Consider the following 102,259-nt stretch of genomic DNA (forward strand, 5'->3'; position numbering starts at 1 on the left):
TCAGAAGTGTAAAATTATTTTCCCAATGTATTTATACCTAGCTCTCATATAAACAGCATCCCTACTGAGTTTGGAATATTTCCCCTCACCCATTAACATTGACCCGAATTATTTGATCGAATTATCAATTTCGAGGTGGAGTAGGCAGTAAAATCACAATCTTTTATGGATGATATAATTTAGTAGTCGATTGCACCTCTTTGGTTGTACACGTGTACTAGTTTATTTGTAATATCTTTTGCACTACCTTTCAAAAAAAAATCTAGGGTGTGTTTGGATTGTTTGAATGGGAAGCCTTTCTCATCAATTTGATTCACACAGTGGTGGCAAGTCTCCAAAAATCTACGCAAAAAATTAACGTTAAAGGTATAGGAATCAGTCCATTCAAAACATAAACTTTATGGGCTTTGTTAGTTAACCAATCTGCAGCTATATTTGACATTCCTTGTTGACATATTTGATTTCGTTTGGATAAGATAATCGAACATTCAAATTAAATCCAATTCAAATCAATAATTTGTTTTTTTTTTTGTTGGGAATTTATGGTTTGCTCCCCCTTAGAACATCATATGGGCAACTATTATGCTCTGTTTGGAGATAGTACAGATGTAAATATGTATAGTGCAAATGCATACAAAATAATACAAAAAATAAGGTTTTGTACTCTACATATTTGCATTTGTACTCCTTCCAAACTAAGCCTTAGGATCAACGGCAAAACAAGATGGTGACCAATCAAAGCTATATTGATTTGTCAAAACAATGAGATAACCGTTGTACCTTTGCAATCTAAGGTGAGTCCAACATTGTGGCACTATATTGACTTGTTGAAGGTTCGACAATGACATTAAAGAGCATCAACACTTTCGTTTCGATATCATCTTGCTCGATCCTATCCTTCTTACTTGTGATATTGAATTCTATCTCGTCCTTCTAACTTACTAACCCTAGTGTCTTTTGTTCCTATAGAGCATCACATACTTCCTTTTTGTGTGAATTCGCATTCATTTTGTCAGGTATTATGAAATAGGATTTGGTATTCGGATTCCCAAGTTTTGCACCAAACTTGCACCTGTATCTGATAACTCTACATTTTGATGCCTTAAGGATATCATTTCAGGGGTATTTCCAACCTTAAAATAGTCAAAATATGTCATTTTCCTAGTTAAACTCAACGTTGTGACCTCTGAGGGTCTTATGTGCAAAACTATGAAGGTTTCATGACTGAATGTAGTTTTTGGGAAACTGGTGTGAAGTCCAACTAAGATAGGGGTGCTTTTGTAAAACCCTGAGAACAAGAGGATGCCTCCTATCTACTAAATCCATAATGGCGCCCCTCTTACTGTATTAGCATGCTCCCCTCTCCTTAGCAAACCATAGGGCATCTTCAAGCTCATTCTTCTCATCCTTAGCAAACTTTATCCATCCCTAGCTGCTAATCTCCACATTCCATCCCTTATAATCACCACCATTCATTTTAGGGCACTCTCTTTTTATTTATTTTTTTAACCCTAGGGCACCACCTAATTTATAATCCTCACCATTCAGCCCCTACTCATTAGATCTCAGCCCTCCATTCCATTTTCTATCTCAGCCATTCAACTCTACGGCGCCACCCACTCCTTTTAATCTCCACCTTTCAACCCTAGGCGCCTTAATCTCCACCCTCAATTCTTGGGTGCCCAAATCTCAACCCTACATAATATTGGGTGCCCTCTCCTTTTCTTCTCATCCCTAGGATCATCCTATAACCATCCTAACCCTTCATTAGAAACCCTAGGGCGCCCATAACTTTGCTAAAACCTAGCTATTGCCCCATTCTTTATCTCTAATCCTAATTGTGTCCACCATTCTCTATAAAAATAACCGATGGGCTCCTGAGAAGGGGTTGGATTCTACCCTCAGGTAAGACGGAAGGCTGATCTTAAGAAGTTCAAGGGTAGAGGAAGAGGATGACGCCTAGGCAAGAAGAGGGGTTCCTACTTGCAGTTCGCCAATACCACTACTGCCACCTTTGGAATTAGATCCCAACCACTTTTACTTTGTTTTAGTTTTAATTTTTGCTATTTCAATTATAGTTTCGTTATTTCATTTTTGCAATTTATTTTCATTCTATTTGGTTATCGTTTTCTTTTCTGCATATTTACAATTTGGACAGGTAAGACAGAAGGCCTAGCTCGATAAGTTCAAGGGTAAAATAGATATCTAGAGACTGCTCCTCTAATCGGATTACATATTTTTACTTTGTTTCTTTCGTTTGTTTATTTCTATATTTATTTATATTTCTGCACATTTAACTTTCAGTACTATTTGAATTCTATATTTTCCTCAATTTAATTAATTAATGTTTATATTTTTGCACTTTCCTCTTGTGTTTTCTTGTCCAAATTTGAGTATGTATTAATTTTTCCCTCACTTCCTTGTGGATACGACATGTTCTCATCATTTCACTGCATTAGTTGTTGCTTGAGAATTAGAAAAATTTTATAAATACTAAACTAGTGTTCCAAAGTACTTAACGACACTCTTCCGGACACACCAGTACCCACATCATCTTCTTTTTCCTTCTACTTGCATTGTTATTTTCCTCAAGCCACCCAATTGCGTGAAAATGGATGAGTGGTCTCCTTTTCTTTCCTCAATTTGAACACCACTACCCATTAGACATCCTTCAAAGAGGTAAGAATTCAGAGACCCTTGTACCTTACTTTCCCACTTATGAAATTATATGCAAGAAAGGTAAAATATTCATGCATCATTCTAATACCATATGGGGACCACTGGTTACTAGTGATTGTTGCCAACAAAAAAAAAGGTTAAAATACAAAAATTCCCTAGAGTTTCTAATAATCATAAAACCCTCCCCTATAATTTCACATTAGCAAAAAACTCCCCTATATTTTTCAAAAAGTCGACAAATACCTCCCTTCCATCAATGACCAAGGCGGAATATGTTTATAGTTACATTTTTACCCTTAGACGTCATCTGATCAATATAAAGCCAACTTAGGAACGGCAACGGGGCAAGGCAAGGCCGGGTTTTGCCTACCCCGTACCCAACCCTGAATTGAAATTCTCCACCCCATCCCCGTCCCCGCGAGGAGCGGGGATCCCCAACTTTGCCTCGCCCCACCCCAGTCATTCTTACTTATATAGTATAATATATATATCCAATAATATAATATACATTAGCATATGTTAACAATATTATATGTATTATGTTATATAACTTAGTCGGGGCAGGGGAGGGGTCGGGGTCAGGGCAAAGAGGACAAATACCGTCCCCGACCCCTAGAATTTTGGGTTTTCCTCAAACATCGACCAGTGGTAAAAAAACCTACCCCAACCGGCGCCCCACAAGGACAGGTCAAATTGCCATCTCTAAGCTAACAATGTTTGTTTATAACAATTTATAGAAGGTATACAAAGTGAGACTCCAATTCACTACACGAATTTACCACTAATATTTACACACTAGTTTTCATTGTTTCCATTGAACTTATGGTTCACTTCAATATGAGAACATTAACTCATTAGAACTTCATGCTAAGAACTTTGAGGAAGATCCTCTTTTTCTAACGAGAACTATATGAGAATATGGGCTGATGGTAGCTAGTTGGAATTACTCATTTTTTATTTCCCCATGATTCCATTTTCCATGAAGAAACTAAACAGAGACTCAATCAAGTCTATCTACTAAAAAATATCCCCAAAAGCTTATACTTTGAATTTACCTGGAAATTCTAAAAACAAACATCAAACAATAATGGATAATGTAAATGAGTTATCTCACCGCCTTAATATCTTCAAAGCTATCATCGTACTGTCCAACCACTTTGTTAATGATCATGGGATACTAAACTTATGTACAACCCCAAATCCATAGTGATGAAGGAAGATTTGGCTTGACCTCTTGACCACCCAACACGTGGCAGAAGCAACAGCTCGGCATGGCAATGCGCTCAAGGCACGAGCTCCGAGAGGAGGAACTAGCGGTTCGAGCTCCCCAAAAGAAGCCCGAACTCTCTCTTTGACCCCGAGCCTTACGAGGAGCGCAAAGGGCAATAACCCAAACTGACCCACTCCAGGGCAGTTCGGGCCACACCTCTATCCGAACTCAAGACTTCACCTCACACACCACTCTAGCACTTCATCTCCAGGGCGCTGAACTGAACAACCGTACCTAACACCAAATGAGTCCGTACCCTGAGGCAATGCACCTGACTGACTTAGGATCTGATGCTTGACAGCCGCACTTCAACGGCCACCTCCAGTCACTAAAACGGCTCCGGCAAAGAGATCAGTAGTGGTTGCTTGCCCCAACAGAGGTGATAACACCCGAACTGGCAGAAGTGCAGAGGTAATGATACCTGACCTGACAGGAGCCTGGGAGTGAGTACGCGAAGCGATTATAAAAAGCTCTCTTTCCCCCAAGAAGGAGGTATGAGATAATTTTGCGTCATCTGGTTTTTTATCTTGCCTTTGAGAATATACTAACTTGAGCTTCAGAGCACTCTCACCAGGTTCCTCACCGGAGACTACTCGCTTTCTTCCCCATTTCAAGCACCTTTTGCTCCAGTCAAAGGCAAGATCATTGACAGCTAGGATCGACTGAATTACGCTACATCACGTAGAACTATTGAAATTAATGTTAGAAGAAAGGAGCATCTAAACTATTATTCAGCAGTTCCATCACTCATTCTCTAAAAAGAGAACAATGACGAGAGTAAATGGGCTTTAGAGTTAAACACTCGTTGATAAAGAATAATGGTCAGTGAATAACAATTATTGGAAAACGGGAAACATTTCTTTGGCGAATGGAATGTTTTGAGCGAGGTCACCACTACAAGTGGTGTTAGGGTTTATACTTCTTTTTCTTTGAAAAAAGAATTGTAAAAGTGCTGTTAAACGAATAAGGGCATTCTTGGAATTTTAGAATACTTTGAGTGATGCCTTGACGATTTCCATCTGGATCAATGACAGAAGGGAGGTTTTTATCAATTTTTTCAAAAGCTTAAGTGATTATTTGTTAAAATGAAACTAGAAGGGAGGTTTTATCATTGTCTAAAACTTTAGGGGAGGTTTTTATATTTTACCATATAAAAAATAAAAAGTAAAACTCATTGGTAGATTATCACCTTCGCAATGCCTTGAGGCATTTTATACTCTAACGAAACCCATAAAGTGTCATTGCTACTCTCCCCTTGAAAGAGATTCATGCGAACATGAGGTTTTTTGTTAATTTATTAAGGTAATCTACTGACCATTGATTTCCATCTTTGTACCAGTCACGGAAGGATGAGCTTACCTTTCCTTAAACATCATGTTCGGGTTTAACTATGTTTTCCCACATAGACAATCTAGTTTATGTTTCTAACATTCATGAAATGATATGAAATCGAAACCGTTGTGGCCATCAATTTTTTGGTCAATGGTTAGATCATCCGATTCGAATAGACGACATGTTCTAACAAAAAAAGTTAAAAAAATAATTAAAATAAAAAAATGACAAAAAACTGTTGAATGGGTCAACGGTTCGACCGCCTAGTTCAGTGGGTCAATGACAATTCAGCGGTTTTTGGGCAGGGACTAGTTTTGGGTTAAAATGAAACCATTTGTTTAGATAGTTCTTGGGCCGAAAGATCAGGCTGTCCGGGTCAATAATGGTTCGAAAACCATGAGAGTAACAGTACCTAGTGAAGAGATGTTGGTGGTTGTGAACGACGATGGTTGAAATGGGAGGTGAGACACAAAAGACACATAAGAGGTAAGAGAAGCAATATATATCTATGACTTATGTCATGTTGGTGGCTGTAACGCTAGTGGTGGTCGATAAAAGTTATGGGAGTGCGAGCTAAGAAGGGTTGAGTGAAAGAGATAATAAAGAAAGAAAAAACAAAGGGGATATGCATGGTGAAATTCTTTAATGTTTGTTGAAATAAATACCTGTCACTCCTAAGAGTGCAATGATGGTGATGTTCAATTAGAATTATGGGAGTGCAACTAAGAAGGGTTGGGTGAAAGAGATAATAGAGAAAGAAAAATAGAGGGGATACGCATGGTGAAAACAAAATACAAAAATTAAATTTTTATTGTAAAATGAATTCAATTTTTGTTAACAATTTTGTTAATGTTAGTTGAAACAAATAAGTATCACACCTAAGAGAGTTCAAATAGCAAAAACAAATAAATTCAAGTAAATGAATATTAATGATTATATATAGTCACCCTTCAACATGAAACATGGTGTGGCACTGTTCATTATAGGCAGAAAATTTGTGGCGATATTGAATAGTAAAACTTTCATCGTTCATAGAAATTAGTTTTATTTTTACCATTTTATATATTTTCTCTTTCTTATGTTAAATAAAAATATAAGAAGATAAAAAAGCATACTAATAATAAATTTCATATCCATACCAAGTTACCAACTAGAAACTACCTATAAACAACAATGCACAAGTATATGAATAAAATATCAATAGTCAATCATATTACATCTAAGAAATAACTTTATCAACAAACAACCGAAAACTCCCCACCACGGTCCATATTTAAAAATTAATACTTCCTTTATATTAAAATCCTTAAGAGAATGTCGGCCTCTAGGCATCAACCGTCAACCATATCCTCCTTTCATACAACGCCAATGTTCTAATCAGGACATTCTTTCGAAACACGAAACAAAAAAATAATGATTAAAATATATAAAACCCAGTTGTTTATTAAATATTTGACCTACATTTGATATCAACAACTATTTCATAAGTTGCATTTGTCATTATTTTCTAAGACTAAATAATACTCATTTTCAACCTTTTTAGAAAGTTGTTCATTTCTCATGTAAACATTTTCTTTTTTTTTTTCAAAATTTTATTTTATTTTTATTTTTTTGCAACACATCTATCATATATAGATGAAGGAAGTGAATATTTTTATATTTTACTAGAAAGTGTGTATATTCCTTACATGTGGTAATTTTTTATGATGATGATTATGATAGTAAATAATATATTTTCAAAATGTTTAACATTTTTTTTATATTTATAAAAGTCATTCTTACTTGGCACACTTATTTTTGTTTAATATGATTATATATGAATATACAATTTTAGAGATGTACTAAAATGGTTTTTGTAAATTTTTTTATACTTTATAATTTTGCCTATTTTTATATTCTATATACTTTTAAAATTCCTAAAAGTATCTATTTATTTTTAATATGAATAGAGCATTAATTTTCAATGTGAATGGAATATTGTTTCTTCTTACAGTAGCGTTACCAATACATTTCATTAGACATTACAACACAAGCAATTGTTACACAATGCTAGAAAACAATCACATAGTGAAGCGAAGTGATGTTGATAAGTTGAAAAAAGGGATGGGAGATTGTTGTCAATACCCGATTTTTTGCTTGGTCCATCGCTTGATCCCCCAAATTTTCCTTAAGCATATGATCAAGCCTGTTCAATCCCTTCACAACGAAGAAGAAGAAGAAGAAGACGAAGTTGAGTCATGCTCCGTGAACCCTCAAATCCACCACTAAACATGCCTGATACTAATCTGATGGCCCCGATCAACCCCCATCTACATTTCGAGCCTCAAGTCAAACACCACCATCAAATTCAAGACCTCTAAAAATACTTGCCCAACAGATATGTCAACTCAAAATTCCTCCATTTACCCTCTCATTAAGTGAATATCTCATTTTGAACCCCTGGCTTATCCACCCACAACACAGATCCCTTGATCCAAACACATCTAAACTATCTAGACCACACAATTGAACCCTAGACACACCAAAACACCTACCCATAAAGTTTTAACCCAAGTTTCCCTCACCAAACTAAGATTTTGTTCTAAATATTCTTGTTGATCCAAATTCCTACGAATTTGACAATTCAGAACCAATCAGATATCACCACTAGATTCTACATACTCTAAAATATCCATATGTAAAATTTCATCCCTATATACCTTTGTTTGCCCCTTTGTCGCACCAAAATTCGATTTCAAAGGCGTACCCTTCTAGATCAGCCTGATCTAGGCTCGAGTTAAGTGTTTAGACCTAATCACCAACTGATCGAAGTTAGAGATTTATACTATTCATCGTCTTCCTTATTCGATGAGAACATAGAAGTGGCAAATCTTGCTCCGACATCCTCTTCCTCAATCGACCTCTCTATTTATCTTTCTCTTCCTTCCTTGATCTTTATTATCTCATTCTCTCTCTCCCTCTATCTCCTAATGCTCTTAGCCTAGTCAACAACCTCCCTGTTCGTTGTCCTTGAAAAACCAATGCCATTAGAATTTCACTCCCTTCTATTTTTATTTACCAACTCCCAACCATTCATCATCTCCCCACTGTACCTCTATTCCCATTGTCTTATTTGACCTTTCTAGCTTCCAACCTCCACTACCCATCTCTTAATTCACCATCACTAAATTTGTTGTTCATCATCTTCTTAGTTTGTTGCAAGATGAAAGCGTCACATTTTCTTCTCCGGGGAATCGTTACAATGACAACATTCTCTACACCCTAACATCCATATTTACAATCGAACACGACGACCACTGCCTGAAAATCTCATTTTCTTGCATTATTTTCAATGGAAGCGCACATCTGCAAGGTCGTTTTGCTCTGTAGATCTCCCGTTCACATTGTTGACACCCATTGCCATTTGAGAATTAACTGAAGTTCCCTTTGTTTCATCAATCTAGTATGGACCAAAATCATATAAGGAAAGTGCTCTTTATACTGTATTCCTCATCTGAGTTATTTTTCTCCATTTTTTTTCCTTTTTCATTTTCTCTAGCTATTTTAACATTGGGGCAGTTAACGAAGCTGGCAAGGAGGTTTCCCTTGAACTAGTTCCGATAAGCTCTTGAGACTAACTCGGCCAAAGGAGAGTAATATTTCCATGCTAGGCTAAACTTGTGTTTGTTAGTTATATGCTTAACCATTTTGAGAGAAAATCAATAGCTTATTTGTAATTCCAGCTGTTGGCATTCTTTTCCAATTATTATTGTTGATAACGCTACCATTATCTCCATCTTATTATCATTTTCCTTTGGCTCTCAAGACCTAATTTAGTTGTGATAAAAAATTGACATTTCAAATCTAAAAGCATTATTATTTTCTCTTAAATTGTATTATCAATTTGTTGCTTGCTCAACTTCCCATAATGAGGTATGATGTCAATTACATTAATTTTACTGGGATAATTCTCTAGTTTTGCATCTCTAGACGGAGACAAGAGGCATAAATTTTCTTTGATTATTTGGCAACATTGACGCCATAACCAAAGAAAAGTTTTCAATCTAACTAATCCATCTCTTCCCTATGAAAATAAGGAGATAATTTATGTAAATGAACAAGGATGATACCAGTTAAAAGGAAAACAAATGAATGAAATAGGAAGTAACAATTAACTCATTCAAAAGAATACAAAAATTAAAAAAAAAACATAAAACATGAAAAAATATAAAAAAGAAGAATAAGTAATACAATAAAAAAAAATTGGGCAAAGGTGAGATTAGAAGGCTAATTCAAGAGACATTGACATACTTAGGTGATGATGGGAGGGGGGGGGGGAGGAATAAGCTAATAAAAATGGGAAACAATAATAGAAAATGTAGTAAAAAAACATAAAATATAAAAATTCATAAAGTTAGAAAATAAAAATAATTCATAAAGTAACTATACAAATGGAGTTGTAGAAGAAAATAACACAAATAATTGATAAAATAAATAAATAATAATTAGGGAAATACTTTTGTGATGTTTGGTTCTTTTTTTTTTTTTTGCGTGTTTGTAATTATGCTTATTTGGACTTCCATGTTAGCCTCACCTATTGGAACCGAGAGATGTGCGCCTAACCCCTTCCCACTCCCATCCGAGTATTACCCGAATCAGTTAAACCATTGCCTTGGGCTTTAGAGTCACTACAAATGTAAAATTGTTTTTGATGTACTTCTCGGAGGTTCCATCACCTCAATTTCATTAATTGATGTGAAGTGACTCTAATTTAGCCTAAGTGGGTTGTTTCCCAACACTCACAATAGGGTAAGGAGGAACATAGTTTTAGATGAATCATGTACATTAACAATTTATATGTTTTTTTTTTTCAATTGATGACATATGAGAACCATAAAGATAAAGAATATTGGAAAATAGTACAAGGTTGTAAAATAAAATACAAAGCAACCGAACACACTGCAAAAAAAAAAAAAACATTAGAATAAAAATAGTAGAAAAAAAAACACCTAAGCACATTATGATCCACATAGTTTCATAAACAACAACCAAACTCCTCACCCTAGTTCATTCTGATTAATATAGGCAACAAACTCATTGAGATAATAGCAACATTTTGTGTTTATTCTTTCAATTGTTTCCAAATTACAATTTTCATAATTCCAACAATGACATACGACGAAATTATTATGATATTCACTTTCTATCATTTGAAAAATCGACAACTACTCACATTCAAGTTTATTAGAAATTTGTTCAATTACTACTAGATTATTGCGATAAATTATTTTTAATTTTGATCACATTTTGAATTTGTTGAAAACAAAAATTACAAAAAGAAAATGTTAATGCAACATGCTTATCATTTATAGATGAGGAAAGTGAATATTTTTATATTTTACTAGTAAATGTGTACATTCATTTTTTATAATGATGATTATGATAGTAACTAATATGTTTTCTAAATGTTTTATATTTTTTATTTTCTATATTTATAAAAATCATTCTTATTTGTCACACTTATTTTTGTTTAATACGATGATTGGTGAATATATATACTATTAGAAACGTGCTCAATTTGTTATTGTAAGTTTTTTATATATTTTATACATTAATGTATTCTTAACATTTTTTTTTTAAGTTTTATACTTAGTAGATTCTTAAATGTATCTATTTTGTTTTTTATTTAGATACAACATTAGTTTTAATTTGAATGTAATATTTTTCCTTTTTATAGCATTGTTATTGAAACATTTCCTTAAGTAGTATAACCGTTTCCAAATTAGTCACCTCAATCCATCTTTTTCAAATTATGCACCGAACTCGTTAAGATAATGGAGACTTTTGGTGCATTTGCCTTCAAGTGTTTATAAATTACAATTTTTGTGGATTTAATCAGGACATATATAATTGAAATAAAAGATAAAATAATTATTAAAATATATAAAAAAATTAAAACTACATTGAATATTTAATAATAGCTTGTTTTTCACATCAACAACTATTTTGTGATGTACTATTGTTGAAACATCGGCAAATACTTATATTTAAGTTTTCTAAAAAAAAATAATTCTATTAGATTACTATGATAAATTATTCTCTGATTTTGACTACATTTTTGTCTTCACTGATGTTGAAAGCAAGACATGTTAAAGAACAAACAAAAATAACAATTAGCAAAAGAAAGGTTAAGACAACACATTTATCATTTATATATGCGAAAGGGGCATTTTTTGTCAATATGACTTCATTATGTATCGATTTTAGCATAAGTAGGATATTCTACCGATCTCAGGGTATTGTGTCAATTGTTTTGTGCCAATTTCAACCACATGGATATTCTACCAATCTCAATCAGAGTATCAGATCTCAATGTTTTTGACCCTTTTGTATAACAAAAAAATAAAATGTTATACTGGTGAGCCTTGTGTGAAATAGATAACAGAATCTGACCACTACGTTTTTTATTCTAATTACAACAAAAAACGTGAATGGCAATGTCTATCGTAGGCCTTCATGTCTATTTGCCAACGTTTAAGGGTATTGGCCCACGTATTTAGTATTTGACATCTTGGTTTGCTTTTCAATAAATAATTTTTAAATACTCAATAAGACCAAATTATGTATTGAATTGGAGTGGCATACATGACCCTTAACGACGTGCACGGGACAATTTGATTCAATTAAATGGTTGTGGGCATTTTTGAACGGGACCTAGTTATATTACGTAATTGTTATTTTATTAATTAAATATAAATTTTGTTAAAAAAATGAATGATCACATAAACGAGAGAAATTTAATGATTATACATCATGTCACAGATAATTATTATAGTTGTGGGAACTCAATCCCTAGTTGCATAATTTAATTTATAAAAATTGGTGATTATCTATTTGCTATCATGTAAATGTAAGTCAATATTAACTAAAATTGTGGAAAGCTTTTTAGAAAAAACAACAGTAGATTTTTCATTTTTATCACAAGTCTTTTAACTAAAAAAATATGTTTGGCTTTTTTGTGAAACTCACTAGCATAAAACGTGTATTGATCATGGTGAATCATCATGACAAATGGATGTTATTACATTTATCTTGGGAATAATCATATTTTTTAATAGTCAAAGAAAAAAACATTGTTAAATACTCAATAAATCAAGTAGTAAACTATTATACCATTGTTGATTTGTTGTTATAACCTTTAAGTTATTATAGTTTTGATCATTATTTTATGAATTTGGTTTTTTTATTATTGTATAATTGTATTAAGGCAATATGTTACCATCAACTTGTCATTTCATGTTTATCTAAAGCACGACAAAATTGATGTTTAATTTATTTTCACATTGTTGTTAATACTTTTGAATTATTGGAGATCTTTATTTTATAATTTTGGATTTATAGTATTATTCTAATTTTCATGCTTTGGTGCAATGGTATTTATTTTATTTTATTTGAGACCATGTTAGCAAATGATTGTTTAATGTTTGATTTAGTTTTGAATGGGTTAACATTATAACTAAGCTATTTGGTGTTATATGTGTCAATACACTTTATATCAAGTTAGTTATGGCATCTCGAAAGAATGTTAATAATAAGAATTTTATATTATCATAATCGCTCAATAATAAAATAAATAACCTAGTTACTTATAATAATTATTACATAACTTATATTTGTTATTTTAAGTTTTTTTATATTTTGGGTGTTACATTCACCAATATATAAATGATTAATATATATATACCCTAATAGCAACAACAACAAAGTGTACGTACATTACCTCCGTTCATCAAATGGAATAATCTTTGCTTTCAACAAAAGCAACTTAAATAGTGAGCATGTGAAGTATTAAACATGCAAGGACCAACTAGTAGAAGCAAATTCAAGCTTTGAACTACCCTATGTTTAGGGTAACTGCGTTATCAGCCAATGAATGTTCGAGGTAATTAGGATTAGCTCCCTACAAAATGTGCCTCACACCGACCTTAAAGCCACATTCCACCCTGTATTAGGAACATATCCCCATGAATAACAAATTCAAGTACGAGAGATGTTCTAAATGTGCATCTAGTACATGTTGTGATGTTGGTGTGAGGCACGCTTTGTGAGGAGCGTGCTATTAGGAGCTAATACAGGCTTCGCTAGAGGACAAGTTTTAAACATGCGATGGCAGATAGGAGAAGCCACTACGAAAGGCCAGGTCGAGCTTTAAAAGACCCTATGTTTATGGTAGTTGAGTTGTCAGCCATCGAACGCTTGAAGGACTAACATTTGTGATGATGCTCTGGTTAGATAGGGGTAATGTCAGTCACCTCTTCTGTTCCCTCTCTAGAACCTTGCTTCCCTTTTGTGATATCTTTATATTCTATGAAACTCTCTCTGACTCTCTCTCGTCTCTTCAAACCTTACTTCTTCTCTCTTTCTCCCAACTTCTTTTATCTTTTATGTTCTTTCCCTCCCACCTGCTATCTTTGGAAGTGTTTGGGTTTTGAGTCTATTGTTAGGGCATTGAGGGTGGAAAGGATCGTATGGTTCACTTCGCACTATCTCGATTGGATGCATCTGTGAGGGGTTTTAGTTCGAAGGAGGAGTTTACTCATCTACGTAGCATGGTACTAAAGTGAAGGAGTCGGAAGCTGCTGATAACAACTAATTGAGCCACCATGACTCACATTTGTTTTTGTTTTATTTGGGTATAACCGTTTAATCTTGAGGATTTTGCTTAATTAGGATTTTTTGTGTTTGATGAACCTACAATTTATCTATATTTTATGAGGTTTTTGCATGAAATTTTATGATGGTTTAATTAAATTTTGCCGTATTTTAGCTTGATTGCATGAAATATTTCAGGGGGAGCCAAATCAACAAAAAGAAGGCAAAAACAAGAAAAGAAAACCCAAAAATTTATCAAGTTCAGCCCGGCCCAGCCATGAGAGCAAGAGAATTTCATTCGGCCCAAAAAGAGCAAGTGAATTCCTTGAGAAAACCCAAGAAAATAAAGCCTAGCTATGAGTAGAATTCGGCCCAGCAAAGAAGGCCCATTTTTAGCCCAAATAACAGCCTAGAGTGTAGCCCACATGAGCTCAAAAGCAAGCTAAGTTGTAGCCCAAATAGCAGCCCAAAGGGAGCTAGGGGCGGCAACTCCTAGATGTTTCTTGAAGAGAAGGAGGGAGCACTCTAGAAGGTTCATGAGGGGTGTAATACACCCCATTCTAGAGGCTTCAAGAAGGGGCAAGAGCCCCCTTGAAAAACTATATAAGGAGGCCTTTAGGAGGGGAGAAAGGGGTTCAATTGCTTGAGAGGAAAGCTCTCCCACTCTTAGAGGTTCGGCCACCTTGAGAGAAGAGAAGAGAAGAAGGCTAGGCACAAGGAAGAAGAAGAAGAAGGGCTGAAGGAAGTTCAAGACAAGCAAGCTAGAAGAAGAAGGTGAGTTCGAATTGAGAGATTGTGATTCAAAGATTTTTTGTAATAAATCATTTGTAGTTTCATTCTCTTTTGATTTGAATTCAGTTTCTTAGTTATATGTTCTTTCTTCTTTCTCCTTGTTTCCATTCTTCCTTGATGTATTTCAGCTTGTAAAATTTCAGTTCAGCAATCTAATTCTTTTTGATTCATTCAAATGGTCATGCATTGTACTTGAAGTTTCTTGAATAAGGGTGTGATTGCAGATCAATTCGGCCAACTAACCTTCAAAACTCAGATCTGAATTCTCAGATCTGAGATTGCAAGATCTGAATTGCTTGAAAGAGAATTTAGATCTGCAAATTTCAGATTGGGCGAATTAATCTACAGTTTGGAATTCCTAGAGTGCTTGAGAGAGACTCTAAGAATTCAGATCTACTATTCAAGAACTGAATTGAGTGCAAGGTTAGAGATAACTTGCACAATTCAGTTGGTGATCAATTCAGATTTGAATTGATGCCTTAGAAGTGTTTGAAGAAATGCATGCATGGGGATTAGATTCTTGCTAGAGATAGAAGAACCGTCACTCATGCATAGGATGAACATGCACTTGAGAGAGGCTGTTCATGACCTTGGGGTTTCACCAAACCAAGGCTCAATCATGATTCATTCGAATGATCCAAATTGATAGATTGCTGAATTCTGAGATTGACATTTACTGCTTACTCTTCTAACCTGAATTGAAGGCAATTGGACCAATGATTTAGATAGATTTTAATTTAGGATTTCTTAGCTTTCATTAGAGTTTTGATTTATTTGTTGATCAGATAAGAAATGTTCAATTTAGTATTGGTAATTGTTTCCTAAATCCTCGTGGGAACGATACTTCACTCACTACTTTATTACTTGAACGGCTAGTGCACTTGCTAGTGTCACAATGAGCCACACATCAGTGTTTACTTACCCCTGCTTATGTATGTGTCATGTTTTTTTATTAATTTTTCCATTTCTTGGTTTTTTATTTTATATACATATATATATATATATATATTATATGGGTACTTTCCTCATTTAAAAAACAGAATCTAATCGTGCGAGTCGATTAAGGGTCTCACGTGCAAGCATTTTATATGTGTAAAATAGAGTAGAGCATCAATTTCACTTTTTTCCCTTCGGAGACCTTTTTCCTCGATTTCACTTTTGAGGATTTTCCCTTATCGTTTCTGGTGACCTTTGAGGATTTTCCCTCTCTATTTTGCCCTCCAATGATCCTTGCATGGGAGAATGAACGATGAAGGAAAGCTACTTTGCATGCTTTGGAGAATGAGAAAATGACGAACGACAACCCTGGCCATTTACGGTGACCTTCGAGGATTTTCCCTCCGACGATCCTGGCACTATCTTCCATCCAATGATCCTTGCATGGGAGAATGAACAACGAAGGAAAGGTACCTTGCATGCTCTAGAGAATGAACGAATGATGAACGACGACCCTGGCCAGTGTAATACATGCTGATTCTTTAATTTGATAACCTACCGTCACCACTCGACTGGAATTTATCTGTCACTTGCCTGCTTGAGGATTAATCTGTCTCTTCGTCAGTGTTTGATTAATCTAATAGTACTCAACTGGGATTAATTTGATAGCTCGTCACTTGTAGGATTAATTTGATAGGCCGTCACTTGCATGCTCAGTGTTTGATTGCCTGGGTAAATAGATATAATAATAATTTATAGCCATAATTTATTCTCCTTGGCATATGTATTTGCATGTTGACCTCTATATATACTCTTCTTATATGAACTTCTCATTCTATTTTCATTTGGTTTTCATTATTGTCTCTTGAGGGTTCTTCTCGTAGTGTCGTTTGGTTTCTTGCCTAGTGTTCTTTTGGTGTTTGTATGTTTCTGCTTTATTTACTTCAAACCAAGTTTTTTTCTATACTGATATTGAACTATGTATTGACTTTCTTTTGTGCTAGGTTCTTCTGGTTGTTGCATGGGTTTTTCTATTACTCCCATTTGCATTCTTGCCTTGGTTCTCCTGATGTTTGTATGTCTATAAATTTGTTATTTTTTCCCATCTCATTTTTTATCTCAAGCATGTCTTTGCATTTCTGACTTATATTATATGGATAGGATGTGTTTCTGTGTTGGGTTTTTGGAATTAGGTTTTAGTATTGTCGGATACAGAACGCCTGTGATGAGGGCGAATTTGGCCCTCTAGTAAAATTATGACACCTCGCACCTCATGCCAACTAAGTGCAGTCTCTTGACAACTAGACAGATCAAGCTAGTTACAGACAGCTCACCATTTACAGGCATCTCTCCACTTTGCATTTCTGACTTATATTATATGGATAGGATGTGTTTATGTGTTGGGTTTTTGGAATTAGGCTTTAGTAATGCCGGATACAGAACGCCTGTGATGAGGGCGAATTTGGCCCTCTAGTAAAATTATGACACCTGACACCTCATGCCAACTAAGTGCAGTCTCTTGACAACTAGACAGATCAAGCTAGCTACAGGCAGCTCACCACTTACAGGCAGCTCTCCACTTACAAGCAGCTTGCCACAAGCAGCCTGGCATCTTACGAACAACTCGCTTCCTAGTAGGCCACCTCGAAGATTTGCCTTGGGTAAAAGCACATTGGCACATTACCGGCAGCTTGGTGAAAAGCAGCTCGTTGTAGAGCAGCTCGGCGTATCCTAGGAAGATTTCCTAACTGACAACCTTTCCTGCCAAATTTGGAGACCTGCACCCATGTCTCTCGCCAGGCGGCATCGTGCCTGCTAGCCTTGAGAGGTGTCCCTTGTCTAGCAGGGCCATACTCTGCAATGGTTACTTGCGCCCACGTCTCTCACTAGGCGGCGGCATGCCTGCCATCCCTGAGAGATGTCCCTTGTTTAGCATGGTCGTACTCTGCAATGGTTACTTGCGCCCACCAGCTCAGTCCTAGCAAGTAACGGTTGCGATAAAGAATCAGAGGTGGTTACACCAGATTTGTCAGGACGCCACTATATAAGAGCTCCGACCCCCCAGAGGAGAGGGGGGATGAAAAGGGAGGTAACCTCTATTCTCTAGCCCTCTCATTTCTCTAATATCCTCTTCAAGCTCTCTACTATCAAAATGTTAACTTAGCCATCGGAGTGGCCCCGTCGGGTAAACACCCACGGGTCCTTTGATTCAGTTCTCATAGGTTCCTCGGCTCTCGCCGTCTACAAAGAGGAGTAGATCACCTCATGCAGAGGGCAGTCGGGTTGCACTTCACTAGGGAGCTCGCCTCCAAGGCAACACACCTAGAAGCTCATCAAGGTAGCTCACCACCAGGGAGTTGGCCACCAAGTAGCTCACCATCAGGGAGTTCGCCACCAAGGAGCTCCATCATCCTCTGAGTCACAAGCCACCTGGGAGTATGTCAAATTACGATGTACTTAGCCAAAAAATTGATACATCACAAAAAAATTGGTACGTGACTAGAACCGGTTACATTAGTCTACATATGAATGCTTTTGGAATTAATGATCAATTAAATTGGCTGGACGAGTAAAACTGGAATTGGATTACTGATTAATCAACTAACTTGAAGAGTGGAAGCACATATGTGTAATTGGAGTGGTCTGATTATAACCCATTAGACACCTGGAACTTCTAAGTAGTGTCTCTCTGTGTTATTAGTATATTTCCCTAAGAAAAGTACTGGGTTTCTGGATAATTTTTTGTGCTTTTTCTTTCTTTTCTTTTCTTTTTCGTTTTTTACCTTTGGTGTAGCTAATAATACAATTAATGGTTTTATTAGAGCTCTAATTTCTTATGCCTTGTTGAAGGAAAGCAATTGTGAAGAAACAAAAGGTCTACTAATGTATGAACAATGCCATACGAGAAAAAAAGTATAACAAGAAGAGAACAAGATTTAGTTATTTTGTTAGAAATCAACCAAAACCTTAACATAAGGACTAATAATTGGTAAAGAAAACCATACAAAAGAAAAAAAAAGAGTACAAACATATACTAATTCTATAATGTGGTCCATCATACCCCAAAAGCATTATTACATAGCAAGACAAGTAAGAGAAGGATAAAGAGGGAGAGGTTGGGCAGTGCTGCATGCTTAGTGTTTCTTCCTGTGAAGTAGTTCTTTGGACCAGTAGGCAGACATCTTTAGGTACCTCTTAAGGGTTTTTGAAGTCGATATAGACCATGCCAAACCTTGTTGTGTACCCTGGTCTCCATTCAAAAGAGTCTATAAGTAACCATGCAAAGTAGTCAACCACATTGACCCCATCATCTATTGCCTTTTTTTAATTGAGTCAAATAACCTCTATACAAATTAATTCTCCTAGTGTCATGCAACCCCTTGGGTAATGTCACATTATCTGGTTCATCCATGTCTGCCATCCAATGTGCTTAAAATAAAATTCAGGGCAAGTCTTAAAGTTTCAAAATATTGGTCCATTAGATAATTATTTTAACAAAGAAAACATGTGCAGTGGCACCTATGGACAGAATTAGAGTGTCTTCTAAGATCCAAATTGTACTTTGCTCCATAAGTAAACCATATTTGCTAAACAAGTTAAAAGAAACTGTGGATCACAGTTGTCCTTCAAGTGATACTATGTTTTACAAACTGTCCATCTTTATTTGGTATAAGAAACTATTGAGTTATCGGGACCAAGTGAGCAGATTAATTTATTTCTAATTGGAAAGCTATAATGTGAATATTTAAAATTCAAGTCTTGTACACCATACCATTTTCTATTATTATCACAGTTGGATTCCCATAGTACTCCTTAATGTAGGTCAAAACCTTGTATAAGCTCTATGGAACATCATAAAACCAAGCAGAATTTGCCTGAAAATATTCAAATTATCAAGTTACTAAAGATGTTTCATTTAAGTAAGCCATAGCTCAATTAATTAGAATTAAAGATCCTAATTAGATTATAACTACAATTTATAAAATTAATAGATCTAAAGACCAACATAAAAGATAAGGTGTAGTTATTTTAATTACCATTGGTCCAATTGGCACTCCACTTTTGTCAACTACAATGTTCATAAATAACCATGGATCAGTAACAGAAGTACTTCTCACAGGACATAAGTTTTAACAAGAGAGGGTTGTAAGGGAAGAAGATAATACAAGCAAAGCCAACATTCAAGTCCTTCTCATAGCCTAGGGCCTGTTTCTTAGTTTGATGTTGAGCATATGCATAGTGTGGAGTGTATTAGTTGAAACCCAAAAAATCTATTGAACCCTTCACCATTTTAATATCTTCTTTTGTGAATTTGGGAGGCCTCTTTCCAATAGTGTTCTTCATTGCCTTTGGATACTTACTGTATACTATGGGATGGAGGAACTTGCAAAACCAATAATAACAAACAGTCAATGCAAAGTTCATAAATAGTACTATTCAACAGATGATCATTGAGTTAAGGCTATTTTATTTCAATGGAGTTATGTTGTCACCATCCAAGATAGAAGACTATTGCTCCTTGGTCTACATATACTCTTCTAGTAAGCGGTTCATACCAAATAAAATCCAAGACAATACCAATCCTTCATTTTTGGTGTGCCTAGAAATTATGCAATTAGATACAACAACTTGCAAATCATGGTTTTGAATGATTTCACCTAAAAAAAACAAATTAACACATTCTTGAGTTTTGACTTGATACTTTTCATAGTATATCTAAATTGCAGCTGCATGGCATAAAATCATATTATGGGCCGCAATGTAAGGCTCTGTTGCAAAATTACCAGCTATACAGTTTCCATATCCTTTGGAACACCTTCTAGAAGCACTGCCCCCATTACCATAGCCAGAAGTAGAGACCAATGTTTCTTCATTTAGTGTCATCCAATTCTTCACCCTATCACCAAATGTCTTAAAACAAAATTCCACGAACATGGCATAGTCCTTCTTGTATTATTTTGTGTTAGTTGTTGAGATTTCTTATCAACTAAAAATTTCAAGGCCAAGGGCATGTTCATTTCCTCTGAATTCTTATATCTTAAAAGGAATCTTTTAACTTTAAGAGAAAAATGGTTGTCCATTTCCTCTTATATCTTAAAGTGCAATCATAAAACTTTTTGTTTTCCAATGATACCCCCAAAAAGACAAACAAAAATTCTAATATAAGGGGTCAAAATAGATATTTGATAATTTTAAGAATTCAGAATTCAGAGTCCAGAACAACATTCTTTGCATTTAGAGTTCAGAAGAAATAAAAGTTCACCAAAACCAATATACTTCTTAATGTTATTATTGCACTTTCAGATGTTAGACTTTAGAGCAAATGAACATGCCCTAAGTATTAAGGATTTTGTTTAAGTATTTTAACAAGCAGTTAAACTGCTTTAAATAAACTAGAATATTATGTTTAAGTTCTGGTGACTGATATACAACTTTTCGGCTTAATAATCCTTTGCACTTCTACTCAAGAGCTAAGGGAAGATCATAGTGATATATAGTTGCATATGGGTTGATACCTACAAGTCAAACAAATTATTACTTAGATTTATGTTCGTTTTCCCCTTACTTAGTTGATCAGAGGTATCAAAGTCGGAAATGGTGGAATGCGACTAGTTAGCATCGCTTATAGGTCTAATATTTAAAACCAATTCAACTAGTACAAATGCAAAATGTTATTAGACTAGTACTAAGGAGGATCAGAGTCAGCGTTTCAAGTACTAGATTGAACCAAGGAATTAAATGGTTGAACAATGAAGTTGGATCATCTGAATTCATAACTGAATAATTGGTCAGAAGAAACATGGCTCAATATGGTTTTGGTGTTCTAAATTAGTAACCAAAATATTGTCCGTCTCCTTCTAAATTTCTTAAAGAGAACTAAACTTATTCAATGGATATTGTATCCAAATATATTACACTAGGGGATTTTGGGTTGATCATATGGCTATATTTGAAACGATACATTTTGAAATGGATTGATGTGTTGTGCTTAAACTAGGTTTTATATCTATTTTTAGTAATAAAATAAATAAATAAATAGCAGTAGTAGTGGTTGTGAACTTGTGATGTCTTGATTAGAAGAGGTTATCAATTTGCCTAGGCCTTAGCAAGATAGTTGCTTGGAGAGTCGTCCTTTTGGCTTTAATTTTAGTCATTTTGTTTATAAGGCATTATTGACTATTTGTAAAAATATTATTCTCCTGACGTTTTTATGTCTATGATTTATTTTTTATCATCTCACCTATAAATGCTTTGTTTTTCCCATTTCATTTATTATGTATGTACATATGTGATTTATTTACTTCAAACATTTTTTTTTTGTACACATTGAATATCACATTGCATCAAGTAAGTTTAGTAGCTACTAATGTATGAACAATGCCATATGAGAAAAAAAAAAAGTATAACAAAAAGAGAACATGATTTAGTTCTTTTGTTATAAATCAACTAAAGCCTTCACATGAGGACCAATAGTTGATAAAGAAAACCATACAAAAGAAAAAAAAAGAACATAGACATGTACTAATTCTATAATGTGGACCATCATATTCTAAAAGTAATATTACACAACAAGACAGGTGAGAAAATGATAAAGAGTGAAAGGTTGGCCAATGTTGTATGCTTAGTGCTTCTTTTTGTGAAGTAGTTCTCTGAACTAGTAGGCAACCATCTTTGGGTACTTCTTAAGGGTTTTGAAGTTGATATAAACTATACCAAACCTTGTTGTGTACCCTAATCTCCATTCAAAAGAGTATATGAGCGACGATGCAAAGTAGCCAACCACATTGACCCCATCATTTATTGCCTTTCTTCTGGTAAGTGGTTCATACCAAATAAAATCCAAGACAATACCAATCATTCATTTTTGGCGTGCCTATAAATCATGCAATCAGATATAGAAGCTCAACAATCATGGCTTTGATTGATTTCAAATAGAAAAAACACAAATTAACACATGATTGAGTTATGACTTGATACTTTTCACTGTATATCTGAATTGCAACTGCATGATACAAAATCATATTATGGGTCACAATGGAAGGCTCTGTTGCAAAATTACCAATTATACAGTTTCCATATGCTTTTGAACACCTTTTGGAAGCACTACCCCCATTACCATAGCCATAAGAAGAGACCACTGCTGGTTCATTCAGTGTCATCCAATTCATCACCCTATCACCAAATGTCTTAAAACAAAATTTCGCGAACTTGGCATAGTCCTTGTATTGTTTTGCATTAGTAGTGTGATATACTAACACAAACTAAGTGAAATAGATTTGGTTCAAGTATTTTAATAAATAGTTTAAGTTCTAGTGTGATATACGAACACAAGCTAAGTGAAATAGATTGTTACATAATAGTGCAAGATCTTCTCTTTTAGCATTCCTCCTATGCTTTATATGTGTGGTGACACTTTTTTCATTGGTTGAAAGAGAATTGGTAACACTTCTTGAAGTAGCTGATTTGTTCAAAACAAATATGATGGATTTTGTGAGATAGTATACACAACAATTTTGTGGGGTTTAGGGTCTGATACAAATGCGGGAAGTTTTCTAGCATATATTTTAATGAAGACAAATACATGTTTAATAGTTAATTAAATTCATAACTTGAAGAGCTCTACATTGGACCATCATCTATAAAGAATTTTGTCTTATCTCTTAATGATTAATTGAGATGATGGGATACCTTTTTGGAAGGCTCTATTATGATTTTGTATCACTCTTTATAATGCATATGTGTTTGACAATATGACTTCACAAAACCAATTAATTCGATATATGTACCCTTACAAATATATATAGACGCCCAACACTAAAGTGAAAATAACTTTATTATTTTATAATTTTATTGAAGCTATTATTCTTTCCCACCCTCATTTACACATGTTATTTTAGAAACTTTTTTTACCTCCCACTTGCCTTTGCAAAGCAGGGGCCTCTCCATTGGTTTAAATGATTGTGGGAAAACAATTTGAATTATGTAGGTTTAATGGTTTCTCCTATGTGTTTCAATAGGGTTCAATTGACTTGATGATGAGCGTATACAAGAAAGAGTTCAATAACCTAGGGGGCTATCTTATTGATATGAGCAGAGTAATTCTTTAGTTGTTACTTTATGGGAAATGTTCCCAATGCATGGTGGAATGTGCCTATGAGATTGTTATAAGGCACTCTATGTGAGGAGCATATCCCACTTCACCTATATCCTTGCTAACCTATCTTGGCTCACTACATCATTTTGAAAATACCTACACTACCCCTATTTAAAATTTGTGAGTTTCACCAAAGGCTCACAATTGCTTATTAGAATAAGCACTTCCTTTTTAATAGCCTATTTTCGATGCTTTAGGGCATGCTTGGGAGGGCTATAGTTTCAATTTAGGGGTGGATTTGAGCCAAGTCAAGCCGAATACTATCAGGCTCGAGCTCGGCTCGAAACTGTTCTACAAGGCTAAAGCTCGAGCTCAAGCTTGGCTTGAGTAAAAAATTCATAAGCTTGATCTCGATTTTGAGAACAAATATTTTATAAAAATAAAAAATTATATATAAAAATATTTTTTATTTGATATTTAAAAAATTAAGAATTATAATATTTTTATTATATATATTATTTTCTATAATTTAATTATATATATATATATATTCGAGCCAGCTCGTGAGTCAAACTCTAATAGGCTCAAGCTCGGCTTGTTTAATAATCAAGCCAATGATTGGGCTCGAGCTCGAATAGCTCGGCTCGTTGCCACCCATAAGTTTCATTGTGCTTCAACCCTTCAGCTACTTTGAAAAAGCTTCACTAGAAAGTTTTTTTTTTTTTGGTTGAACGACAACATAGTTGGGCTTTCTGAAATAGGTTGTTCATATGGGACCATGTTGAAAGGGCATGTCTATGTGAAAGCCCAAATGGGCACTTAATGTGGCTGAAACCTGTTCACGGGCCCGGCTTCGAGCATGACTTACACTGTGTCGTGCTCAGGCTTTGGACTGGGCCCCATTCAAATTTTGGCAAAAGCCAAGCTCGAGCCCGACCTATGAACAGGTAGCGGTCAATAGATCGATAGTGATGCATGATAAAAAAAAGCAAAACAGTACAAAAAGCAACAACCCATCAAATGGGTTAACCATTCATCCATCCGGGTTGATGGATTATTCGATGGGTCACCCAGGTTGACCTGAACCAAAATTGTGATCAGGTGGTGGGCCAACCAGGTCCGACTGGTCCAAAACAGTACCCATTTCAACATTCATCAAATCCCACATAAATAAATCGGGTTGGGGTGGGGGGATCGGAGAAGAGAATTGTCTGATACTCATGTGAGCATTCCGCAATCATTCTACTTGGTACCTTACTACTACCTCATGAGTCATGACATGGACTGATGTTTCTGAGAAAGTCATTCATTCAACCAGACAAAACAAAAAGACACTAGAAAAAGCAAATCCATCCCAGAACCAGATGTGTGGCTGGGATTGAACCAAACCCCATCTGGACCATCTCCATGATAGAGCATCCTTTTAGTGACAAAGCACTTGTGACAACAATACACTGAGCAAAGCTCCCACCTCTACTGTCAAAGAAGCCAAAAAGCTGACCGGTTCCATTCATTCAGGCCAATCCATTCGCTGTGGGTCTTCCACATGGATAAGCCCAACTGCCAAAGCCCAAAAAAGTGGCCGAGGATGTGGACGTTAGTAGACCACTATTCCGGTCAGCAGTCCGTAGACGCACGCCCTGTCTGGAGTCCTTCGGTCCTTTCCTTCCCCCTTTTGCCTCCCATCAGTGTCTCTTGTGAAGCCACAGTAAGAGGGAAACCAGCTGCGATCACAATCAACGGCCAGGATGGCTTGACCAATAGCCCCCTTCGATCACGCATCGAACGGTCGCAATCTCTTCAACCTGATACACGTGGCCGTCGTTCAGTACCTGCTCTTCTCAGGCTCAGCCCGCCTCGAAGAACTACAACTATGCACTTTCATCATTCATTTCTCTCCCCGCCTCTCTTTGCTTCTCCAACGCAAATATTTTCTCTGCTGCAGACGATACCGCAGCAGAGGAGAGAGCATCTAGGCGGAGGTACCCGGATTCCATTCGGTGCAATTCATACTCTATTCGGTGTTCTGTGCTGTTTCCCTCCGGTCTCGATATCTGTCAATCTCTATAGTGATTTCTGCAGAGCATTTCCGCTTAGCGGCTGAGAAATCGCCGGAGTTTGTCGCTGGTTGCGGGTGCTGACATGGAGGAAGGGTAGGGCTTCCGGGGTTTTTGGAGATGGATAACTCGTGGCAGAGCAAATGCAGTTCGAGTTGGCAGCAGTCGGCGGCGCCGGCGCTGCCTTCGCCGTCACAGTTGTTACCGCAAGGATCTCGGAACCAGGTATAGAGCAATAATCTGGGGTTTTGATAATCTATTTTGTTTTTGATTTTTGTAGTATTTGCATGCATGATTGATGGCTTTGGTGGTAGTTCTAAGCGGTTTTAAGTACAGTAGAGTAAGGAATGGTGTTGTTGATGTTGGGCGAAATGGTGGATGGGTGTTAGTGTGATTGGATAAATGGTGCCTTTTGTAATGTAGTATGATTTGCTCGATCAGTGATTGATTGGGTAGCACCTGTAGACTGGGTGGTCTCGGTGAACATAGTCTTGATGCTTGTAGCGAATGGGTTGCGGGGGAAGTCTACTTAGGTGTGTACTACCATCTCCTAGCGCTACTGGGCATCGATATTTCTTGAGCATTTTCACTGGGATAGTTACTGAAATACTTGCAATGATATTGTGCTATCTTGAAGTACTGAAGAATGAAAGGGACCTCTCTCTCTCTCTCTCTCTCTCTCTCGCTCTCGGTCAGATAAGTTGTGGTGGTGCGAGCTTCAGCATATAGGTGGATTTTTTTTTATTATAATATTGTCAATGGCAATCATACCGGTTACCTTTTCTAATATTAATGATTTTGTCTCTAGATGGAGATAAACGCAGGTCACCCTTTTCAATCCTATTCTGTGCAAGAGTTGAACTTCACAAACCGTGAAGTCATGCAAGAACCTTTGGTATTCAGCACACTGAATTTAGGTTCGTCCACTTCTAGCAAGCCTGAGCTGGCAAATTCTTTCCTAGCTCTCCTATCTGGTTCATCATCGCAGTTGCAATCCGAATTCCAGCAGCTGTCAAATTCAAAATCAACCATGATTGCTAGTAAGCTTCCAATTCATGATATCAGTGTTATGGTCAACCGTGCTGGCTGTGGAGGTCCAATTACCCCCAGTGTGCAGTTCTCTCAGCCTCAGGGAAATGAAAACATGAGAAACGATGCAGATGTTTGTCCAATTGCTCCATCCAAGATCATTTCAACTGCTAGCTGTGGTCGTGCTTCTGTTTTGCATGATAACCTTCAAATGGCAAGTCTAAATTGTCAGAGTGTAGGTTCTCCCAAGACATCCATCCATCACACCGTTCAAGGCAATGAGAGGGGAGTCAATCCTAGGTGGGGTTGGTTTTCAAGTACAAACCCCAGTGCTCAGCTACATACAAAAAATATTCAGGCTTCAATTAATATTCCATCAGAGACAAAAGCTGCTGGACTTGATCATTCTTCTACTACAAGACGACATCCACGTGTATTTTGCTTGGGTACAAGTGAGTGCCTTTGACACATTATTTCTCATTTGTTTTTTGTGAGAACATTTCTTCTCATTTAACTTGAAATATTGTTAACATTTCTAAAAATTTTTCTATATGAATTTGGAAGGTGGAGATCTATTACTCAGCAACACAGGGCTAATTGGAGTTGTATGTTTATGTCATAATTTGCATATGTCTATCTCGAAATTTTGTGAGGTAAATGATAGAGATTAAGCTTATTACATAATAGATGAATGTCTACTACCGGCACTGAGTTGTGTGCATTCATGAATCACGATATAAGAAAAACACTCTTACAACAGTTATTTTACAGCATTCAGGATTGTGTGCTGTTAACCCTGGAGATGCTGTTCGTCTGGAGAGTGGGGAGACCATTGCTCAGTGGCGTAGGCTTTACTTCCACAAGTTTGGGGTAAGATGGGCATGTGCTGTCTGGTATTTTACATCTTATGAACAGTGAGCTCCCTTCTCTGGTATACCTGGTCATAAGATAGGTGTGCCTGTTGTAAGATAGTGGATTTATACAAGTACATTAACCTGGTTGACTTGGCACAAAATCCAGGTTAGACCAGATTGGATCAAACCGATTGTCCACCAACTATTTACAAACAACTCAAGAGCTAGAATCTTCTACCCATATGGGGACCCGTTAACATCATATTGATTAAAACCATTAAGGGGAGGATAGGCCTGTGTTCTCTCTCTCTCTCTCTCTCTCTCTCTTCCTTGAACCACCGACCTCTGCAACCACCCCCATCTTCCTTGGGGTTTTTGGAGTTGGACTATCCTCATCCCCCGATCAGGTTTACACCTATTTGAAAGTTTTTAAGATTCCATGAGTGTCAATTAACCTTTTTGAATATTATATTATTTAATATCAAGATTCAAAATATGGCAATGATTGGGGCATATTGTATGGTTCCAGCAGTGCTCTGGTATGCTAAATAATATGCATTTTACTGTGTGACCACATTCAGGGGGTAGCCAGGCCAAAGACCGACCCCCTGTACAATTTTGGAAAAAAAAGAGGAGTGTGCATTTGAAACACCAGATACACAAGTTCGTGCGTATTGGGTATCGACCCCCTGTACAATTTTGGAAAAAAAGAGGAGTGTGCATTTGAAACACCAGATACACAAGTTCGTGCGTATCGGGTATCTCAATATTTTGAACCTTGTTTAATATGCCATAAATTGAACATTGGATATCTCTGTCTCATTATCGCATTGAACATTTTTTTATCATCTTTTAATGAATAAGAATGCCTTCTCCCTGCCTATCTGTCAACAGCAATAGGGTTAGTCTCCACTTTGTCCAGCTAACCTGTAAGCCATGAGAAAAATGGACCCCCTCAATCATTTAGGTTAACCATAAATGATAAGGGATTCTGTAGCTGCTGCCATGGTTTCTTTCTTTATACCACTGTTCATAACTTCATATTTGTTTCCCCCCTATGGCAATGGTGCAATGCTTATATTGTGGGATGCAAGGAACTTCTGTTCTTCCTCTTCAGCCTGGGCAGGCCTGATATTTGTACTTAGCATCTTCTGTATATAATTGAATGCATTGCAGGTGCAGTTACTTTTCACATTTATGCATATTTTTTTAGATAAATTATTTGTTAGGTGAATAGTACTTTTTTCATGTGCTTCTATTTAATTGAGACTTTCCAGGGATTTGCGGTATTTAGCTATGAACTGTATTTTGCTTAAAATATTTACCTCCTGATTCTCACAATTATTGCCACTTAACTGAGTCTGAATTTATTATTTGTACGACCGTGGCTTATACGCAGATTATCTATCTTCCGAAAATTAAAGTTCTACTTGTTAGTTGTATATTTTATTTGTAGCACATAAAAATCAGGTGGTGATGTTTTTCTGATGCTTTAGATTAGGGTTCCTGATGACCATAGTGGATGGGACTGGCCTGAAGAATTTTTAGCAACCAGTGGTCTGGTGAAATACCAGAAAACTGTGCCAGACATGCACAAGAACTCCGAAATGTTTCAACCAGTTGATTCACTTGGAGAACTAGCAAGACCTGGAAAATATTGGAATAATATTTTGTCTTCTAGGAACCAGCATACACAACAAAGTGCTGTACAAAAGCCAGCCAACAACATCATGCACTATGCCCAACAGAGGAATAGTCAGGAGGGAAATAATCTTCTTGTCAAGAATTCGATTGGAACTTCGCATAACGTCTTGCCTGCCATGGTGGATAAGCAGATAATTGAGGAAAATCCCATATCCAGGGGTTTGACAATGCCAACTTCAGCTCACAACAGAAGGCAGCAAGACAATGGATACCAGTCCATTTCTGATTATATTGACTTCATTACAAAAGGTGGCAATCTATTTGTTTCAAACCCAAGTTTGGGGTGTTTAAAATCTCCTGGGACTAATTCTGATACCAACAGATGCAACAGTTCAAGGGAGGCATTTATTATGGATAGAGATGAAATGCCTTCAAATATTGAATTGAGGCTTGGTCAACCGTCCCAACAGAGTTGTACAATGTGCACTTCAGTTCTGCCAGCTGCAGGGACTCAACCACTTGACACACTTGGTAACTCCCAGAAGTCTCAATTCCAAGGACATTTGATCCATAGTAGTGAGTTTGAAGATGCTATTTTCTTAGTTTGTTTTCTGTAATCTATTTTTGTTGTCCTCTATCTTTGTTTATTGCTAGCTGTACTCCATTGTTCAGGTGAATAGTTGTGGGTTATGTGATGCAGTGTTTAATCCCAGGGTAACAGAGGAATCCCGGCAAAATGTTCGTTGCAATCCTTCAGATGCAACAATGTCCTATGGAAGAGAGACAGAATGCCAAGTGAACCCCATGCACCATGCTCTTGGAAGTAGCAACGCTATATATCCTGCTAAAGTTGAACAGTTTAAGACTGATGCTACTAAGAACTCACTTATTTCAATGTTTCTTTCACACTTAAATGCTGCTTCTGGAGGGGACATCCAGCCCCAAGCTGCTTGTAATATTGTTAGTAGCAATGAGCAGTTTATGCCTGGGGTACCGTGCAATGAATCTCATATATCCAAATGTGATCCAGCTGCTCTCCAATGGAACAGAAGCGAAGGAACAGAAAGGCAGTCTGGCAAACAAGGGCCGGGCCTTCACAATCAGATGGATAAAGGGAAAGCGGTTAGAGTTTCTGACAATTGCTTTTTTGTTCCACCTAGAATCAGCTCTGTGTTTCACAGTAAGCAGGTGCCAAATTCAGGCCCCTCTACTGGAGTTATTGGTGGGTATTGCCTTCCCGGTAGTTCAACAGTGTATGAACGACAATCATCTGTTGTAGGTCAACCATCTGCCATGTTATTAGATGCCAACAGGCAATCCAATCAATTTGGAAAGGTGTCTTGCACTGGAAGCAGTGGTCACCTAGATCATGCTTTTCTCAGATCAATCCATTCTTCTCTTGCAACTGCTGGATCAGATATGCCTGTGTCAGTCATTTCAGTAGGCTCCTCTTCCGCAACTTCAATGTCTAGACCCAATCTGATGCCAGCCTTCTCAAACAAGGAGGGTATGAATGTAAATCCACATTTACTGGATGAGAATTTGAGATTGCTTGTATTGAAGCATATAGCTGAGTTGTCTAAGCGAGAGAATGCTATTGCTTCCCATGATATGAACCCAGAACAAGTGAGATTACATAGCTTTTCCAGTACTGAATTGCAGAGGAAGGGAATTATTGAAGATCCATTTGCAGCTGAAGAATCAAGGGAAGGACCTTATCCCAAGAGTAAACAGGATACTTCCAAAGTTTCGAAACCACTACAATCTTGCTCTAATTGCTACACAAGTGGTGGTGTGGGGAAGTTGGCTGATGTTGGAGGTTACTTCTCTTAACACAAACTGCATTTTTTTTTTCACATTTGTTGATTTTATAGGATGTCTGCACTGCAGTTCAGGAGTTTCTGCTTTGATGAATTAGTGAACGGCATCTTATCCTTTTATATATTGGTCTATTATAATTATTACCATGTCATGTTGATGCAGATCTAAATAACTGGTGCAATTCTTCAGCAATATCTGCACAGGGAGTTGTAACACATTGTAAAGAACCTGACATTCAGTTCCTATCTTCTCATGATGCTCTTACATATGAGCAACCTTTGCTTAGGTGATTTCCATTTCTGCAATTCATTATTTTCTAATAATGTCAGTTCAGTACAAAAAACTTAATTTGAGAAATCTTAATGGAATTACACTGACAAAATTTATTATCTGCTAGATTATATTAAGGAAATATTCCAAAGTTTTCTTTCATGCAACCTCATATTTTCAATAAAGGGGAATGCTTATGTTAGATTACATTAGGAGAGGTATCTTCTATCCCTTACCAACAAAATTAGAGTAAATCCAACATCCCGATGGAGTATTTCACTTCAAGAAATACTGCCTTGGGTCACTAAAAGGATTAGGACCTATAAAGATAACTGACAAGAACAAAGCTTCCTTTTAATATTATTTGACTCTGTGTATTGAGAACCATGTTGAAGCTAGGCATTAAAATATATTTCAGGGCAGGCAGCATATTTGAGTCATTTCAAAGATGGATTCATATGCAAGAAACCAATAAGAGATTTGTTTCTTTTGTAAATTGTCTTTTTAAGTAAAAGCCAGGCATCTCTTAATCACATATTTATCCATGCTGTGTGGAATCTGTTTGCATTTTATCTAGGTTAATGTTTAATTTGCAAGAAAGATCCTTGTTAGCATTTACTTTTCCGTGTTTACTTACCATGTTACTTCATTTGCATTTGTTGTTTCTGTCATGTTAATTATCAAAAAAAAGTATATGTCATGATCTTTTCATTTTTATCTCAGACTTGGGAGGATGGGAAACACTGCCACTGCATCTGTTGAGCATGGGAAACATTGTCATAAAGAACCAAATTCATCCTTTCCAGGTAAATGCAGCTGTGCAGTTCACTCGGTGTGTTTAGCAGGAAATTGTATCCTCAGATGTGAAGGTTCTCATGATACATATAAAGAACATGTTGGGGCTGTTGGTGGAAAATCTTCAATGTTGGTTCCTTCCCTATTTGATAATGGTCATGCAATCCCTGAGGAAAAAGCAAATGCAGTAGGCCAAAATGAAAACTTGAAAAGTCAACTTGAACTCCCCATGAATGACTATCATGCTACTCAGTGGAGAGATGTCCCAGGCAAGGTGATGGGGGCTTGTAATTCTGCTCATGTCAAAACGGTCACTGAGGATGTGGTGCTTGATGACAGAGGAAATGTTGAGGATCAATTTGCAGATACTGCTGCTAAAGGCTTAAAAAGAAGCCCTCAAGAGGCTGAGTCTTTGAAAGAGCAACAGATGTCTAATGTCTGTTCAGGATGTTCTGCACCTGCTGTCACTGAGGTATCAGTTGAGGTTAACAATATGGACTCTTGTACTGTAGTGGCTGGGGATGCTAGATATATGAATGATCTTGTAGTTGATGAAGGGTCAGGAATTGAAAAGTGCTGGTCTTCAGATGATTCACTTGACAGTGAAAGTGGTGAAACCCTTCGTGTTACCGGTAAGATTGAGAAAATAAAAGGAGGACTATCCTCAGCTTTACCAAATCAATCATTACGAGGTCTTAATGAGGTTAAGGTTAAAAGCTTGTATAATTCAAAAAAGGTTCGGAATCGACTTCATGCTGGGTTTACTTTTAATGACAACATCAATCATGCACAACAATTACAGAGGGAGCTGAAACATGGAAAGAAAAAGAAGGCAATGAAATGGAAGAGGCTGGATGCAACATGTCCCGACTCTGGTCTTTCTTCAGTACATTATGATTATCCAAAACTTACTGGGTATACTGAGCTAAACTTATGTTCATCCAAGGAGATGCAAATGCCTTACCGATCTGATCATGGAGTGCCTAAAACACGTATTTATTCTAATGGGCCTTCAAGTCTAAAACGGAAACGCTCTGCTCTATCTTCTGCCAAAATACTGTCTCAGAAGAGAGATCTGTATGGACTTGATGGCCACCAAAGAGAGTGGGAAAATGATAATCAAACACAGGCAAATGATGATTTGAGCTTTCTTAGGGTACCGAGGCTTTCGGGTGGAAAGAAATTGAAACAGGATTGGACAATGGATATGAATAAGCAGTTAAAAAAGCTGGATATGAATTGTGTAATCACCGAAAAAGCTTCCAAGTACAATTCATTAACCTGTATAAAAAACACAGCCAATAGTCAGGTGGACACTTGTGATAAGACAGCAAGGCCTGTGGTATGTGGAAATTCTGGAATTATTTCCAATGGAAAACTGGCTGAAGGAATAGCAAAGCCACCCAAAATTCTCTCTCTTAGCACAATTCTTGAGAAGACTAGAAAATGTAGCATCACTGAAGATGAACCTAGTCTGGCTACCATGTTAGATATAAAGAAGACAAACTCAAAAAGAAGAAAAGTTTGCCATGATGACCAGTCCGTGTTGAAGAAAGAAGGAGAAAATAAAGCTTCCAAAACTGCAGTACAAAATGGATTGGAACCTGGGACTTCTATAAAAGAAGCAAAGGATGGATGCTATGGTAGAACCGAGGTACATGCTTCTGAAATATCCATATTGAGGAAGGAGCACAATGATGGCAGTAACAAAAAATATGGTGCATTGCACAATTTATCTAGTGTTCGGTTGAAGCCTAAGTTTAAGGAAATGCGCAAGCGTAGCATCTATGAGCTAACAACAAAAGGTATATTATGAAAAAATAGTTTGCTTACTTCTTATCTATCAAATGATGTATGTTCTAATCATTGGAAGCAGGGTGGCACCTGATATTTCTTCTCTCTGTGTTCTAGTTGATGCTGTAGCTTGTGATTTGTGCTACAAAGTTTACTGCTTCATCAAAAAGCTTCAATTTTGAATGATATACAAAGATTCACACCATAGTTGTAACTTGTGCTTGGATCTGTTATTCTGTTTTTACATGCCTTTACTACTGGCTTTTCTGTTGCATCATTGACCATTCAGCCTGTTATGCATACAGGAAAAATTCCTAGTTCTGTAAAACTTTCTCTTGCAAATATATCAAAATGCAAGCTGGAAAGCAAATGTATATCTAGTGGCTTGTCTTCTTTAAAGGATGCTGAAGATAGTCAAGATCAAACAGATGAAATGTATCAAGAATATTCCAAGTAAGCATTTCAATTGATACTTACATATAACTTAGAATATTCCAAGAAGTAAGCGTTTCAATTGATACTTGCATATTATTAACTTAGAATATTTCAAGAATATTTCAGGAATAATCCAAGAAGTAAGCATTTCAATTTAAAATCAATTGAGCTTAAGTGAAATTTGAATTAGCTGACCTTTATATTTTATGGTTCAGATCCATTAAGGAGCGCACCTACCAGGCTTTTATTTTGGATTCAGATGCATTCTGCTGTGTGTGTGGGAGCTCAAACAAAGATGAAACTAATTGCTTATTAGAGTGCAGCCACTGCTTAATCAAAGTATGCTGTTATGAAACTTTATGTTTAGTTTTAGTGCCTTAACAGTCAGATATGCGATAATAATGGCGTTAATTGAATTGGTATCCTTGTATGCAGGTGCACCAGGCTTGCTATGGTGTTTCAAAAGTACCTAAAGGTCGTTGGTGCTGCAGGCCGTGCAAGACAAATTCAAAAAATATTGTAAGACACTTTAACATTTTTTGATACTTTATGCTGCACCTGTTGCCTGTTGGGGCAGGCCAGGTCTCTTTTATGATCATGAATACAAATTACTATGAATTTGATTGGAAAAATTATGTATGTTAAGTATTAAATCCCACCTTGATTAGTAATAGTTCACTTCCATTAAGTTCTTTCTATTTCTTTATGTTATTAATTGTGGAATGATTGAGTCATATTGTTGAGGGACAAATCAAGGGGATTGCTGAAGCATGCAAATTTATAATGATTTGGAAACTGAACTCTTAATTAATGTAGGCCTTAGTTTGGGAAAAGAAAATTTAAATAATCAGAAAATTAAGGAAGAACCATTAGGATAGTGCTTGGAAGAATTTCTGGACCTACAAATACCTAGGTAATATAATATTATTCGAAGTAATGTAGGTCTTGATTATGAACCATTAGGATAGTTCTCGGAAAATTAAGGAAGAACCATTAGGATAGTGCTTGGAAGAATTCTTTTTTTTTTTTTTTTTGAAAGGTAAAGTACGGTTTTATTAAATCAGATAGTACAAGTTGCAACAAAAAAGCTAGCCACTTAAGGACTAGACAGAGCACTAAGCCAAGTTACAGACTCCAAATGGACTTGGATCTAGACAAATCGGGTACATTTAGGTTCTTAAGGTCAGGAGTAACAGACACCCAAGAAATCAGCTTGCTGACCGCCTGCTGCACTACCTCATCAGTGCTCCTAGTCTTGTTACAAAAGAATCTCTTGTTTCTCTCTGACTAGATTACCAAAAGAACAGCCGCAGGAATTATCTTCCATATTAATTTTCCTTTTTTCTCCAGGCCTGTTAATCTCCAAGCTAAACAGAAGGTCGTTGGCTGAACTTGGTATGGCCCAGCAAAGTCCAACAGCCCTGAGGAAGTGATCTTACACTCTAGAGGAGATAGGACAGTGGATACACAGATGGTCGATGGTCTGTGGATTCAGGCAATAGACCACAGAGACCACATAGCAGAGAAGAGAGATGAAGACCCCTCCTATCCAAATTGATTTTAGAGAGGCATTTGTTCAGCACCGTTGTCCACACAAGGAAGTTAGATCTAGAGGGAGAACTAGGATTCCAAACTTGCTTACAGGGAAAGTTAATACTACCAGTGCTACTGAGTTTAGAGGTCAGGGATTTAACTGAGAAGCAGCCATCCCTACTCCAGATCCAGGTCCATTCATCTTCACTGTTGATATCTATAATCTGACCCTGTAACAGGTCCAACAGCTCCAAGTCCCCATTTACTTCCCAATCAAACATGTTTCTTCTGAACTGAGGGTTCCAGACCACCGTGTTATTGGAGAGAGAATAAGCCATTGATACTTCTTGATTTGCTGCACATTGAAAAAGAAGGGGAAATGCCTCAGCTAAAGGTCTATCCAAACATCAAGGATCTTTCCAAAACTTCAGCTTGTCCCCTCTATCCACATTAATTCATACATCAAAGGTAGACTTTTGAGAATACCTTTCCAAGAGCAACCCCAATTTGGGAATGGATCTTGTGAATTCTGGTTTCCCCAATCCACCCCATACTTAGAGGCAATTAAATTCCTCCACCAGGAATTTCTTTCAGATGCAAACCTCCAGCACCACTTACTCAGAAGAGCAGAATTTACCACCTTCAACTTTCTTAGGCCTAGACTCCCTTCCTCCCTAGGCAAACAAGCTTGATCCCATTTCACAAGATGAATTTTTCTCTCTTCTTCCCATCCTCTCCAGAGGAAATTCCTCTGTAGATTTTCAAGCTTCTTAGCTACTTTGGCTGGAATGGGAAAGAGGGACAGGAAGTAGGTGGGAAGATTGCCCAGGGTACTTTTGATAAGAGTCACTCTACCTCCAATGGACAGGTACTTAGCCTTCCAAGAGGCTTGTTTTTTCTCCACTCTCAATAACTGGATCCCAAATAGCAGAGGAGAAATACTTAGCCCCAAGGGGAAGGCCTAGGTACTTCACAGGAAGGAAGTCCACCTGGCAAGCCATCAAGCTAGCACAATCTTCCAAGTTTGGAATAGGACCCACCGGAATGCTTTTGCTTTTGTGGAGGTTAACTTTAAGACCTGAAACCACTTCAAACCAGCACAGTACTCCAAATAAGAGCTCCAACTGATCAGTTGAGGCATCTAGGAAACAGAGGGTATCGTCTGCAAACTGCAAAATATTGACCTTTTCTTTTTTTTGTTAGAATGCTCGAGTCAGGGGTATTTTGGTCATTCTGGTGTATCTTATTGAAAGTGAAATGTCTATTGTATCTGAGTTTAAGTTATGTGTCCCATCTTCTATGAGGGACAAAATTGTCTTTCTTGTAACTCAAGTTTTTCATGAATAAAAGTTAAGTGAGTCGGCTAGGAGAGGTACTTTTGTACATCCTCTCTTCTAGTCTAGTCGAACACTCTTCTCCTCTCCTTCTTCTTCTTTCTCTTTTCTTTCTTCTTTCTTCTTCTCTACTTTGACCTAGAAACAACTAGGGTTTATTCACATGGTATCAGAGTATTAAGGTCTGGTGTTCGTTTTCTTGCTGTTGTCTTCTTCTTGGGTTCGCCGCCAGCTTCACAGTAGGTTTCATCATCCTACAACTGATCTGATTGAAGACTCGATAAAGGGCTGAAAAGGAGTTGTCGTTTTGAGGGCTTGGAGGTGAGAATGCCTTTGGCCGGTGCTGTGGTGGTCGTTGAAGTGGTATACTAGACCCTCTATTCAGTGTACGAAGACGGCTGGTCGTATACAGGTATGGACACTGCTGTCGTGTGTTCAGAAATGGACTGTGAATGCTGATTTTTTTTTTGTGTGCTTCGAAAGTTAGTTGTTGTGGTGCTGGGTGAAACTGATACACATATCAATCATGTTTTTTTTTGTGTGTTTTCTTGCTCACATGTGTGCTGAAAGAAGAGTGGTAGACTGCTGATGTCCACGACAGCAGTGGTGTGGTGTTGATTGTGTTGTGGTGGCTGACATATCTATGTTTTTAAATGCTTAAAAGTGAACCCCTAGACCTTGTGTTTAATCAGTTCTGTAGTTTGCAGAACAAGTGTTCGATGAAATGACTGAGTAATTTCAGTAGTGGTGTGTTGGTGGTAAATGGTCCTGCAGTGTGCAGTCCAAGTGTTTGATGTGTTGACTGAATGATTTCAGCTTTAGAGTGTAGTGAGTAATGTGCAGTTGAAGAAAGTGGGTTGGTGGTATTGTAAGTGAGATAAGTGTGACAAGTGTGAGATTGTAGTGTATATTCAGAGGAGACATAATTGAGATGGCTTCAACTGTAGTTGGGAGTGACAACAAAACAGGCATCATGCTCTCCTCAGATTATCTAAGTGTTCAAATGACATCCATCAAGTTGAATGGTGAGAACTATGTACCATGGGCAAAATCAGTGGAGGTGTTCTTGAAGGCCAAGAGGAACGTAAAACATGTGAGGGAGGAGAAACCTTCCTCTGATTCTCCTGGGTTCAGTGATTGGGAACGAGATGATGCATAGATAATGACTTGGCTTTGGAACATCATGGAACCAAAGATTAGTGTGAACTTCATGTTCCTAGATACAACCAAAGAGATCTGGGATCATGCTAAAAAGTTGTACTCTAAACAAGACAATACAAGTAGGGTATATCGGTTATACCAAGAGTACTTCAATTTGAAGCAAGGAAGTCAAAGCTTAGAAGAGTGTTATGCAAGTTTGAGAAACATCCGCAATGAGCTAAATGTGTATCACCCTCTCACATCAGATGTCCAGATCCAACAACAGCAATGTGAACAACTTGATGTGACTAGGTTTCTTGTGGGCTTGAAGGCCGAGTATGAGCCTGTCAGAGCACGGATATTGGGGGGATCAGCTCTCCCTTCACTTGAAGAAGTTTTTGCTTGTCTTAAGAGGACATCTATTGAGCCAGTGGAACATTCTTCCTTCTCTGATAGATCTGGTTTGGTAGTGACTAAAGGGAGTGGTCGTGGAAGTAGAAGTGGTGGTGGCAGTAGTGGCCCTCCAAGCAACAGTGGTGGGCACATGTTTAACCGGGCCAGTGGCCGGACTGGAGGACGTGAGTTCGGGGGAGGCCGTGGAAAAGGAAGGGGTAATGCTTAGAGAAAATGTACACATTGTGGCTTAGAGGGGCACACAGTTAATTTCTGCTATGATTTGCGTGGTTCACCCAACACTTGGGCTAACCATGTTACATCTAAGAGTAGTAGCACAATTACTGAAAGCCAACAAACTGCACCAACCCCCTCCACACCCACTTGTGCTTCCGGGAAAGAAATGGTGAGTGTACCACGGGCAATATATGAGCAGTTCCTTCAAACAACTCAGCAGAACACAGCTACACTTGCCCATTCAGGTATGACTTGTTTGGCTTCCAAAGTTTTGCTCTGGATCATTGATTCTGGCACCTCGGACCATATGTCTAGGACTCCTGATGTATTTTCTTCCCTTTCTCGCACCTCCACATCTCAGACAGTTACACTTGCTAATGGTTCTACATCTCCAATTTGTGGTGTTGGTGATGTTGATCTCTCCTCATTGTCTTTAGCATCTGTTTTATATGTTCCTAAGTTCCCTTTTAACCTTATGTCTGTTAGTAGATTAACCAAGTCCCTTAATTGTTTTGTAACCTTCTATCCTTCTTCTTGTGTGTTTCAGGATCTCTAGACGGGGACAAAGATTGGTGGAGGGCATGAAGTCGGTGGTTTGTATTACCTTGATGGTGGTGGCCCTCCAGTGGCTTTTCAGTCATCTCTTACTCCTCTCCAATGGCACTGTAGACTTGGTCATCCATCTCTCAAGGCTTTGAAGGCACGGTTAGTGGCCAAGGGCTATTCTCAGTTATATGGTGTGGACTTAATGGAGACATTCTCTCATGTGGCTAAACTTGGTTCAGTTCGGGTGTTGATCTCATTGGCTACTATGTATGATTGGCCTCTCCTACAACTTGACATCAAAAATGCCTTCCTACATGGTGATATTGTTGAGGAGGTGTATATGGAGCAACCACCGGGGTTTGTTGCTCAGGGGGAGGCTAGTAAGGTGTGCAGGCTCAAAAAGGCAGTCTATGGACTGAAACAATCTCCTCGTGCATGGTTCGGCAGGTTCAGTGAAGTGGTGAAGGCCTTTGGGATGAAACAATGTCAGGTTGATCATTCCGTGTTTAGCTATAACTCGGAAGATGGAAACATCTTGCTAGTCGTGTATGTGGATGATATTGTCATAACTGGAAGTGACAACAATGGAATTGACGGGTTGAAAAAATTCTTACAGGACCACTTCAATACGAAAGATCTGGGGAAGCTAAAGTATTTCTTAGGAATAGAAGTTGCGAGGTCAAAACAGGGGATCAACCTATGTCAGAGGAAATATGTTCTTGATCTACTTGAAGAAATATGGTTGTTAGGTGCTAAACCAGCAGAGACTCCTATGGAACTCAATGCCAAGTTATGTGTGGATGCAGGTGAAGAGTTTGGTGATCCTGGAAGATACAGAAGGTTGGTGGGAAAATTGAACTACCTGACCATTACCCGATCAGATATATCATTTGCTGTGAGTGTGGTGAGTCAGTTTATGCAACATCCCCGGGTTCCTCACTGGGAAGCTGTTCTGAGAATTGTTAGGTACCTAAAGGGTGCTCCAGGTTGTGGTTTGTTATACCAGAAAGGAGGACCTCTTGAGATAGTAGGGTACACAGATGCTGATTGGGCTGGCTCTATATCAGACAGGAGGTCAACCACAGGGTATTGTACCTTCCTGGGTGGCAATCTTGTAACTTGGAAGAGCAAGAAGCAAACAGTGGTGGCAAGAAGTAGTGCAGAAGCAGAGTACAGGGCTATGGCCCATACCACATGTGAACTAGTATGGTTGAAGAACCTACTACAGGAGATTGGTTTCTCAATTGACAAACCCATGAAACTATATTGTGATAACCAAACTGCTATTCACATCTCATCCAATCCTGTCTTCCATGAAAGAACTAAACATATTGAGGTGGATTGTCACTTTGTGAGAGAGAAAGTGAGAAGTGGGGTAATAACTACATCTCATGTGAGCTCAGGAAATCAATGGGCAGATATCTTCACAAAAGGATTGTCTCGGGGAAGAATAGATTACATTTGTAACAAGCTGGGACTATATGATATACTCTCCAGCTTGAGGGGGAGTGTTAGAATGCTCGAGTCAGGGGTATTTTGGTCATTCAGGTGTATCTTATTGAAAGTGAAATGTCTATTGTATCTGAGTTTAAGTTATGTGTCCCATCTTTTATGAGGGACAAAATTGTCTTTCTTGTAATTCAAGTTTTTCATGAATAAAAGTTAAGTGGGTCGGCTAGGAGAGGTACTTTTGTACATCCTCTCTTCTAGTCTGTTCGAACACTCTTCTCCTCTCCTTCTTCTTCTTTCTCTTTTCTTTCTTCTTTCTTCTTCTCTACTTTGACCTAGAAACAACTAGGGTTTATTCACATTTTTGATCAATAAACATGTATTTTATTAAAATTCAGATTGTAAGCAGTTTATACAACTTGGTGATGGGACTGTTGATCCCCTTTAATCACTCTATTCTATCCCTCATTACAATGCAGCCCAAAATAATTGCTGTCTCAATGCCCCCTGTTTTGCTAATCCATCAGCTAGCTCATTTACACTTCTTCGGACCCATTTAAATTCAGCCTCAACCTCCTTTGCAATCTTCTCTATTTCCCTAATCACATGTTTAAACGTCCATGGGGTTTGGATTCTGTTTGCTGCCCATGAAATTTCTACTTTTGAGTTCCCTTCCACTTTAACATGTCTGTATCCTAGCTGTTTGGCTAGCTTTAACAAATATTGACCTTTTCTGCTTCCGGGGTAATAGCAAAACCTTCCCAAAGCCCATTAGCTGCAGCCTTGAGGGAGAGTTCGGACAGAATTTCCATTAGGCAAGCGAAGAACAAGGGTGATATAGGGTCACCTTGTCTAAAGCCCCTAGAACTTTCTAAAAACCCCGCAGACTGGCCATTTGTCAAGACAGATAAAACACAAATTTGATCCAATTTCTCCACTTCTGACCAAAATTCATTTTCTCTAACACACGATCCAGACAGCTCCAATTAACATGATCTTGGGCTTTTTCTTCGTCCAGCTTAACTCTAAGGCCCGAAGTTCCCTCCATTAATAATCTTGTGTCAATGATTTGCTATAAGGACAGAGTCAAGCATTTGCCTCCTGAACAAAATCAAACTGGTTATTTGAAATTATACTGGTCAACCCTTGTTTCATTCTTTCTTCCAACACTTTTGCTAGAATTTTATAGAAGCTGTTCAATAGGCTAATGGGTCTGAAATCCCTGAGGTAAAGCCCCTTCCAGTTTTGGGATCAAAGTTATAAAATACTTCTTTGCAGAGAAGCCTTATCATGAAAATCCTGAAAAACCTTCAGTAAATCAACTTGACAAAATCCCAACATTTGATGAAAAGTAAGTTAGATAATCCATCTGCCCCAGGGGATTTGTCACCACCCAAACTAAAAATTGCTGCCTTGATTTCTTCTTTCAGAAAAGGGCCTCTCCACATGCAGTTTCTGTTCTGCACTTAGCTGTTCGAAAACTAAATCCAAAGGGAAAGGCTTTCTGTCCCAAGTTTCCTTGTAAAGATTCTTATAGAAAGAAGTGGCTACCATTTTGATTTCAGCAGCTGAATCTCCAGCTCTTCAGTCTTCCTTCCCATTCCAATTTACTGATTGAAGAGGCTCTGACTCGAGCAATGAGAAGAAGAAATTTAATTGGCCGTGTAAGGACTTAGAGGTGCAATACAGCTGGGTGAAGAGAAGTGCTAACTCAATGGCTGATGGGTTAGCTAAGCAAGGGGTGGCTAAGGATTCTTTGTTTTGGACACATTTTTAGTATTTTGTTACCATTTTGATGTTGGGGAGTTAAGATAGTTTACCTCCCCTTTTTCTGTAATTAATTTTCACAAGTATTATTCATTAATAAAGATTTCTGTTATTGATAAAAAAAAAGAGGCTCTGGCTCGAGCATTGGCCATTTTGTGAAAGAAATGCGGAAGTGCATAAGAGCAGCTTTGTTGTGGATAGTTTGGGAAGAAAGGAAACACCAGAATCTTTTGTGAAAAAGAAAGGAGCTTCTTGGAAGTTAAAGAATGTATTCTGACAAGGGCAATTCAGTGGCTGAAAACACTAAAGCTCTTTGATGCATACTCCTTTGATGACCTATGGAGAAGCTGGTTAGCAGTGGCAAATACTTCTACCAGGAAGGACAGACATGGGGTTGAATGGATGGCACCAGGAGAGGAGTTTAACAAGCTGAACTTTGATGGAAGTAGCCGAGCAAATCTAGGACCTTCAGGCATAGGAAGAGTGATGAGAAACAAAAATATTAGCATTATATCTTTGTACTCAGGTCCTGCGGGTGTGGGAGACTTTTTTTTTTTTTTGATGAATGAAGAAATTTATTAAATCAGAAGAAACACTACTGAAGAGGCACGAGCTGTTACCTCTTCAGAAAAGTATTACATCAAAATAAAACAGAATTAACCATAAATAAAATTACAAAGCAGCCCAAAGTAGCTGCTCCCTTGTAGCCCCCTGCTTAGCTAACCCATCCGCTAAGATGTTTGCTGGTCTTCCCACCCATAGAGAGGTAACAGTCATATTTCTTGTAAGCCAGTTTACTCTCCTTAATAAATCTCTGTGTTGCCACATGGCTGAAGCTGGGTCTTTCAACCATCCCACCACAATTCGAGAGTCTCCTTCAACTACCAAGTGCTGAACCCCTAATTGTTCTGCAATCTGAATACCTTGTACCGCCGCTAAAATCTCAGCTCTATTAGAGTCTCCTATTCCCATGGGGCCTGAGAACAAGGCTAATATGTTGCTCTCCATGTCTCTCAGCATCCCTCCTATCCCCGATGGGCCTGGGTTTCCTTGGCTGCTGCCATCAAAGTTCAACTTTACCCATCCTTCAGGTCCCTGTCCTTCCTTGTATGGCTGTTAGCCACCACTACCCAGTTTTTCCAAATATCATCGAAGGAAAAGGTATGAAAGAAGTCCAAAGTTCTCAACCAGTGAATGATCCTAGTCAATATACAATCCTCAATGGCCTGAATGCTTCTTTATTTTTCTTTGAAAATCCTTGCGTTCCTTTCTTCCCAAATTGTCCACAATGCAGCTGCTCTAATACATCTCCACATCAATTTTCCTTTTTTTGTAGGCCACACAAAAAAGGAGGGATCCAACAGTTGACTTAAGTCTGTGGACAGATTCCACCTACACCCAAATAAAGAGAAAATCCAACTCCAAATAGCTCTAGAAAAGGAACAAGATACAAGTAGGTGGGAGCAATCCTCACCACTAGCCCTGCAAAGTAAACACCAGTTAGGGGATAAATACATGAAAGGCCTTTTCTTCTGCAAGAAATCCAAGGTATTAATCCTTCTATAAAACACCTCCCAGCAGAAAATAACAACTTTAGGTGGAACAGGTCTAGATCAAATCTCCTTAGTTGGCAAACCCCATTGACTCAAGGAAGAGCAAAGAGCCTTGAAAAAGGGAGCACAAGAAAAGTAACCTTTTGGATGAGGGGATCATAATCTCACATCCACACTAAGAGGGTCCAAAAAGACATTGCCAAGCAGAGACAACAGGTCTGAAACATTGTTAAGTTCATCGTCCCTCAACCCTCTCTGAAAGCCAAGGTCCCAACTTAAGGAAGAGGGTGAAAAAGGAGAAGGGAGAAAATGAGAGAACTTTTTCCTTGTAAAGGGAAATACATTGCCAAGCAGAGAACAGGTCTGAAACATTGTTAAGTTCATCGTCCCTCAACCCTCTCCGAAAGCCAAGGTCCCAACTTAAGGACGAGGGTGAAAAAGGAGAAGGGAGAAAATGAGAGACAACTTTTTCCTTGTAAAGGGAAATAGAATAAAGGGACGGGAATTGGTCCTTTAAAGCAACAGAACCCACCCAAGTGTCTTCCCAGAATAAAACAAGCTACCGGAGTTGACATCATACCTGACAAGGTTGAGAAATTGAGGGAGGATACTCTGGATTGCTTTCCAAGGAGATGCTAACACTGCTTGCCGTGATACACCCGCATCCCATCCATTTTCCAGTCTGCCATGTATACTTGCTATCACTTCATGCCACAACCTCTCCCTTTCTCTAGGCCATCTCCACAACCATTTTCCTAAGAGGGCTTTATTCTTGAAAGTTAACCTTCCTAACCCCAGTCCACCTTCCTCTGTGCTCCTACATACTATTTCCCAACTAATTAAATGATCTTTTTTTTCCTCCCCTGCCTCCCAAAGAAAATTTCTCATTAATCTCTCCAACTTCTTAGCCTCCCTATTAGGAATCCTAAAAACAGATAAGAAATATATCGGTAGGTTCGCTAGGGTGGCTCTCAATAAAGTCACTCTACCCCCTATAGGGATATAATTCCTTTTCCAAGCAACTAATCTTTTCTCAAACTTTTCCAAAACTGGGTTCCAAAAACTACTCTCTTTTGGGTTAGCCCCTAGAGGGAGACCTAGGTACTGCAAGGGCCACGAAGAGACAGGACAACCTAGACAATCTGCCACAGACTGAATACTCTCATCATCCATATTGACTCCTGCCACGCAACTCTTATCCATGTTTATCTTCAAATTGGAAGCCTTCTCAAACTGTTGTAACAATGCTCTAAGGTTCCTCACTTTTTGCCTGTCACCCCCTTCACAAAATATTATGATATCAGCAAACTGTAGATGGGTTACCCGGACATTGTTCCTTCCTATCCTCCAACCACTCACCTCCTCTTCCCTATCTGCCTTAGAGATTAATCTACTGAAAGCATCTGCCACTAAGGTGAAAAGAAACGGGGATAGTGGGCCACCTTGTCTAAGGCCTCTACAGGCTGGGAAAAAATCTCTGACCATCCCATTGACCAAGACTGAATAATTGCAGGAACTAATACATCCCTTTACCCAGTTGCACCATCTATCTCCGAAGCCACAACAGCCAAGCATCTGCCACTAATACATCCCTTTACCCAGTGTGGGAGACTCCTTAAAGGCCGAATTACTTGCTGCTGTACAAGGAATCCAGCTTGCAAATCAGATAGGCATAGAGCATCTGATTATTGAAGGGGATTCCCAGGTGGTAGTGGGTTGGCTGAAGGATCCAGACACTGTGATTTGGGGTTTTAGAGATCTTTTCAAAAAGGTTAAATGATCAGAGTTCAGTGGATATGCAGATCAGCAAACTCAATGGCTGATTCACTTGCAAAACAAGGGGTTCTTTGGGATACTTTGTTTTAAAGGAAATGTCGCATTTTGTGCCTTTCCATGGGTTGCATGTAACTCTTATTTGCTGGTTCATAAAATCTTGTTCATTTATCAACAAAAAAAAATCCAATATGATCCTGTCCACTATGAGTCCATTACATATGGATGTGGTGCAATCCAATCTGGTGAATACTTTGGACCATTCTGCACTGGTCCAGTTCAATGTATGGACTGTCCAAACTGTTCAAATTGGTTTTAATTTAGATTGGGTCCAACCCAAACCTAGTCCATTGACACCCATACTCTTATCTTTTGTCAATGGACCAGATATTGGTTAAATCCGACCTGGTCCAGTATAAATCCATTACAAATGGAGCAGGTCCGATCGAATCCAATAAATACTTTGGACCATTAACTTTGAACTTGTCCATTTCAATGTCTTATTGGTCTGTCCAATCCGTTCAAATTGATTTTGATTTGGATAGGGTCCAACCCAAACCCAGTCCATTGACATTTCTAAGCACAAAGAAGTATAAGTGTTCTATAGATGTTTTACGTGTTTTTGTTATGGTCTTATGTGGTTGGGTTCATATATGGTGCGATATGATTAGTTTTTGGGGTATGGGGTTCATATATGGTGTGATATAGTCTTATGTGCCCCCCAGCGGGGTGTGGGGGCTTCAATTCTTTCAATGACATTCTGATAATACTATAATAAACAAATTTGGAGCCGCCCTCTGGATTATGTTAATATAATGGTCATTCCACTTTTATCTATAGCATTTTATTATAAAAAGTGGCTAAATACAAAAGCATAAGAGGCGTAAGACTCTTGTATGAAGTGTAATGGAAGCATATGCCTCATACACCTCTAGGCCAGAAGTTTATGCCTGCTTCAAGTGTCTGTACGCTTCTAGGTTGCACATCTAGGCATTTTCTCAGCACCTCGCTTGGAGGCATGCCTCCGGGCGAACATCTCCAGTGCTTTTTAAAACACTGATTGGTTCTTTATGATTTATGATATGGACAGAATATTATTTCCAGCTTGACTTCAGAGTGGTTTCTGATCAAAGGAAGAGAAAGAAAACATGATCAATTACTTGTTAGTAATGCTATCATGGCATCCAGATGACGTCACATCTATATAGTTGTCAACCCTAGGCGTGGGGGTTAGTGAGGTTGAAATTTGGGTGGTTAGGTGGTTTGTCGAGTGATCTCAGGGTGAAAGTTTAGATTCTGGTGTTCTGAACTGTTGGTTTTCTAGTCCTGGTTGGTGTGCTAAGTCTTTCTCTTGGTTTGGTGATTTTGTGTTTTGAAGGGTTTTATTTGGGTTGAGATGTGGAGTGATGGAGTTGGTTTTGCTTGGGTGAAGGGTCGTTTTTTTCTTCTCTTGGGTTACCTCTTGTCATCTTTCTCGTAATCTTCTTTTTTCTTTTAATAACAATATTTGTTTTGCTACAAAAAGGATCTTTTTAGGGTTTCAAGTAATAATTTTTTTCTGCTTTGCTTATCAAAAAATGTTTTTTCTTGAAAATTTGATTAAAAATCAGTTAATTGACATTTGTAGTCAGTTGTTTAGTATGCAGAAGGGCATTATGGTAATTTCCCAGCTAGTCTGCATTTTTCCTTCGATCCTTTTTCTTTTCTCTTGTGGTTGATTAAGGCTCTTAATCTTTTGGGCTTGGTTCCAAGCAGGTTTGTGTTCTCTGTGGATATGAAGGAGGTGCCATGACTCGAGCACTTAGAAGCTGCAATATTGTGAAAAGTCTTCTGAAAGCTTGGAACATCATAAGGGACTCCAAGACTAAGGGATCTATGACTCTGTCCAGAATGTTGCCAGATGAGTCTAATGCATCAGGTGCTTCAGATTCTGGACGTGAAACTGATTCAATTCCTGTTACGAGGCCTGTAGAGAACAAACAACTTCCAGCAGCTGTTTTGAAAAGGGATCTAGAGAATCATGCAAATGTTGTTGGGGTTTCAAGTGGTTCCCCAAATAATTTCCAAGTACAAAACACCATAACTGCAGGAGTATGTGATCTGAGTGTTACACAGTGGGTACATATGGTTTGCGGACTCTGGACCCCAGGAACACGGTGCCCAAATGTTGACACCATGAGTGCATTTGATGTATCTGGTGCCTCACGCCCTGGGAAAAATGTGGTAAATGCCAAAAACTTCCTATTTGCAATGAGAAAGCAAAAGTAAAAAAAGGAAAAAGGAAGGCTTGCATGGTAAAATATATTGAGCAGGCATTTATTTTCTGGTAGTCATCTTGTTTGGTAATTCAGATCCTTGTGTTACTTAACAGAATAACTTAACATAGTTTTCTCTTTTTCTCTACATAAAGTTAGCTATGCTGCATTTTCTGAATGGTATGTAGCTGGTTAAAATCAGAGTTTCATGATTTAACCAGCTAATGCTCTGTCTTAGCTATGGTATCAGTTTTGGTAGGACCTTAGCTATGGTATATTATAGTCAATGAAAAGTCTTCTTTTGTACTCTGCCTTAGCATTGGTATTGTAATCATGATATACCTAATGCTCTTGAACTGTTCTTAATTTTTTCCCAGGTTTGTTCAATGTGTAAGCGGCCAGGAGGTTCATGTATTAATTGCAGGGTTGTGAATTGTTCTGTCCAATTTCATCCCTGGTGTGCACATCAGAAGGTTATTCTACTTCCTAATCTCATGTTTTGTGTCCTATAATAAAGTCACTTGAGATGCACAGATAAAAGCCATTTTTTGTTAAGCTTAGTGGTAGTCTAGTTTAATTCAATATAGTGCTTATTTTGTAATCCTGCTGGAAATTAAACATGAGATGGAGGAAAAACTGTCCACTGTACTCACTTTGTAGATATACAATTAATCTTAATGAAACTTTGAACAGTCATAGGAGCTTTATTTGGTTAGTTATCTTTTTGATTTCTTTTGTACATTACAGGTTGTTTCTATTGGGTAGGATGGCCCTCCCAAAATATGCCCATTAAATCTCTACCACTTGATCATACCCTTTTTTATATGGATTTGCAACAATTGTTTTTATATGCATTTTTTGTTTTTTAATATGCACTCTTTAGAATATTGGATTTTATTTAGGAACATGGGCAATATAAGAATTAGATAAGGTGAATATTCAAAAGGAAGTTTTTGCTTGATCAAGGCCAAACTGAATTGGTTCACCATCATGGAATTACATATAGATGAATGTGAGTTCAATAATATCCACTATCAGAAGCAAAGGCATAAGAGAATCTTTATTCACAAAGATCATTCCAAAACACTGTTTTCATATTTGATTCGGATGACCATAAAAGGAGTAAGACTATAAGAGTCCAATGATGGTTGTTTTGTTCTGATGAAATAGACATCTCTATAAAATTTTGGGGTGGGGTAGGGGGAGTCTTGTATAGAGTTCACAAGCTCATTCTTCCAACAAGTGAGTATCATTCCCACCCCCTACTGAAATGAATTCAGCTACGAGTGTTTGCTCATACTTACCAATGAGATGATCCCACATCAAAGGGTGGTTCATATCATATTAGAAGGAAACTTAACTGTGAACAAGAAACAGAGACCTTTGTCAAGGTTTCTCAGTTTCTTGTTCATAGTTAAGTTTCCCTCTTGATCTGATGTGGACCACCTTTTAATGTGGGGATTACCTTATTGTCCAGTATGGAGAAACACTTGGACAGACGTATGAGTGAAAGTCATACAAGACACACACATGCAAAATTCCTGTACTTGAACAATATGGAAACTTCCATTTTTCAACTGTTTGGTTAAAGAGCTAAGGACTTACCCCAATAATATCAAGCTGCATTCAGTATGAGGACTACATTTTACTTAATCATTTGGCAAAGAGCATTATTTTTGAAGTGTGTAAAACTGATTAGTCTGGCTAGCAGAAGTGCTGCCTAATCCCTCTTCTGTTTGGAAATAGACCAATAATTACATTTTTGTCCCCTAATACAAGTTGTCCCTATTCACTCTCTGCCTTGCAAGTGAATCAGCCATAGTGTGTGGTTCTATATGTTTCCACGGCCTTGGCACCCTCAATTCTGTAGCCAGTTGTTTAGCTTGTCTTAGAGTGTGCCTGTGCTGCCATGTTCCCTTGGAGTTTGTTTTTTGTCATCCTATAACAGTCTTGGCTTCTACTTCCACGTTTATATTGACAGTCTGCATTTCAGCTCTAGTGGGATCTCCCTCTCCAAATAGGCCTGACTTTAGTGCTAAGCAGGAACCTAAGTGTCTTTGTTGGCTCCCTCAACACCGAAGGGTCCCAGGATTCCAAAGCTGCACCCATCAAAATCAAGTTTGATTGGGTTTATAGGTGGTGGCTTCCAATCCGTTAATTCTTGTGGCCTGGAAAATGAGGAGCGTGCCACACATTTCCATCCTCTCAAGATAGTCTTTGGAGAACGGTTAAAAAATCTCCAATGTCTTAACTCAATTTACTTCCTGACTCAAGATAGTCTCAATGATCTCCTTTTTTCATTGAAAGTTCTATTACCTTTTTCCTTCCATAAGTGACCAAAGTGTGGCTGTAGTACATCTTCAAAGAAAAATTCCCGCCTTTTCCTTGGATTGAAAAATATTGTTTTGAATGTCACCAGGAAGAGGTAATCCCAACTACTGGAAGGAAATGTGTAGGAGATTAGTAGATACAATGTTGCTTCTACCAAGGTGGGTTTTTTCCCACCTTAGTAGAAAATGTGTAACAAGGGGTGAATAGGGTTTCTTTTTTCTGGGCTCAATTGTAATTGTGATGGTTTTTTCCCACCTGTTGGGTGGACTTATTGGATGGGAGAGTTAAGAAAGTCTATCTCCCCTTTCATGTATTAAATCCTTAATTCTGTTAATGAAAAGCCTTTTGTTATTGATCCAGTGATTGGCTGATTGGCTTACTAAATCACTATAATTTTTTTTCAACTTTATATATCATTCAAGTGTACAAAGGACATTCAGTGATTGGATGATTGGCTTACTATTTTGATATAATTCATTTACTAAATCACTATAATTCAAAAGGAATAGAAAGAAGTACAACTGCAAAGGAAAGGTATCTATTCAAGTATCTTAATCTTCTATTATTTGATTTATATAGTTGTTTGCTATGGTTTTTTGAGCCTTAAATTTGCAACTATAACAATTCATTGAAAGTTTATTAACTAGTTCCACGTTTTTAGAAAATTATCCTGATTCCTTGCCCCCAATTCACCTTTGTCTTCACAAAATGGAATAATGTCATATGCAAACTGCAAATGGGTGATCACCACATTTTCTCTGCCCACTCTCCACTCCTTACCCAGTCTAGTTGTCAGTCCCAGTAAGGGGTGTACTAGAAACCTCAGCCACTAGAGTGGAAACAAAAGGAATTAATAGATTTCTTTCTTTAATACCCCTTTTTGATGGGAAGAGATCCTTCACAACTCAATTGGTTAAGAATAATGACCATTTTTTTTTTGATGAATGAATAAGTAGTTTTGTTAAAGAGAACAAAATCGAATACAAAGAAGTCCGATGACCAAATTAAATACATTCAAGAATCCATTATTTCCATCCAATCCCAAAAGAACACCTATCCATTGTTTCTTCATTAGAAAGGACCAGTCCACAAAATTATAGGTTTCTTCTAGGTCTAGATTTTAAATCCATCTTTACTTCCCTACCCTTAATTCATAAGCTTTTCTGGCTGGATTTTAGCATGTTTTTTTTTTAAACAGAAAAACTTACCATTGATCTTCTTCATTTTCTTTCCTTTTTAAAGATAATTAGTATTTTGGTAAATGAGTAAAAAAGATGATCACTGTGCTATAGAAATAAATAACATAATGCTATCTATCCTCAACAGAAAGGGAAAAAACAGAGAGAAAAAAGGCATAGATCTATTGCTACACAAAAATACCCATCCCACACTTGATCTGTCATAGTCAACTGAAACTGAGTTCTGCATGGGAATCTAATGAATTGGCAAGTAAATTGCAAATTGGTCTTTGATCTTATTGGGATAGTTTACAGTGCTCCATGGCCCACTACCGATTCTTCTACTCCGTCTGAAGATATTTGCTGAGTCTCCCGAAATGGCCAAGGAAGGGGGATGTGGCTGTTTCCAATGAAGTCCTACTTTTGAGAAGAATCACTACTTTGAGCCCAGGTCTCCCGAAAGCAAGAATTATGCTAACACCCTAAGAGCACAGCATCTGGCTGCACATTGGATCTCCCATATTTTTATGTGTAACTCATTGGAATATGTCCCTGATGTGTCTGGATGCCGTGCTCTTGGCGTATTCACACGATTTTTTCTTTCAGGAGATCTTGTCTCTTCCAAATGATCACCTCTAGTATCGAGACAGCATGCTTCTCTGAAGTTCTTACTTGAACAGCAGTCATTGAGTTCAGGTCGGTGACTACATGGAGAAGAAGGCTGGAGGTTGAAGCTAAAAAGTACGTGTTTGAAGCTTGCAGAAACAAGGGACAGGAGTGCTTGAAGATCAGAGAAGAGAAGAAGACCATCATTTTTCTTTGCAGGGATGCAATGTTTTGGCTGAAAGGTTTCGTGGATGCAGTTACGTATAGCATGAAACAAGTCGGATGGAAAGGGCTGATGAATAGGGGAAGAAAAAAATATGTAGCGGAGCTGAGAAACAATAAATAGGGGTGGTTCGTAGAGTTTTGGGAAAAGTAACATGAAGTACATGTGTATTCCGGAAGGAAATAGGAAGACAAGGTGGAAGGGTTTTGCAGATAAGTTGCAAGAATATCTGGTAGTGATGGAGAGGGATGAGAAGGTTCAACAAAAATCCTTAACTGAGAAAGCAGAGGTGGGGGTGGGAGAGAGAGTTCAGATTGAAAAGGGAGAGCAGAAAACTCAGAAGGTAGTGGAGGAATACTTTGCGTGCTCTGTTAAATCAAGAAAAGTGGAGTTCGAAGTGGACAGGCAGGATTGGAGGAAAAAAATCATGTTGATAGCTGGGAGGAAGGTCGCGGATTGGCAGCTAGTTGCAGAGGAGATGAGGAATAAATTTAGCATCAGAGATCCCGTTCTTGTGATACCTTTTTTGTGAAAACAAAGACATTCTCGACACAGGGGGGGCGAAGATAGAACTCTCTGCTGTTGAAACGAAGGAAGGTCTGATAGTTGTTGAAGAATGGTGTATGTCTTGTAATGAGCGAGACATTTGTTGAAGATAGTTGTTGAAGAATGGTGAAGAATGGTGTATGCTTGTTTTGGTATCAAGCTCCTTGGCGTGCCATTCAACCTTTGGAACAAATCTTTCGTTGGAAAATTAGTCCACACGATGGGTGGTGCTATGGTCTTAGGGACCTGATGGCGATCAAGGTGAAAATTCGAGGGCTGAAGCTGGAGGAGGTTCCACAGGTGGTCACTTGCTTCTTGGAGGGTCTCTAGAGGAAGATCTGGGTCTTGACAGAAGCGTTGTGGAGAGAATGTTTGAAGGAGGGAGAAGAAGGTGACATGGATGAAGGTTGCTTACATGGCAAAGCCTTAGTGGGAGGGGACATGAAAGAACAGGGGGAACACTTTAGGGAAGGGGAAGAGTCGGATCTGGAAGGGGTTTCGGGAGATAGGCCATCGTCCCAAAAGAAGGCCGAGCTGTTTAAGGAAAATAATTCAAAAATTTTGAACTAAATAAGTTTATTTAGTGGGTGTGAATATGGAGGGAGAGATTAGGAAGAATGCAGATGTGCTTGGGTGTGAAGTTTCAGGTTGGCCTTTGAGTTATTTAGGTTTGCCCCTAGGTGGTAATCCCGAGAGAGGGAGTTTTTGGAACCTAGTGGTGGAGAGATTTGAAAAAAGACTTGTTCCTTGGAAAAAGAATTACCTCTCCCTTGGTGGAAGGACTACACTGATCAAGGCCACGCTAGCAAACTTACCCATTATTTCCTTTCAGTGTTCAAAATTCCAGTGAAGGTTTCTAGTAGGTTGGAGAGATTAATGACAGATTTCCTTTGGGAGCTGGGAGTGGAGAAGAGGGACCATAGAGTTAGCTGGAAAGTGGTGACCAGGAGTAAAGCTTGTGGAGGTTTGGGGCTTGGGAACGTTGGGAAAAGGAACTCGACCCTTTTGGGAAAGTGGTTGTGGAGGTTTCCTTTGGAGCAGGAGAAGCTATGGGCTAGAATAGTGGCAAGCAAACATGGGATGGAGCAGAATGGATGGGGTATGATTTGAATTCTAGCAATTCACCTTGGAAAGCCATTCATGATTTGCATCCAATCTTCTTCCCACTTGTCAGGTATGATTTGAATTCTAGCAATTGCATAAAATTTTGGGAACAAACTTGAGTGGGGAATGTTCCACTTAAGGACCAGTTTCCTTCTTTGTATGCTCTCTTTGACTTTAAAAATAAGCCAATTTCTTTTTTCATCACCCCTTCCTCCTCTAGTCTTGGGTTTGGGTGGAACCTGGGTTTGAGGAGGGCTGTGAGGGACTCTGACTTCCACAGTGTTTTGAGCCTCCTTGACCTTCTTGATAATGTTTTCTTTGACCCCTCTAAGGTGGACTCTAGAACTTGGACCTCGACCCCCACGAGCTCTTTTTCCTATGCTTCCTTCTTCAAAATCTTATATCAATCCACCAGTCCTGCAACCTCCCCTTTCCTGGTTAATGAGGTTTGGTGCAGACCAATTCCTCCTAGGGTTGGCAGTTTTGTTGAGAAGCCTATCTGGAAAGATTCAATACTGGTGGTTTGCTTAAAAAGAAGAGACCCAATACATGCTTGTCACCTCATTGGTGTGTTCTCTGCAAAGTGGATGGGGAGACTGGTTTTCACTTATTGGTGTCATGCCAATTTGCAAAGTCAAATTGAGAATGGGCTTTTTCTCTTTTTGGGCGCAGGTGGAACCCTCCATCAGATTTGCAGAGCCTATTTTCCCCTTCTTTTTTCAGGTGGCGCATGAAAAAAGGAAGGACTATGTGGAGAGGACTGAGGGCTGCAGTATGCTGGCCTTTATGGAAAGAAAGAAATCTTAGAATCTTCTCGGAAGAAGAGAGAGGGGCTGAAGAATTGAGGGCTGTGATCCATGTCAGGGCTGTACAGTGGCTGAAATCTTTAGAGCTATTCACAAACTACACAGTGGATGACATGTTGAGGAAGTGAGGTGAGATTGCAAACTGCGTGAAGTCCAAATCAGTTGTGAAGATGTCTTGGACACCTCACCTCCCCCCCCCCCCCCCCCCCACACACACACACCCCCCCCACCCCCACACCCACACACACACCCACCTGCTGGATTCCTAAAATTGAACTTTGATGGGAGCTGTAGGGGGAATCCTGGACAATCAGGGATTGGGGGTGTTTTTAGAGATGAGAACGGGGTCATTTCTGCTATGTTCTCAGGTCCAATTGGAGTGGGGGATTCTCTTAAGAGCTGAGATCTTGGCAGTTATTGGAAGGAGTTCAGAAAGCTAAGGAGATGGATGCCAGAAAACTCATAATTGAAGGGGACTCGGAGGTGGTGGTAGGGTGGCTGAGGAAAGACAACTGTGGATTGTGGAAATACAACAATGAGAGGAGAAAATTCAAGTGGCTGGTGTGGGAAATGGAAATCAGGACGAGTTGGGTTAAAAGAACAGCTAACTCTATAGCTGATGGGCTAGCTAAACAGGGGATAGAAAGGGATGTAATGTTTTGGGCTAAGTTGTAACTAAATTGCATCTTCTTTTCCTTTTCTTTCTTTGAGGACTTAAGTTGTTTTTGGAAGATAAGAGTGTTTGTCTTCCTTGCTGTAACTATTCTTGTGATATTTTAATAAAATTGCTGAAGTTGTTATTGATAAAAAAAAAGATCTTGTCTGTTCCACTTCTATGTTGATTTCTGTATTCCCAATGGGTCCAATGAAAGCCCATATGGTGTTTTTTCCCTGATTGATAAAAATACCACTAGTGCCAGTAAGACCAGGATTGCTAAGGTTGAATGCCATATTGCCATCAAATTGTAGTTTACTCTCCCTGGTTGCACTTCGATGCACCAAGCTCAATGAAATTAACCATTGACCATTATTGCTGAAAGTTGATGCATATCCAAACCATTTTATTTTCCCAAGTTGGGGTCCTGATGGGGAGGATAATTGAGGGGATCGAGTTTAGCATGGAAAGGCAAAATATCTCTTTTCTTCATTGTGTAGATGGTTCTATTATTTTTAGAGGTGTATTCTGATTTGCTTTGGAGCTACATTGTGTTCGAAGATTAATCTAGACAAAAGTGAGCTGCTGAACTTAGGTGACTTGGAAACAATCCTTGAGTTCTCTTTCTTCAAAGTTCTTGGGCTTCCTTGGTAAAAAGTACAGGTCTTAGGTGATACGAGGTTCAGTTGTGGAGCAGTCTGAGTGAAAAATTGGTATGTTGGAAGATAGTATACTTGCCAAAAGGTGGTAAGTTAACAGTTGTCAAAAGTACCTTGTCTGACTTTCTTTTTTACTGCCTGTCCTTTTTCTCAATTCTGACATCAGTGGTATACATTCTAGAGAACATAATGTGGGGCATTTTACATGATGGTCCAAAGAATTAGAGTATCACATAGCAGCATGGTGCCATGGACCCTAAATGTGCATGGAAAAAATTATGGTGCAGTGGGCCTTATGAACTTAGTTATAATGATAAATGAAGCATTACTTTGGTAATTTGTCATGGTACAGGCAAAAAGAGGAAAACCATGGAGAACATAACTGGATGATAATATGGAAGTAAAGTAATTTGCAATAAATGTGGAATAACGGTTCTTGATTGGTATGCAGCTAGTTTGGATTTGGAGTCCCTAGTGTTGACGTGTGTGGAAGGACATCGTGAAGATATGTAATGATTTCAGCAAGTTCATAGCCTATAAATCAGGTATAGGTATACATTCTGTTTTGCACTGATTGTGCAGGGACATGCCACTGTGGGATGATTTCTCTATCCTTTATGGGTCAAATAGTGTTGCACATTGAGTTTTGTGAGCTGGTCTAAGTATAGGTGGTATGGAACCTCTGTTGTCTTCAGCCATAAATTTGGGAGGCTGACTTACTGGTTCATTTTTTATTTAGCTTGGCTTTACAGTACCCCTACAAAAGGTAGGTTATATGTTTGGTGAGGACACAAAGATATGGAAATTAGATTCTTGTAGTATTTTGTGGATGTCATCTTTCTGTGACTTCGTTAGAAGCTCTGAGTTTACTTTCCTTTGGAAATAGATTTAGAAGGCTCATGGCCATCCAAAAAATTTTCTTCTTCCTTCATATCTTCAATAATATCTTGGTGATAAGCTACCTGATATATGGAGCAAAGGAGTTAAACAGTAATTATGTGCTGTGGAGAGTCTTGGAGGAATATGTCCCCTTTTTATTGCTGTTTATGACTTTATCAATTACCTTATCAAGTTTTTTCTCAAGCAGTTCTCTTACCATGTTTGGTCTGACTTCCTACTTTACTCATCCAGATTGAGTACTCCCTAAGTTTCCAGTGATGCCGATGTACTCGTGGCCAAGGCCAATCAGGGTTTAGTCACCATGGTATCATTCTGTGGAACTTTCTCCCATTTTCATTTATGGTTTAAAATGTAGTGAATTTTCGGAAATGTTGCTTGACATATATCGGTGTTGAGACCCATCGACACAAACTTTCACTTGAAATAGAAAATATAATATATTGGCCAATATTTCACCATTTCAGTAAATGTCAATCATATTGTTTAAAAAAAAAAAAGATCTCTTTAAATATGTTCCAATGGAAGTTTTCCTAAGTAACTGGAAGGAAATTGCTTCCTCAGCTCCGACTAAAGAGGCCTTAATTCAGGATTGGTGCCCCCCAACTAATGTGTTTATAAAATTGAATTTTGATGGGAGTAGTGGTGGAAACCCAGGGCAGTCAGGAATTGGTGGAGTTTTTAGGGATGAGGAAGGAAATATAATTGCTCTGTTCTCAGGTCCAAATGGGGTGGGCGATTCATTGAGAGCTGAGATTTTGGCGGCTGTGGAAGGGGTTAAGAGGGCAAAGGAACTGAACATTAGAAAATTGATTATTGAGGGAGACTCAAAGCTGGTGGTGGACTGGATAAAGAAGAAAAACAATGGTTTCTGGAATTACAGCAACGAAAGGAAGCAGTTCAAATGACTAACAGAAGACATTGAAGTCAAGGCATCTTGGGTCAGAAGAAGTGCCAAACTTCTTCGCTGATGGGCTAGCAAAGCAAGGGGCGAATAGAGCCTGTTTTTTCTGGGCTCAATTGTATTCTTTTATTTTCGTTTTTCTGGCTTTGGTTAGTTCCCTGAGGGTGGGATAAGAAAGTTTGTCCCCCCTCTGCATTGTACTTGTCTCTTCTAATAAAGTTAACTCGTTATTGATAAAAAAAATAATATTTCAAAATATTTCCAAGCATATGTCAACAACTTGGGCATATATTCAAAATACAGACATTTAATGTCAAACAAAAAGAGAACAAGAGAGATGTTAAAGGAGAAAAAGAAGAGGTTTTTAGCTTGTGTACCTGGAGCTGGAGGCATTACAACTTCAGGATCTAACCAAGCACAAGAGTGGTCTCTACCCTTGGTCATGCGCTGAAATACCCTTTTCTTGGAAGCAGGATGTTGGACTTCTGAAACTTTGAAGAAATTGCTAGAATTTTAATCTAATCTCGACTCAGGTATGCAATACTGACCCTATTTCCCTCTCACGGTGAATAACCTTGAAAATACAAGGGGAAAAAAGAAGAGGGAGAGAGAGGTGTGGACTGGAGGTCGAGGAGAAGAATGCACTTCGCCTTTGTCTTCTTCTAATTTTTTCTTGAAGGACTTCATTGAGTGCTGGCTTGCTGATCACTGCTTGGACAGGCGCACTCTGTGTCTCTTTGAGATTGTGGGAGGCTAGAGGGTTCAACGCTTCGAATGAATATTGAATTCTTAAGCCTTAGCTCTTAAGTTTGTTTAAACTTTAAAGACTTGCTGCAGTCCATGATAGTCTATGGAAGTCTATCCATCACCATACTGAGTCCTGAAATGTAGCTTTAAAACACCTTTATAAACATGTTACAATGCAAGAGGGTCTATTGTAATATTATAGACCTCATAATTGAAAACTTATAAATAGAATCTTTGTTTCACTCTTATTACATTACATGAAGGTCTATGGTAATATTGTAGACCCTAATTATAAAAGCCAGTAAAAATGAATAAATAATAAGAAAGTTATATCTGAAATAAAATTTAGAATATTCATTAGAAAACAAAAATAAAAACAAATGATTAAATTAATTACCTATTAGAATAAAATAAAATGCATAAATAAAGTATTTTTATAATAATAAAAACACTAAATGGTTTGTATGGTAATATTGTAGATTCTCATTATAAAAGCCAATAAAAATGGATAAATAATCAGAAAGTTTATATTAGAAATAAAATATTCACAAAAAATGATTAAACTAATTAATTATTAGAAGAAAAATAAAATGCATAAATGAAAACGTATTATAATAATACAATATTAAACGGTTTATATTATTCTATTCTAATTATTTATTAGAACCAAAAGAGATGCATACATGTAATATTATTTCATACTAATAAAATGTTAACATATTAAATGGTTGAAGTCATAGGACAACTTCGTTGTTTATCATTTTGTTCTTAATCTTAGTTTCTTGGCTTTGTGTGATGGCTCGTCTACAAAGGTGTATGTATTTATGTTTCTTTTGTCATTTCACAAAATAGTAATGCCTATTTCCTTTATTTGGGTAACTGCATACTCAGAAAGAAAACTTTTCCTTTGGAGTCAGTAATTGGGAAGATAAGTGACTGATGAGGTGCTCCTGGACTTTGGTGGGTTGAAATATGATCATTTTAAATGCTATTGTGAACATATTACCTTTGATTCTTCTTATAATGATAAGCCAGCATAAACTTGTGTTAGGTTACATGGTTTTCCCCTTTTCCTCAGTAATCACGCAATTTTTTTTTGCCTCTCATAACTCTGTTTATCAAATAAATAATACCAACAACCTCTTGGTGCTAGTGTTGAGACCCTTAACAATAGTATGGAGGAGAAGGTAGAGGTTCACCATAATGAACCAATGAGATGCTGGAGCTGATAAGTGACAAGATGAGGAAAATTGTCTTAGATAATGTGTGCTGGAGTATGTGGAATATGTTTAAACCTTTTTCTGGACCAGTGGGTGTTGGTGATTCTACAAGGGCTGAGTAACCAGCAGCAGTACAAGGCACACAACTGGCCAGTCAACTTTGAGTGGAAAACTTGATAGTTGAGGGGGACTCCAAGGTAGTAGTGGGCTGGCGGACAAATCCAGAAACAGTTGATTACAGGGATCTGTTAAAGAAGGTTAACTGGCTGACAAGAAATATGAGAGTTAGGGTTCAGTGGGTTAGTAGATTGGCAAATGCCATGGCTGATTCTTTGGCTAAACAAAGGGTATCAAGGGGAGACCTGTTTTGGGCTACCTTGTAATTGTAATTCAGGCTTGTGTGTGTTTATTTGCATATGGTTCAGTCCTAGGGGGAAGTAACACTTCGTGCCTCCTCCTAGGCTGACTGCACACTCTTTGTTTGATTAATAAAATTGCATTCATTTATCCAAAAAAAAAGGAAAAGAAAAGCATTGGAGGTTGCTGATTAATGGAGCGGGATTGACAGTATCACAGAGCCCAGGTTGTTGGGATAAAGCATAATTTGGTTGAGCTGAGAATTGGAGACACGAACCCTTGCATATGGTGATTGGATAAGACTTGTGTGGCTAGTGAACATAATTGTTCGACATTGAATTTCTTTGATCACTAATTTTGTTATCAGTTTTATAATTTCTTGTTACCATAGATGCTATCAAGAAAGGAAAAAGAAGATCGTTTTCTATGGTGTTGCAAATAGAATGATGGGGACTATTCTGCATGCTGCATGCATAACATTAGTTGGTTTTGTTGCAGGGTTTATTGCAAAGCGAGGTTGAAGGTGCTGATAATGAAAAAGTTGGCTTTTATGGCAGATGTATGATTCATGCAGCACAGCATCTCTGTGATTCTGACATTCATCTTGCTGACACTAAAACTGATAGTGCAGAAAAGAATGAAGCAACCTGTGCACGCACAGAGGTACTTTTTTTCCTTGATGTTGATGTGGTCTTTCTTAGTACCTCCGCATACTAGCTAATTAGATATTCTCTTCTGTTGTCTGATTATGTAACTTTTCAACTAGGGTTACAAGGGTCGCAAAAGGGATGGCTTCAGACATAATCTTCCTGGGAAATCCAATAAAAATGGTGGATGCCTTGTTCCCCAAGAACAGATAAATGCATGGCTTCACATCAATGGGCAGAAGTCATGTACACGAGGATTTCTAAAGCCACTGCCTTCTGATGTTGAATATGATTGTCGGGTATTGTGAAATTGCTCAGTAATTATTTTTAATTGAGTTATTTGTGAAAAGTTTCTTGCATAGATATTCAAAGTTAGCAGTTGGTATTTATGTCTGAACACTGATATGATGATCATTTGAATTGAGTCCATAGTGAGTGACATAGGACATTTGGCTTCAGTCTTTGTCTGTAATATAAAAAGGAAGCTTGGATATGCTAGGATAGGGAATTACTACCTCTGTTTTTCAAATAAAGAGTGCATCTTTGGCTATTTGGTGTACCCTTTTTTGTGCAGCTCCACACCTGTACACCATTGATTGAGAAAAAAAAAACTTTTAAAGAAATCCTCCACTGTCTTATTTTATTTCTATTTTGTTTTCCGTTACCCAATCATGTGCCATCGCAAATGCTTAAAGCAAGTAATGTACATATAACAAAATAAAAGAACTGATGATATTATTATTAAAAAATCAGACATAAGAAGCAAAGAAGTAAAGCTTCAAAATAACTTTGTGGTTGACTGAGTCTACTAGTTGTTAGTTGGCTAGTCTACCTGGTTTATGCTTAGTTATTCCTAGTGACTTCATCATGAGTATCAGCTAACTAAGTAGGTGTTTGGCATCGGTGCTGGGAACATCGCACCGTTTTCTGAGAAAAACGGTGCTGGGCATGTGGAGTTGTCTTTTGGAACCAGTGCTGCCGCATAGGCATTTTTTGAGAAAACAGCACTGGTTTTGTTTGGTACCAGTGCTGCCAGCAACGTTTTCAACATTGATCTATACTATCCAATGTCCAAGATGATGCCACATTGATGCCACGTCATTGCATCATTGGCAGCAATGCACCATTTTTCCAAAAAACATTGAATTTGGTTTGCTCCATACTACACTTTCCCGATTTCCAAGGCATGGTCTGGAGCAACATTTTTTTTTTTTTGGAAAAACGATACCAAACAACAAAAGGGTGTTGTTTGAAGCACCGTTTTTTCTGATGTGGTGCCTATGTGGCGCTGTTTTCTCAGAAAACGACATTGATGCCAAACGTTGCCTAAGTAGTCATGCAGTTGTGTTGTCCTCAACTGGCTACATGGTTAAGTAAACTAAAATGTTGTCTTGAGTCTAGGCCGCTATGACCTGCAAGAGGGGTATCTGCATGTATATCATGTATAGAGGTTTTGGAGCCACATGAATGGGTCCCACCCTATGGGATTCCCTAGGCCAAAATGAACATAGGCTCATGGTTTTTATCCATCTGAGATGCATTTCACTTTTGTGTTTCATAGAATATTTTTTCAATGCCCAAATGGCTAAGTTTGGCTACATGAACCTTCTATTATTACCAGATGGTCATATTTATAACTGGTAGTGATTGATGTCTTGGATAGAGCTATCAGATGTTGGGCCCTATCTCTTTATGCCAACACATTATATGATAAAGCAAGGATTAGAAGAAATCCATTCAGTCATAAGAACTGTTCCTATTACATAAAACATAGTGGTTGGTTTGCTTTTTTGTTGATCAATAACTGTCAATTCATAAGAACTGTTCCTATGCATCTTCATTTTTCTTAATACAAAAAATTTTTATTAAAAATAAAGAAAATTGAGATTTTTCTTCCTCTTCTTCCTCCTCATCCCCCCTCCTCTTAAGGAGGCTTACACATCTTACGTTTTGAAATACGCCTCACACCTCTAGGTAGTGGAATGCCTTGCGTCATGCCTTTGCATTTTAAAACATTACTTCTTACTTCTACACCCACCTCCCACCCACCCTATGATCCCTATTCTCATCCCTTGGATCCCAAAGAAAGTCTCTCAATAGTTTTTGCAATTTGCAAGCCACCTCTGTTAGGATCTTGAAAACCGACAAGTAATAAATATGCAAGTTAGCTAAAGTAGACCTAATTTGGGTTATTCTTCCTCCAAGAGATAAGTAGGTTTTCTTCCATGAAGCAAGTTTCTTTTCAAATCTCTCCACAATTGGAATCCAAAAACTACCTCTCTGTGGATTGTCTCCTAGTGGCAGACCTAAGTAGTTTAGCAGCCAATTAGATACTGAACATTCCAAAATATCTACAACTTCTAATATTTCCCCTTCCTCCATATTGGCTCCCACAATACAACTTTTCTCAAAAATCTCTTTTAGGTTTGGCATTTGTTCAAAAAGTTGTATTGCAAGTTTCAAATTCTTGATCCAGTTCAAATCCTCTCTTTCATAGGAAAGGATCGTATCTTCTGCAAACTGCAAGTGAGTGAGTGGAATGTTCTCCTCCCTACCTATTCTCTAACTCCTTACTAAGCTTCTAGACAATGCTCTAGAGATCAAATTCCCCTGAACTTTTGCAACTAGGGTAAACAAGAAAGGAGATGGGGGTCACCTTGTCTTATTTCCCTTAATGCCAGGAAGAAATCTACCATTGTCCCATTTACCAAGATAGAGTAATGGCAAGTCCTAACACACCCCAACACTCAATTGCATCATCTATCTCCAAAACCAAAACTACTCATCACCTCCAAGGAGGACCAATCTACCATATCATAAGCTTTTTCTAGATCCAATTTGCACACCACTCTCTTTTTCCTTGATGTCTTCAAATCCTCCACATTCTCATTTGCTATTAGGATTTGATCTGCTATCTACCTTCCCCTCACGAAAGCTCCTTGGTTATGAGCTATTAAGGTTGGGGCAATAACTTATATAACTAGGCAGGGTAAAAATATTGTGAAATGTGAAGTCTACCAATTAATAGTTGTGATGATAGTAGGTGCAATAACTTATTTATCAAAAAAAAGAAAGTCATAAATTGCTTAACAACCTGCTGAAGCCTTTGAATATTTTGTTGACCTAATGAAGGTTCTAAATATTGATACAGACTGATACACTGGATGGGGTGTTGGTCTGTATTGTTGAGCGCTTTATTTTATTTTTTTTTTTCGTTTTTTTTCAGACCTGTTCAGGGGGGACAGTGCTTATAGTAGTGTATCGGTGGGTCACCTATGTATTTTCTGATACAAGCTGATATGTTGCGAAATTTTGATCCTTGGACCTAATTGTGTAAAGGGGAAAAAAAAAACAATGCCAAGCCATTGGTACATAATGCAACATGCCTTCTTAAGCCTGCTAGGATACCTTGACTTCTAACGGCAATGCCTCCGTAGTCTTTTTAGCAAGCAAAAATATATAGAGGATCTCTAGGAGAGTCCCTTGTACTAGATTCTCAGTTGTCATTATCTACACATCTCCTTTTACTCTAAATATCATGGAGCATGCCCAACATTTGTTTTCATGATAATCAGATCAAATGTATTTGTTAAAAATGAAATAGAAAGATGATAATGACTACATATTTCCAAGCTGATTCAGTATCCTTGATAGAGTGGCTGGATTGATAAACTGTCTAGGAGCAATTTTTTTCTGAAGGATGAAAACAAATTTCATTAAACTCAAAAAAGGGAGTACATCTCAAAACCAATGGATGTCAAGTTGACAAACAGATACACACTAGAAATCAAACTTAAAATGAATTATTATTACAAGGCTGTAAATCAAGGGTGCTCCAAAATCTCTCCAACAAATTGGCTTTGTATACTTGATCAAAGTCTTGAAGTCTAAGAACCCAGTCTGAAATCAGGTTGCTCACTGCTGCTACCAAATGTTCAATACTTTTTGACTTATTCTCAAAAACCCTTCTGTTACTCTTTCCATATAGACCAGCATACTGCAAATGGAACACAGCTCCAAATAATTCTAGCTTTCTTGCTTCTTCTGAGTTTTGGCCATTTGGAGAAGATTTCTGCAGGAAACATTGGTTGGAAGACACTCTCTCCAAACAAAAAGGAGAAGAACATCCAATTGAAGTTTGCTACACTGCATGAGAAGAACAAGTGAAGTACTGTTTCTTCCTCCTGTTTACACCGTCTAGGAGCATACCCATTTTAGCTTTTACCAAAATTTCCATTTAGTGTGGTGATAAAATCTATTAGCCTAAAGAAAGAAAGCATGACGATCTTATATCCATAAACCCAGTTGTTACCATATGAGTTCTCTTTTATTGCATGAAATTCTGTTTATTGAGTGACAGTCAAAATATAACCAGTAATCTGGGTGAAAGATACTCATGAGCACTGCTATTCTATTTTTGAACTTTCTGATTTTGGTTACCAAGTTAGACTACATTTCAAAATTTTATCGTTGCTATTTGGTATCCAGTTGGTGTTGTCATTGCAAGTTTGTAACAATATTATTTTCATATTTTACTTTATTAAGCAGAAAGAATATGCTCGCTACAAACAGGCAAAGGGATGGAAGCATTTGGTAGTATACAAATCTGGGATACATGCTCTTGGTCTTTACACATCTAGGTTCATTGCCCGTGGTGCAATGGTAATTACTCTCCACAGTATATATATATATATATATATATATTTTTGATAAATACCACAGTATATATTTTTCATGAACACTTCCCTCTGTCTTTAAAGAAATTGTAACTTATTGTTGTTAGGATTTGGAACATGTAATTTATTTATGTTCTTTTTAGGTTGTTGAGTATGTTGGCGAGATTGTTGGGCTCCGTGTGGCTGATAAAAGAGAAGTTGAGTATCAGTCAGGGAGGAGACTTCAGTACAAGAGTGCTTGCTATTTCTTTAGGATTGATAAAGAGCATATTATTGATGCCACCCGGAAAGGAGGGATTGCTCGATTTGTCAACCACTCATGCCTTGTAATCCTCTTTACTGTGGTGCACTTGTTTCTGTTTGTAAATCTCTAAGAATATATTAATTTACCAGATTATTGACTTGTTTGAGCACCAAAGGATCTCTTGAACAATCCTCTTGACACATGTTTATTGAAGCTTAATTTTGAAGTGAAAAAAAGAACCCCCTCAAATTGTTGAGAATACTTTTTACATGGGTTCTTCGAAACCCTGAATAAATTGCAGACAGGCATGTGCAAATATGGATCCTTGCATTGTACTTTGTTTTTGTTTTTTGAAGAGGTAAGGTACTTTATTGTTATATAAAATAAAATGGTTACATGAACACCCATGTACATGTTAGTGACAAATAAATTTCAGAATAGAAAAAATGAAAAGAGACCATAGGAAACTGCCCTGATGTATTAGTTGTAAAGGTGCTAAGTCAAGGCCCGCCTATGCAATGGTTTTTGATACTAAAAATCTGTTTCATTTTAGCTTGGTTCCCTATTTTTAATAAATTATCTTGTATGTTACAAGGTAAAATTCATTGAAATTGATCTAACATGAAAGAATCAAACGTTACAAATAGAATTGAAAAAACATTACATGGCCTATAAAAAACTAGGGGATAGATCTCTATTTTATTAATGCAAGTGGAAATACAAAAAGAATGTGCATGTGTCCTAAATCAAAGGATAGAAGAAAGTGGCAAAGTGCCAACCAACTGGTTGGTAAGGTCTCCTGCTGGTCGTAGTGGAGACTTGGGATGGAATCCCACCTGCACCTGGGTTGGTGGGGGTTGTGGGTTGGGGGGATGGGCCACCCCCCATTGTGTATCTCTTCATAAGATATCAAAAAGGATAGAAGAAAACAGACACATGAAAGGACAGGAATTGTGTGGACCGTTTGGGATGTTGAACAGAAAATTTGTGGACCGTTTGGGATGGGCTACCCCCCTTGTTATTTTTGAATGCAACCGAGATGTTGAACAAAAAATATGAGAAAGAAAGAAGAGTAGCCACAGAGGATTTAAAAAAAGAACAAAAGAAGTTCAGCAATTGTGTGGACCGTTTGGGAGGAAAGGAACTATCTTTGAGGACAAAGAAAGAAACAAGGAAGTAATCTTGAAAACTGTTACAGTTAGAGTTGCTCATTGGGTGAAAACTTTGAAGCTATTCTCAGATTTCTCGGTGGAAGACTTTTTTTGAAGCTGGGGTTTGGTTGTCCTTTCTTCATCTAGGAATCAAAAGGTCCTATTGGTTTGGTCTCCCCCAAGTGGGGGATGGGTGAAACATTACTTCAACGGAAATAGTTTTGGCAATCCAGGTCCCTATAAAATTGGAGGAGTGATTAGAGATGGGAATAGGAACATTTGTGGCTTGTTTTCAGGGCCTATTGAGTAGGGTGATTCTGTGAGATCTGAATCCATGGCGTCTATTGTTGGGATGCAAAAAGCCAAGGAAATGGGAATCACAAGGCTGATAGTAGAAGGGGACTCAAAAGTAGTCATTGTCTGGCTGAAAAAAGAAGGGGTATTATGGCACTTCAGAAATGAATTCAGGTGGTTCAAGATGCGATCAAGACATGCAAATAAAGTTAAGATGGTGGAATTAGCCTAACAAGGTTTGGCGGATGAATTAGCCTAACAAGGACTGAAAAGATATCATTTGTTTTGGGCTCAATGTTAATTAGGTGGTGGAACTCTTTGTTGTAATGGGTGTTATTTCTAACAACTTGTTGTACTCGTCTCATTTTAAGTTCTAATAAGATTCTTTGAGTTACTGATAAAAGAACAAAAGAAGAGGCCAGACCATCTTATGGCTCTCTAGGCTGAATTTGAGGATTATGATGGCCTTCTGCACCCCTTTATTTTATATAATATGATGCAGTTTAGTTGCACTGCACCTACAATTATTACACCTCTCATATGGAAACACCAAGGCAAAGCACTATCCACTTGGCAATCTCAAAAAACGCCCTATCGCCTAGGTACCTACCTAGGCATTGCTTTGAGAATGCATGATATGTGACTGTAAAATCTTGAGAATGGATAATAGATTTATAACACCTGATGAATTTAGTATAATTATTTTTGATTGGCAACCATAAAGGGTATGTGAAAATAGACAAAAAAAATATGGGGGAAAGAAGGAAGAAAAACAACAAAATTAAGATGAGAGGGAACCGACCTGGGAAAACACATAATTGATGATACTTCTGATTGCTTGTAGAAAGATAGGAAACCATCCAGGGAAATCCTACAGCCACAAAAAGTATCCTCGTTAAAATACAAATGACCAAGAAAAAATGTGACACACAATGCACCCACAACCAATAAGAAAAGGGAACTGATTCTCACTATAAAGCCTTGACAACGCCTATCTAGAAAAAAGAAGAAATTCTATCCCTTGGGAGCAACAAACTATATGGTGCAATCAAGGAGTTGCCTTAACACCCACTCTGCTACCCATTCCTGGGATATTTTCCACTTTTCCCTCCCTTCTCCCTATTGAGCTATGCATTTTCTCTTTTCTTTCTAAATCTCTCTCTCTCTCTCTCTCTCTCTCATTCTAATGCCCGCAGAATATCCCATCCAATTGTATTTATTTAATTTAATATAATGGATTTGATCTATATCATTACATTTATTTTGTTCTCCATTCTGTGAATTATTGCATTGTTTAAATACAATGATGTGATGTTAAGAAGTAACTATTTATTAATGCACTAGTAATTTCATTGAATCTTTTTATTTTTTTTCTTTTGGTTGCCAATTCTGACAACTGATACCCCCCCCATCCAGTTAATTTTTTTTACTCCTCTATCCATGTAACATATTTACTACTACACAAATGCATGTTTTGAATGCTTGAACAGATCTTAAATTGGTTGGATGTTCCAGAGTTTCACTTTTTTATTTTTTATTTTTATCAATACTTATTTATGCGACTGTTATGCACTTTATTCTAACCGTTTCCTTGCCTATTTGTTATGACCAGCCAAATTGCGTTGCCAAGGTAATTTCGGTGCGCAATGAAAAGAAGGTAACTTACTGAACTAATGCAATGTTTTTTTTTTATTTTTTTTATTGGCAAAGTTATTTTTGGCGAATTACATTATTTTATTTTGATTGTGTTGAAGATGGTAGGCTGGCAAAAGTACTGTTTCTTGTTTTCAGGGTTATATATGCTAACCTTACCAGTAAGTGGATTGGCTTTCAATGGACATTTTCTCAACCCAAACCAGTACCAGTTTGTAAGCTGCCCCCAGCATTTTCTGGCATTTGGCCAATGCCACTCCTTTCAATAAATGGGCCAGGTTGCTTCTCCACTGGTTCAAAATTGACCTTAACCAACTCCTAATTTCCCTGTTATTTCTACAAGCGCTGTTTAGTAGTGACAAATTTGCTTAGATCAAAACCTGCAACCTTGGCTTTACTCGGTGTGATACCCCACCTAACCTGTCTGGTCCAAGTGTGAGATTTCCAGATGAGAGATGACGTGATGCCCTGCCTCTAGTATTTTTTAAAATCATCATTTTCTTATGTTGCCTCTGTTTCTTGCCTTGAGAGTAAATTGTTGGAATTTGCCTTGGGGGATCTGGTGAAGACAATGAAGGTGGTTTGCAAATTGAGGTTTTTTCTGTCACAGGGTTCCAAATGTTGGAAAACCTTTGTGAATGCATGTCCAGTCCTGTCTCTAATTAAACAATTGAATGATTTCAAGTTTTGTAAAGAACGAACCATTGAAATTGCGTCATCTTAAATAGGTTCCTTACCCGACAGAAGTCTATCATAATTGCAGTGAAGATCTTTTTATTGAAGGTTTGTCAAATAACTGCAAGCATCGCATTAGAGCATTTACACATTTTGTGGATTCCCACTTGATTTAATTGGTCCCACAGAAGAGACATAGGTTAAAATCGCTGTTATGTTTTATTCTTGAGCTTATCTGATGTACTGTCTCAGGGTACAGGGGGCCTGTGATCTAGCGTCTAAATGATGAATTTAGATATTCTTTACTGTGTGCTGGACAAGATTTTAAATTATAGTAAAAGTGGAAGCTTAGTTCTCTCTTTGTGTGATTTTGCAGGTGGTTTTCTTTGCAGAACGGGATATAAACCCAGGAGAAGAGATAACATATGATTACCATTTCAACCATGAGGATGAAGGAAAGAAAATTCCATGCTTTTGCAATTCGAAAAATTGTAGGCGTTATTTGAACTAGTGGAATTGCTGCGGGTTGAAAAAACTCTCTTCGTGTAGTTGATTCAATTTTGTAGCCCTTTTGCTGACTTTGGAACAAACATCATTATCGATCAATCTCTGGGTTGTCAATTTTTTTTGGCATTCACGAGCATATGTTTTCATTTAAATTACCAAGCCATTACCCTTTTTGATTGTTGATGTACAAAGTGGTGGGCTTTCTTTGATGAATTTTACCTTGAAGTTCCATTTCCATAATTCAATGCTGCCAGATATACTGGTTCCGACTATCCAAGGAGCGCTGCAGACATTGAAGGTCGAATTTAAGTATCCCCCCTTTCTCTAAAACTTCATCGGCCTCCCCTGTTTTTTGACCTCTCCTGAGTTCATACATTCACTTGCTACTTAACACCTTGATTCTTGTAAGAGTCCTTCAAGCGGGACCAGTAGTATCCAAATCGACTTCTAGAACATTCAAGAACCACAAATCACCCATTGGAGATCTCTTCACTTTAATTTTTTGGTAAGGGAGCTCTTCACTGCAATAGTGTGTGGTTTCTTCATCAGCTTTTTTCAGGCGTCCATTACTTTGGTAAAGGTTTTGGTGCTGGTTATCAACTGATGCAACCCTCCTTTATCCGGGTTTGGGACTGGTGGAATTATTGGGGTATAATTGTATACTGTCATATCGCATTTTTCATTCATGAGATGGTCCCGGAACAGAGATCAGTGAACATTTCTGCAAGGGTCCGTCTATGATACTGAGAAACTGAAACAATCAACTGGTATTCTTTCATCTATAAAAGAAAAAAAATCAACCGGTAAATAAGACAATGACCATTGCAAACAAATAGAGTCCAGCTTCAATTTATTGGGTGCAATATACACAGTTAAAACATGGGAGATTTTGCAGTGACAGGTGAAATTCAACTTTGTACTAATGATAATTGGCATGGGGTTGCCACTTGCCATCAATTTGGAGCAATTAATACAACACTGAACCAGTGTCTCTATGGCATTAGCAGCATTTTATTGGATAGAAAATAGAATAGTTAACAATTACTTTGTTGCCTGAAATTTCATGCTAGAACCATAAGCATGGTAGTGAAATCAACGAATACTCATTCGAGTGATTATGAATGGTCGACATCAACTCGTCATTTTTCTTCTCTTCCTGCTAAGGAGATTCTAGAGGGACCTATAGCTTACTTTGTTTTTAGCTATTGCAGCATGATGGGGACACTATTCTTTTATTCAAGTAAAATCAAGGATCACAAAAATCAAAAGGTTACAGAACAAACGCCAAAAGACATTTATGGTATCAGATGTTCAAAAGGAAAACATACAAAGAAAAACATCAAGATTAGACATAGATTTGCTTATGGTATCAGATGTTCAAAATTTTCTGACTTCCTGCTCATCACCTGGATGTGGGTGGCAGTTCAAATGCCAAAAGACATTTATATACTTTACAAAGGTATGCCTCATATCAGCATGAATGTGGTTTGCATACACTTTTGCCATCAACCAGGGCAACTCTATATCCAGTAGGTTCACAAACTTTTCTTCTTACCTATGCTCCCCAGTTAGGAATGTTTTCCGTTGCTTCATTAATCATTTTCACCAAAGTTACCTGTCACAGAATTAGTGCTGCTTAAGATTGGTGCCGATAATTTATACAGTAAACTAAAGTGACTGTTAGGTATAAGCAAAGGGGGGTTGACTGGAAATATAGCAATTTGCAAACTGCAAGGGATCAGACAGCATTGACAGGGTCCAAACTAGCTGCCTATGCAAATAGTGATCCTATCAATCATAATTATCACTTCCCTGAATCTTCCTATTCCTTGACTGTTCAAAATAGTAGTGTTAAGTGACTGATCAACTAGAAAGGGTAATGAAACTCTTTGGTGGGTTCTGTCCTGTCATATTTTGGGTTCCACCATCACATATATGGTAACTCGGAGCTAAATTTGTTTTATTGATCCTGGAAGTCCTGGACCAAATTTAGACAATTGAGCTGTCTATAAATGACACAAAGTGTTTGCAGCTTCACAAAGCAGGGGGCAGGGATGTCATATGCAATAAGGAAACTTTTACTATCTATATTATTTTCTTGGCCTACTCCAGATATACAGAAAAACTAAAACTAAGGTAAGTAAATAAATAAATAAATGAAGGCAAACATACCACACTCTCTGGGACACCAGCAGGAGGTAAAGGAAGGTTTCTTGGAGGCCAGGTGTGGTCATATGATCTTTTGTCAAACCTCCATTCTCCAAACTTTCCATACATGAGTTTACCCTGCAAAAAACAAAACAGAAGCATGTGGTGTCATCATGCTAAGGGTTTGTTCTCTAGATCTAAATATATATCATGGGAACTTTGTGACTAGAAAGTATAAGAATTTGGTGGTAGTAAGATACCTTCATATCATAGTCACATCCATAAGTATAATGGATTATGAACTTCTTGCCTATTTCTGTGTCCCAGGGAGGCTTTTATACCACCCAAAAATGATAAAAAGAAAAGAGAGAAATACTGGTCAGTTATAAAGCTGGATACTAGAAAGCAGACAGAAAGATTGTACAAGCATGTTCTATGTAAAACTAACTAGGCTTCAAATCTTGATAGCTGCCTTTAGAATTGATGTCTAAGGGCAGCCACAAGTATATAAACTAACTAGGCTTCAAGTATCTAAACTTCCTTTCATACGTAAAACTAACTAGGCTTCAAATATCTAAACTTACTTTTTTATGTAAAACTAACTGGGCTTCAAGTATCTAAACTTTCTTTTCTCATTGATATAACCCCACCATCCCCACCCCTATTGTGGCTGCCTTTAGACATAAATTGTTCCCTAGAACTTTAATCTAAAGCATAAAAGGGTTTTTATCTGGAGCAGATTCAGATCTAGATATGACATGTAGTTACCAGGTCTGGATCTAGATCCAACTTGGATCCTACGCAGAAGATCCATAGATGGCCTACTTCAAGTTGTGGAATGTATCTAGAACAGCTCCTAAAGGGATTTCTGTATGTGGCTGATCCAATATCTAATCCAGATTAAATTTTGATCCATGTGAAAAATCAGATTCACCATTCAAATATGGGCAGTTTAACCGATAAAATATGGGACATTTAAAGGGGTCCAGAGGATTTGGTCTTGAGCACTCCATTAGCCCATACAGAGCAAGTCCAAGGATGGAATATGACATCAAATATGTTTAAAGAAGTAAGAATATATTAACTTCTCATATGCTGGCATGAACAACTCCCATTAAAAATCATTGTCATCATCAATCAGCAATTATACCGGAGTGAGAAAAATGAAGGAGAAATAGAAAAATCAGCAGAAAAAAAGCTCATAATACCTGAATCATGAAGTCCTTGTACAAGATGTTACCCACACCATGCAAAGCTGATGCAACAGCATAAGCATACCTGAATATTGATAATATGAAAATGTGGAGATAAATCAAGTCAAGAAAGTAAAGAACACAAAATTAGGTATGATTTCTGTGAGTTCATTACATCTCAAGCACCCAACCAAATGCTTTATCTGCTTCAGGGTCCTTCTTCATTGCCAAGGAAACATTCATCCAGGTTGGAGCAATCTTCATAAGAGATGCCTACCAGCATGGGATACAAAGATCAATTAAAGTTAAAGCAACATAACTTGTCTTGTAGATGGGAACTTTACCAAAAAATAGTCTTGAAAATGAGACATGTAGAAGAGTTACATACCTTACCAACAATGACTGGAGAATTCCCTATTGGGTCGATGTTGGTGATTGGCCCCTTGTTTACAGGGAAAAACTTGCGGAGAACTGTCTCATACTTTTTGGGCTCAATATAGAAGAAAGGGAATGCAGCTCCAAGACCATCCCTTGATAGGTTAGGTATGGGTTTGACAATAATATGGTCTGGTTCTGCCATCAGTATATAACTGCATTAACACAAGAAAAGATATCCATAATTTTTACAACTCACCATTTAACAAGAAATACAAAATGGTTAGGTACATGTCTTCCACAGTTCCACTAAGAAAAAGAGGGATCGATGTTTCATACTCTTCTTTTATGTTTGCTTGCTGAAGCCACTGTACGAATGCCCAAGGTCTATTTAGAACAATGTATCCCTGAAAGTGCCAATAATATGATGAAATACATGACTCATGAAGAGTCTTTTATATTCTTAGTATACACTAAAAAGCATACCAATATTACATAAATAGTAAAACTAACACCAATAAAAGTGATCAACAAAAAAACAAAAGGCTACCCTGAATAATAGGTTCTGCCACTGGGGTTAATAAGATAGGAATTGCTAATTTGTTCTTTATGCACATCAACTGAAAGTTAAATCTTCTCTCCAAGTTATCTGGCTACTATATGGTTGAACTCATTTTGAAAGTACTAGAGAGTTCAATGGAAGGGTTATGATCTCATAATGGAACTATGTTTCTAATACACACGGAGAAAGTGTACCTCTTCATCATCCAAGCCTTATCCCAACTATATGGAGGTACAATGGAAGTTTACCTCTTGCTGATGATAAATAGTTGGCATAGGCAGAGGTTTTCTAAATCTTTAACTTGTTTTGTGTTTGAAAAGCCATATTGAATTCTTATTTAACTTTTAAATTTTTTATTGTTCCTGGGATCGATTCCCTGTGGTCTGCAGGAAATGTTTTACAAGTCCTTAAGACTCACATTTTGTATTCCATGTATAGACTAAAACAATACAGGCATCAATGTCCTGATTCACAATAATACAAGAACATAGTAAGTGATGGGGGGAGACAACTATGATATAACTAACTACAACACATAGCAATTTACTAATTGCTTCCAAATAAGAAATTTGTAATTCTAAACACAGGAAGAAGACATGAACAGGAAAAGCGATTACAGAAACTTCAAACATCCTTCAGAAAAGAGAGAAGTCCAACACCGCCAAATTGCACAAGAAGGGAATGAAAAGGGGATATCAGAAGTTTAGAAATACCCATAATTCCCAATAGAAATAAAACCCAGAACCTGAAATTCTCAATAATTCCTACTTTATTCCATGAAGCCATTAGTACCAGCAGAAAAAAGAAAAACAAGTAAATCTTTAAAAGCTACACCATAATACTCAAAATTCAGTAATTAACACAAAGCTTCAAGGAATTCATATAAGAACAAAACATACTTTACAAAAACAACAGAACCCGATGGTTACCTGATCCATTCCAGCTGGAAGGGGCTGAGCAATAAAAGTGGGAATCTCATCCATGAACTTATCAGGCTTCCCAGAATGCAAAATCCTGGTAAACCCACCCATTTCAGAATTGGGTCCGTTCTTGAACTTCTTGAACCAGTAGTACATAATCCTACACTGCCATGTGTTGTACACCGAATCCGAGGCCGTGACCGCCGTGTGAAACAGCCTCTTCTTCGAATGGGTCTGTGATCGATCCGCGGGCATCTTGATGATGGGATCCACTGAGAAGATACGAGGAGACCCTGACGAGAATGCGCCTCCAGGGCCCGGGAAGTCCTGCTTGAGAGGAGCATTTGCAGAGATGATAACGTTGTATGTAATCAGAGCTACTGAGAAGGTTATGATGAGGGTGTAGAAGAAATTCTCACAACCCATCTCTCTCTTCCTTTCTACTTCAACCAGAGAAGAAAGGTTGTAGTAGAGAGATAGAGATTACAGAGAAAAGAAAAATTTTCTTTTTCTTCTCCTTGAGTTCTCTCTTCTCTTTATTGCACTGGACTTTGTCAGCTTGGGGGAGTAGTTAAAATGGAAACCAGTAAAGTAAGGAGATTCTTTGCAAAAGAGGCGTATGATATCAATAATTTAGGAAGTAGGGCTGGAATGAGCTGATATGCTGGTCAACGGTTTATTTCATTGGATGAAAATCGCAGTACTTGACTCGGGGCGTCCGGGCCAGAGTCCATGAATTCAGGTTGGCCGGATGGAGCTAACGTGTGCCGGGTGGGTTTATGTTTTTATCTTAAAAGTCAAAGGACAACTATTGAAGCTGGATGCTCAAAAGTTTATCCAGCACAAATAATTCAGTCGTGCTGGATCGTGATGGACTACAACTGTAGCTTTGGGCCTTGGATTGGCCTGGTCCAATTCAGGGCCCAGTAGTATTCAGGTCCAAGATTCCTGTGCCCACCAACACCAGGTACATGAAAGCAAGTTCTGTGAAGCGGACCCAACCCGTACCTGGTGTTTTTAATAGGATCCTGGTCCGGGTACATGCGGACCTGTCCAGGTCCGACTAGTTGATGCATGATTGCACAACCATGTTAACAAAGAGGAAGACATAGCCAGCCGGCCCAGGCCCACCCATAATATATTGCATTGATTTCTCGATATAATATTAAGCAGTTTGTCAGTGGCCCGGTGAGCTTTTCGGGTCCTAGTTGGTTGACAGTCTTACGGCCTTACGGGTTAAATGACCTAACTCTGAATCCGGTCCGAATCTGACAACCTTGAATTAGGATCCAGAGCTTGTTATCCGAGTAATTGATGCATTCTCCAGTTTGCAGGCTTCAGGAACAATCAATAAGTGCTAAGCTAGGGCCGTCAATGGGTTTCGAATTAAAAGCTCTATATCCGATTATATTATATATATTACATGTATAAATTAAAAGGAATTATTTTTTCTTGATTTTTTTTTAATTTTTGGTAATTTTAACTTTAATAGGATGGATATAGATGTAGCTGGATTCGATCTGAATTTGATCCGATTATAGGCCTTTGTTACGAATAGGCCCAGAAGACACATACACACACAAAAAAAAAAAAAAAAGAAAAAAGAAAAAGAAACACATTTTTATATATTTTAGGGATTTTTAGCCTGCACCCGCCCATGAATTGGCATCAATTCCGATCTGACACCTACCCCCAGCTGTACAGTGGAGCTAGGATTTCAGAGGTGGATTGAACGGTAAAAATCCCTATATTATGACTTTAAGAAAAGATAGTCATTTGGGTTGGGAATTAGTTAAATTTTCAATAGGCCCACACTTAGTTCACATTGACACCCCACAGGCGCCCCACATGCACATCTCAGCGTGAATTAGGAACATCTCCTATACTAGTTATTGGGAGATGTTCTCAATACACGATTGGGATGTGTTATGGGGCGCCAATATGAATTTGCCAGTACCCCAATCCAAGTGCAACATAGTTTAAATTCTTCAAATTAGGCAGCCCAACTTTACATACTACCTTATCAAATAGAAAGAGACTATTCTTTACCCTTTTCCCTTTTTACAAAATGTGCCTGGGCTTATTTCCTATTGCAGACATAGGGCTGTCAATGAGTTGGGTCTTATAGTCCTGAACCAATTATTAATCAGTTTTATGTGATAGATCCAAAACTATCCCGATTATCAATCACGGCGATTAGTCCTGATCCAATTAGACCCAATTATGCTAGAGATCTATAATAATTACCCACGATAATAACAGGTTAAAGCTTTATTTTTGATAATATAACCTTAATAAAAGAAGTGTTTCTAATCAATATTATCTTAAATTTATCCTTTTGGATATAAAATATAACAAAATTAATACAAGAACCAGGAGGCCTTTATATATTATTCACTATATCCTGACCAATTGGAGCAAAATCATAAAACCAGAACCGACATAATCAGTTTGGTCGATTCAGTTATATCGGATAGAATCAACCCTCTGACAGCCCTATGCAACAATAGCTTTTGATATAGAGCTTACAGAAGACAAGGAAAGAGAAGCTCGACAGTGGTTTCCTGAGAATTAATGGTATGCATTGAACTAGGATTATAATCCTGTGAATTGGGAAAAATTTTTATATCTATCAAAATGATTTTAATCAATACTAAGTGATTTTGATGGGTTTGAGGAATTACTAATCATCTTCATCTAAGCCCTGTCCCAAGTCCCAACTATGTGGGTTTGGCTAATGAATCTTGTTTAACCATTCCATTCTGCCCCTAATTCATCTCGCTTCTTCAATTTGTAAAAAACAGTTGCTGTAGATGGTCTTTTATCCATGTGAATAAACCACTCAACCTCTCAACCTTTTTTTTTATTTTTTTATTATTTTATCACCTATTGAATGAATTTAGATTAACTGAACACTAGGCTGTGAAACCAATGATAATGTTCCACACCAGTAATAAAATACATAGGATCCACACATTTCACAGTGGTTGGTTGTATGATTCATTTCTGACTCTCTCTCTCTCTCCTTTTAGCTTTTACCGTTTTACCACTCACCCGCTAATCTTTTCAAGAAAATGTGTTTGGTTGAACTAATCTTGACAGGGCATAGAAATATCAAAATTCAATTCAAAATCCTTAATTCCTGAAGCTTTCTCTATTGATTCTTACCAAATGAGAATGCTTCACATGATTTGATGAGCCAACTGTGACATTTAAAAATCTGAATCGGCATATCAATTCCTCCAACCAAACATCCCTCTAATATTCCATCTGCTAGACAAAGAAGTTTATTTGGAGGAAAAAAAAGAGTTGATGTAGGGCTCTTAAACCTGACATATAGAGTAGTATTTTTAACCCCATTTATCTAGGTGGTCAAATCAATCACCTGGACAGCAGATGTAAAATTGAAGAATTTACATTGCATCAGGCCCAAACCCTTAGGGTTTTGCCAGTAATTACCGAGATCGAATCTGCTTCTCACACAGGGCGCCTCACTCGCTCCTCACACGCACATCGTGCCATGCATTGAGAACATCTCCCGTACTTATGAATTATTATTCACGGGAGATATTCCCAATGCACGGTGGGTGTGCATGTGAGGCGCCCCCGTGTGAGGAGCAGATCCCGTTCTGTAATTAAGTAACACAAAGAAGCCTAGATTTCAACCTTAGGGGTAATTACTCCTGTCCCAAACGGTATAACCATTGATGTATTCAATGGTATAACCAAACATCATATCTTTCCCCATGAAAGGAAAAAGGAAGTTCATTTAGTCTGTGTTTGGTGTGACAGAAACCTTATTCAACTTTCTGTTTCTCTCTTATTTTCTGTCAAACAAAACACAGTCTTACTGTTGCATGGGCCGCATAGCCATGTCTTAGCCACAAGGCAGCCCTTGCAGCAGTGAATTAACTAGAAATGGGCCGAGGATTAGCTGCACCTTTCAGGCATAACATCTCTGAAATGAGAGTAAGAATAAATGATTTACTGAAGCATGCATATACAGAGAGTATTCATCACAGAATTCATTCACGTAGTAGTCCTTAAGAGCTGGCTTTATGAGCAAGACTAAGAGCTCAATAACACAGCCTTAGCAAAAGCACCAATTAACTAAACACCTCATCTTTATTAGTTCACTTTCACTAGTCCTTACACATTAGTAGAGCTAGTAGTACATGTAGTGGGTACACAACATAACACAGAGACTAACATGATCAATTTCTGGTAAATACTGCTGTAGTGCCTAGGACTAGGAGAGCTGGAGAGGTACTGAGGTAGTAGCAGCACAGACTATAACATGAGCGGTTCACAAAAGCTAGCAGCGGTGTGGTGGCCCGTGCGGCTCACCCGGACCAGGCGGATGTGGATGGGGACCCGGCGGACCTGGTGGCGGTGCATGGGGAGGCGGAGGGCCTCCATGAGGAGGACCAGGAGGGTGTGCATGTGGTGGCTCATGGTGAGGTGGCCCGTGAGGCGGACCTTGTGGATCTTTGGGTGGAGGGTGATGCATCTTCTTCTTCTTCTTCTTCTTGGTAATGTTGTAAAGATTAACAGGGGTGGTTGCTTATATAGTGTTTCAAGGGAAAGAGAGAGATAGTGAATCAGGCCATGCTTTTCTGTGGTAGGTTTTATCTGCAATTCATGGATAGATCCAGAATATCTTTTTAAGGATGAGTCCATTCATTGGAAATGTGTAGGTGAACATGATTTGCCCGTGAGCATTACCAACCATTCAACGCTTTTCTTAGTTCTGGATATAGACCATTCATTCAGTAGTTTTCAGTTCATTTCTCATTCAAAATATCTACATGGTGCACTGGGTCTGTTCTGCTACTGCTAATCCGATTGCTTAGTGATAAGAAGCCTGTTAATTAGCCCAACCTAACCCATATGGATCTTCACAAGAGCAACTTATTTTGGGGCTAATGAAAAACAACGAGAAAACTAATGTAGTTTCTTCAGTCAAAGCAATGAGAAAGTTAGATGCCTAGATGAACAGAACAGATAGAGATCTGTGTAGAAACAGACAAGTACCACAGATAGATCTGTCGAAGGGTTCTCTCCCTTCAATCACCACTTGTCCCATATATTTAGGGGATGTTTGGTATGTGGCTGTTTCTACTTGAAAAAGTGCCACATCAGCAGCATATTAGCATTTTGATGTTTTTTTTTTTTTTTTTAATTTGATTGAGACTATTTTGAGTTAAAACAGTCATAAAACATTTCCACTTGAAACCTAGGGGTGTTTCAGTAAACATCAATTTGATGTTTTTTTCTTTTAATTTGTTTGGTTTGAAAGAGAAGGTAGGGAAAGGAAGGGAAACTTAACAAACCTTGTATAGATTTCTACCTTTTCCTACTTTTTCTTTCAAACCAAATACAGACTAAAGAGGAAAAGGTGCCATTTGGCAAACATTTTTTGAAAGATCTTCCAGCAGACTTGATAGACAAAAGACGATGTGAGCTTTTGCATTAAGATCTTAATAGCCTGAAGACCATTTGGTTAAGGCGTGTCTTCCTGTGCGAAGATGCAATGAAAAAAGTTGAAAAACTCTATTTAAAGCTTTCTGATATTAGCCCAAAATGAACTTCGTGCATCTTTTCGGGGCGTCATCTTTTGGCGATTAGATCTTTTTCTAATCAAACAGGAAAAGACTAAAACGCAGGCTGCCGGATTTCTAAACAACCAACAGCCTGCACGAAAAGACATGCCAAACAGGGCCCCGTGCCCTGACTGATGTGACACTGAAGTGCTGATATGGATGAGAAAACACATTTTCACCAAACACCAAACAGGATTTAAAGTACAAACAGTGGTGTTTTGTGTTTCAAGTATGAATGGTGTTCGAACTCAAATCATTTTTGGAGTTTCAAGAATACCCTAATCACCATTAGATTGGAAGGCCTAGCTTTCTACTATACTAGAATCATTTGATTGTGTTGATTTTGGACCTAAGCATGTAATTATTGATCAGAGTGGGACCTATCCGATGGAGGCATTGCTGTTTATGATGGAGGGCCTTCATTATAGCATTGCTCTTGTCTTATAGAGTGTGAAGTTGTCTATTAATGATGGGGTTCTAATTTGAACCACTAATCATCTAAACTTTGTTATATCGTAATTAATCTCTCTCAGGGAATTACTGAACTAGAATTTCTTGTTTGGGAGTGCAAGTAGAACTTATAGCTTTAAAAATAAAAATGCCAGACGAGTAAAGATCATAGACAGAGAGGTTTAGGGCCAACCCAAAATTTACACGGGCAGGACTTAAGCCCGGTTTTTCACTTTTCAGGCTGGGCCTAAGGCTAGCCATTTGATATCCCGTAGCCCCAATCCTGGTCCAGCCCAAACTCAACTAAGTATATTATGCATGGATAATAATCATATCCATCAATGTTTTAAAAACCGACCCGAGGCTGAATTGTTCTTGCCTCCGGGTCATGGGTCATCAGTTGACCATCTGGGTCGAATGGGTCAATGGTCCAATTATCCAAGTTGAACAGTTTTTGACTAATCACCAGGTTTTAAGAGAACCGGACCCAGATTCATGGCCAGTGGATGGTTCAAATGGTTTGATCGGCCAGGTCAATGGCAGATTTAAAACATTGATATACATTATTCTTATTTAATGGTTTAAATTACTGATGTTAGACATAGGATTGGGGCCAGCTTTTAGGCTTGGGTTGACCTTAACTGGCTCAATTTAAGTAGAAACAATGAGCTAGGTAATTATATCCCTTTTTTCTTCTCTTCTACCAACATTTTTTTTTCTGATTTTCAAAAGATTCATTAGGTGTCATTCATAAAAAAAAAAAGAAAAAAAATCACAAAGTGTCAAAAGGTTCACAAGTGAGGCTTATCAAAAATTTCCCATTCCCTGAATGGATGTACACTTATACAAATTTCCTATGGTTTACCTGCGCTTTTTTCCTCTCTGCTTCTTACCTCCTTTCTGCTTTCCAGCCCGTTTTCTCTTTTTTTCCTTCAGTAGTAACATCTGTATGATTGTCTCTATCTCTAGATGTAGCAGGTCGCAAAAGATGCTTCACATCCAATACACCATTTCTAAAATAGCCCTCACTTGACTTCAGCACCCTGCCCTCGGTCTTGTGCTTCTCTGCTGCTTTATTAGAACTCGCATGCTTATGTCCAGAGTGTCCAAGAATCAAGCCCTAATACAAGTACAAATTTCAGCACCATAGATTTGAATGATCATGATTTACTACTTCATTAGAGAACAATAAAAGCCAATCCCATAAACCACATCAATCACCTCTTCAAGCATTTTCTGTTCTCTTTCTTTTTGTTTCTTCATGGTCACTCTTGCTACACTTAGTGGTACTCTATGTTTCTTTTGAGGCTGTGCCATCAATGAGTAAACTTCAAATTAAGACAATGTAATTGCATCGGCAGGAAAGAATGGAAATACACAAAGTTTTCACCTTTCCACCCAACTGCTCAGCTACCCTCCGATTCTCCATGTGTTTCCTCTCTTTCCATGTCATGTCAGAGGTAACTAAACCAATAAAATGTTTTAAATGAATAATTAAAAAATAATAGAAGACATACTGCTTAAGTATTGCCAATGTATACAGTCAAAAGAAGATGCAAGCATGATGTATTGGCTGTATTGATGCCTTTTTCTATTTATTTAATTGTATACTAAATCAGTGGTCATTCAAGTAAATCTATCAGGGTGATGCCTAGGTCACAAAGCTTTTTTTTTTTTTTGGGGGGGGGGGGTTGGGGGGATCAACTTATGCCTTGACTTGTGTTTCAATGTAAGAGGAAAATTCTAGGTTAAGTGCAGCCAAAATCATGCCATATTTGTATAAATTATGGTAAAGAAGTGTAAAAGGGAGTCCTAAAATACCAATTTTCAATCTACTAGTGTAAGAGAAATAAATCCAATCAGGGTCCTCTAAAATAGGGGTGTTAATAACCCTAATAGTATAGATTTGGGACACACATTCTCTGGCTTGGGCCAGATTTGGTTTGTAAAGTGCTGACCCATGTCAAGATTGGGGTAGGGTAGGTTATGGCTTCCCCAATTAGTCAGGTCGTTTACCCATGCATCTTACTATTATTGGTTAGAAATATAAGGACCTTTTGGTAATGCTACCTAACATAATTAGTGCAAAACATTGGTAAATCATATATAATTCTTAGTTCTTTTGTTTCTCACTTTATTGTTCCCTCTTCCATCTGTGAAAGGTTGGCACAGAACATTTCAATCCTCATGGTAATTTCTTAACTCAAATTTCTTATTGTATTTCTTTATTCTTGATAGTTGAGTGCCAGTTTCTCTCCATTGTGATTGATCTATTTGATAGATGGAAATGGAAATGGAAGTTACAAATGTAGAGTTTGGCAGCTTGAAAGAATTCCCCCTATATCAATTTGATGGACAATGCTGCTAGAGTTGAGGCCTATGCACCAAAAGGACTTAATAAGGACTTTAAATTTCTACCATTGTCTTGAAACCCAACCATAATTTTGTTATATGTTCTGTTGCATTGAAGTGATTGAACAATTATGTTATATATGACAATATAAAGTGTATACCCCACTTCTACAAGAGACTTTAACACATGAAAAAAAAAACATTATGTTGACCTCCTATCTTCTTTGTCCACTATAAAAAAACCATGTACAATGTTTTTGCCTTCCTGTTTATTTCTGAAATATAAAAGTGAGCATATGGATGCTAAAAATTAGCCACATGATACTCATGCCAATGGGACATCATTTAAATCAAAGAGTCATACCTTTGATGGTCCAATTTTAAGATCACTAATTACAATCAGAGGGTGAAACCATAGTAGGTGTAGGTCCACAGAAGATTCTTCAATTGCCTTCCTCAAATTCATCCATCCCACCTTTTCTCTTTCACTCTAGAATCAAAACCCCCTATATTTTTTGGTTTATCCTCTCATCTTTTTATTTTCTTAGAGGTAACTAAGAATTAGGGGTGGATTCGAGCCGAGCTGAGCTGAATAGTGTGAGGCTCAAACTCAGCTCGAGACTGTTCTACAAGGCTTGAGCTCGGTTCGAGCCAGAACCTTGAGCTTGAGCTTGGCTCGGCTCAAGCTCGATTTTGAGAAAAAATATTTTATAAAAAATATATATATATATATATATATTTTTTTTTATTTGAGATTTTAAAAAAATAAGAATTATAATAATTAATAATTATAATATTGTATATATATATTCGAGCCAGCTCGAGAGCCTCACGAGCCAAGCTCTAGTAGGCTTGAGCTCGGCTCATTGCCACCCCTACTAAGAATATTATATTAGTTCACAAAAAAAAAAATGTGGGATACACTTGAAGGATTTATAAGAATGCACAACATATGAACAACCAGTAAAGCAGTCAATCCCTAAAAAAAAAAAAAAAAACTCAGCCCAGATTTGGCTAAACCACCTGCTTTTGAATTTCAATCCTTCAGTATCCAGCTAATCCGAACTGCTCTTCCAATGGTTGATTCTCTTAGTTCGTTCAAGACATGTGCAACTCTCCGGGGTCTGCTATCAACTATTAAGCTCCATCTGATTACATTGTCTGAATCAGATGAAGGAGAGGTAACTAGAAGAAAGAAGGTTAAGAGTTCTATCCCTTAGGTATTTCCCTTTCAGCAAGCTGCAAGAGACTATGTATCCACAAAAGGGCCTCCCATAAGAGGGAGATACTCAATGGAACAGTGGGGAGTCAAAGCCTTTTCTCTACAAAAGCACAACCATTTTGGTTCTCTGTAATAGTAAGAAAGAAGGATTCAACATGAAAAATCCAGAAGAGAACTCATCTTATCGTCAACAATCTTAAAAGATAACCTTTAAGACTACATCTCCACTCTGCTAAAACTCCCCTGTTTTTTTCCCTTGAACAAGTGCAGGATTTCATCACAGCATATACCTGGATGCCTGAACATGAGTTCCATATGCTTGAGATTATAGTGCAAGTTTCATCCAAGATTTAAAGTATCAACATGATACACCCTGTATTGGGCGTATTGTATCATACTAGCAAGCCACTAATATCTAAATACAGAGAATTTGGGATTTTGGGCATTTTCAGGGTATAGCAGGCTTAAAATCAACTCCCTGACCAATTTTGGGTAAAAAGAACTCAAAAAAAAAAAAATTGTGGAATCGAAACATCGGGTGTATCGAAACTTTAAACCACGACTCCATCCAACATTTTGGCATCTGTGACCTTGTTGTACTTGGGTAACTTGCATTTCCACTGCCTCCGTGGACATTATCCAGCATTTTGATAATTCATGCTTCCACCAAAATGGAATCTAAGATCTTCTCATTCCATCATGCAAATAGCAACCATTGTAGCATACCCCCCATGTGATCGATCTTAAAAAAAAAAAATCACCATATTTTTTCACTATCAAGAGACCAAATCCCTTGAACCACTAGCTTTGAGCCCATCCACGCAGTTCTTTTTTACCTTTTATTCTATTACTTGCTTTAATCCAGGTTATTGTCCTTTTAATAACTCCATGATTAACTTCATAATCTGCCAATTCAAACAAGAATAATAGGAAATCATTTACTAATTTCACATCCTTACTCCAACAATTCACTCAGTCCATTTTCTATATCCATAAGAACTTTGGCTTCCATAATTTCTATTCAAAATTTAAACGGAGAACAACATTTCATGAGCAAGAAGATAAATCCCCTACTTTAAAATTATTTAAAGGAGTAGAAGTATAAGAACATGCAGCTTATTCATAGAAGTTACCAATTTTACTGAGAAGGGAAAAAACAATTTGGTAATAGTTGCTCCTCTCCAAGTCCAAATACGCACACACACACAGACAATGGGTTGATTCAGTTATCTAAATCTGGAAACTATAAACATTTAGTGTACAATTGAATATGCAAAAATCACAATAAAGAAATAGGGAATTAAAGAGGGAGGTAGTTCAGTACCTAAGTACTCAACGTCCTTCATTATCTGCCTAAAGTCCGGTCTTCTGTCCGCTGAATCCGTACCAACTGAGGAGGATGATACTCCTTTAAATGTTGATTTCTTTCTCTTATTCATCTCCACCAGGTTCGACTTAACTGCCAAATAAACACGATAATATATACAACAGCAATTCAGGAAGGCACTAATCAATTCATAACGTGATGCTGCCGATATTGAACTTCAAGAGAGAGCATAACAGGGGAAAAAAATTTCGAGAGAGAACAGTGCTTGCAGCTACCTCGACTTCTGGAGTCCACCGAAAACGAATAAAGGGCAGAGATGCAGAAAGCAAGAAACCGAGGGCAGGAGGATTAACAGATCAAATCTGTTTCGACCCAGTGATTATATGTCAAATCCAACCCGATCTGGCGATCTCTGTCCCGCAATGAAAGGCGGGGCAAGAGTCAAGAGATAAAAAAAAAGAGCAAGCGCGCCAGCAAAATAATATATGCTAATTTGGAAGGATCACAAGGACAAATTCATTATAAATACATATTTTCATGCACCAATCGAGGGTTAGGCTCGTTGGTGTGTTGCTGGTTTGTTACAGGCAATTCGAAGTATCGATACGTACCGGCTGATACGTATCGTGCTGGTGGCTTTCCGATATACCTCTGCAGGTTTTGACTACTTCAGAGGGTGGAGGAGTCTTAAATTGGCTCCACTCCACTGAATCGGTTTTGAAAAGAAATAAAAAAAGCAAATGAAAAAAATTATCGATATTGCCTAATACTCTCTTATTGGCATATCAGGTGTATCGATATTTTGAACCTTGATTATAACGTTGATGTGGAACCGAATTTCGTAATGTGCACTTTGAAGAAAAAGGGGTCACCAAATATCAACAAAAATCGAATCCCGTATTTGCATTTATAGAGTGCAAAACCTTGTATTTGTATTGTATTCTTTTCGAATTGAGCTTGGGGTGTTCAACAAAAACCAAAAAATCTAACCAAATAAAAAAATCTGGTTTTATATGCATTTTATATTAATATAAATATATTTTAGTAGCAAAAATAAATAAATACATATTATATTTTATGTTTATTTATATTAGGTATTTGTATATTTATTTATAATATATTGTAAATATAAAAACCCGAGAAATTGAAAAATAAAATCACCAAAAATTGAATTGATCAACCAATTGGTTTTTGTTTGGTTTCAGTAAAAACTGATGGTACCTGTTTGGTTTCAAAAATAGCCCACAATTGGGTAAGACTGCAACTTGGGCCGAGTTGGGCCGAATCCAACCCTAACTCAACTCGATAAAGTCGGGTTGGGTTCGAGTTGACCTTGGGTCAACCCGAACCCAACTATATAGTACATATCATATATAAATATATGTTATATATATGGTATCATACATTGATTTGTTTATATGCATGATAGTTGTATGGCCCCTACTACATACTACCATTTATTTCTTTTAAGATAATCACTTCACTTAGTCCTAATTGGAAATACCAAAACCTTAATATAATTTTTATGTTTTTTGAATATTTTATTTGTTATCTCCTCTTTGTTGTTTGGCACCCATAGCTTACTACCCATAAAAGATCTATTATAAGTTATGACTCATAATAAACTATAATCATTTCAAACTTTTTTTTTTGAATTTTGTATTTAAAGAACCAATAAAAACAAAAAACAAACAAATACTAATAAAACAAGACCAAATCATCCCCCCACAACATTCCACGTCACATCCCCACCGAGTATTAAGAATATCTCCCAATGATGATACCATCATTCCTGATATTATCATCAGGAGATGTTCCCAATACACGACAAGAATGTGCCATGGGACGTTGTGGGGGGCAGTTTTGTGGGGGTTCATTTGAACTCTAGTAAAACATAGGATTAATATATGTAGTGAAAGTTGAGTTAAGATCTGAGATTAAGAAGTTCTACGAGATTTTAAGGGATGGGAAGAAGGTTGGGTTAGGGTTGAATGAATTTATTTGATAAACCATTGAAAGCTTGAAAGAGGAACCACAGGAGCAACTCCTCAAACAATGTCTATTCTAACAAGTGAAAATAGTAGTTTTTGAATTAAAATGAGATGAAGTGCTTAAAAGGCTTTTTACTCAGCAAACGTTTTGATTTTTTTTTATTTGATAGATACAGCAAAAGCTTTGATTGAGCAGTAACCTTGAGAGTGACAATTAAGTGACGTGGTAGAGCTAATTAGACACTTCATGAGGCGACTTTTGTTGAAAGCTAACTGATGGTGCGTAATCCGGCCGATCCTAGCTGTCAACGACCTTGCCTCTGACTGGAGCAACGGGGAGCTTGAAACGGAGAAGATGAGGGAACTCCAAGGGGACCCGGTGAGATTGTTCCGAGGCTCAAGTTAGTATTCTCTCAAAGGCAAGATGAAACTAGATGGCGCAAAGTTTGCATTCCTTGTTGTTGGGGGTAGGGGGCCTTTTATAACCACTTCGTGCACTCACTCTGAGGCTTATGTCAGGTCGGGTATGATTACTTCTATGCTTTTGCCAGTTCGGGTGCCATCCCTTCTACTGGGACAGAACCGCCACTGCTCCTTGTCGGAGTCGTCTCTGTAACTGGAGATGGAGGTGGCAAGTGGCGGTAGCAGGTGGCGGTGGCAAGTGGCCGTTTGAAGTGCGGCTGTCAAGCGTCAGATCCCAAGTCAGTCAGGTGCGCCACCCCTGGAACGAACTTCCTCAATGTCAGGCATGGTATGGTTGTTCAGTTTGGCGTCTTGGAGGTGAAGTGCTGGAGTGGTGAGCGAGGTGAAGTCTTGAGCTCGAAGGTGTGTCCCGAACTGCCATAGGGCAGGTCAGTTCAGAGAGGTGTGTCCCGAACTGCCATAGGCAGGCCAGTTCGGGTTACTGCCCTTTGGGTTTGGCTCGGGGCCAAAGGGAGAGTTCGGGCTCCTAGGTGGGAGTTCAGGTTCCTAGTAGGGAGTTTGGACCGTTGGTTCCTCTGGTGCTCGCGCCTTAAGCGCGCTGTTGTGCTGAGCTGTTGCCTTTGCCACGTATTGCGTAATTATGAGGTCGGGCCAAATCTTCCTTCATCACTAACCACTACTAAACAAACAAAGCTTTATCCAATTAGATGAGGATAGAAGCAAGCAACCAAAACAAAAGGGTATTGACTATTCCTCCATCCAGGTTCCAGTCAAATGTCTCAATTGCATTCACAAGCAACTTGTGCCTTTTAATTAACCTTAAAACATAGCTTTAGCTTTGTTTTGACTAGTGGCTGCTTACCTAGCTCGTGAGTGATTTCAACCCTTTTGATTAGCCTTACCCATTCAAGGCAGAGAGCATAGATAGAATCTAAAGAATAGGCACAATTAAAGTTTTCTGAAGGAAGAAGACTAGGGTTTTGCTACCTATGGTTGTTCGGCAATATGTTCTCTAAGTCTGGTGGCTTGTTTTTTTATTGCTTCCATCCACCTATTATTATGGGAGTTTCAAGAAAGGTTTTTAAAGCTGGACTGAATAGGAAACTGTTCTTGGGTCAAATGGTCTGATCATTTAGATTGAATGAATGACTTGTTGTGACAAAAATAAAATAAAATAATAGAAAATGGCCAAAATCATTGTCTTAATCGATGATTCAATCGCTTGTTCTTGACCAAAAAATGGTTTTAGGGTAAAATGAAACTGGTCAAGTGACCATTTAGTTTTTTCTAGTCCGACCGTCCAATTTGGTCAGATCTTTAAAACCATGATTTTGAGTTTAGGTATCAAAAGTAAATGAAGGTTTGAAATAGAGAGACAAAGAGGGTGAGAGAGAAAGAGAAAGATGAGCCTATGAAAGAAGACGAGATTGTCGGCCTTGATATGAACATAAATTATATTAGGGCAAATAATACATTAGAGACGGGAGATTGGGGTTTTGGGCAGTTGCTGCTGGCCTTGATATCATTATCTACTCGATCAGTGGAGTTTTTATTAGCAAAATTTCGCTACAGAGACATTTTATTTTAAAAATTTCTTTGGACAGCATGATTAAAGCTCATGAAGTTGGAGGTTTTTTTTTTTTTTTTTCCTGTGAATAGCTCTAGATTGTGAAACGTGCTACACACTCCAGGAGATAGCACATCCGCAAAGATCACACAAACAAATATACCTAAGGCAAACTATTTAGCTGTGCAATCCCACCCACCATAGCTTTATGCGCTAACCAATTAGCCACTTAATTGGTTGGCTTCACGGAATGCATGATAGAAGGAGACACCATACTCGAATTGGGAACTTAAGCGCACACATTCAGCAATGGTGTTTCTTAATTTCCATGGCGGATTCACAATCTTTTGCGTCTCCTTCAATGATAATAGGGGAATCCTTGAAACTGATGGCGATGTTCAGCGCTTTCTAGGCCGCCCAAGCTTTCGCAACGTTGATAGAATCAAAACCGATGCAATACACCTTCAATGATAATAGGGGAATCCTTGAAACTGATGGCGATGTTCAGCGCTTTCTAGGCCGCCCAAGCTTTCGCAACGTTGATAGAATCAAAACCGATGCAATACACCTTCAAGTCATGAACGATCCCACGATGATCTCTGGCAATGCATGCCATGGAGCCCCAAAGGAGAATAACCGATTCAGCAATGTGCTGGTTGGACTTAATCTCTTCATAACATTGGAGGGCTTTGTCCAGAAAAATTGGAGGAGTGGATTTATCATTGAACTGAAGATTATTTCCATTCTTCCATATAAACCAAAGGAGAATAATAATTTTTTTCCTTACCCAAAGGATCAAGAGCTTGGAATCTTCCTCCCCTCAAGCTTATTAGAAACTCTATCGATAATGGTTTTAAATAGATCTTTAAAAACCCTACCTTTGATTGTTGGAGCTCCCAAATAAATCTTATTTTGGGATTCTAGGGGAATCTTTAGAATTCTAGCCATAATTTTTTTTTTTTTTTTTAAGTTTGAGGGGGATATTTTTTGAAAAGATAATTGTTGATTTAGTAAAATTTGGAGCTTGACCCATAACCAGAGCAAACTTATCCAAAATTTCTTTAATTTTAAAGCAAGAATTAATTGAGGTTCGAGCAAAAATAATGCAATCATCAATAAACTGGAGGATGGGGATCGAGGGATTGTCCTTCAAAATTTTACACCAATAAATTTATCTCCATCATTGGCTTCCTTATCCAACTTTCGCACAAGGGTTTCAGCACAAAGAACAAATACATATGGAGATAAGGGATTCCCCTGTCTAGTACCTCTAAAAGCATTAATGACTCTAGAAGGAGATCCATTGATTAGCAGTTAGAAAGAAACAGATCTAATGCAATCCATAACTTGTGAAAGCCAAACTTAAGCAAAGCCATTTCAATGAAATTCCATTCTAGACAATCATAGGATTTTTTCGTATCAATTTTACAAGCCATAATCATAGGGCGCATTAACTCATGAGCAATAAGAATATTGTCCGTGATATGTATATTCTTGACAAAAGCACTTTGGTAGGGGACATGATTTCATCCAAATATGGCTTGATTCTATTGACTAAAATTTTGAAAATAATCTTATAGATCACATTGCACAAGTTGATTGGACGAAAGCTATTCGCAGTTTCAGGATTGTCAGTTTTGGGAATCAAAGTAATGAAAATTCTATTTACAACTCTATTTATCTTCCTTGAGTGGAAGAAAGCCTTAATAGCATCACAAATTGAGTCCCCAATCACATTCCAATATTTTTTTTGAAAAATAGAGCATTAAAACCATGTGGCCTCACATCTGTGAAGCTTGGGACTAATTAGGCAATTACATAAAGCCTATTTAAGAAAAATTGAAACCATAAAGATTTCAACTGTGCACCTCACATCTGTGAAGCTTGGGACCTTTGCTAAGCTCACCACCCCGAATTGATAACTGCATGTCAACTTCTCTCACAAGTTGGTTGTGCTTCTAGACAGTCTTACCAACCTTCTCCTCCACATAGCTCTTGATGGTATCCTTATGGTTCTTGAAACTTTTCATCGGTTGGTTTTATTTTGAAAATTCAAAGAACAAATTGAGGGCAAATTTAACATTTCGTTATTTCATTAGTGCTTCACAGCAATGACAACTGTTACAAACCTTGAGAGTACTAGATAGAGCTAGTCAATTTCCTAAACAATAGGGGGACTATAAGAAATTTGCCCTTACCTAAATTACCATAATTAATTCTCCAAATATCCAAAATTACAATAATTAGACTACCAAACATTACCAAAAATTAATATTTTTAGGTTAATTAATATAACAAAATGTATCACAAATTTTATTTTCCATATAACAAAATTAATCACCAAAATTACCAAAAATAAAGTAAAAACTTTCCAAAATAATCTAAATTACTTCACTATCATAAATTAATAACTTACCAAAATAAACAAAACCAATAAATTAATAATTTCACAAAAATACCAAAATAATTCATTCATAAATTAGAAAAATAATAATTTTATTAATCTTTAATTTACCAAAATAAATTGATGTAACCGTTTTCGGCCATGTACCAATGTTTTGTGATGTAAAATTTTTTGGCAAAGTACCTCGTTATTCGATCCGGTGGTGGGGTGCCTTAGTGACGAGCTACTTGGTGGCGAACTCCTTGGGGGAGAACTGCTTGGTGACGAACTACTTGGTGGCGAACTGCCTGGTGGCAACCTGCCTGGGGGCGAACTGCCTTGGTGGTGAACTGCCTGGTGGCGAACTCCCTGGTGGCGAACTGCCTGGGGGCGAGCTGCCTTGGTGGCGAACTGCCTGGGGGCGAACTGCCTTGGTGGCGAACTACCTGGGGACGAACTGCCTGGTGGTGAACTCCCTGGTGGCAAACTGCCTGGGGGCGAACTACCTTGGTGGCGAACTGCCTAGGGACAAACTGCCTGGTGGCGAACTGCCCGGTGGCAAACTGCCTGGCGAACTCCCTACTAGGCGGCCGATGCCTTAGAGTATGTTGGAGCCCCCTAGTGCGGCGCAATCCGACAGCCCTCAGCATGAGGTGGTCTTCTTTCCTTTGTAAGCTACGGGAGATGAGGGACCTGCGACATCTTTTCCTCCTCTTTGTAGGTGGCGGGAGTTGAGAGACCTGCGAGAATTCCATCTTTTCCTCCTCTTTGTAGGTGGCGGGAGTTGAGGGACCTCCGAGAACTCCATCTTTTCCCCCTTGTAGGTGGCGAGAGCTAAGGGACTTCCGAGAACTGTGTCTTTTCCTCCTCTTCGTAGGTGGCGGGAGCTGAAGAACCTGCGAGAACTGAACCAGAGGTCCCAGGGGTATTTTCCCGGTGGGGGCTCTCCGATGCTTAAGTTAGCACTCTTATTGTAGAGAGCTTTGAAGATAATATGAGAGAGCTAGAGAGCAGTGTTACTTCCCTTTTTTTTTCTTCTCTCCCCTTTGGGGGTGAGGTCTTTATATACCGGAGTCCTCGCGGGTTAGGTGGGTGAAAAGCCTCCAAACGGTAAGACTCGCCGCATCCTGTCAGAACCGGGGTACGGTGGTGAACTCCTCGAGGTCGTCAAGCTGGCGCTTATGTCAGGCGGCCAGGTCGGCGCCTGGGCCGGGTTGTCAGAGGGGTGCCTGCGTCAGTCGGCGGGTCAGTGTCTAGGCCAGGTCGTCAGGTCGGCGCCTGTGTCAGTCGGCGGGTCAGTGTCTAGGCCAGGTCATCAGGTTGGCGCTTGTGTTAGTCAGCGGGTCAGTGTCTAGATCTGGTCGTCAAGCTGGCGCCTGTGTCAGTCGACGGGTCAATGTCTAGGCCAGGTTCGTCGGTGGGCGCCTTGGCCAGATCATGCGCTAGGCTGGTCCAGGTCGGCCAGGTCGTGCAGGCCGTGCGCAGTTCGCGCAGGCTACGCACGTGCGCCGCGCAGGACGCGTGTGCCGCGCGCAGGTCACGCCAGGCCAACCAGACTGGTGCCCGGGTGGGTCACCAACTTCGTAAGTTTGTTGGCTAGGTGTTTTCCTAGTTGTCACGAGGTGCCACATGTCACAATTTCACTGGAGGGCCAAATCTGCCCTCATCAATATCCCCCCACTCCCGAGCTGATAGTAACTCAGCGAAGGGAGTAGATTTCTTTTGGCTCGTAAGTCGATGAGCTAGTAAGTGCTGATCCAATTACTAGTGTGGCTCGTAGGCTTTGGGAGCGACTCGTAGTCTACTTTTTTTTATTTTGCCCGTGCTAGAGAGGCGACCGGGTCTTAAGCAGTAATGTGGCCCGTAGGCTTTTGGGAGCGACTCGTAGTCTACTCTTTTTTGACTTTTGCCCGTGCCGGAGAGGCGACCGGGTCTTAAGTAGTAATGTGGCCCGTAGGCTTTTGGGAGTGACTCGTAGTCTACCCTTTTTTTACTTTTGCCCGTGCCGGAGAAGCGACCGGGTCTTAAGTAGTAATGTGGCCCGTAGGCTTTTGGGAGTGACTCGTAGTCTACTCTTTTTTTACTTTTGCCCGTGCCGAAGAGGCGACCGGGTCTTAAGTAGTAGTGTGGCCTATAGGCTTTTGGGAGTGACTCGTAGTCTACTCTTTTTTTACTTTTGCCCGTGCCGGAGAGGCGACCGGGTCTTAAGTAGTAATGTGGCCCGTAGGCTTTTGGGAGTGACTCATAGTCTACTCTTTTTTGGCTTTTGCCCGTGCCGGAGAGGTGATCGGGTCTTAAGTAGTAATGTGGCCCGTAAGCTTTTGGGGGTGACTCGTAGTCTACATTTTTTTGACTTTTGCCCGTGCCGGAGAGGCGACCGGGTCTTAAGTAGTAATGTGGCCTGTAGGCTTGGCCTGCATCAGCTTCGTAATGCCGATCACCTACTCCTACAAGAAGCTACTAGGGGTTCGACCTTCGAGGGCAGCACTACTAACTTTAGGTTGCCAGCTCACACGGGAGCCTTGGAAGGCTCGACTAGTAAGGGCGCCTATGTAGTCAGTTGGCCGCCAACTCCCGCAGAAGCCACGAAGAGCTCATCTTTGTAGAGGAGACCTTGCGGAGAGGACTGATGTGGCATTATCTGAATTGAAAGTAAGGTTGGTAGAGCTACTTAGTCCGTTAGCTCCCTACATAGTCTCTGAGTTCATAAAAAAATGTAAACTATAAAACGATAGCTTCAATTTCTAAAAAGTGAGGACTTAATTTTGGCAAGATGAGAACTTAGCTTTGGTAGGATGAGAACTTAGCTTTTTGTAGCGTGTTCCCACAGACGACGCCAATTGATGTAACCGTTTTCGGCCACGTACCAATGTTTTGTGATGTAAAATTTTTTGGCAAAGTACCTCGTTATTCGATCCGGTGGTGGCGTGCCTTAGTGATGAGCTACTTGGTGGCGAACTCCCTGGGGGAGAACTGCTTGGTGACGAACTGCTTGGTGGCGAACTGCTTGGTGGCGAACTGCCTGGTGGCGAACTCCCTGGTGGCAACCTGCCTTGGTGGCGAACTGCCTAGGGGCGAACTTCCTGGTGGTGAACTCCTTGGTGGCGAACTGCCTGGGGGTGAGCTGCCTTGGTGGTGAACTGCCTGGGGGTGAACTGCCTTGGTGGCGAACTGCCTGGTGGCGAACTCCCTGGTGGCGAACTGCCTGGGAGCGAACTGCCTGGTGGCGAACTGCCTTGGTGGCGAACTGCCTTGGTGGCGAACTGCCTGGGGGCGAACTGCCTTGGAGGCGAACTGCCTGGGGACGAACTACCTGGTGGCGAACTGCCTGGTGGCGAACTGCCTAGGGGCAAACTGCCTGGTGGCGAACTCCCTGGTGGCGAACTCCCCGGTGGCGAACTGCTTGGCGAACTCCCTACTAGGCGGTCGATGCCTTAGAGTATGTTGGAGCCCCCTGGTGCGGCGCAATCCGACTGCCCTTCAGCATGAGGTGGTCTTCTTTCCTTTGTAGGCTGCGGGAGATGAGGGACCTGCGACATCTTTTCCTCCTCTTTGTAGGTGGCGGGAGCTGAGGGACCTCCGAGAACTCCATCTTTTCCCCCTTGTAGGTGGCGAGAGCTAAGGGACTTCCGAGAACTGAACCAGTGGTCCCGGGGGTATTTTCCCGGTGGGGGCTCTCCGATGCTTAAGTTAGTACTCTTATTGTAGAGAGCTTTGAAGATAATATGAGAGAGATAGAGAGCAGGGTTACTTCCCTTTTTTTTTCTTCTCTACCCTTTGGGGGGTGAGGTCTTTATATACCGGAGTCCTCGCGGGTTAGGTGGGTAAAAAGCCTCCAAACGGTAAAACTCGTCGCATCCTGTCAGAACCGGGGTACAGTGGTGAACTCCTCGAGGTCGTCAGGCTGGCGCTTGTGTCAAGTGGCCAGGTCGGCGCCTGGGCCGGGTTGTCAGAGGGGTGCCTGCGTCATTTGTCGGGTCAATGTCTAGGCCAGGTCGTCAGGTCGGCGCCTGTGTCAGTCGACGGGTCAGTGTCTAGGCCAGGTCGTCAGGTCGGCGCCTGTGTTAGTCGGCGGGTCAGTGTCTAGATCAGGTCGTCAAGCTGGCGCCTGTGTCAATCGGCGGGTCAGTGTCTAGGCCAGGTTCGTTGGTGGGCGCCTTGGCCGGATCATGCGCTAGGCTGGTCCAGGTCGACTAGGTCGCGCAGGCCATGCGCAGTTCGCGTAGGCCCCGCGCTAGGCTGTGCGCAGTTCGCGCAGACTACGCACGCACGCCGTGCAGGACGCGTGTGCCGCGCGCAGGTCGTGCAGGTCGTGCCAGGCCGGCCAGACTGGTGCCCGGGTGGGTCACCAACTTCGTAAGTTTGCTGGCTGGGTGTTTTCCTAGTTGTCACGAGGTGCCACGTGTCACAATTTCACTGGAGGGCCAAATCTGCCCTCATCATAAATCAAAATTGATTTCATGAAATTAATTTTTGGGAATATAACAAAATTGATAAATTAATTTATTAAAATTCATTTTGAAATTTATCAAAAGTAATTTTTATAAATTAATTATCTCCAAATGGATTTACCTAAATTATTATTTGATTGTTTGTCCCCGAAGCCATCTAGGCAACTCTTTCTATTTCACCCATGAATCGTTCCTATCCCAAAAACTATTCACTTAATCAGCAACCCATTGATCCAATCGGTTGAAATCTAGGGGTAATCATGGGCCGGGCTTTGCCCTTATGATAAGGGCTATAGCTTAGGCCCAAACCGGCCGGGGGTTCCGAGCCTAAAACATAAGCCCCAACCCAAGTCTACACGGGCCTGGGCCGAGCCAAGCCTGATTCTGGGCCAATGTCTTTCATATATAAAACATTATGGATCTATAATATTTTATATTAAATGACATAACATGCATATAAACTTTTATTTTATATATTATATAATATAAAATATTATACATATCGTGTTATAATATTTATATATAAAATATATAATATAATGTAAAATAATATGTATACATATATATACATTATACACAAAATGTGTAAATTTAAATATATGTGGGTCAGGTCAAGTCGGGGTTGGGCTTGAAATATTAAGCCCAAACTCGGCCCTAAAATTTACAGGCCTGATGTGGGCCCAGGCCCAGGCCCAGGTCGGGCCTAAACAAAAAACCTAGGCCCAAGCCCAAAATTTCCAGGCCAGGCTTGTACAGGCCAGGCTGAAATGATCACCCCTACGTTGAACCATCAACTTATTTGGTCTAGACAACGGTTTTTTATCATTTTTTTTAATTTTAAATTTTCACATCACAACATAATATTTAATCAAACCAGACAATAATTGAACGGCTTACCCAAAAACCAGTGGCCAAAAGCGCTTCCAAGTTCCAACTTTTCTAAGCAACTAAAATAAAAATATAAAAAATAATGGTATGTGGACATTTTAGTAATTAAGCAAAAGAAGTCTCCAATTCCTGTTCGAACTTTTCGAAAGGAAGAGGTGTGACGCTTCTCGATGCTATTAATACTGAAAAGTACCAAAGAAAATATCTTTGTTGCCTCGTTGGAATGTCGAATGGGCTTTCTGGTTTTATCCGTTTCAGGTAGACTTCGTACATCCTTCATGTATATGTGCATCTGCTGTTATAATCTCTATTCGATTGATCCGATTCATGATCTTGATTGGTAATGGTATACTGTTCTTTCCTCCCGCAACCGCTATTTTTTTCAGTTTTCTTTTCTTGGAAAAGTTGCAATTTCTCTCTTATACGCCATAAAAGATATTTGAACGATTTTGGGATTTTCTGGAGTTTTCATCCCTACCCTTTTGAATTAAAAGGCATTGATTTCTTGTTCTGTTTGTCTGACTGAATTCTTCTGACGGTGGATCCAGAAAGCCGTCTATCTCTTTTTAATAATTTCCGACTCTGAAATAATTAAAATTCGGTGATTAGAACTATAAATGAATTTGAATGTGGGTTTATGATTTGGGTTGCGTTAAATTCTGGTTTTTGTATCGATATCATCCATTCGCGGATGGGAAAAAAAGAAAAAAGTGGTTTTCTTTCTAAATTAGGATGGTTATTTTTATGAGGAATTTATGGAGATTAGATTCAAAAAGCACGATATGGCCCTTTGTCGAGTTCTACTGTTTCTCTTCCGAATAAAAAGGGAATGAATTTTGATTTTGTCTGAGGAAGTTTTTGTGTGGATAAAAGCAACATTTTAATTGTTGACACTGTCAAATTTCTAGTATTAAAAGAAACGTTATCATCCATCCATATTTGGGTACGATTTGTAAGGGATTATGCAAGGGTTCTTATCCTGTATTAATATTAAAATATGGGTTTTTCCATGATTCCAGGTTGAAGCAATTTTCTTTCGGTTTTGGGAAGGAAGAAGAATCTTGTTCCAATGGAGGATTTACCAGAGCACTTAGCCTGGGACATTTTGGGTAGGCTTAAGAAAACTGCAGACCGGAATTCCACTTCTTTAGCATGTAAATACCTCCACAAATTGGAGAGAGAACAGAGGGATTTTCTTAGGGTTGGTTGTGGATTGGATCCTGCAAATGAAGCCTTAACTTCTGTGTGCAATCGGTTCCCCAACTTGAAGAAAGTTGAAATTATTTACTCTGGTTGGATGTCCAAATTAGGAAAGCAATTGGATGACAGGGGCCTTCTCATACTTTCTCTGCATTGTCCTTCTCTAGTTGACCTGACCCTGAGTTACTGTACCTTCATTACTGATTGTGGACTCGGCCATTTAGCTTCTTGCACAAAGCTTACAACTTTGAAGTTGAATTTTACCCCAGGGATCACTGGTTGTGGCATATTGTCTCTGGTTGTGGGTTGCAAGAACCTGACCACACTCCACCTAATCCGTTGCATAAACGTCAGCAGTGTTGAGTGGTTAGAGTACCTTGGAAGGCTTGAGACTCTGGAGGATCTATCAATCAAGAACTGTAGAGCAATTGGGGAGGGAGACCTTGCCAAGCTTGGACCTGGTTGGAGGAAACTGAAAAGGTTGCAGTTTGAGGTTGATGCCAATTATAGATACATGAAGGTGCGTGATCGACTGGCTGTAGATCGGTGGCAGAAGCAGTGGGTTCCCTGTGAGAATATGCAGGAGCTTAGCTTGGTTAATTGCCTCATCAATCCGGGAAGAGGGCTTTCTTGCATATTAGGGAAGTGCAAGGCCTTGGAGAAGCTCCATTTGGATATGTGCGTAGGAGTCAGGGACAGTGACATTGAGAGCTTAGCCCAGAATTCGACAAACCTCCAATCTATCTCTCTTCATCTCCCATCAGATTTCTCATTGCCTTTGTTAAACAATCCACTGAGGTTGACAGATGAGAGTCTGAAAGCAGTGGCTCAGAACTGTCCTGTGCTTGAATCAGTCAAGATATCATTCTCTGATGGTGACTTCCCTTCCTTCTCTTCATTTAGCTTAAATGGCATTCTTACTCTGATCCAAATGTGTCCAGTCCGAGTGTTGATTCTTGACCATGTCTACTCCTTTAATGACAATGGAATGGAAGCTCTCTGTTCTGCCAACTTTCTTGAGACTCTGGAGCTTGTGAGATGCCAAGAGATCAGCGACGAGGGTCTGCAACTCGTGGGACAGTTTCCACAATTGACTGTTCTTACACTTTCCAAGTGTTTAGGTGTTACGGATGATGGAATAAAGCCGCTTGTGGGATCACACAAGTTGGAAGTGTTGACAGTGGAGGACTGCCCTCAGATTTCTGAGAGGGGTATCCAAGGGGCTGCAAGGTTTGTTTCCTACAAGCAAGACTTGTCATGGATTTACTGAAGTGAAACCTTCCCTGCTTCAATTTCGCATAATTTGTTGGTCTAGTTTCCATTTTATCCAAAATGAATTATTGTCTCCTGGGAAGCTTCTTTCTTCATTTATTACGTGTTGTATCTGTGTTATCATGAATGTAATATATGTTTTTTTTTTTGGGTAAAAGAATGTAATATATGTCTAAATGCAAATAAAGGTACTCCTGTTCCACCCTGAACCAGAGTCATCAGATTTTAGGCTGCAACTTGGGTGGTTTAACATGTCTTTCCTGGGTTAGAAATGTCAGTAGGGATTGCTAACATAAAAATCTGGACTCTGGGTAAAAAATGGTTGTCCACTGAGAAAAAAAAAACATGCTTCAATCAGCTAGAAGCAAATTGAAGATACCAGCTGCCTTGCTGGTAAGGTCTTCTGTTGAATCTCTATGTTCACATGCTTTGTAAACAAGTACTTGACATCGGACTTATAGGTGATTATGGCCCAGATCATCGAAATGGGATTTGCTCCTCACAGAGTGCACCTAACAGCACATTGTAGCCCTTCATTGTAAACATCTCATCTTTTCATGAATGATAAAATCAGGTACGGGAGGTGTTCTCAAAACACCGTGAAATTGGTGTGAGGCACGCTTTGTGAGTAGCAAAATCCGGATTCCAAATCATGATTGAAATTTTAGGTGGCCCCATGTACACGTGCCATATCATGATTGGGACTATTGGCCCAATATTGTAGAATTTTAGATTTGAACTCCCAACGGACTCTATAAGCAAGTTAATAAGTTAACAACAAACATCACTTAATGACATCTCCTTTTGTTCCTGCTACCCCCTAAATAATCCGCATAAGACTTGATAGTACAATCCTATCTAAGATATGATCCACAATAAGTTCTAAATTAATCCTTTTTTTTGTTACCAAAGTATAATCATTTTTATGACCAGAATTACACCAACTGGAAGTGAGCATGCCTCCAAAATAATTCAGTACTTGCAGAAACAGTTGACACATTTGGAATTGAATATGCTTTCTTAGACAAGAGACATACAAAAAGAAGCTAGGAGACAAACCAGACAGTGCCCCAGCGAGGCTTCTTTTTCTAGTGTTATAGTAATACAGTCCACAGTGGGCACACACTACCAGCCAACCGTCTGATTCTTAGCTAGGCATGTATGACCCACTCCTGTGATTTATGATTTATTTCAGTTTTGCGAGACCCCTCATTCACCTACATTAGCCCATGACTGATGAAATCACGAACAGAACTGTCCACCGGTGTTCTTTAACCGTGGTTGACACAGATGGTCAGACCATTCAGTCTGGAAATTATCTAGGCAATCGATTCCATTTCACCCTTAACCCAGTTTTTGGCCAAAAAAACATTGATGTGGTCAACAATCCACCGACCCAGGTGGTCAACTATCAACCTGTTCAATAGTTTTTGACCAT

The 102,259-nt window shown here is 38.6% G+C and overlaps 4 protein-coding genes and 1 pseudogene across 8 annotated transcripts; 2 read left to right on the forward strand and 3 right to left on the reverse strand.

The window, feature by feature from the left end:
• Positions 1-18,774: 18,774 nt before the first annotated feature.
• On the reverse strand, positions 18,775-22,809 carry LOC148843132 (beta-glucosidase 44-like; annotated as a pseudogene).
• A 2,790-nt stretch (positions 22,810-25,599) lies between these two features.
• On the forward strand, positions 25,600-70,620 carry LOC148843133 (uncharacterized). Of its 5 annotated transcripts, XM_088958204.1 has the most exons (20): positions 25,624-26,017; positions 26,430-26,521; positions 26,601-27,273; positions 27,386-27,474; positions 27,593-27,691; positions 29,172-29,895; positions 30,020-31,138; positions 31,303-31,426; positions 32,134-34,010; positions 34,305-34,452; positions 34,650-34,773; positions 34,870-34,953; positions 47,915-48,382; positions 48,792-48,887; positions 61,146-61,310; positions 61,414-61,593; positions 65,843-65,956; positions 66,114-66,296; positions 69,272-69,316; positions 70,364-70,620. In XM_088958204.1, the coding sequence occupies exons 3-20, from the start codon at positions 26,601-26,603 to the stop codon at positions 70,496-70,498; spliced, it is 6,447 nt and encodes a 2,148-aa protein (XP_088814330.1). In that variant the 5' UTR covers positions 25,624-26,017; positions 26,430-26,521; the 3' UTR covers positions 70,499-70,620. The 5 variants fall into 5 exon arrangements, with proteins under 5 accessions (XP_088814331.1, XP_088814332.1, XP_088814330.1 ...); XM_088958202.1 differs by lacking the exon at positions 26,430-26,521; XM_088958203.1 differs by lacking the exon at positions 26,430-26,521 and having other exon boundaries at positions 29,172-29,850.
• A 1,087-nt stretch (positions 70,621-71,707) lies between these two features.
• LOC148843134 (hydroxyproline O-arabinosyltransferase 1-like) lies at positions 71,708-76,451 on the reverse strand. Its single transcript, XM_088958207.1, has 8 exons — positions 75,702-76,451; positions 74,550-74,617; positions 74,224-74,425; positions 74,011-74,108; positions 73,851-73,920; positions 72,903-72,974; positions 72,667-72,780; positions 71,708-72,109 (listed from the first exon to the last, which is right to left on the reverse strand). The coding sequence occupies exons 1-8, from the start codon at positions 76,116-76,118 to the stop codon at positions 72,050-72,052; spliced, it is 1,101 nt and encodes a 366-aa protein (XP_088814333.1). The 5' UTR covers positions 76,119-76,451; the 3' UTR covers positions 71,708-72,049.
• Positions 76,452-82,533: 6,082 nt separating this feature from the next.
• LOC148843135 (uncharacterized) lies at positions 82,534-87,388 on the reverse strand. Its single transcript, XM_088958208.1, has 5 exons — positions 86,922-87,388; positions 86,644-86,778; positions 83,136-83,209; positions 82,967-83,053; positions 82,534-82,865 (listed from the first exon to the last, which is right to left on the reverse strand). The coding sequence occupies exons 2-5, from the start codon at positions 86,756-86,758 to the stop codon at positions 82,635-82,637; spliced, it is 507 nt and encodes a 168-aa protein (XP_088814334.1). The 5' UTR covers positions 86,759-86,778; positions 86,922-87,388; the 3' UTR covers positions 82,534-82,634.
• An 11,068-nt stretch (positions 87,389-98,456) lies between these two features.
• Positions 98,457-101,026, forward strand: LOC148843136 (F-box/LRR-repeat protein 14-like). The gene is made up of 2 exons (XM_088956545.1): positions 98,457-98,607; positions 99,369-101,026. The coding sequence occupies exon 2, from the start codon at positions 99,419-99,421 to the stop codon at positions 100,817-100,819; it is 1,401 nt and encodes a 466-aa protein (XP_088812671.1). The 5' UTR covers positions 98,457-98,607; positions 99,369-99,418; the 3' UTR covers positions 100,820-101,026.
• Positions 101,027-102,259: the final 1,233 nt, after the last annotated feature.

Source organism: Nelumbo lutea, chromosome 8 (genome assembly GCF_056320005.1).
Source record: "Nelumbo lutea isolate HS-2025 chromosome 8, American lotus-T2T, whole genome shotgun sequence".
Taxonomy (NCBI): Eukaryota; Viridiplantae; Streptophyta; class Magnoliopsida; order Proteales; family Nelumbonaceae; genus Nelumbo; species Nelumbo lutea.

Excerpts from the sequence above, each read along its gene's own strand:
- LOC148843135 (XM_088958208.1), bottom strand. The coding sequence starts at position 86,758 with ATGAATAAGAGAAAGAAATCAACATTTAAAGGAGTATCATCCTCCTCA. Across the intron at positions 83,210-86,643 it reads GAAGGACGTTGAGTACTTAG|TTACCTCTGACATGACATGG; the intron begins GTACTGAACTAC and ends TTATTGGTTTAG. Across the intron at positions 83,054-83,135 it reads CTGAGCAGTTGGGTGGAAAG|CCTCAAAAGAAACATAGAGT; the intron begins GTGAAAACTTTG and ends TTGATGGCACAG.
- LOC148843134 (XM_088958207.1), bottom strand. The coding sequence starts at position 76,118 with ATGGGTTGTGAGAATTTCTTCTACACCCTCATCATAACCTTCTCAGTA. Across the intron at positions 74,426-74,549 it reads CAAGCAAACATAAAAGAAGA|TTATATACTGATGGCAGAAC; the intron begins GTATGAAACATC and ends GTGTTAATGCAG. Across the intron at positions 73,921-74,010 it reads TTTGGTTGGGTGCTTGAGAT|GTATGCTTATGCTGTTGCAT; the intron begins GTAATGAACTCA and ends ATCAATATTCAG.
- LOC148843133 (XM_088958202.1), top strand. The coding sequence starts at position 25,913 with ATGGATAACTCGTGGCAGAGCAAATGCAGTTCGAGTTGGCAGCAGTCG. Across the intron at positions 61,311-61,413 it reads CAACCTGTGCACGCACAGAG|GGTTACAAGGGTCGCAAAAG; the intron begins GTACTTTTTTTC and ends CTTTTCAACTAG. Across the intron at positions 65,957-66,113 it reads TCATTGCCCGTGGTGCAATG|GTTGTTGAGTATGTTGGCGA; the intron begins GTAATTACTCTC and ends TGTTCTTTTTAG.
- LOC148843136 (XM_088956545.1), top strand. The coding sequence starts at position 99,419 with ATGGAGGATTTACCAGAGCACTTAGCCTGGGACATTTTGGGTAGGCTT.